Source organism: Rhinolophus sinicus, linkage group LG07 (genome assembly GCF_036562045.2).
Source record: "Rhinolophus sinicus isolate RSC01 linkage group LG07, ASM3656204v1, whole genome shotgun sequence".
In the NCBI taxonomy this organism is placed as follows: Eukaryota; Metazoa; Chordata; class Mammalia; order Chiroptera; family Rhinolophidae; genus Rhinolophus; species Rhinolophus sinicus.
The window spans coordinates 97,091,026-97,235,204 of record NC_133757.1 but is presented as its reverse complement, the minus strand read 5'-3'; the positions used below and the strand labels follow the sequence as shown (position 1 = coordinate 97,235,204).

Sequence of the window (144,179 nt, the reverse complement as noted above, 5' to 3'; positions counted from 1 at the left end):
ATGAACCTAAGTGAAAGAAGCAGTCACCAAAGTACAAATACTATATGACTCCAGTTATGTGAGGCACCGACAGTAGTCAAATTCAGAGACAGAAAGTAGAATGGTAGTTGCTAGGTGCTGGTGGAAGAAAGAATGGCCAGTTAGTATTTAATGGGAACAGAATTTCAGTTTGGGAAGATGAAAAAGTTCTGGAAATGGATGGTTGTGATGGCTGCAGAACACTGAATGTACTTAATGCCACTGAACTATGCTTAAAATGGTTAAAACGGTCAATGTTATGTATATTTTACCACAATAAAAAAAAGGGGGGGCGGGAAACGAAGCTCAATAATTACAAAAGAAGGAATTTGGGCTTCTTAAAGATCCTGATGACTTTGAAAGTAACAAGTCGTTTGAGCACTGAGAAGACAGGGTAAACGGGAGAAAAACGGGAACGCTGTTTTTCTGGGGCTGTGTCCAGGCCAGATCCACTCAGCCTGAGATGACGAGGACCGGGACCAGCATTGCACAGTCCTTTGAAAACAGACACCAAATGTTCTTCAACCCTGACAATCTGCTTCCTAAATTCCCCTAATAACTTTCCTGTAGGAGGAATAAGACTGACAGAAATCATCATGGCCGACAGCTGCAAGCATGTACGCTGTGCCAGTCACTGGACTGAGCACATTATGAGCACTGTTCCTTTAAGACCCACAACACACCTAGGAGATAGGGGCTGTCATCACCCCTTTTTGCAGGTGAGGAAACGGGAGATTCAGTGCAATTATGTATTGTGAGCCAGAGATGTCTCTACCACGCACTCTCCCAGCAACGTGCTCTACGGACCAAGGTGCCTAAGAGGTGGCAAAGAAGATGGTATGAAGGCGGCATCTGAATGGGGCCTTCATGAATCCAGGTGTTGGGCTCACTCACCATTATTTAGCATCTCTAAGCCCGTCTCTTCATCTGCAAAGTGGGGATGATGCTCACGCTTACCGCATGGGTTGGCCACGAGGCCTAAACAGGGCAACTACGGCGAGGGGCTAGCACAGGGCATGGCACAGAGAAAGCCGTGGTAAGCATCACCTCTGCTTGTTAGCATCCATCTGTCCCTCGTCTGAACTCGCGGACAGCTTAGTGTTCACCCCTCTTCTTGCACTTAGCAATTTCTACCATGCATTAGATAGAGCACTTTCGCGCAGTCCAGCAACCTCCTCACTCCCCACAAATTATATGTTATTCGAGGGCAGAGGTCGCATTTTGCTCATCTCTGGGTCTCCAGCAGCAGCAGTGTAGGAAGTGCTCAGTAATGTCTGGGTGAATGGTGACATAATAAATGGATGCATGATGCTCTTTGACCAAAAACAAAACCCTCCCAGGGCTATAATCAGAGCCGCAGCCACCCCCGTTAATGAGGAAGGCCAGAGCACTGTCCCAGCCCATCCTTGGCGCAGACAGCCAGACCAGACGACCATTTCAGGCCCAGCTGATCTCAGGAAGGATAAGAGGGAACAGGCGGCTTTGTGCAGGGGACAGCCTTGGGCCTGCGGTGCCGACCTCCTGGCAGACAGGCCCCGAGGAAGTGACAGCCCTGGCCCTTCAGGCCTCGGGGCTCAGCGGTTCCTGAGGACAGCCCGAGGGAGAAAAGTGGAGCCTGTGAAAAAATGAGAGTGGGAAATGGGAGTCAAGGAGCCAAGGGAAATGGCAGATCTGTTAACAGGCTGTTTTTGCTTTTGTCTCTGGAGAAGGAAGAGGATGGAGAGTAAAGAGAGGAGAGTCACAGGCTGGCTTCCTGCCCGGCTGGCCAGGGCGGGATTGCTCTAGATAATGGCCGATAGCAGTGGAAACAGGGAGACAAGATAAAGGGGAGGCCTGCTGGCAGCAGACCCACGGAGCCAGGGAGGGATGCGGAAGACGTGAGGAAGTGCAGAGGAAGTGCGAGCAAAGAGAAAAGAAGGTCCTCACTAAGACACCGAGACTGACCTGGGGCCTGTCAAACTGGCCTGGGGCCTTCGTCCAAGGATCAGACCGAGCTCTCACTCAGGTCTGGGGCAAATCCCACTGTCTCTGGCAAGTTCCTAGCCATCCTGAGTGTTTCCTCAGTGGAAAAGATGGGGTACGTGGAGGGTGGGTTACTAGAAACCTAGCTTCTTCCATGGGTGTTTGCTAAGAGATCTGAGATGCTGCAGGTTAAGTGGCCGGTGCAAAGTGAGTGCTCAGTGAAAGGACTTTTTGTCCCCACTTTCAGGGATGGTCCAGTTCCTCCCTCTGATCTTCCAACCTCCGAAGCACGTGTGGGGGAGGTGGGGGGTTGTGTTCGTCCCCTTCCCCGTGACCGAAGCAGCAGCCACCAAGGTGGCTTGGGACGTACCCCTGTTGGTACCAGGGCTTCTTCTGGCTTTGGGTGCCAGCCTGTGTCTCCTCTGTGCGAACAGTGCTGCTCTGTGAGGTGTTTACAGCTCTGCACACGCCATTCCCGTCTCTACTTTCTCTCTTGAGAAATAGTCTGATGCTGCCTATCCATCCATGACTCAGGCCTTGTGTAGATATCTGGGCTTTCTGACCTGGTCACCTTGGAGTGTGACACTCTCACCCGCTGCTTCCTCCCAGAGCCAGGCTGGCTGCTGAGTGAGGCCTCAGCTAGGCCCCCAGAGATAGCATGGAATTGGAGGTGAAGCGCCCTGCTGGGCGGCGTCTACCCCCCCCCCCCCACCTGTACACGACCCTGGAAAATCTCCTGAATTTCAGCTTCCTGCTCTGTTCTTGATGGTCTGCGCGTCCCCTCTGGCTCCTGATCTAGGAGGCTGAGATGTGGGAAAGAAACCAAGCAACCACCTTGCCATCACAAACCCACGTTTCCTGCGTGCAAAGTAGCCTCCTTGCTTGAATTCAAACCCTATCACTTCTCCTCTATGAAACCTGCCTTACATACTTGGGACACAGCCCATTCTCCCCAAAATTACGGGCTTGTGCATAGCACCCAGGCCTCAGCAACTCTTTCACTCAGTCAGCGCATATTTACTGACCACCTTCTGTGTGTCTGCCCTGTGCTGAGACCCGGGACCCAGTGGGAACAAGAAGGAACCTGCTCCCTGCCCTGATGGGTCTTGCAAACTAGAGGTAGAGACAAGAAATGAACAAATGATCATTAGAAAGCACAGCAAGGGCTATTAATGGTTCTGTGAAAGATAAAAATTGGGGAACGGGATATGTGATCAAGGAAGAAGATATTTCCTCATTTAGGCCACAAGCTTCTTGAATGAGTCATTATTTCACTTGAAGACTTGCAGATCTCAAGGGAGCAAGGTGAAAGGTGAAGGACAGAGGCAGAGGGAGAAAGGAGAAAGGGGCAGAGCTTAAAGAGAAGAACTGGGCATTGTATGCTAACGCACTATTCTTAAAGCTCTGATAACTCTACACTGAATTGTTTAACTGGGAAGGGAGGAGGCGCTTCAATGTATGTAAGAATTTTCCAAGAAACCCAATTAGATCCTTTAACACTGAGATCATCAAAGCTTAAGTTGCAGAAGTGTATGACTGAGCAAAAGGGACACCCAGAAACTGCTGCCTGAACCAAAGGAACAAAAGGAACACATGTTCTAGTCATGAAACTGGAAAGGAAAAGATAACCCATCCCATGCAAAAAAAAAAAATAATAGTGACAAGTCTGGACAAACTGTCAAGTAGATGGCTTGGCTTGTGTTTTCTAAACCCCTTCCCTCTTGTTAGTGGCCCTCACTCAGTATTTTGAGTTGGCATCTAGCACTCTCAAGAAGAGAGCGTGTGAGTTACTCATTCACACTCAGGTGTTCACAATTTTGTGTGCTGGCCCACCAGGAAATACGTACACCTTAAAATGAGACAATGGAAGGTTCATTGGTGGAATTTTACCGAATCCATGAATGAGAGATTAGAGACCTGCAGGCGCCCTGCAAATTCCTCAGGGTAAGAGAATTTACTTTGCTTAAAGCCGCCTTTGAAAATGGCCTCGCCTATCCACATGGCCCATTATTTCTGCCTCCCTCTCTGTCTCAGCCTTCAACCTTTGGAACTTCCAAAACAGAGTCTTATCAGGAAGGATAAGGTGGAAGCCATGTGGTCTGCAATGTGGGGCCAAGGAAGTACACCCCTTTCCTGGGTTTCTGGTCCCCTCAGTCTGATCTCTGGGCTAAGATCCCCAAGCATGACTGTGCTCAGGGGAATCTGACAAGCCCTTGAAGAGTGAAGATCATACTGTAACACAAGGACAAAGCGAACAGACCCTACCCCAATTTTATAAGCCTCTTTTGTCCCAAGAATGTGTTTTTAAGAAACCAAGGCAAGTGCTCTATCTGCTGTCACTTGCTGTCATGGAATAAGGCCTGGATGTGGACTCCAGCGACCCGGGTTTGACTTCCAGCTCTCTGGGGGTCTGGCTCCTTAGTATAACATAGGTGTAGAGATTCACCCCTATTCTGCCTCACAGGGCCTGGTGGCAACCAACTGGGGTGGGATTCCCACATGGACCCCTAACCCTTAGGGGCTGTGCTTGTTATCAGCCTGGGGGGTCAGGAGCTCTGGGAAGCAGAGGTGGGTAGATGGGAAAGGTTTCAATAGTTGTATTAAGCAGCTCCACCATGAGCTGCGGTGAGGGCACTAGATTCTCAGTGGCCCAACAGCCCTGCTACGTTCTGGGTGTCAGCTGGAAGTCCCTGAGCCTCTCACACCCTTGCCAATGGAGCTAGCCAACCACGTTCCAAATTAAATTTCCTCAGGAGCTCTTCAGAACAGACCCCCTACATACAAATTTTGACTCTACAGAGAACAGAAGTTTCTAAATGCTTACAGTAGACGTTTATTTTCTTTGTAAAGTGAAGGCAAAAATTTGAGGCCCGCTGGGCTCCTTTTCTCTCTGGCAGCCCTACGAAAGCCGGTCTAACCCATGGGACCCACCTACTCCTCTCTGCCCACCAATCCAAGCAGGGGGCCAGGAGAATGGCGGCCTCTGTCCTCCACTAGCACCTCTCCTCTGCCCTGCTCACCAGTCCTCAAACCAGAAATAGCTCCACTAGTAACAGCCACCATTCACGGAGTACAGACTATATGCCAGACACCCACTAACCACTTGATCTGTGTCAATTCCGGCCTCAGGACAGTCCTTTAAGAAGCTACCTTACTATCCCTGTTTCATGGATGAGTCTAGCAAAGGTTAAGTAATTTGCCCAAGCAAACTGCAGCAGGGCCACCCCCTCCCAGAGCTTACCACCACTTCCTGTCTGAACCAGATTCTCTGAGGGGCTTTAAAACAACGGTACGCACACACACACACACAGTCTCCCGTACTCCACTACGACAAACAGGATCAGAGAAGGACGAAGCAGTATCATCGGGAAAGCACAGACCATATTTGGAAGGCTTTCCTTAGAAGCTGGCACAATTGGGGTGGGGGGAGTCACTGGGGGTGGGGGGAGACGTAGTAGAAATGAAGCTGGGTCTCCAGTTTTCTATCTGCTATCAGACTGGACCTTCCCAGCTGGCGGCCCTTTGGTGCAATCCTGCATATGTTTACTGAGCTCCCGGAACAACGGGCTCTGGTGGGGACTTCAGCAGCTACAGGAGGTTCAGTGAAGGAAGCACTCTGGCCCCGCTGCACCCAGAGGTCGCCAGAGGGACACCACAGGTCTCCAAAAACCCAGAGCCAAAACACAGGAGGACAAAAGCGGCCCACAGCATCTTCACCACAGCCCTCAGCATTTCAGCGGGGTCGAGGGAGACCCAGGGACAGAGAGAAAGGCCAGGAGTTGGGGCTGGGTACCCACCCCACCCTGGCGCCCTCAGCGGCCCCATTGGAAGGAGGCAAGTGGTGAATTCTCATGAGAATTCTGATAAAGGGGCTCCTCCACCCCTCCCCCTCCCCCAATTAAAACGAAGCTGTCCGAGCGCAGAGATGCAGAAACCACTTCCAAGCCAGGCATGACATCAACATTTCAGTGATAAGGGCTGGACAATGGAGTGTGAGACTAATAGAAAAACACCGCTGGATAAGGCCGGCTCCTGATACTCAGGCTGATGGGAAATACCATTGTCTGTCCGCTGTCAGCTGAGTCCCAGGGCGACAGGGATTCCAGTGGCCACAGGCAACGGCGGGAGAGGCCCTGGAGACGGGGGTCGGGCAGGGTGCAGGGGGGAGGGGTAGGTGCAGCGGGGGAGGGGAGGTGCAGGGAGGGGAGGGGAGAGCGTGCAGAATGCAGGCGCTGGCTCCAAGACCCAGAGGTTGCTCCAGGGTCTGCGCAGCCACCAGGAGTGGCACATAGAGGAGGACCCCCCCTTACCCCTGCCAAGTTCTTTGGTTCAAGTGATTCCTTCTCTCGCCCTCCCTGGGTTCCTAGATGCCTGCAACACTCAAGTGGAACCTACTGCTCACAAACCTTGGACCCACAGCAACAAGAAAACCCAAGGGTTTAGGCCAGTCTTAGGCTTTGAGCCCAAGCATGTTGAATTAACCTGGCTGGTGGTGGTCAGTTTTAAAGGAAAACAGCCCAATTAGAGAAGAAGGTGTAATTGGAGAGTTCATAATCTTTTTTTAGATCTCAGGGAATATAATCCCTTTACAATATATAAATCTAATGTTTCAATTTGCATGTTTGAAATTGTAGTTTGTTTTTGAGTTATTTGTTTTCCCTGACTTACTTGGAGAGAGAAAGAGTATAAGACAATGGGACTGTCTCTCCTCATACCCTGAACATGCATCCAGGATCAGCATTTGCAGCCCCACCTCCCACCCCAGGTCAGCAGCTGGGCCCACACTGGCCCACACACTAGGCCACAGAGAAAGTACTTACCGGTTGGAAAGTTCATATGCTTCCCCAGCACATATGTGCAAGGCTCTGTTCACTCCTCCTGGTCCCTGGACAGTTTGCTTCCCTCAAAGTATGACCCTTGGTGCTGTTTCAGGAGAGGGACTTCCCTGCTGAGACCACTCACTGCCTGTCGGGACCACCCACACTCCTGTGACCACAAGTCCCCTACCCCCTTGTGCTCTGTTTCTGCACCCAGGGAATCGGGGTGAGGTGGGGTCAGATCAGGAAAGGCAGCCTGGCTTCTTCCTAACCCCATCCTATTCCTGCACTCTCCACAATATCCTGACTGTGGTCTCCAGGTCACTAAGCCAAAAGCCTGTGAGCCATCCTCAATTTCCCTCCAGCCTCACATCCAGACTTTTGCCACATGCTGTCAATTTTACATCCAAAGCCTCCCTATATTTCCCATAGCTACTGCCTGGTACAGGCCACCACTGCGTCTCATTTCAGTCACCCCCAGCTGGTCTTCAGTCCCAACGGGCCTGACTGCAGCCCATCACTCATCCTGTTGCCTGAGTGATCTTTCCAGAACAACTCTGGTCCCCTGAGATCCTACTTAGAACCTCTCAGGGTCCCCTTCCTGCCAGAGCCCAGACTCCTAACAAAGTTTTCACACCTTACTTGTCTCTCCTGCATTTTCATCCGCCTCACCCCCCACAAAGCCCAAGCGGAAGCCACAGGTACCACGTCAGTCTCCAGACATGCCCACAGTGCTCCCTGGCTTGCAAAGCCCTCACCCTGTTGGCGATGTTCACATCCTTAAATGTCACGTCCCCCTTGTTGCTGTTCCTTATCCCTTCTCCTGGAAGAATTAATTGCTCCTTTCTGTGTTTCTACACCTCTTGAAAAGTATCTACTCTCCCTATAAGCGACCCAGTACTATAATGATCGCATCGGCTCTCTCCTTCCATAATCTTCTCATGGCAACATGATGTCTTTCGTCTATCTTTAGTGCCTAACCCAACCTTGGCACATAGTTGGCACCTATTAAATGTTTATCGAATTTGTTTAATTAGACTGAAGATATGTAGCCCCTGACCAAGTATGGTTTACTATTTTTAAAAAGTGGTCAGAGAACTGTTTACACAGAATCAAAGATATGCTTCCAAAGACCGAGACAAAGATGTTGCTTTTAAAATAATTTATCAGTAGCAAGGGTGGGTGGCCGCTCAGTCCATGCCTGCTCACTGAACAGCTGCAGAACCAGAGACCCTCCCAACCAAACGAAGGACACCCTCTTTTTCGCCATCTGCTAATCACATTCCCAACACTTTAATCCTTGTCAAACAGGCTCAGAGGTAATATTATTGACATGGAAATGAATGGGAATTGACATCTATTTAATCCAGAAATCATGGTTAGTGGCAATGGCTATGATTTACTCAGTGTCTTTTCTATGCCAAGCACATATATCTAATAATGACCCCAAACTATGGTTATAGCACACACCCTCTTTTTTAAAGAAATAGATTAAAATATGGTTCCCACATCCATGCATTTCATATCTACACGAATTTAAATAGATTGAAGGTAGACTTTTTCAATGAAAGTTCCCTTCCACCCTCTGACTAGGTAAGGTACCGTTTTTCCCCTGCTCCATACAATGAACTCTTCTGTAATTACTTCTTTAATATCTACTCTACTAGACATGAACTATATGAGAGCTGGGGTAATGTCTTTACATTCACTATTATAACTTCAGCAGGTGACACAGAGCCTGGCATACAAAACGAATGGACGGTGGGTGGGAGAGACAGATGACATCCTGGCATCTGGTCTAGTCACTACTCATTGACAATCCACTCATTTTGACTGTGTTTTACTTGGTTCTGCTGCCCACACTAGTCTGATTTCCCATGTATGTGGAGACTTTATCTTCCTGCCCTGTTCAGTCTTCTCATTCCCTCCATCTCTGCCTCAGGTCCCCCTCCCAATGGCCGGGGCTAATTTCATCACTATCCTCTAGGCATTTTGCTTATCCATGACACCACGCTCCTAAGCTTTTCTTGGCTTTCTTGTCTATTCAAGTCCTTTGCCCATTTTCAGATTGCATTTTTTGTCTTTTTGTTCTTGAGTTGTGGCCTAGCTTTGCGTTAACCTCTTAGAGTATGGCAGACCACAGGACTACGTGTATATCATACCAGATTCTTACTGTTCTCCCTAAATTCTACCTGAGATTCTACTGCCGAGTGAGGTTCAGAATAGAGTGCTCTCTCACTAATGATCCAGCCATGATGTTAGGACTGTTGAGTACAAAGAACAAAATCCCAACTCAAACCGATGTGAATGGAGAAAGAGGGAAACTATCAGCCCTATAATTGGGCAGTCTAAGCCACAATGACTTTAAGCACAGCTGAAATATCAAACATCACCAAGCTCTGTGTGCCTCTCTCTCCATATCGAACCTTTGTTGGCCTCATACAGAGGTCCTGATTCTCACAAAAGACTCTCAACATGTCTGTGGGAAATTCCCTCTGGGCCCGTCTCCACACAGCTTATGATACAAAAAGAAGAAAGACTCTTCTGGAGTCCATGTGTCAAAGTTCATGGAAGGCTTCTGATTGGTTTTGCTCAGGTCACATGCCCACATCTGAACCAATCACTACAGGGAAGGGGGCCAAACAATTAGAATTGGACCAGCCTAGGTCATACTCCATCCCTGAGGCCTCTGTGTTTAATACCCATCAGAACCATATGACGGTCATATTGTGTCTCCCCAATGAAAACCTGCTGGCAGACAAAACCTGTCCCTATAGTCATCCACACAATAGAGGGACATCTCACAAGCAACCTGTCAGACAAAGCACTGTATTAGGCTTTGTGAAGGAAAACAGAGATTAGTCAGACTCATCCTGGCCAGCAGGGGTTCAGAATCCCTAAGAGATTTTGTTTTGTACATAAATATCTATAGTAGAATGCACTTGTGCCCTAAAGGCACAGGCAGAGTGCTCACAGATGGAAGAGAGATATCTGAGGTGTCACCTGTGGAAACCAGTGCAGAAGAATAAGTCAATAAACTTGGTAGTTAATTGGATGGTGGTTAAGGGTGAAAGCACATCAATCCTGTTTACCCAGAGCCGGCTAGATGCCTGAGCACGACTTCCTGAGGTCCTTCCAGCCTTTCATGATGCTGTTTTCTTTCAGGACCAACCTCCATTCTTCTTTAATTTACCGTCCTGTCCTGAATCACGCAGCTCACATAAGGCCCTTAATTATGCCCTTTATAATCTATCAGGCTGGTCCATCCAATGGCCACCTACTTCCTGCTACTGATTCCTGAGCTCCATTAAGTAGTTTGGCGGTGATGGTTTTTAGGCCAAATTTGGCTTTGTTCTGAGGTCTTCTTCTACGAAATTCTTTTGGCTCTCACCCCTGGACTTCTAACTGGTCCTCAGTCAAAAGGTCCTGTGCTTGTGGAAGCTCAGTCTCCTGGATATCCCTTCCTTTTCTTTTTAGCATACCCCACAGCCCAGGGTTCCATGCGAAGATTGCAGTCTGTTAAAAGAGGGAAAGTAGATGCTACTAGATGGATAGAAACAATGTTACTTGGAAGCAGGGATACATCTGGTTAGAAGGGAAAAATCTCAGCTGGCTAGCTACATTGGCCTCTTGGGTTCAATCAGTTCATAATTTCAGTTCATTCAGTACATGTGTTTCACAACTCTGCAAGTTCCAAAAAAATAGATGTGTGTTTTTTTTTCCCCACACTGGTTGGCATGTGAGAAGTTGTCAGTCAAATAGTTATTTGCTCCATAAGAAGCACACATTAATGACTCTCTGAGTGATTTAACTCTTTTTTTTTAAATTGAGGTGAAATTTGCATAACATAAAATTAACCATGTTAAGGTGTATGTATACTCAGTAACATTTAGTGCATTCACAATGTTGCAAAATAAAGACTATCACCATTATCAAGTTCCAAAACATTTTCATCACCCTAAAAGAAACCCCCGTACTCATTAAGCCACCACTCTCCTTTCCCTTTCCCCCTTGCCGAAGACGCTGGCAACCACCAACCAGTTTTGTGTCTCTATTCTGGATAGTATTTCATATAAATGGAATCATATAATACGATCTTTTGCGTCTGGTTTGTATAACGTAGCATAACGTTTTCAAGGTTCATCCACGTTGCATCATGTATCCGTACTTCATTCCTGTTTATGACTGGATAATATTCAAATCTGTGTATAACCAGGTTTTGCTTATTCATTTGTCTGTTGATGGACATTTGAGTTGTTCCCACCTTTTAGCTATTGTGAGTAGTGCTGCTATACACATTCATGTGTAAGGATTTGTTTGCATACCTGTTTTCTATTATTTGGGGTATACACCTAAAAGTAGAATTTCTGGATCACATGGTAATTCTTTGTTTAATTTTTTTGAGGAATCGACACACTCTCTTGCACAGCAGCTGAACCATTTTGTATTCCCACCAGCAATGTGCCATGCATCCATTGTCTCTACATTCTCTCCAACACTTGTTAATTTTATTATTATTGTTTACTATTATTATTATTATTACCATCCTGGTGGGTGTGAAATGGTATCTCACTGAGATTATTTTTTTAAGATTTTTATTAAAAATATAGCTAACATACTTTATTATATTAGTTTCAGAGGTACACCATAGTTATTCAACATTTGTGTACCTGAAGAAGTGATCACTGTAAGTCCAGCAACCATCTGACACCGTACCACGTTATCACAATATTATTGACAACATGCCCCATGCTGTACATTACATCCCCAGGACTTATTTGTTTCATATCTGAAAATTTGGACCTCTTATTCCCCTTCTCCTGTTCCCACCTTTTTAAATTTATCAGTTATAGTTGGCATTCAATATTATTTTATATTAATTTCAGGTGTACAGCATAGTGGTTAGACATTTATATAATTTAAGAAGTGATCCCCCTGACTTGTCTAGTACCCACCTGGCACTATGCATAGTTATTACCATATCATTGATTATATTCCCTATGCTTTACTTTACATCCCCATGACTGTTTTGTAACTACCCATTTGTACTTTTTAGTCCCTTCACCTTTTTCGCCCTGGCCCCAACCCCCTCCAATCTATCACCCCAAACAAATCTAGTACCCAACTAACACCATAGACAGTTATTACAATATTATTGACTATATTCCTTATGCTATATCCTACATCACCATGACTACTTTGTAACAACCAATTTCTACTTCGTAATCCCTTCCCCCCTTTTCACCCACACCCTCAACACCCCTCCCATCTGGCCGCCATCAAAATGTTTTCTGTATCTATGAGCTTGTTTCTGTTTTGTTTGTGAATTTTGTTCTTAGATTCTACATATAAGTAAAATCACATTGCATCTGTCTTTCACTGTCTGACCTACTCCACTCAGCACAACACCCTCCAGGTCCATCCATGCCACTGCAGATGGCAAGAATCCATTCCCTTCCCTGGCCAAGCAATATTCCATTGTATATATGTCCCACCTCTTCTTTACCCATTCATCCATCGACAGACACCCAGGCTGCCTCCACTCTTGACCATTGTAAACAATGATCATATTGGATGCACATGTCCCCTCAAAGTAGCATTTTGTGTTTCTTTCGACAAATACCCTGAAGTGGGATTACTGGGTCCTTCATTGTCTCTCTTATAGCCTTTGTTTGAAAGTCTGTTTTGTCTGGTATAAATATTGTTATCCCAGCTTTTTCTTTTTTTTTCATTTTCATGAAACATCTTTTTCCATCCCTTTATTTTCTTTCTGTGTGTGTCTTTCAATCTGAAGTGAGTCTCTTGTAGACATATGTAAGTGTTTTGTTTTCTTATCCATTCATCTCTCTTATGCTCCTATGTCTTTTAACAGAGCATTTAATTCATTTACATTGAAAGTAATTGTTACTAGGTTTGTAGCTATTACCATTTTATTATTCATAATTTTGATTTTTTTTCCATCTTAAAAAAGCCTTTCTAATAGTCCTTGTAATACTGGTTTGGTGGTGATAAAGTTCTTTAGCTTTTTCTTGTCTGGGAAGCTCTTTATTTGTCCTTTGATTTTAAATGACAGCCTTGCTAGGTAGAATAGTTTTGGTTGTAGGTCCTTGCTTTTCATTACATTCACTATTTCATGCCAATCCCTTCTGGCATGCAATGTTTCTGTTGAGAAATCAGCTGACAGTCTTATGGAAGCTCCCTTGTAAGTAACTAACTACTTTTCTCTTGCTGCTTTTAAGATTCTCTCTTTGTCTTTAACCTTTGCCATTTTAATTATAATGTGTCTAGGTGTGGGCCTGTTTGGGTTCATTGTGTTTGGGACTCTCTGCACTTCCTGGACTTGTATGTCTATTTCCTTCACCAGGTTAGGAAAGTTTTCAGTCATTATTTCTTCAAATAGGTTCTCAATCTCTTGCTTTCTCCCTTATCCTTCTGGTACTCCTATTATCAGAATGTTGTTATGCTTGATGTTGTTCCAGAGGTCCCTCATTTATTTTTTTTCGTTCTTTTTTTTCTTTTTGCTGTTCCAATTGGGTGTTTTCTGCTACCTTGTCTTCCAAATTGCTGATTTGATCCTCTGCTTCATCTAGTCTGCTGGTGATTCCTTCTAGTATATTCTTCACTTCAATTATTGTATTCTTCACTTCTGACTTCTTCTTTTATTATGCTTTCTATCTCTTTGTTGAAGTTCTCAGTAAGTTTCTTGAGCATTCTTATAATAATTGTTTTGAACTCTGTCTCTGGTAGGTTGCTTGCCTCCATTTGTTTAGTTATTTTTCTGGGTTTTTCTCCTGTTCTTTCATTTGGGATACATTTCTTTGTTTCCTCATTTTGGCTGCCTCTCTGTGTTTGTTTTTATGTATTAGGTAGATCTGCTGTGTCTCCCAGTCTTGGCTGGGTGGCCTTATGTAGTAGTGCCCTGTGGGGCCCAGTGGCACAGTCTCCTTGGTCACCTGACCCAGGTGCTCCAGGTGTGAGTTGCATGTGCCCTCCTTCCTGTTACAGTTGAGCCTTAGTTGCTCTTGGTACATCAGTGGGTGGAATTGACCCTTAGGCTGACTGGCTGTGAGGTTTGGCCATGTCCACAGCTTATGGGCTCCTGCGTAGGAGGCTTACCCCACTGAGTGAGATTTGCCCCAGTGGGCTCCAGTGCTTGTTCAGACCACACTTTGTGCCACTTATAGGGCTAATTGGGCAGTGCTCTGCTGTGGTCTGAAGCCAGCCTCCAAGTATGTTGGTTCTGGGGCCTCTTGGGAGGGGCTCCCGTGCAGGCCCAGGTCACCCACTGCCTGTGACTGGCCAGGGACTACCTGGTAGGAGCTACAAAGTGATTCGCAGTTGTTCACTGCCTGTGCTGAAGGCATGTGGGAGAGGCCCTTCTGTGAACTGAGGATGGCTGCCACCTGTACTGGGTCTGGTGTAGCTCTGCAAAAAGCCAGGACACCTGAGGCCTGCTGCCACCTGCCAGCTCCCTTAAGTTTCAGCCACTGATAACGCCTCATGCGGTACACGAGTTGGGTGAGGCAGGGTCTCAAGGAGTCACTAGAATGGGAAGAATTGTGGTCACCAGGTTAATGTAAATTCTGGTTTGGTGCCAGTGCTGAGCCTGGAGCAATGCAGCAAAAGTCTCAGAGCACACCCAAGCCAGCTGCCACCCGCTTGGGGTTTGTCCAATAGTTATCCAAAAAAGAGTGCAACGCAGGTGGGGCTGGCTCTCGGATAAAGTGCCTCCAGCAGTGCGCGATTTGGTTGGGGCGGGGTCCCAGTGAGTCAGCAGAGCAGAGCAGAGGAGCTCAACAGGCCTATCAGATTCAGATTTGGCCAAAGGAGGCGGGCTCAACACCGGAAAGATGGCTCCTGTTTGATGGTTGCACGAAGGTGAACTCCTCATCAAGAAAATGCTGACTGTCCTCTAGTCCTCCCCACAAAGCTACACACCTCAGTCTGCCCCCACCCAGTGTGTCTCCGAGGTCCCCCGGACTCACCGTCCCTCCACTGGAGCCCAAGGTGAGTGTCTGTGAGCAAGTGAGTCTGTGTGTAGGCCATTTAAGAGGATGTCTGGGTTTCCCGCAGGCTTGCAGCCCACCACAAAAGTCAACATTCCCACTGTTTTTCACAGCTAGATGTTGTGGAGATCCTTTTCTTGGTACCAGTACTCTGGGCTGGGGAGCATTGTGTGGGGCTGGGGTTCGTCGCTCCTCTGTGGGGAATCAAGGCAGCTGAAATATCTCTCCTGATTCTCAACTGCCACATGCAGGTGTGGGGCCCGTTCCGTGTCTCCACCTCTCCTACCAGTGTTGCAGTGGCCTCTTCTTTATATTTTCAGTTATAGGACGTCTGTTTGGCTAGACTTCAGATGGTTGTCCAGGTTGATTGTTCTGTAATTTAGATGTAATTTGAATGTGTTCATGGAAGAATGCAGGCACAATGTTTACCTACTCCGCCATTTTGGATCCCTCCTCACTATGGTTTTAATTTGCATTTTCCTAAGTATCTTTTCATGTGCTTGTTGGTGTATATGTCTATCCAAGTCCTTTGCCCATTTTCAAATTGTGGCATTTTGTTGTCTCTTTGTTGTTGAGTTGAAAGAGTTCTTTATATATTCTGAATATTAGATATTTTTTCAGACATGTGATTTGCAAATATTTTTTACCATTTTGTAAGTTATCTTTTCACTCTCTTAATGCATAAAAGCTTTTAATTTTGATAAATCCAACTTTATTTTTTATTTTAATTCTTTTTTTTTTTTTTAATTTTTTTGCTGCTTGTGCTCTTTGGTGTCATATTTAAGAAAACATTGTCAAATCCATGTTCATGATAATAGAGTTCTCTCTTCTAATAGATTTATAGTTTTAATTGTTATATATGGGTCGTTGATCCATTTTGAGTTATTATATATGATGTAAGGAAGCAGTCCAACTTCCTTCTCTGGCATGTAGATATCCAGTTGTCCCAGCACCATTTGTTGAAGAGACTATTCTTTCCGCCATTGAATGGTCTTGTTGAAAATCAACTGGCCATGAATGTGTGAGCTTATTTCTGGTTTATTTTAGTTTAAGTCTATTCCATTGGTCTATATGTTTATCTTTATACCAGTAACACATTCTTTTGTTTGCTGTGGGTTTGGAGTAATTGGGAAATGTGAGCCCTCCAACTCTGTTCTTCTGTTTCAACATTGTTTTGGTGAATTAACTCATTTTAATTACAAGAAAATTCTTGTGATTGGTGAGACTCACACAAGTCATCCAAGGAGGCAACTTGTTATAGTAGAAGAATCCTTGGAGAGAGATGAGGAGACCTGGGTTGTGGTTCTGGCTTTGCCACCAACTCTCTAAGTGTCCTTTGCAAACCACATCTCTACTTTAGGTCTTGCTTTACTCTTCAGGAAAATGAAGATGAGGGGTTGAAACAAATACCTAGGGGGGAAAAATGGGTCCTAGGGGGGAAAAAATGGAAACGAGGGGGCTCAAATTTACATTTTCTGCTTGGAGTGGGACCTGAAGCTTTTTAATAAGCTCACCCTGAAAAATGCTTGGAATTCTCCAATTGAGGGGGATTCCAAGTGACTGTCAGACAGCGCCCCTCCCTCAAACCCCACATCTATAGCTACGAGGCTTCTGCCTGCTCCTTCCTAGGTCATCTGTAGAGGTGTTGCTCCAGCAAACACTAAATTGGCAAAGGGGAGAGAAGTCTGGGCCAGGGAGAAAGTTAGAGATTGGATCACCTTTAGTTCTTCCTCTAATTGCCACTGAATTATTCTTGATATTTTCTAGAACCTGACTAATGAATAAAGAGTGAAGTCTCGTTCATATATGTGGCACTAGCTTGTGCTAGGCATTATAGCAATACAAAGATAAATTAGCTATGCGCCTCATCTTCTGGTAGTCAGTTTCACATTTGAAAAATATCAAGGGGAATTTTAATTATTTTTGAAGTCCCTACTTTTTTCATGAGTTAATTTTTTGAACTGCTACTGCACATGTCAATGGCCTGATAGGAAATCAAAGCTCTGGGTATAAAAGGTTAATTACTCCATGCCAAGCAATTTAGTACGGTCTGTGTTATACGCTAAAATCAGAGTGCTCTTGGTACCATGTGTTGGCTTTCTTAACTTGATGAAATTTTATAGATTTTCCTGCAGGGATATAGTCCAAATTCTGGAATGTGTGAGAGAATACCATCATCTCCATAGTCAATCTACATCTGTCTCCTGTCCCCATTTGTACTTTAACTGCCCTGTAGCTCATGTTCTATTGTTGGAATGTGGGTAGATCATTAGCAAGCTACTGCAGAGATAATAGTAGATTGCATACGGGTGGTGATGGGTTGCACATGGTGGGAGAGAGAAAGAGAAATCAAGAATGACTCCTAGATTTCTGGCCTGCAGTAAGTACTGTTTGCTTGGTTTCTGTGAGTTCAGGAGCATAGAGAGGATGAGGTTTGGGGAGAACAGGACACCACTTTACTCAACAGTACCCGACAAATGTGTACAAGACAAGAGACACAGGTTCCGTCTTAGAAAAGTTAGGTTAGAAGTGTTTTTGAGGCATCCAAATGACATCAGCAGAGGCAGATCGACACAAAGAAGAGAAGAGGTCAGGACTGGAGACACGTGGGAGGTGGTAAAAACACTGGGTCTGGACAAGACTGCAAAGGGAGAGCGTGTAGAATAGGAAGAGAACCACGACCTGAGCCTCAAGGAGGGCCAACTTTATCGGCGCTGGAAGGAAAATTTCCTGCAACAGAGGCCACAAAGTGATCAGAGGAGTCCGAGGAAAACAAAGAACATGGGGAAGCACAGAAGCAAAAGAGGAGAGTGCTTCAGAGTGGAGGAGAGAATTGTCAACAGTGTCAAATGCCACTAAGAGGTCTAAAGAGAGAACATGTCCACCAGACTTAGTGACATTGAGGTCATTGGAGACCTTAAGAGCTGTTTCAGGGTGTGATGGGAGGAGACCAGATTGAAGTGAGCTGTGGAGCAAGTGAGGAAATGGAGGAGATTAAGGCAACTCCTTTGAGAGGTTTGGCTTCCAAACCTAGTCTAGCCCCAGTCCTTCCCATCTTCACTGAGCCCTGTGTAATTTTAAGTAAATCTCTCCACCTCTTTGGGTCTGTTACTCCTCAAAGAGGCCAGGGGGCGGGGGCTATACTAAATCTCTAACTGCATGGATTCTCTATTGCAAACCAAAATCAGCATATACAATCTGAAACAGAAAGGTGGATACTTACAAGGACAATGGATCAAAAGAGGGTTGGGTGGTATCATTTCTCTAGGAACCACCCTCCATTTTCTTTTCAGTTAAGAGGGCCACAGAGCACTTTAGGTAATAGAAAGCACTGAAGGGTCAAGTGGGGCGTGAGTCTGCGTAAGAAAGGGTCAGGAAGGGCGGAGGATGGGGGCAAGAGAGAGATAGAAATAGACCTGATCCAAGAAGTCCCAAGAGGCCATTAATGCTGGGGGAGGGGATCCTGGTTTATTCAAAGGAGGAGGGAGGCCAGGAAGAACAGCTCCCTTGCATTCACTGCCAGCCTGAGGGAAGGCAGGGCTGGGCTGGGAAGGGTTGAGGAAGGGCAGCAGGAATAATTACTCGAGCTGGCAGCCAGCCCCAGCTAGAGGGTGACCCCTGGGACCCCAGGGTAGAAAAGAGTGAGGGTTCCTTTAATGGCCACAGGTGTTGGAGTAGAAAATTTTCCATGAAAAGGGGGCTGTTCCACATGATTAAAATAACCACTTGGGCCCTCTTGGCAAGCTCAGGCCTTGTTTTTTTCACACTTTGCAGCATGTCCTTCAACTCCTTTTGGAGGCTGTTCCGAGGATAAATGGCAAAAGAAATTCCTTTTCTTTTCACACACGCTAATAAGGAAGGAGTGGGAGAAAGTGGGCCCCTGAAGGGCAGGCTGGGGAGGCAGAGGCAGAGCTGTTGGGTTTTTGCTGAAGACTGAGGGAGGCCAGGGGATGCAGGATCAGGAGGGGCCGCACGGGAGTGAACTGCTCACTCTGGAATTGGGAAACGGGGTGGGGTGGGCTGGGGTGGGGGTGGGTACAGAGACACTGTCTGGTTGGAGGCTGCTTAGCAAGAAAGCTAGAAACAGCGTGTCAGGGCCCGAAGCTGCATGCAAGAGGGAGAGCTCAGGGCCTGGTCCCTCATGGCAGTCTTAGGGATACAATGTGCCGTGAGAGAGGCTGAGAAGAGGACAAATGTTTACCCTCTGGGGTGTTTTGAGGCAGCCCCATGTGTAAGGAGAAGCCAAACCCAGGTGCAGACTAAGAGCAGTGTGTGCTCCACTAACTGCCGTCTGAACAGGTCTTGGCTGGCTAGCACTGTTTCGGCTTCTCCTCTGTAACTTGGGGGTGCTTGAGGATTGACTAAGGCACTGTGAGGAAGGCACATGGCACGTGAACAGCAGATAATGTTAATAATAATGATGCCCATCGTGTCTCAGTCCTCATTCAGCCCAAGACTCCTCCAGGGTTCCCAACCGTTCTGGGCTCCATCCCACTCCTAACTGCCCTTGCTTTTCTTTGTTTCTTTGGTCCGAGATCAGGTCTTAAGTCCCATGTCCTCCCCCCTCACCACAGAATGTCCATGTAGCCTCTAGAAATGAATGCAGGAGGTTCCTTACTTCCACTGAAGCAACACATGTGAAACTTTTTTGTTGTGGCTGCTGGCGACATCATTGTTATTGAGCAAAAGTTAACTGTGGCCTTTTCCAGGCACTTACTTCCTATAAAATGCCCTCTGCCCCTAGGCTCACGATCACGGAAGGTGCCAGCCTTTGCTTAGGCTGCCCACCACCCCCTTACCACACCACGTTCTCCTCAGCCTCCCCAGGCCCTCACAGGGGTGTCAGAGTGCCTGGCCTGGACCCCAGGTGGCCTTCCATGACCGTCTCAGGCCTCACTGACCCTCCCCTCCTCTGAACAACATTCTTCAGACACCTGTTGTTCAGAGTGCGATCTGAGGGTCACCTGCATCAGATTTCCCTGGGGAACTTGCAAAATCAGGTTTGTGAGCCCCTCCCCCGTTCTGAATTAGAATCCCTAAGATGGAGCCCAGAAATCTGCATTTGTAATGATCCTGCAGAGGAATGAAGAGACACACACAGCTTGACACCTGGCCATCTACTGTCCCTTATGATCTGTGCCAAGTTGGCAGAACTGAAATACATGGCAGTACTTTGCAGGGCTCAATAAATGGCTGTTGATAGATGATAGATAGATTAGATAGATAGGTAGATAGATAGATAGATAGATAGATAGATAGATAGATAGATAGATAATTTATAGATGATGGATGGATAAATAGAGATATAGGAAGATTAGATAGATAGATGATTGATAGATAGACAGATAATAGAGCAAAACCTTATTGCAGTTTTGGTCACATTTCTTCTGGCATCTCCTGGAACTGAAAGGTGGGGTAGAGCAGAGTCTCACAAAAGATAGGGCCTGGATCTACGAAGCCATCAAGAGCAAAGGCAGAAGGAGGGTTATACTTGGACTCAGTAATCTGGCAGGATAGAGTCAAGTCTACCCCTTACTTGCTGAGTGTGCTGGGGTGAGTTACTGAATCTCTCAGAGACCGACATTCCCATCGGTAAAGAAGGTAATGACAGGCCCTGCTCTCAGGAGCACAGTGCACAGTGACTTAGATAGCCCAGACAGCTACGGCAAGGTAAGGTGGGCTTACCTGGGGACTGTGTGCTCCAGTCCCAGGCTCTGCATGGCTGCATCCTTTTCTCTGTCAGCATGGCTTCCACAGATTCTCCCTGCATAGAGCCAACTCATAGCTAATTCACATCTCCTCAGAGGCAAACACCCCAGAGATGCAGCGTGTCTCTCTCAGTCCTAACCCCAAGTCTCCAGAGAAGAGAATCTGCAGTGCCCTGAGGGGTCCATCACCCTAACCCTTCCCAGTCAAGAAGGAGGGATCCAGTCATACAAACACAATGCAGGTCCATTGTCTCACCCCCACCAAGAAAAGAAACAGTTCCCAGAGAGAAGGTGGGGCATGGTACAGGCTGGGCAGATACCCCCAGGTACCTACTATGACTCCCCAGAAATAAACATCCTCCCAGACCTAACCCCATGGCTGCCTTTCTCTCAAAGAGCCTGCACTGCACATCTTCCTGGGATTGAGTGTTTCAGCCTCAGAGCTGCCCACCTCCACCCCTCATCTGTCCTCTGTTCTCTCAAGCCCTCTCCACCTGTATGATTTTCTTAAAGCTCCACTGGGAGTGGGAAGGTGTCCCAAGTGTTAGCCCTACTCTCAGGGTGCTGACAATCTAGTTGGTGATGTCAACCCAAAACACACAAATTGATTGTAGAAGCATCCAATACTGAGCCATGAGCCATGACTGAGGGCAGTAGGCATCCAGAGAAGGGAGAGTCCCATGTAGGATGGAGTGATCAGGGAAAGCTTCCTGGAGGAGGAGGAACCAGGGCAGGAGCTTGAAGGCTGTGGGGGTTGGGAAGAACATTCTGGGCAGGCACTGGAGGAATGGAGAAAGCCCTACTGATAAGCTGCTCAGGGGAATAGGGTGGAGGGAAGGAGAGGCAGAGGAGGCCAGCTCAGCAGGTGCTGTAATTATGGAGGCCCTCGTTGGCCAAGCATGGGCCTTCAGACTGCGTGCTGCACGGCCGGGGAAGCCATGGCGTCCTTCCCAGTCTGCTCAGGCAAGCTGGTTGTCAGGCCTCCTACAGGTCCTGGGGCTGCCCCATTGATTGGCCTGTGAAAGACCACTTGGCGGGCTTGTTGCCGAGAGACGGCCCCAGAGGCCAGGGCTGGGATTAGCGAGTGGCCCTGTTTGCTCTTCTTGTTGGGAGGCAAGAGGACTTTGGTCTCAGCTTATCAAACTGCCCTGGGTTTGAAAGCCCAGGAATGCAACCTTGGGCAAATGTGCAGGTTCACAGGACACCCATTAATCAAACAGTTCCCTTCCCTCCACCCCTAATAAGCTGACCCCCACTCCACACACACACACACACACACACACACACACACACACTCACTCACTCTCCACATGCACTCCCACTATACTTTTATATGGTCTTTGGAGATCCAAGCCTAGCCGGCCGCTGGGCCAGGCCCCATTGGAGGGATTGCAGGAGAGCACGCTGGCTCAGAAGCTGCTTCTTTCCCTAGTTTACCATGGGCCTATTGAAGAGGCAGTCCGAAGCCCAGCCTGGGCCTTCCAGGAAAGTGAAGAGAACTGGCTCCCCTTGGAGCATATGTTACCATCTCTCAACTCCACCCACTGCCCTCCACCCCGTGGCTGCCACCTGAGCTCAGGCACTCAGCACTTCTGGCCTAGATACCTCCAGCTGCCCCTCCTGGACTCTGCCCAAGCCAGAGGATGGCCCGGAAATGCCTTCTCTGCCTCGAAGTCAGAGTGGCCTTTCTAAAATCCATACTTGATCCTGCCTTTCCCACCTTACAACTCTGCTGTGCGCTCCCACACACTCCCCCTGCCATGGCCTCAGGATAAGGTCCAACACATGCCCTGCGCGACCCGCAGCTGTCTGTGAACCACGCATTCTGAATTACCTGAAGTTCAGAAGTGCTTATGCTGTGCCTCCGGCCTTTGCATGTCCTGCTCCCTCTGTCTGGAGCACTTATCTCAGTAACCCCTGCATGACCTCCAGTGTGTGGCTTGCTGTTCTCTCCTCTGGGCAGTGCAGCCTTCTTATGTTCCCCCAGCCCCACAGGCTCATCACCCTACAGGGCCTGCTCTCCTTTCCTGCCTGCTGCCTCCACTAGACCCCCAGCTCCCAGCACTGGGCCTGGCGCCTGGCCGGCACCCTATCAATATTTGCCAAATGTATGAACGCCAGCTATTTTCAAATATTTGAAAGGCTGTCATGTGAGAGAAGAGTTAATCCTAACCTGAGTGGCTTAAGAGGCACAATCAAGACGGGGAATGGAAGCGACAGCGAGGCAGGAACCTTGTGGGGTTCACCTAGAACATAGGATGTCCCGGAGGTGGCAAGTTCCCTATCACCTGTGATCACTGAATGGACGGGATGGCCCCTTAAAGGGGGTGGCAATAGAAGGGATTCTGTTTGGATGAGATGACCTCCAAGGTCTTCTAGCTCAGGACTCTAAGAGTTAATTCTACTTTAGGGCCCCCTCCACATATACAAATACATCGTGGTGCAGACTTCAGCTTTCCCAGGCAGGGTTTCACCAGACTGGGCCTTAGTGTGCTGAGAACCAGGACGCAGGCCCAGTTAGGACAGGAAATCTGTCACCCTTCTGGAGAGATGTGCTTTGCACCTTGGAGCTAAAGTGTGGCCACCAGCCTGAGAGCCCCCAAGGAAGAGATGGACACTCATACACCCAAACTTGCAGGCCAGCGCTCTGCTCTCACCCTCCCCCTTGAGAGCCGAGCCTTGTGTTCCAGCCCAACGCTGGGACCAGGCTCTTTGACATCAGAGCCAGCCCAGGTGCGGTGGGGGAGGCGAAGTGACCTCAGCTCAGCCAGCGTGGCTCCTTGGCCTCAGCTGGTCTGTCCTCCCTCACCAGCAAGGTCACTGTTATCTGCTCCATGAACGAGCAAGCTCACAGGGCCTGGACGCCCTCCAAATATGTAGAGGGAGTTTTAACCTAACCCAAGACTAGAAGGCCTCCCACACCTGCCATTTTCTAAGTGCTATAAACTCTAGGCAAAGACATGAAAGAAAGGTGCAGGGCAGCAGTTCTGCAGCCATAGGCTGCAGATGTCAGTGTTACCTGCGCATGTGCACACGTGCCTATCGATGCAGGTGTCAGTATGTCAATATATGTGTGTCTGTATGTCAGTGTATATGCATATGCCACGTGTGTGTGTGCATGTGTCCATATGTCAGTGGGTCCTTGGAAAGATGAGCACACTATTATTAGTGGAAACTGAGAGCAGACAGCCTAAAAGCGAGTTTACTAAAACTTAACCCATGACAAGCAGATCAATGTGGTAATTTAGTTAAGGGCAAATAACTGCATGCTTCTCAGTGATCTTAGAGGACATCCCAGCATTACTGCAAAGTACAAGAAATGATGCTTATCATGAGGACGCTCTATCATCGAGAAAAAGCTATAGAGTATCGTTTATTTAGGGAACCAGGGAACAATGTGCCAGTTTCATGGTCATCAAACATTATAAAATTTTTTAATGTTGTGTTTTCAAGGAGTATCCTTTATCAGAATATTAGTGCTACAAAGATCTCATGTATAAACAAATGCCACGTAACAAAAGGTGACTATAATAGAATAGTCTGAATGAGTTTATTCCCAGAGTGAGTCAAAGCTTTTTTTAAAAAAATACATACTTTTAATTTTTTTTACATTTTCATAACTCGGCAATTCTTGGGTCAGCATGAAGAAATATTCTGTATCCTTATCAAAAATTATTAATGACTATTCAAGTCCTTAGTGGTGTATTTAGTCAGCATCCAAGAGCCCACTAAAAGACACATTTGAAAACTAACTTGTACGTGTGGACTAAAGTACATTTTTCTTGCAGAGAACATGTGTGTGTTATCTGCACTATTGTTAGAATAAGGAGTGGGGGGGATGGGATGCCATCTATCCCATTTTACTGAATGAGCTTCTTTGTCCATCCTGCCATCCCCAATTCCTGATGCAGCCCAGGATGAGGGACTCACCCCCGCCGAAAGCAGTCCTTTCCAGATTTGTGAAGCTGTCTTCAACACTTCTTCTCTACATTATGGAGCAATACATTTCCCCAGACATCCTCTTGTAATCCTAGCTGGACTCCTGAGAAAGTTAGGACTCTATGTTGCACATTACAGAAATCAGTTCAAGTTAGCTTATACCACAAGGAGAATTTATAATAAAAGTGCTGGGTCTCTCCTGGAATCTCAGGGCAGAGATGCAGAAAAACAAAGCCAAGTATAAGAAAGGCTTTGGGGGCTCTCCATCTCACCGCCCAGCTTTCCTGGATTAATTCAATTATGTTTCTCAGGAAAGCGTTTTTTTCTGGGCTACAGTGTCCCAAAGAAGCATGGGATGGGAAAGATGGATGTCCACGTTCCCAAGGTCACAGCTCCAGATATACAGAAAAACAGACTCCCATCTTGCAGAACTTACAGTTGCCCCTACATAGTCTAACCCTCCTTCTTTATAGCGGTCCTTTAAATACCCCAAGTCCAGGGTTATGTCTCCTTTGAATCTTCTGCCAAAAATTCTTCAATCATTTATTGCTTGACCTGGCTGTGTGTTCTCACCTCATCCTGACAGTTATCCAACAGAACCATTACCCAGTGCCTCGTTGATTGACAGTGTAGGTATTTGTAGGTACTTGACAAAATTAAATGTTTCCAACATAATGATTATTCTCATGTGTTTCCAGTTAGGGAAAGTGAGCTGGTCTCTAGATTGCCACACCACCCAAGAAATACCTCTCATCCCAGTGGTATGAGCCATGGGGGAAAGGAACACACAAGTGACAAGAACTAATACAAACAATGTAACTGTTCACATTGGGGGTGCTCTTGGAGAATAATTTGCTCTAAGATTCTCATATTATAGGAGGGAAACATGATGACCAGAGATGGGAAATGATTTGTCATGCATTGACAAGTTAATTGAGAAATAAAACCAGGGATGTTCCCTGATTCCCACTCTTCTAGCTCAAATGATGTCTGGGGTTCAAGATCTCAGCTTCTCACAAAACTATGTGAATTTATACAGTCAAATGGGGTCCACCAAGATATTTGTCCCAGTCATACCTTCATGGCTTCATATGTTTGTTTCCTCATCTGTAATGTGAGGATAATGACCGATTTCACAGGGTTATTGAGAGTGTAACATGACAGATTATACAAATTTTCACACTATATATGATAAAGCATTAAATTATCATCATCACCATCAGTATTAAAATTGTTATTATGAGACCCAACTTCACAGAGTGGAAGAGATGCAAGTCTACAAAGCGACAGGGTCATCCATTTATTCAACCCCTGAGCATCTTCCATGCACAAGTCCCTGTCCACCTGCCCTCCTCAGGGACTCCATATGTCTATTAGGCCACTTGAAGTTGTCCCGCAGCTCGCTGATGTTCTGGGGTTTTTCCACTCTTTTTCTCTGTGTTTCATATTAAATCGTTTCAATTGCTGTTTCTTCCAGTTCACTATTATTTTCTTCTAATCATCCAGTCTAGTTTTTATTTCAGATATTGAGGGGTTTTTTCCCCCCCCCATTTCTAGATGTTCTATTTGAATCTCTTTCTGTATCTTCCATGTCATGTTCACACTTTTCTCTATCTTCTTTAATGTAGAGAATATACTTATAATAACTATTTTAGCCGTCCTTGTCTACTAATTCTATCACCTGTCATCTCTGTGTCTATTTATATTGATTGATAGTTCTCTTCATTATGGATCGTATTTTGCTGCTTCTTTGCATGCTTGGTAATTTTTCATTGGCTGAGAGACTTTGTGAAACTTACCTTCTCGGGTGCTGGATATTTTTGTATTCCTTTCAATGTTCTTGCGTTTCGTTCTGGGATTCAGTTAAGTTGCTTGGAAACAACTTCTCTCAAGGCGTGTACGTAAGATTTGTTAGTAAGGATCAGATTAGCATTAAGTCTAGAGCTAATCAGACTTATTGCCACTACAGAAGCCATAAGGACTCTACCCAACGCCCCAGGTATTGCTAGGTTTTTCCATTCTGGCTGGTGGAAACATGAATTATTCCTGATCTGTGTGAGCTCTGGGAATGGTCATGCCTTTTCCTTTAAGGGGTTCTTTCCCCAGCCTCCAGTGGCTTCCTTGCATGAGTGCAGCACTAGTGCTCTGCTGAGTACTTGAGGGGAACCCTCTGTAGGTCTCCAAAGCTCGCTCTCTCCTCTCCAGTGCTCTCCTGTGAACTCTAGCTGCTTTGTCCTCCCCATGGAGACTGCCAGGCTCTACCTGGGTCTCCCCTCCCTGTGCTACAGGCTAGAAATTCTCTCCTGTTTCCCTTCTCCCATGGACTGCTGTCCTACACTGCATGCTCTTCATTGTCTAAACACCATGGTGTCATACATGTGTCCTATTTTTTAATTGTTTACATTGGAGTTGCATCTGGTCCCTGTCACTCCATCTGGTCTGGAAATGGAAGTCCTGCTTCACCTTTTAGAGAAGAGAGTTCTTCTTCCTCATTGAGTATGAACATTGGAGGACACAGGGATTGGTGCTGCTGCTGCCATTGTACCTCTTCAAGGAGCCTGAGCCCAAAGCCAGCACAGTGGAAGGTAGAGCCAAGAGATGGAGAGAAATGAGGTCCTGGTGACATCGTTTGAGCCCTGAATCAAACTGGTGCATTAGACATCTTACCTACATGAGAAGAGAAAATCCCTTTGCTCAGGCCAGTTGGGGTCAGGGTTTTCTGGCATTTGAAGTGAACAAGCCTTAGCAACTTGTTTCTCTGTTGAAAAGTACATATGAATAATAGCACGTGCTTTTTAAAACTGGGGCAAAGGTTAAAGAATATATCCTGTTATAAAAGGGCCTGTCATCCTATACACCTTAGGTGCTCAGGAGAGGCTGCCACTCTGTCCTGTTCTCAGATATCTGCTTCTTCCTTGGTGCTCTTCATCTGGCCTACAAAATGGATCCAATTCTCTCTCCTGCCACCTCCCCAACTCCCCTTTCTTTCCAGTAAGTAGCAGGTCTGTTCCTTGGTTTCCCTCTGAGCAGAATGAGGGCTTTACAGTTAATATCCTGCCGCCTCTGATTGCAGCTTTAAGAGGTGTAACATTTGATAAGCTCCATTTAGCTTGGCTGTGCTGCATTGTTTAAATTATTCAAAGACAGATTGCTCCCCTGCGCTCCCCTCCCCTTCCCCCAAGGATTTCTGCTCTACTGAGCCTGCTGCCTGCAAGTTACCAGGAAATAAGGAAGGGGAATCAGCAGGGCAGTTTCTCACTGTAAGGCTGAAAATCAGTTCCAGCCGTTGTTCTACACCCATCACACCCCATTATTCCTTGCTAATTGCAATCCTGGTATGCAGGTTAACTCTTTGCGAACAATACTGGCTTTGATTGCTAAAGAGGCACAAGGCTGCCTCTCCATCCCTCCCCTCCTCCTCCCCTTGGCCTCTCCCACCATCCTCAGCTGACTCCGCCTGTCTGGGATTCCAAGGGTCTCACTTTGGGGAAGAGGAAATCTAAAGGAGGGCCCATTCCCCAGGCATTCTGATTGAGGGTGTTGGGGGAAAGCTGGGCAGGTGGGTACAGAGCCTTTGCAGCTTCATACCTAAGTAATGGTGGGGAGCAGACATCCCAGACTCAGCATCTGCCCCACTGCCTAGGCCATCAGTCTCAGAAGATACTTGCTCCTCCTGTCCCAAAACAAGGATAGAGAGCACTGAGCCACAGCCCCATGGACATGTCTCAGTTTGTCATTCACCAGAAAAGTTTGCTTAAAATATACTGAATAACTACAGATGGTTGTCAGGCAGTTTGGGGAGATACTGTTGGGGACCATTTATTTCATCTACAGAATCCATTGTCTTGGATTTGGCAGCTATTCAGTTAGAACAAATAAAAATAATTGTTAAGAGAGATGGCATGGCTTGCAAAGCCTAAAATTTTTACGATTTAGTCCTTTACAGAAAAGGTTTGCTGACTCCTGGCCTAGAATCTAGATTAAAACAGATTGAGGTGACATGGCCACTAAATACAACATATGAGATTGTCTTGAATTGGATCCTGGACCAGAAAAAGGGCAACAGTGGAACAATTGGCAAAGTTTGAATAAGACCTTCCGATTAGATGATAAAGCATATCAATGTCAATTTCTTCATTTTGATCATTGTACTGTTGTTCTGGAAGATGTTAACATTTGGGGAATCTGGGGCCACAGGAATTCTTTGTACAATTTTTGCAACTTTTTTGTAAGTTTGAAATTCCTTTGAAAAATACAGGACTACAAAAAACAATCATGAGGAGACGGAGAGTCTTCCTCCCAGAATTCCAGGGCCTGGGGAAGGCGTCTCCAGGATAGAGGGGCACAGGGGAGAGGACCACTTAGAGCAGAGCTTACGCTCCCCAGAGGGCCAGAGTGTGAGCTGAGGGACCCAGATACTCCAGAGAACACACGTGTTTGGAAAGGACATGGCGTGAGGAAGGAGGGAGAAGCAAGGTGGTAGAAGAATGTCCCTGGTGGCCATCCCTACCCACAAAACCTAAACTGGAGTAAATTTACTAACCTTATGAAACACAATTTCATAAGGTTAGATTTCTTGTTTAAGAAACGAAGAAGTGCCAACCGGCAGGAGGCTACATGGACCAGGCACTACATGGATGCGAGGCAGAGGCGAGGGTCGTAAGGAACCAAGGGCGGCCAGTCACAGAAACCTCAGGAGGCGGTGCGGCTTACCCCGGCTGGGAATAGGATTGGAGCCAACTTCACCTAAATCGCCAAGGATGAGTTAGGTCCCAAGTGCTACGTGACCCTTTCAGGCGCTATGGAGCACAACATGTGTGTTACTGTCTTGCAAAGGAGGGGACCCCAATCTGCTCCCTTGAGAACATGCAGCCCAGACTGACATCAGGATAGGGCACCAGGAAAGTCACCCCATCAGCACCCAATAATGCCCTGGTCACACACAGCCACTCCCTGTGCTCTTTGCTTTCTCCACCTATTGGAACCTGTTAACCAAGCTCTGGAGGAAGTCCATTTACTATGTGGTAAGCAACACAATTGATCTGTGGATTATCAGCAGTTAATAACTAATAATAAAACAGAAAGATCCTGCCCACTGCAAAGGTAGCCTTAAGAAGAGAAGGTGTGAAGAGGGCAGAAGATCCTTAGCAGATAGGTACAAAAAATGGCCAGATCGGGGAGTGTGTCATGAGACTCTGCCTTAGAGACCCTCAGCTTCAGAGGGTTTAACTGACCAGGGGCCCCAGCATCTATGCTCTGAAATCCACAGCAATGTTTATAGGAAGCCACGCTTTCTACTTCCAGGGTCTGCTCCCAGCCAATGGCCAAGTGCAGCAGACACAAGGCAGTATTCCTGGGACCCTCAGCGACTCCTCTGATGACCAATATGAGCTTTCCCAAACTTGCCTTTGACTGCATATTAGTCTAGAAACTCCCACCTCACTTCTCTCCCTCTCTCCTTCATTCCATTGAGACTTGCTCTGCAGACAGACAGGTCTCCAGGCTCCCTCCCATTTTTCTCTCCCACAGGCATTAATCCCATTTTTTTGTTGGAATATCAAAGGATCAGTGCTAACCCAGGCAGCTTTGGCACATCCTGCTGGGCCTCATGAATGCCTTCCCTCTGAGATGCCACCACCCACCCAATACAGAAGGAGGGGAGGGGACAAGGTGAAACAAGGCTCTGGGGAGGAAAATATGTTAATACCAGTGTATTAATAGTTAAAAGTATAAAATTTCAGGGATATACTTTTCCCTGGGATTATGAGAAAGGATAATAAAGTATTCACTCTAGAAAAAACACCCATCAAACTGCTGATCTCTGATTACTACTAGCTGAGGTGGTTATACTTTTGTACAATTTAGTGGCTATGTCTATGTTTTGTTAGACAATTACTAAAGGCAATTTATAAGGAAATCATCATCACCCACCCCTCCCCCACACACACACACAGAGTGAGAAACTATCCTACATGAATAAGCGTCAGATTCAGGGGTCATGAAGAGTGAGCACATCAGGTTAATGTAACTCCTATTTCAACGATTTCATAATATTTACAATATGCAATTGTCAAAGCGATAGTTTTGCAAATTGGTTTCACTTACATCTCTGCAAATGTTTTCTCCAACATAAGAATGTACAAGCTAAGTTTATTTACAAAGTAGGAAGCCTCTTCAGAAACAGCATGATTCAGACGGAAAATAAAGGGAAGAGTAGGCAGGGAAGTCAGTGATGAAGACAGCGAATGAGGGGAGAGCCTCTGGTCAGCTCTGTACATTAAATGGCTCACATCTGGGTGCTGGAAGGACCGTTGACATTGGGGCTGGAGAGCCCCTTCTGAGGACCAAGCCAGGAGACTGCTGAGTTTATCAATCCTGCTGCTAACGAAAGTCCCAGCCAAAACTGTCCAAAATGTCCCCCACGTTATCCAAAGGGGTGAAAATTGTCAGCACAGAGAAAGAATCTTATTTCTCTCAGAAGCAAAAGGAAATGCCTGGAAAACATCTCTATTTCCACGCACTTCAAGGATGTTTGAGAATGTTTGGGAGCCCCCAAAGGAGGGAATGGAAAGTGGTGATGTTGGGGTGGTCATCCCCAGAGCAGTGGCCCTGAAGTGTGAGAAGACAAGCCTGGCCTTGGGCTCAGCGCCTTCCCACACTGCTTCCCTAAGAACAAAGAGGTAATGCTAGGCTGGAAAGGCCTTGGAGCTCACGGAAGCCAGCCCACTGTGTGGAGGGCTAGGCAATGGCTCAGTGAAGCTCATAGCCACTAAGAGCTGGGGTTAGAACCTGTCTGATGGCACAACATTGGTGTTATGACACCAAATGTGACTCAAATCAAGAAGGCATTTCTGGGCTCCTTGCCTCCATGACTCTGTCAGCACTCACTTCCTTGGCTGGATTTTGAATTCAAAACTGCCCAAGTGATGAAAACATATCTGTCTTTGCTTAAAGAGCACTTTCGATATTTTTAAAGCACAACTCACAGTAAGAAATATCTTTTCAATTACAGTTCAACATGTATGTGTATAAAATATCTGAAACAAAAGTTGCACAAACTGATACTTGCCCTGACTATTTGCAATGCACCCTAGTATTTTCTCTTCCCACCTCTTCTCTATCATTGAAAAGAAATGCTGCTTATAATCGAACAAACATTGGTTCAAGGAAAGACTGTGGTGACCTGGGGTACCTCCTGGCCGTAAAGGGGTCCCAGAAGAGATGGAAGGTCACTAGAGAGGCTGTACTCTCAGATGCGGCTGGAAGTCATCATCAGGCCTTTCCGAGAAAACTGGTATAAAGACCCGATGAGGTCCCCATATCCTCGGCGAGTTCATCTCACAGCACTGGGTTCAACGGACAAGCCTCAGTTGCCATCCCCATATCGCTTTTATCAATAAGAACAATGATTTATTCTTCACTTACGTGCATTATCTCGCTAGAAATAACCTAGCAGAATAGGTAAGCTATTCCCTTATGTAACAGACGAGAAAAGTAAAGGTCCAACTATCTAAGGGACTTGCCCAAAGTCACCTGTGACCAGGACTGAGACCTGGGTCTTCCGATGCTCTTTCTGCCACGACTCGCCCTCAACCCCCACCCCAGCGTTTTGATGACCCTTGTTAGGATTGGAGGAATCCTCTAATTCTGGAAACAGTCCTTCTGTCTCTCCACCATGGGAAATCTCCTTTTGTTCTCCAGCTCTGCCTGGACTAGGAAGGTCCTTGCATAGGAGAAATTTCTAATAATCATTGTACAGCAGTCTGTCAAGCCGATAGCCCCTTCAATAGGGGCTTCTACCCAAGTCAACTTCCACAAGGTATGTGAGCAAATGTTTAGGGTTTAGACAGAGACAGTGGATTGCTCAAAAAGAAATATGAAAAAGCCACTGTGCTTCCAACTCTTTTAAGAATTCTTTTAAGTGGCTGAGGTCAAGAGCAATTTGCAAAGCCCTCCAAGAAACCTAACCAAAAGACACCGCGTGCTGGGGGTTAATGTTTTTATTAATTGATTGTGTTTGCAGCTCCCTAAAAATATTATATACCCACTGGCATCTGCCCCCAGTCGCACTGTAACAACCTCAACCCCGCCTTCCATTTATCAACACAATTGCATCAAGGATGGCCTTCTGGCATCATCCATCAAATAGGCCACTGTCTGCAGACGTTCTGGGATTTGTTGTATTTGGGATTAAGTGTGGGGGTGGAGGGTAAAATTAAGGGGGTTTCTATAAATATAACTTCTCTGGCTCTTGTTAAAACTCAGGGTGGGGGGGCGGTCACAGGAAATCTCTGGTTTCAAACAACTCTATGTGGAGTGATCCTGTTTACTTGAAATGTCTGGCCAAGATCTAACTTTGCCCCATTAATACTAAATAAATAATTTCCACAGAAGCTATTTTTTGGTCATCTTTGCCAAAAATTTTGAGGAAGGGGGCCAGCACAGAAGCCTTACATGCATGTTTCATGTAAGCGCCACAGGGGCAGTGGGAAATAGGCTTACTTTTTTTTTTTTTTAATTTTTTTTTTTTTAGCTGTTTCATGACAGATAAAACTCAGCTGGTGAACCAGTCCATACAAAATGACCCAGCAGGGCTACCATATTGGTGTTAAAGAAAAATTAATGGCACTTGTTAAAGATAGTATGGCAGACTTCATTCAGGAACATCAAGATAGGTGAAGGGACACGGCAATGGGATTTTACAGTGGGAGAGGGAGGTTGGGCTTAACTCTGAATATAGCAGGGGCAAGTGGGAATTCATAGCCAAGAAGCCTGTGGGGATCAGTGAATGGAAAATTACTCAGAAAATACCGTGTTTCCCCAAAAATAAGACCTACCCTGAAAATATGCCCAGTTAAGATCGTCAGCCAGATGGACGCAAATAGTACATTATGACGATGTTCCTGAAGAAGATGATATGACTGTATTTGAATAAATGTAGATTGTTGTACATGAAAAAATAAGACATCCCCTGAAAATACGCCCTAATGCATCTTTTAGAGCAAAAATTAATATAAGACCCGGTCTTATTTTTGGGGAAACATGGTATTTCAGGGGTGAGGAGATTCTGGCTAAACCAACTTAACAGGATTCTCGCTGAAGACAGGCCAGGGTGATGAGACATTACCTGGGAGAGGGTTGGGGATGAGGAACCTGATCGAATATCAAGGGTGATCAGATATGGGAGGTCCTGGGGGATTGTTCTAGTTAAACTGACTTAGCAGGGTTTTTGCTAAAACTGGATTTCACAAGGAAGTACACAGATGGGCCTAGGAGAAGTTTCAGGGACCTGACTGAAGTTTGGTCAAGCAAAGACTCTTTGTCACTTGTTACCATCGGGGTAGTTCCGTGAGCTTCACATTCTCTTCTCATCCAAACCAGCTCTCTGAAAAGCATCTAACAAATGTATTTACCAAAGACACCAATGGCTGGTAAGTAGGGTTGTCAGATTTAGCACGTAAAAATACAGCATGCCCAGTTAAATTTGAATTTCACCTGAGCAATGAATAATTTTTAGTATAAGCATGTCCCGTGCAGTATTTGGAACATACTTATGCTGAAAGTTATTCGTTGTTTCTCTGAAATTCAAATTTAATTGGGTATCCTGTATTTTTTGTTGCAATCCTACTGGGATGCTTAGTGTTAAGTCCAATAAAATGAGGTCTATGAAATGTGCTCTGAGTGTACTCACTGGTGATTACTGGGGTAGTTGATTTTTGGAGTTTCAGGGCCAAAGTATTTTTGGAGAAAGTCAGTAAAAGAAGAGAGGGAGGTGGAATGGCTGCTAATCTGATTTCTGAAAATCGTAACCCTGACTGATGTCAGAGCCTCTGCTTGGTAAAAGTGTATCCTCTCCCATTGTACTTGCACCCAATTTAATAGGAAACTGAAGCCAAAATTTCAGGGGGAAAAAATCTCCTCAACCTTACTACTAGAAAAGGATGCCTGCCTCCATTTTCTCATAGGACCCACTTCAGCATACAGCCTCCAAAATTGGTGTTTATCTCTGTTTTATGATCTGACAAAATCAACATCAGTGTCATTCTAATCTTGGATGTGCCAACAGTATTTTTCTCAAGAAGTTCAGAGATGCCTGCAAGCCTAGCAGTAGTTCTCACCTGGGGCAAATTTGTCCCCTGTGGACATTGAAAGATGTCTGGAGATATTTTGGATTGTTACAACTTGGATTGTTACAACCTCCTGTGGGTTGAGCCCAGGGATGTTGCTAAACATCCTACAATGCAGGAGATAGCACCCCCAACAAGGAAGTATCTGGCCTGAAACACTGACCTGAACTATTCATTTAATCCCTTCATTTGAGAAGCAGCTAATGAGCACCAACCACGCCAGATATCTCATTGGGCTAGATGCTTGGAACGTGAGATAAATAAGACCTTGGTCCTTGATCTCATCAGCTCACACTCTGGGCAGGAAGGAAGACACGCACACAAAGCATCTCCAAACTGTGTAATAGGGGCTGTGCACAAGGTTAGGAGGACAGAGAGGACAGGAAGGGGCAATACTGCTCCTAGAAGGTCTAGCAAGGCTTCCAGGAAGGGAACGTTGAAAAAGGGCTGTGGATATTGAATAGGAGTTTGATGGCAGGAAATGAGAGAAGAGTACTCAGGCAGTGGGCCCAGAGGCTCAGAGGCCCAGGGGTGTAAGAGTAACATAGCACGTTCCAGAAAACATGAAGGGTCCCATGCAGACAGAGCATACATAGCCTGAAGTGAAGGAGAGGGATGGGGCTGGGCAGGTGAGAATGGGCCCCGTCAGGTAATTACTTTTGACTTGAAAAATTAACTGTGTATGGAGGATGGTCTGGAGCAAGGAACTGAGCAAGAAAAGATGCAGCGGCATTAATGCCGAGGGTGAAGATGGCTGAGGGGTTATAACAATGGTGGGAATAGCTGGGAGATTTTAGGACTGATTCTATGGGGGACAGAGGGGGAGGTGAAGGATTTAGAAATTGCCGGCAGTGGGTGAAGGTTGATGTGGAGAGGGGTCTGAATCAGGTTTGCTGTGGGGACTTGTATTAGTCTGCTTGGGCTACCACAACAGAGTAACACAGACTGGTGCACTTAAACAACAGAAATTTATTTTTTCTTGGTTCTAAAGGCTGGAATTCTGAGAGCAAGGCGTCAGGAGGGCTGGTGTCTTCTGAGGCCTCTCTCCCTGGCTTGCAGATGACCGAGTATCTTAATTTCCTCTTCTTAAAAAGCCACTGGTGGGGTGGCCGGTTAGCTCAGTTGGTTAGAGCGTGGTGCTGATAACACCAAGGTTGCCTGTTCAGTCCCCACACGGGCTGCTGTGAGCTGCACCCTCCTTTAAAAAAAAAAAAAAAAAAAAGACACTGGTCATGTTGGATAAGAGCCCACCCCAAGTACCTCATTTTAATTTAATTGCCTCTTTAAAGACCCTATCTCCAAATACAGTCACATTCAGCCTGGGCATTAGGACTTCAGCATAGGAATTTGAAGTTGGGGGCCCACAGTTCAGCCCGTGACAAGAAGAGAATGAGCTCTGTCTCACCCAGCATTTGCTCACGAGCCACCAGATTCTCACTGGTTAATACACACAAACTTGATGGCACGAAGACTGACGCAACTTCCCACAGACTGGGCAGCCTGCTGGTTGTCTAATCCAGAAAAAAAGAAAGCCATTTATTGAACAACTACTATGTGAAGGGTACAGTGCTTGCGGTATGCATTTCATCCTCACAGTTACCCTGCAGGCAGCTACGGTTACCCTCGCTGTGCAAATTAGGAGACTGAGGTTCAGAGAGCTTAGAACACTTGCCAAAGTTCTCATGATTCATATGAGCAAAAATTAGCCCCACTCCACAGCCCGGCCTCCTCCCACATAGCAACGTGTCCACCCACAAAGCGGAGTCTCCACTAAGGACCTGGCACCTTGCCCTCGGGAGGACGCTTTGCCTCTGTGTTGCCCATCTCTTGGCTGGCAGAGCCCAAACTAGACAAAGGTGTGGGATGCGCCAGAGATGTATGTGCCCGTGGAAACAACAGGTAGCTCCTGGGACACCAGAGCCTCGGGTCAATATTTGCCCAGTAATTCAAGCAGGCAATAAACAGCTTACAGGTAGCCTCCTTCACACACCACACAAGCTTCCTCAGCCCTAGACAGGGCTCAGCCCCAGCAAGTCTGGGTTGGGGACTCCTCTTCTCAGGCCCAGGGAACAGTGCCTCCCAACCTGGCTGCAGAGTAAACCCCCCAGGGAGCTTTGAAAAATCCCAGAGCCCAGCCCACCCCTAGACCCATGAAATCAAAGCCTCAGGGGTGGGACTTGGGCACCAACATTATTGCAGTATGCAGCAGAGTGTGCAGTGCAAAAACACTACCATCTTTAAACATGGTCAAAACTCTTTCTAGTCCCTCATCCCCAAGGGGTGTGACATTCAGCACAGTGTCCCTCCGCTCCACATTCCCACCTTCAGCTGCACCCCGGACAGACAGAACACATTCCCCCGTGGACACCCACACACAGGCACATGCCTGCACACGCATGCACACACTGGGACCGTTTTTCATAAGCCTGTAGGAGAATGGTCCATCAAACGCCACAGTTAGGCTTCTCCAGATGGAGAAGCGAGGGTCACAAACCCCGGTTTCCCCCACACCACCCCAGCATTGACAGTCTCAGCAGGGCACACTCAGCCCTTGCTGCCAATTGCATAAAGGTGACAGGGCTGTCCCCTAGATGTAGCTTCCAAGATCTGGGAGAGTGATCCCAAAGGGCAGCCACACAGAGCGTCACTGTTAGTGGACGAAAGGGACCTTGGCAATGATCCCAGTCTCTCTTTTCTGTGTGAGGTAACTGACGCCCAGAGAGGGGCAGGGGTGTGCCCAAGGCTACCCACAAAAGGGCTGACCATCCCCAAGCACTGGCCAGCGAATGGCACTGACGACCACGCAACTGTCAGCATTGCCGTCCCCTCGTCCTGGACCAGCTACTTTTCTCAGGTGTCCGTGTGTTCACATGTTCAACCATTATAACCTCAGAGACGGGAGAGGCTTTTCCCCAACTTTAGAAATGAGCAAACTGTAATAAAACCTAGGACTTTCTTTTCCTCTCTCTTTTTTAAATTGTGATAAAATACACCTAACATAAAATTTACCATCTCAACCACACTTAAGTGTACAGTTCAGTGGCATTAAGTACATTTTCGTTGTGCGACCATCACCACCATCCACCTCCAGAAATTTTTCATCTTCCCAAACTAAAACTCTATACCCATTAAACTGTAGCCCTCCATCCTCCCCTCCCCCAGCCCCTGGCAGCCATCATTCTACTTTCTGTCTCTGTGAATTTGACAACTCTAGGTACCTTATGTAAGTGTAATCGTACAATATTTGTCTTTTATTCTTCACTTACCATAACATCCTCAAAGTTCATCCATGTTATATCATGGACCAGAATTTTCTTCCTTTTTAAGACTAAATGATAACATCCCACTTTGTGCATATACCACATTTTGTTTATTCATTCATTCATTTATGGACATTTGAGTTGCTTCCACCTTTGAGTATTATGAATAATGCTGCTGGGAACATGGGTGTACAGATATTTCTTCATGACCTTGCTCTGAATTCTTTTGGGTATACATACACCGAAAAGTAGAATTGCTGGATCATATGGCAATTCTATATTTAATTTTTTGAGGCACTGCCATGCTGTTTTCCACAGTGGCTGGCCCATTTTATATTCCCACCAGCAGGACACAGGTTCAAATTTCTTCTCCTCCTCCTCAACACTTGTTATTTTCTGTTTCCTCAGCAATGTTTACCTTACTATAGCTCCTCATTCCTCTCTACTTATGCTAGTGAAAAGTGGAAATGTTCAATCTTCCAAAGTAGGTTTCCTCCAGAACTCCCCATTTTTGTATGGTCCCTAGTGCTCAGATGTTTTACATCATATAAAATAAAATCCAGATGACTTAATACGCCCTGCCTCATCTTGTTTGGCTCTGGCCCAGAGCTGTTTGGCGGTTACTTTGACCTGCATGCAGGTGGGTCAGGCCCCTGTCCTGATGGCTACAGACCCTGGACCTCACTTCTGCAAAGGGCTGGCTGTGAGCCAAAGGCTCTTTAGAGGTCTTTACCTCTACTGCTGATTGGCAGAAAAACACTCTGCTCAGTGGTGGAACATGGGGTTTTCCACAGACATAGTCATAAGCTTAATCAAAAAAAGACAGTTCAAATGAAGCCCCGCACATAAAAAGGCCACCCCTATAATAATCGAGATTTTAGAGTTAAGGGAACGTCAGAAGATATTCCATGTCCACCCTGCCTCCAAAACTCCATGGCAGAAGACATCTGCCCTCTTCTCTTCTTAGAAATCTCAAGGGAAAGAATAGAGCTTTCTGTGTATTTTTAAAATTATACTACTACACTGTGAACATGTGTGACCCCCTCAAAACTCATATATTGAAACCCCCAAAGTGATGGCATTTGGACGTGGGGTCTTTGGGAGGTGATGAATGGGATTAGCGCCTTGATAAAAGAGACCCCACAGAGCTTCCAAACCCCTTTGGCCATGGGAGGATGCAGCCCAAAGTTGGCCATCGATGAGGAATTGGGCTCTCACCAGACACCAAATCTGCTGGTGCCTTGATCTTGGACTTCCTGCCTCCAGGACTGTGAGAAATAAGTGTCTCTTGTTTAAGCTACCCAATTTGTGGTATTCTGTTATAGCAGCCTGAACATACTAAGACATGTGCCATTAAAAAAAATGGGGGAGATGGGAAGTTAGGGAAGGTGAGTAGCGTTGGTTGAATGGCTACTCTGTGCAAGCAGCGTGCTCTCTGTCTTATATACCTCATATTATAGACCTCTTGCAACTCTGAAGGATAAGTAATTTTGAGCCCATTTTACAGATTAGGAAACTAAGGCTTACAGGGGATGAGCAGCTTGCCCATTAACGATGGTGATGCAAACCCAGATGTGTCAGCCTCCAAGCTTCTTCCCAACGCTTCTTCCCAATGGCCAGCTGCTGCTGACCAATACTACCACCATCTACTTCTGGTGCCCGGCCTCTTTGCTGCAACAGGGAAAAGGGGAAGGGGTGCTGCAGTGCTGTGGCTTCACACCTGGGCCTCTACTTTGCACACTCAGGGCTGTACTTTCCCCAACAGGTGAATGGGCTCTGGAAGTTTGACCACTCAGAGGAAATTTGAAAACAGAGTAGTGTTTAGCCATGTAGTATGACCAGACAGTGACAGGGTGACTGGCTCCCAGTCAGCCACCACCTACTGGCTCAGGAAGACAAACCAAGGTCAGAGCCAGCTTGATATGAAGAACGTCCATGCAAAGTGAATTTAGGATTTTTTTGATGCATTTTTATTGTGGTGAAATACACTTAATATAAGATAGACCATCTTAACCATTTTTCAGTGTATAGTTCAGTGGCACTAAGTACATTCACATTGTTGTTCAACCATCACCACCATCTATCTCCAGAGCTTTTCATCTTTCCAAACTGAAACTCTGTACCCATTAAACACTAACTCCCCATTTTCTCCTCCTTCTCCCAGCCCCTGGCAACCACCACTCTAGTTTCCATCTCTATGTGTTTGACTACTCTAGGCAACTCATGTAAGTGGCATCTTACAGTGTTTGTCCTTTTGTGTCTGGCTTCTTTCAATGAGTATAATGTCTTCAAGGTTGAATTGAGGGATTTTAAGACTCCTTTGCACGAAGTGTTGTGTCCTGGTGACTCACCCCCCTCTACTGAGAATTGAATGCGAACTCACGTGCACTAGATACCTACCAATAAACCCACGCAGGCCTCTCTCCCTATGGACCATACCTCCAATAAAGCTGAGTTACAGGAACAGCCCTCTTCATTTCTGCATACTTCCAGACTTTGCTAAAGTCCTCAAATGTCCGGATGACCTATCACCCACTTGTTTTAGGGCATGCTGCTCAGTGAGAGTGGCACAGGCCCCTTGATCTCACCAGGATTAAACACATCCCCCAACACACCCAGGTGGTTCCCTCATAAAAGGCATCTTGGATTCAGCATCTGGGTCCTGGATCGGATCTGGGGGTAACTTCTGCCATTGAGGTGGGCCTTGCTAGCCTTCTCCTAGGCTCCTGCTTACTCGCTCCCTCTACTCAACCCCAAATCCCTCTCTTTACGTCTCCAAAATAAAGATGACCTCTGGGACCCTCCCCGTTCTGCTTCACTCCAGCTGCTCCAACATCCTGCCTGTGCCCACCTGCACCACCCTGCCCTTTGTCCTTTCACTGCTCTGGGAGACCTTCCTTCAGTCATTCCTTGGAGGTCAAGGCTACCTGTCCCTCCCAACCACCTCCTGGTGCCCCAGGCTGCCCAGGGCAGCTCCACCCTGCCCTCCTGGGAACACACAGCCGTGGGATTGCATCATGCACACCTTTAGACTGCAAGTGCCACATGGGCAAGGACTCTGCTGTTTGTCTTGGCTACACCTTTTTCATTGATTCCCTGCTGTCCTCATTTACGGCCCCATAAAACTACAGGATTGGAAAGAAATAAATAAGCAATTGGCAGTTGGCGCTCCCTTTTCAGGGGAGAGGTTGGGAGGGGTCTTACTTTCTAAGTTCAGAAGTGAAAAGATCACCTTTCACCTAAAGAAGGAGAGGAACCCAACGGGCCTTTCAGAGCTCGACAGGCTCTCTTCCCAGCCCTGTCTCATCCGCTTCCAAAACGACTTCCTCCCCAGCTCCCACCTCATCCCATCTGCCATTCCATCTCCCACCTTCTAACTCCCAGCTGTCTTGTCACTTATAACTGTCCAGCGCCGCCCCTGGTCCCCACCGTAATCCTTCATATCACCCCTGCTTGTCTTCCTGGAATCCCAGACTGGTGAAGTCCTTCTTCCTTCACCAAAATCTTCTTCCTGCTTCGCCAAGAAATCCTCTCTCTGGGCCTCTCTCACCTCACTTGTAAAGGAAGGAGAATAAAACTAAGGACCTTCCCCATTAGCCTTCTGCTGACTTCCTCTCAAGTACCACGTGACACCAGGGGCCACCCAACCCTGCTGCTGCCCAGAGGGGCCCGCTGTGGGGACAGGCAGCGCCAGCCTGCCCTTTGGTTCCCAGGGAGCCTTTCCGACCTGGCTGCTAGCCATCCGTTATCATTGTCTACTCTCTGAAAGACCCAGGTAACAAAGCCCTCATCACCTGTCTCTGAGGTGGAAGCCTCACTTCCAGAACAAGCTCCTTACCTCCACATTTTAGAAACCACCTGCCTTTTCTTGTTCTAAGTTCCAATTTTTTAAAAGAGAGGGAACCCCATTTTCATAGACATTTAGTGCCACTGCTGGAGGCATCTTTTACTTCCTCCTTCACCACCCATATCCAATCTACTTCTGTGACTTAAAAATTTGTGCTAGACCAAATGTCTTGCAGAGCCCTTTCTCTCCATTCCACGGCTACTTCCATCGCTGGGGACATAATCCCCTCCCGCCTGTGTTGAGACACTGACTTCCCAGTGGCTTTTCCCATCCTGTTCACCACTGCCAGAAAAACCTCTGCAAGACAGCACCAGAATCCTCCAGTTTCCTTCCTCAAAAGCCTTGAAGGATTCCATATCTCCTACAGAGTAAATGCTCAAAGCCCTGAGCACTCTGCCCCCAGCCTCCCCTTCCAGAATCACCTCCCTCACCTCTGTATAAGCACTTTACAGCTGAACACGCCTACTCATCCTTTGTAGAATGTGTATGGTCTCTTTCCTCCTCTCAGGGGAATGTGGAATTAAATAAGGAAGAATTTAGTTTTTTAAAAAGGAAGCCATGCTGCTGTGCCTGATGGTGGTGGGAACGATCCAGAAGGACAGAAAGGATGAATGAGTCACAGGAGACAGGGGAGGATTGCTGGAGCCACATCCTGAACATCAGGAGGAATGGGGTCCAGTCCACAAGGAGAGAAGGAGCAAAGACAATGCAGCTATGAGTGGTGGGAAGAGGGCAGACAGGCCCTGAGGTAGGTGGGTGCACGAGGGGTGGGAGCAAATGGAAGGCTTCTGTTTTCTCAGTGAGACCAGAAGCTGAGAAAGAGGAAGAAGAAGAGGTGTTGGAGGTTTGGGAAGAGAGAAGGAATGAAATACAGGATGGTATCAACTATGAAAATATATATCTACACTGTCTGTCTATCTAACTCTCTGTCTACATACCAGCCCTTCTGTCCCTCAACCAAGCCTGGAGAAAAATACATCTGAATGTACTCTGAGGCTATATCTGAACAAAGGTTTTACAAGTGGCTCTCGTTTTCTTTCTTTTATATGTTTATATTTTCCAAAATGTGTTCAGTGGGTATGAATTAATTTCAAAGTTAAAATAGAATTTTTTATAATAAAAATCAAATATATTAAAGGCTGGTATCTGAAGTAGAATAGAATGGTCGCTTTAGAAAAGAGGTAGGGGAGTCTCAAACCAGAGTCACCCTTAAAGGGGAAAAGGCAGATTCTGACCCAAATAGGAATAGAAGGAACAGAAGAGTTTGTGTCTTCCATGGAGGAAGAGAGTAGGTAGCTTAGCTCAATCTCTCTCTCTCTCTCTCTCTCTCTCTCTCTCTCCAGGAGATGTGGGACCAGGGAGAGAACCAGGCTATACTGCTCTATTGCTCTGCTCCTCTCACTCTCTGGGCCCCGTGTTCGTGGAAGTCCCATGTCCCTGGCTCTCCAAGACCATCCCATACCTCATAGTCTGTCCAGTTGACACCATAAGGACCCTGAAGTTGTACACCAGTGTGCTCTATTGTGTGTGCCTCTCAGGAAGGCAAGAGGTCACACAATCTAGGAAACTGTGGCCCTGGGAATAAAGACGACCGCATATCATTGAAATAAGGCTGGGCTGGCTGAGCAGAGAGGAAATAAACACCAAGAATGAATCTCAAATTTTGCCCATGGCTGCTGAGAGAGAACAGTTCTGGGACTTGGAAGTTGTTGTCATCTGGTCCCTCCACGTACACTGCAGGGCAGTAAATGTTACAGACTATGCTGGACTAAGGTTCTGAGCCCCGGTTGCCTTACACACCAAAAAGAATGGGTTAAAACTAAGACAGGATGACACCAAAAGCATGGGCAACAAAACAAAATAAAAAATAGATAAATTGGACTACACCAAACTTAAACTTTTCTGTGCATCCAAAGACATAATCAGCAGAGTGAAGAGGCATCCTGCAGAATGGGAGAAAATATTTGCAAATCCTATATCTGCTAAAAAGTTGATATCGAGCATATATCAAGAATTCCTACAACTTAACAACAACAATAAATAAATAACCCCATTAAAAAGTGGGCAAAAGATTTGAACAGACATTTCTCCAAAGATGACATCCACAAGAAAAGAAGCTCAACGTCCCTATTTATTAGGGAAATGCAAATCAAAACTAAGAAAGGGAAGTGAATTGAGGCTACATAGCTGGAGGAAAGATGTGGAGAGGCCTGTGCGATTCTGCAGCAGTGTACACAGGAAGAGTGACACACCTTCACTGGGACATTTGAAGTGCAAGATTAGACACTTAGGGGAAGAAGTAGGAGATGACATGTAAATTCTCCCAGGATACTGAACTGGGTGAGTTGGAAGCCATCCCCAGGATTGTCACTCTGACCAGTGCATTACCTATACCTAAAAGTCAAGTGCACCTAGGGCCAGAGGAAAGACAAATTCATGGTAGGTGCATGGAAAAGGCTCAGGGCGGATTAGTGCTCACACAGCTCCCTGCTCACCCCGTGTGAGTTCCAGGACCATGCACCTCTAGCACCAGCAAAGCAGGCACCTGTTGCTGGTCCCCTGCACCTGTGGGCACCGGGCATCATGGAGCACACTCTCAGAACATCAGCTCTGGAGCCCGGAGATGGAGAGGAGATGGTTCAAGGCGCCCAGCAGGTTAGAGGCAGAGCCCCGCCCAGGTCTCTGACTCCACTGCACTGTGTCCTGTCACCACACCCAGCTGGCCTCTGCCTGGCACCAACAATCCTGAGAGGCAACCACCCATTTCAAGAAGTGGCACCAAAATCTCAGCAACTTCTTCATGTCTAATGTAAGCCACTCTCCCTCTTTCAACCCCCTCTTCACTTCTCTGTGTCAATCCCCTTCCTTTGTTTCCCCCAAAACTCAGACTTCCTGCTCTGCCCGAGGCCGCCCATCTCTCACATCGTTACAGGCGATCTCTTTTCTGGACAAGTTTGCTGCCCACGTGAACAAACAGCCTGTTCCTCGGAGTCTGCATTCCTTGCCACCACGGCCCTTGAACCTCACGCAGCAAGTGGAGCAGGTTTCAGGTCTCCAAATCTTAAAGCCTTCTCCCATCAAGCGAGATGGGTACCTGTTCTGTTCCCCTGGGGTAGTCTAAACATGCATTTTAAGAAAGAGACATTTATTGCCAAGACAATTGGAGATAAGGAAAGATCATCTGTCTGCCCAAATGGTTGGGGCTGGGCCTGAGTTGTGGCGTTGTCAGAGTGATTTTAGCACAGACCCTGCTAGACATTAGGCTCTTACAAACTCTAGATAAGGCCCTCTTTTTTATAGAGCTTGGTGAGTAGAAGGGAGGCGGGCAGTTGCATGATAGTTGCCGCTGTAGATAAGGAGTATATATATTTTGTTTAACCAGACCTGTCCTTCGGCTAGAAACTCCAGTGAAGTAGCATCCATCAAACCCTTTTCTGATTTACATGAATACCTGATCCCTCGATAAGAAAAAGTGTAAGTCAACACTGCTCTGTTGTAATTGGGTGTTACCTGCCCAGATACCGGACTTTTTATCTACAGATCCTTTTGCAGGCTCCCTCCAGTTTATCTGCATCGTAGGTGTGACCAAATTGTCGTGTGTGTGTGTGTGTGTGTGTGTGTGTGTGTGTGTGTTCCAAGGGTCCATTCAGGAATATGTCCCAAATGTCTCAGAGAAATAGTGACTTGGAATCCAAAGAAGAAAAAAGGGAGGTGGCAGGAAAATGATGGATCTTTTAATAATCATACCAAAGCTGCCTCCTATTGTCTGCTCTTGGGGGATCTCGTCTGCTATCCATCAGCCATAACGTGGGGCAGCCGAAACCTGGGGCTGCCCTGATAAGAGGCCAATGCTGCGGTAAATCATCCCACACCTCTGGCCTCAGTTTCTCCATCTATGAACAGGAAAATTATATCCACCACCATGTATCTATCATGAGGATAAATGAGCTGCATTACGCCAAGTGATCTTAAAACAGGAAGTCTGGTGGATTAAATAAAGGTTTACAAAGAGTTATGTCCAAATGATCGTTATTTATGATGTGCTTCATGAAGGTAACAGATAATACCTGGAAGGGACTCCAGAGAGAACTTAACTTCCAGCGCCTCATATTCCAGATGGAAAAAAAACAAAAAGAAAACAAACAAAGACCCCCACCCCCACCTTCCTCAGCAGTTCAACTCAGTGCTCAGGGAAGACAAGCTCATGCTGCAAGTCACTGGTAACTCAAAGTTTACCCTTCTAGCCCTGAAAAGTGGTCCTTCGAATTTTTAGCAATGCAGAAAAACAGCTGTGATAAATGTTAAGGAACATACCAGAATACAAAATAGTGCGTGTCTTGTGATGGTAACTGTGCCATATGTCTGCACGGGAAAAGCAATATTTCAAAATGAATGGAAAATAGTTGTGTTTGGGAGTGAGTTTTAGTTTAAAATTTGGTCTCCAATGTTACTGCTTTGTTACTGGTCTAACACAAAATTATTACATTCTCTTTGTAAAAGGTTGTTGTTGTTTTTCGTTTTTTTTTGCAAGCAATGCAGAAGTATATAAAGTATAAAAGTAGAAGTGCTTCCCTCTCTCTCATTCACCCAGGATAATTTGCTTTAAGATTGCGATGTCTTTCTAGACTTTTCTTAAATGCAAACCTAAATCTAAATATTTGTATCTATGAGTTTTTTTAATTGAAAAGGGGGCAGTGTGGTGACTCTCAGGTATCACTATTTAAGCACCAGGAACAAACCGTTCTATGACAACAAGCCACTGAATGGGGAGGATGCATGCTCTACCAAGAGATCAGGAAAATGTGACTTGTGGGGGGTGTTGAGAACAGAGTTCATTCACCTTCCTACGGGGAGACTTTACTCCCAGGAAAACACTGACTCAGCCGGACTCCTCATGACCCAGCTCCTTCCCCTTCAGCCTGAAAGCACCAAGTGTGTTGGCCTGTGGACTCAGCCACCACCGGCTTAGTCAGAGACAAGCTTGATGGAGGGAGGCCCTGAGACAATCAGTGAGTCAGTGTGCATGAGGGACTTGAGAAACACAAATCATAAAACAAGAATTATGGAGACAGTAGGTGGAGCAGACAGGCGTTATGTGCAACATATTATGTTATGCGTATGAATAATATTCCTGACAAAACCACCTTCATGACTCAATTCAAACACCATCTTCATAAAATATTCATTTATTCTCGACTCTGGGTTCTCATATGCAATAATCCAAACTTTGAACAGGGTACTTTCATGATAAGGTGCCCCAAGCACCACCCCAAATATAAGAGCCCCCCCATTCACACAGCATTCCCATCAACACACACACCCATCCATCAACCCCAAAACACTTGTAGCAGGTTTTCCATATTTAGAGTAGCCACATTTAACAAATAAAACCACAGCATACCCAGTTAAATTGGAATTTCAGATAAACAATAAATTGCATGGGAGTCTAAGTTCATCCCATACAATATTTGAGATATACTTAGACTAAAATATGATTTATTGTTTATCTGAAACTCCAATTTAACTGGGCATGCTGAATTTTACCTGGCAACTCTATTCAAATGATATACTTTCCACTGGCCCAATTATCTGATAATTTTATTTGTCTAAAAACCATAGTCTAAAGAATGGGTGGCACCAACTCAGAACTGAAAGCTTTCTTAGGACTGTTTACTACAAATGACAGTCTTTCTTGAAACCTCCAAAATTTGTTATAATCTTGACATTACTCAACTTCTCCCAAAGCATCCAATAAATCCCTGTCAAAACGTACAAGCTCAAAATGATTCCTTTGCACAGGTCAGAAAGGTACAATGGGACCTCATTTAGTCCTTGAAATAAATTACATAGATATCTTAACAGATATCTCTGTTTAAATATCTCGACCATGTGTTGTATAAAAGCTGATAATATTAACCATTATCATTTCAATAACATTTATATAGTTTGTAGTTTATAAAAAACTTTCTAATTGTGTTGTACAACTGAATGCAATCGTCATAAAAATCTTGTCAGGTGAGCATTTACTATCATCACCGTTTTTAAGTGGGAAAACTTTGTTGTTTTATGTATATTCATACGGACACTTTACCTAACAGGAAGGTTTCAGAGGAATTAGGTATCTTGCTCAGTAGCAGTACAGTGAGTAAGTGAGAAAACCAGGTCTTAAACCAAGGTTTTCTGATTCTAAATCTTGTGCTTTTTCATTTCCATATCAGTGATTAAAAAATAAAAGGTAGATTAGTAATATATAAGATTTGCAGAAAAATTGGAAAGTATGGATTAGGAAAAAGAAAAAATGTAAATCGCCAGATGTGTCATCAGCCAAAACAACCACCGTTAAAATGTAAGAATTAACTGTTTCTCCTTCCAGACATTTCCCAACTCAAATAGATAACATAGGTAGATATATATAACTGGTCTTTCTCCACACTCTACAAATACATATTCACCACACCTTGGCTAATGAGCTTTTCAAAACATCTATCTGATCATGTACTTCTCTGGATTAAAACTCTTCAGACTTCCCATTTTTCTGGAGATAAAATCCAAAATCCTTACCGTGGCTGTCACAGCCATGAGCCGTCCCAAGACTATCTCTCTAGCCCCATCTTGATCCAATCCCCTCCCAGCTTTGCTTTCCAGTCACATTAACCATCTTTCATCTTTGTTAATCCAATTAACAAAACTAATATATCATTTATGTTTTAATTCACATTTATATAAATTAGTGAAATTTAATTTTACCACATTAATTAGCAATTTTCATGTTTTTGTGTGTGTGAAATGTCTATTCATATCCTTCATCTAATTTTCTTTTGGAAGCTTGTTTTGTTCTTATTGGTTTGTAAGAGCTTTTAATATGTTTATATTTAAATATTTACCCTTATCTGACATGTAAGTTACAAATAACTTTTTCCAGTGTCTCATAATAATTTTTTGCCATACAGAGTTTAAAATTTTTATCTAGTTAATTCTTTATAGTATTTTTCTTTATAGTTTCTACCTTCAATGTCAAGCACAGAATGGTCTTTCCTACCCTGAAATTATGTAAATGTTCAGTATATGTTTTTCTACAACTTTTATGGTTAAATTTTTTAAATTATATATTTGATCCAACTAAAACTTATTTATGTATACAGTATGAGATAACGTTTGTCACTATACTTTGTTTACAAATGGGTAGCTAGTTGTCCAAACACCTTTATTATATTTAATAATAATATAATAAATTCTATTATATTATTCTGTTTTCTAAAACATCACATTTATAATGTAGTAAACGCCCATACATATTTCCGACTACCTATTCCTGTTTCATTGATCTCTCTACATCTGATTAAGTCAATGTCAGATTGCTTTGATTATAGCTTTATACTACATTTTAATATTTGGTGCTCACGTCCTCTATGAGTATTACTTTTCTTTCATGGTTATTTTCACCCATTTATTGTTTCAAATAAATTTTAGAGTAAATTTGTGAAGTTCTAAAATATCAATGTACCTTTCAATATTGAGTTTTCCTGTCTTAGAGAACAGTAAGTTTTTCCATTTATTTCATTTCTTTTTTTCTCCCTCAACAAGATGGCATCAAGTAGAGAGTCAGTGGGCAGGCTGGACTCCCTGTAGTGTCAGAGACCTGCTGTAACAGAAGCTTTAAATAAAATCCAGTATTGTAAAGTAATATGGAAAGTGTCCACACAAAAACCTGAGCAATTACTTTTAGTGGTTTCACTGGTAATGGACCAAAACTGGAAAAATCTAAATGTCCCTCAATAGGTTAATGGTTAAATAAACAACGAGGTATCCATACCCTGAGATTTTACTCAGCAATGAAAAGAAATGAACTAATGATACATGCAACAACTTGGCTAGATCTCAAGGACATTATGCTGATTTTAAAAAGCCAATCCCACAAGGTCACATACTGCTTGGTTCTATTTATATAACATTCTCAAAATAACTAAATTACAGAGATGGAGAAAATTGGTGGTTGCCAGGGATTAGGGATGCTGGGAAGGAGGGGAATGGGTGTGGCTATAAAGGAATAGCACGAGGGGGTCTTTGTGGTGATGGGATAGTTCTGTATCCTAATTGCATGGTGGTTACATGAATCTACATGTGCTAAAATGACATAGAACCGTACGTCCACTGTACCATGTCAGTTTCCTGGTCTTGATACTGTACTGTAATTATGTAGGATGTAGTCATTGAGGGAAACTGGGTACAGAGTACATGGATGATCTCTGTACTGTCTTTGCATCTTCCTGTGTACATGTTTGTGTATATATATAGTGAATTAGCAGTCAAGGGACTTTTTTACGAATAAAGCCTGTAAAGAGAGGAGCATTTGGGCTGTAGTGAAAGTCTTTTCCTCACATTTTAATAGCATATATCTCTTTTAATGAAATAAGGATGATGGTCAGGGATGAGAAAATGATTGCATCTTCTTTATTTTAAAACATGTAATGTCAAAGAAAGGCTTGACTGTTTAGAATTTGATATAAATTGTTTGTCAGAACATAAGAAGAGAAGAGATTCAGTTTATCTGATTCAAAGTGTCATAGGAAGCCAGAGCAGGGTCACTGGGCTGAATGCAAGCCTTCTCTCCTGCCTACAGATAATAATATTAATAATAGCATATATAATATATAATAGCATATTTTATATATTATATATTATATGTGTGTATGTGTGTGTGTGTGTATATATATATACACAAAATATATGTATATATGTGTGTGTGTATATATATATATATATATATACACAAAATATATGTATATATGTGTGTGTGTATATATATATATATATATATATATATATATATATATATACCAGGTATCACATTAAGTGATTCCCATATAGTCACCTCATTTAACTTTAGCAGGCAACCTATGAGATAAAAATTACGATTACACCCATTTAAAAGATTTGAAAATTAAGGCTTAAAGAGATTAATTAATTAGTTCATACAAGATGTAGAAATATAATATCTGGAGGCTGTCTCTTAATCACATGTTCAATATTATACATCCCAGAAAAAAGGCAGTCTTCAGAAGGGAGGTCAGAATTTAAGAGCTACCTGGTGAGGAAAGAGGGGCAGGTGAGGAGGGAGACTGTCATGTTCTACCTTCTACAGTACTTTTAATTTTAGCAGTGAATATGTAACACTTCGATAATAAGAACTAATAGAAATGCTGTGTATTTTTAAGGAATTGGCAGAGCAGACCTAAAACAAGTGTTCTTCTGAAAGTCTCTCTCTAGCCCTCTCCCTGGGTTTTGACTGATTTTTAGAGAGTCCTGGCTGGTTTTATCAGTGGTTACATCATCTTCAGCATCACTGTTACCCATGGGATTTACCCTCTGACTGAAGAAGAGAAGTACAGGGGCATATGCTACTGCAATCGGCCTTTGCTGGACAAGTACGTCAAGAAGTAGCTGACAGGTGGCCTTGCTAACTATGCCCAAAGTGCGCCTGGGTTCCCTGGGTGCATCCAACCCCCCCACCCTCCACCACGTGGCAGCGAGGGCCCAAGGGCTGCCATCCCTCCCAAGAACGGCTTGCACTGGCCTGGGCTGAATCAATAAAGCCCCAATCTAGGCCTCGGGACAATGGAGTTTCCGGTTCCCCAAAATATCTGCAATCTCTGGAAAGTTTGTAACCATAGGGACAAAAATGAGTTTCCCTTCACCTCACACACACACAAAAAATCAGAAATGTAGGGTGAAATGAAAATATGTGAAGTTTCATTATGCTCCCATGATTACTTTTATTTTTTTTAATTTATGAACACAAGAATGTCCTATCTCTGATTTGTGTTTGGTGGCCCCAACAGTGATGCTATGAGATCCCCAGATTCCTGTGGTCACATGTAGGAGACTGAGGCAAGAAGCTGTCAGAGCTGGAATTCAAACACAAGTGCTCTTTTTTTTTAAAATATAATTTTATTAGTTTCAGGTGCACAAGACAAAGCAAAACTTAGACGTTTATCATTTATATCCCTCACACTGTGTCAAACACAAGTACTCTTGGTATTGCACTTTGATGCCAGCAGTTATCCCTCCTAATCTTTTAATAAAGAAATGAGTGTTCTCTCTGCTCCGATCTAATACTGAAGAGAACCTCATGTTCCACCTTCTTCCCTATTGCTAAGTCATTCTCTTTTATAAAACTTCCAAGCAAGCAAGGCAATCTGCCCCTGGATAGAACCCCAACTGGGATAAGTGGATGTTGCTGCTCCCAGCTCTTTGCTACTTAGGAGGATGGAGACACCTCCTCTCCAAAATTTAGATCAGAACTCCATAAGGGGTGGAAAACAGTACGGCAGTTCCTCAGAAATTTAAACATAGACTCATCCATATCATCCAGCAATCCCACTTCTGGGTGTATACTCAAAAGAATTGAAAGCAGGAACTACAACAGATGTATACACACCCATGTTCAGCAGCATTATTCACAATAGCCAAAATGTCCACCACAGATGAACGGATCAACAAAATACATCAACATATTCATACAATGAAATATTATTCAGCCTTAAAGAGGAAGGAAATTCTGACACATGCTACAACACAGCTGAACCTTGAGGACATTATGCTAAATGAAATCAGCCGGTCCCAAATTATGTAGGGTTCCACTTAGAGCAGTCAAATTCATAGACAGAAAATAGAATGGTGGTGGCCAGGAGCTGAGAGGAGGAGAGAAGGGGAGTTAGTGTACCTAGTGTACTAGGTACCGAGTTTCAGTTTGGAAAGATGAAAAACTTCTGCAGATGGATGGTGGTGATGGTTGAACAACAATGTGAATGTGTTTAATGCCACTAGGTGTTAAATTTTATTTTACCATCATGATTTTTTAAAACTCCATAAAGGGAAGAGACATGAGAACAGGGATATTCTCTGGTGAAAATAACAGACCCTCCTGGAAAAAGAAGGCATGGCCCATGCTTCTGCATTTATGTCTTACACTGTTCAGCTCACTCTTGAGGAATTTTAATGATCTGACACTACAGGGAGTTTAACACTAAAATCTGCCTGTGGCATAGTTTCTACAGGTTATCTGGCAGGGAAAGAGCGTAAAGACAGATAATAATAATAGACACCTTATTCATCACTTCGAAAAATATTTATAACTAAGAATTCTTGGAAGAGAAAATATTCATTTTCCCCTTATGTTTTCCCTTTTTTCCCAGGCCTTCATCTCTCTAGTTTCTTTTCCACCACACTTCTGCTCTTTGATTTCTGGCAGTTTACTTACCTTTTCAGTTTCAGTTTCCTGGTCTATATTTGGAAATGAGGAGTAAACTTGTACATTCTCTTCTTGCCTTAAAGAGATTGTTGTAAATATTCCAGGACACTGGGATGTGGGAAATATGTTAAAATATAAAGGCATTATGTTTATTCTTATTATTTTTTAAGAATTGCCTTTGGGAAACATTGACTTCATGGGCGAGACTTACCCTAAGTAATGTGAGGCATGAGAGAAGAGAATTCTGCAGCAGGCCTGTCAAGAGACATCTGGCTTGCCTGGAGCCTCAAATCAGGCCCTGGCTGCCACTCTGTTTCTTTCTGTGTGCCTGTCACAAACCTGCAATCCTAGGTCATTTGGGGAAGGGGGACAGGAAAGTGTGGTGGCGAGTAAAGCTGCACATTCATGCAATGTAGAGCAATGAGCTCCCCATCACCAGGAGTATTCAAATAGAGTACAAATAATCACCTCACAGGGAATTCCTGCTTTGGGCCAGAGATTGGAATTCCAAGGTCTCTTCCAATTCCAAGAACCCATTGATTTCGTTATTGCTAGATCAGGAATCAATTGATCTGGAATCCAGTATGGGAGCCCTTCCTTGCTGTGTCCTCCAAAGGCATGTTCTTAACCTCTCTGAGCTCAATTGTCTCAATTATCTCTTATTATTAGGTAATCTGCCTATCTGCTCCTGTTGTGAGGAGCCCAGGACATACCACATGAGCAAGTGCTTTCAAAATCTGTTGTTTTGCATTATTATACCAGGAAGAGTTGGACTGCTGTCATTACTATCTGTACCTTCAGAGGATGATCACGTGACCTAAGCAAATACCACAAAGCAGCCCTCCCCGCTCACCCTAAAGGCAGGACCAGCATCTAAGAGAGACTTGGAGTGGGGAAGCCACACGCTGTGAAATCAGCATTTCTCCCCACCACTGCTGATTCCTTAGTTTTATTTCCGGTCATTCTTGGATCCTTCTGAGTGACCTTTCGGAAGCATCTCTGGAACCCTGTGAACACTGACATTTAAATATATATATTTAACCAGGGCTTTATTCTCTAGCAGAGTTTCCTTCCACTTGTACGTACACATACCAAAAGAGAAAAAAAAAGAAAAGGCTTGCTGAATTAATGAACCACTTCTCTTATCTATTTTTTCTGTTATCTAATTCTGAGGGAAAAGCTGGGAGCTCTGAGGGAACTGGGAGACGCAGATCACACCACCTCCCTCCCACCCGGCTGAGAACAGCCTGGAATCCCCAGGACTAAGGGACTGAGACTTCTCCCCGAGTGCGCCTCGCACCAGGCCGAGAGGAGCCACAGAGCCACGGCTCCCACTGTGGGTGAGTCCCCTCCAGCCCCTCCTGTGACCCCCTCTGTCAGAGCAGAGAGGGAGATGCACCGAGGGAGCCAGGAGGAAGGCCAGGAGGGCCAGGAACAGCAGGGCTGGAGAAACAGAAGCTTGGTGGGGAGTGTGCTGAATATCAAACTGTGGGGAGAGATGAGGCAGAGGAAAGAGGGGAGGGAAAGGACTGGCCAGTGTGTGACTGAGGACATGCAGGAAGCCCTCAGACCTTTGGGGACAGGAAGAAAGGATGAGATTCTTTGCAGGCCAAGCCAGAGGCAAGGCTTCCTTTCCCAGTTTCTCTCTCTGGTTCCTTTTCTCTGTTTCTGTTTCTTACAATGGATGACATTTTAGTTTCTCTACTTCCCGGTTCTGCTTCCCACCCCAACAATCAGAAATCAATGAGGTGGTTAGTCTCTCAAGAAAAAATAAATAAATACACACCACACAAAAAAATCAAATGGGTTTGGCTGGGTGCTCTGGACCCTCTTCCCTTTTCCCCTCCCACACAGCCAGTTAGCATGGCTTTCCCCTAGGGTCTCCGCGGCTGGTGCTGTCTTGAGAACCCCTTGGAAAGGTTAGGGGAACCCTTCCTGACCCATGTCAGACCTGCCTGGTGTGTTTTCAAGGCAGAAAGTCTCACTGGTGATTCCTGTTCGCTTCATTGGTGAGTTAATGAGTAGCACTCAAGACCTTCAGGATCTGATACTTTTCTTTGCCTAGTTAGCCAGACTTGGTATAGGGTTTAATTTTTCCATTTATTCTGGATCAAGAGCTGTGATGGAAAGGAGGGGTGGAAGTGAGTCCTGCAGAGGTACCCGGTGATTGTAATTTTCTTCCCCAGCCCACGGTGTGCTTTGAAGAGCTTGGTTACATTTCTATGCTTTTGCATACAAATCAAAAGTACCTCCGCTACCTCCAGAGTTTGAGCTAATGAGCTTTGTATCTTGTTTGTAACTGAGAAAAAAAAAAAAGCTGAGTCCAAAAGAAAATGAAAAACAAAGGTAAAGACAGAGGGAAAATTTGAGGGTGGAGAATAAGGAGACCCTGAGTTCAGCGCGAAGTCTTGCCTAACGAAGGCTCTGGGAGCGTTTGAAACCAGCCTGGTTGTCTGAGCTTCCTCCACATTACCAAAGGTTGAAAATAGTCAGTGGCATCTTGTCACTCTGTAGCCTTAGAAAGACGAAGCAACTGCTCTTCTGGAATTGGGTAGGATTTAATGCAACGTCTCTTCGCGTCTGTGCACCTACAACAAATATTAACTCTGCAAAGCAGAGAATGGAAAACGATCCCTCCTGGTACTGTTCCCTCTCCCGCCGCCCAGCCAGCTCCCAGTCGGGTGAATTCAAAAGCTGTCTCAAAACTTAGACTCATCTGCTTTACTTATCTTTCCCCTGCCCAACTCTGGTTTCCTTCCCCCGCCTCATTTTCCCCCAGCACTGATAGTCTCACTCCTCAGCATGTTCTCCAAAATTAAGGGAAATTGAAAGGTTTTTCGCTGGGTAAAATCAGGGAAGTGCCACTCTGACTGGCAGGAAAACCTTGCTCTAGAAAGCTGCTAGAAGCCCATGATTAACCATCACAAAATGGGTTTGGTTTTTTGTTAGTAGCAGTGGTGGTGGTGGTAGTAAGTGTTTTGTTTCTGCTAGACGTATTTGGATAAATTGGCCTAGAGTAAAAGGATATTTGAAAGTCTCACTTTATGAACTTTAACAGAATGCATTAGAGTTCATTTTTAGCCAAATAGACATTTCCTCTTTCTCCTAAAACGTTTGTCTCTGAAGGTGACTTTGCAGTCTGAGTTCAGTGGGGTGGAGGAAATCTTAAAGACAGTTTTGTGTGGTTAGTGTTGAGGAAATGTTAATAAATTGCTCTTTATCCCGGTTCTACTTCTCAAACCCAATAAAATATCCATTTCAAATTACTTTCTAATGCCTTGTTATATTTGCCAAGTGATTTATAGGATGGAGAATTATAGTTTGCGTGTGTGAGGCCAGAGACGTTTTAGGGCTGGGGACAGGAGAGAGGAGGGAGTTTGGGGCTGGGGCAACACAGAGACTGAAGAAATTCAAGCGATCAATCTCCCACTGTCTAAACACCAGCACCAAGTGGAGAGTTGAGAGTATTATCCGAATAACTGGGGGGAGGGAGACACTTTCACCTGCATTATCTAGATAAAGCGGCAACACAGGGAAGGCCCTGCCTCGGTTGTCCGCGATCATACGAATTCTGGAGATTTTTCCGAATGTTCTTAGAGTGGAGTCTGGAGGGGGCAAGAAGGAGAGGTTTCTAGAAAAGCTTAAGAGTCTCCAGCCGCGCGCCACTAGTGGGAGGGGGCCCGTGCGCTGCGGGACGCCGGCCGATTCTGATAAAGTCCCAAAGCCGATCTAACGTCAATAAACCTGGTGGCGTCAAGCTCCGGCGGAGGGTCGGAAAGGACAGGGGAGGGAAGAGAAGAGAGCAGTTTTAAGGCTGTCGGCGAAATGAAAAAGACCTGGGATCAAATCCGGGCGTCAGCCTCCGGCGCGGGGCGGTAACCTAGGGCCACAGCCCAGGGCGGCGGTGCCGGTAGGACAGCCCGGGAGAGCGAGTCGTGCTGGCGGGCTGCGTGGGCTCCCCGCGGCGCGGCCCAGCGGGAGTAACAGTGACCTTAAAAATGTCCCCGGAGGCCTCATTGACCTGGATCCTGGGCGAATAGTCCTAACTCTTCGAGAGTTTGGAGAAGGACGTGAAAAGTAATAATTTTTTAAGGGGCGGAGGAGGAAGGTGGAGACTCCCAAATAATGGGAACACTCAATAAAGTTTCAGGGGTCCCTCAAAGAGGCAGAGAATTGTCCCAAAATAAATAAAATTAGGACAAGGATGGTAGTGTTAATAAGCAGTAATCAATTTTATTCCCTTTGTATGATGCTTAAAAGTTTACAAATCCCTTTGCCATCGGGATATTGTTTCTCCCAGTCCTCGCATGACGGGAAGAAAGAAAGATTGGAAGTTACTCTACCCAAAGTTATATGGCCGGAGTCTCCTGCAACGGGGCTCAAACTAGTTGCTAAATGACTGCTCATCAGCGATCTCCCCAAGACAGAACCCCGTCAGAAGCACGCAGGCGGCTCGAAACACTGGGCAATGGAAGCCTGAACCCGTGCTGCTGCCGCATAGGGTGCTTTGGGGCCAATTTATGTCTCGAATGTCCTGTCCCTCCAGCGGAGCTGTCAGTGCAAAGCCGGGTGGCCCAGTGGGGGGATAAGGTGGTGGGGGGGAGAGCTCCTTCAGGAACTGGGGGCTCGGAGGATGGCCCCGAAAGTGCCGGACCACGCACGGGACAACCAGCCGATCTTTGCAAATAAACAACCAGACCCCTCGGGTTCTGTGCCGTACCCCCCACCCCCACACTGGGCCCATGAACCCGGAGAGCTCCCTCTCATCATCTCTATTCTCGGCGAGGCCAAGGCTGGATTGGTTTGAACGCATTTATCCATTATGGCTCCACCTGGGCCAGCTCGATCACCTCGGATAGCTTTCGCGTTCGTTCGCGGTCTCCAGGGTCGCGTCTCCCGCTTCAGTAACCGGGCGAGACTCAGCATCCCGAGCGCAGGGATGGTGGGTGAGAAAGCCCAGGCCACAAGCAGTAGGTTCCGGGCCGCCGTCCACCTTGTGACCTTGGGCCTGGGCCTGGTGCTGCACATTATACGGCCCGAGAAGCTCTCTGCATGGGAGATCCCTTTGGGGAGCTCAGAGCCAGCGGGATGTCGGGAGCACCACGTCCCGGGCACCGAAGTGAAGGTGGGCAAGGCTCTGCGCGCCCCTCTCCACGTGTAAGGAGCTACCGGGACCCTGGACCTGCTCTCCCCAAAGCCCTGCCCCCACGATGTGGGCAGCCAGCCGCGTGGCTATGCCCGGGCCCCCTAGTGTCTTTCCAGTCGCCCGCCCATGTGAGGTCCCTAAACAAGCCAAGAATGACAGGAGTTTCATCAAAACGGTTATCCTTACACACACACACCACCTCCCAATCAGGCTGCTCTGCATCTCCGTGTTTCAGTGCGGAGAGACATCCTCCACCCACCCTGTGTCGAGGGTCGCAACGAACCCCAGACTCCTGTCCGAAAGGCACTGTATCAATCCTTTCTTGGGTCGGGTTTGGAGGACTGAGGGACATGGATGGCGCCCCGGGCTCTCAGGCTTAGTGGCCGTGGACACCGGGTTCAGGGAGTCTCCCTCAGCCGGGTTCGAAGAGCCTTCGTGTTTCGTGCACAGTTGGTCCCCGGCTGGTGTGGGGGCTGGAGGTAGAGATTTCGCGCAGCTTCTGGACTTGGGCTTGTGGAGGAGCAACTGGATTCCCAGGCCTGGGCACGCTGGCGTTCTGGGGGAAGGGCACTGTCCTGTAATCACTTCTCGGCCCGCGCCCCAAACGCGGCGATTCCCCAGCACGCTTCCTCCTGGTCTTGGAAGATTTCCTGGCAGACCCTTCCAATATCGCTCGTTGCTAAACGCGGGGGCAGTAGCTGCAATCCCTGCGCAGATGCCCACACCAGGGGGGCAGTGTCCAAGTTGGGGGTGCGGTGTTCGTGGGGGGTCGGCGTTGGGCGAGATGCTGAGATGTGCTGTTTCTCCCTCATCCACCCTACCCGCCGTTCTTAGGATTTGTTGTTATTATTGTTATTATTCGTTTAGTGTCTTAACTTCCTTGTTTTCTCCTTTCCTTTCTCTCTCGTTCACTCCAACCACGTTTCTCAGTCTCCTCTCTAGTTCCAGAGGTTCCTTTTCTTGCTTATTCAAAACTTCTCCCCGTTACTTTGTGCCTTATCTATAGAATTTGCTCTCCTTTCTACCTGTATGCCTTTCTCTTGTACCCCGGTTCTTGGACGACTGCAGCCCCGGCTCGTTTTAGTGACTGCAGGATGCGCCCAGAACCACACTCCGCCATTAAAATTTCCTGAGCCTGTTTTGGTCTTTTCTCATCCCAAACCAAGACCCTCACCTCTCATAATAATTTCGTTGCTAGTAATTCCGGTGTGCTGCTTGCATGCAGAAGTGACCTGATAAAGACGTCTTGTTGAATGACTCAGAAGCCTTCCTGTTAGCCAATTATTTTAATTTCTGGATATTAAACTACGCAGTAGCTGTTTTATTTGCCCATAAGGAATTTCTTAACTTTTCACCTCTAAATAAGTAGCGCACTACAAAATCATTTTCCAACAGCTAGGTATATGTCTAACAAGACTGAGTCACTCAAAATCAGGATGCAGAGGGTTTATTTTTTAATATTGTGGAAATTTTTAATACTGAGTCAGATGATTTGTCCTGCCACACCATTTATTATGGCTTTCCACTAACTCCAAAGATTTAACAGGAAATTGGTAGGATATAAACAGATAACTTTTCCTTGTTCACCAGCTAAGATTTGATTTGTTTTCTATTATACCACAGTAGTTCTATTATAATAACAATAGAACAATTAGTCTCTCCTTGTAGATAAATAATGATTTAGGGCATTTATTTGTTTTATGTAGAATTTGTTGTTAGAGCATACACGACATTTCATTTTCTGTAATAGTGCTGACAGCTAGTAGATCCTTTTTGCTTTTAAAAAATGACTGGAGACAAAAAAAAACTCATAAGAAAAAACACTTGTTATGGTTTGTTTCTTTAAGAAACTTGCAGAAAACTTTAAAGAAACTTTCCTTTGAGAAATACGATCATTAACAGGCAAAAACTTGACCATGGGGAATTCAAACGAAGGTCAGAAAGTCAGCTACGTTTCCTCTGCAATGATTCTAAAACAACAAAAACTAGGAAAGTACTGCCCTACTGGTCGGATGTAGTCGCCCCTGTTTGTGCAAAAGCATCTGTCTGCTATTGGGGGCAGAGAGGGGTCTCAAAGTGTTCCTAGCTTTTGGAAGGTTGACAAGCAGAATCTACCAGGTCCTGCCTTAGAACCACTCCCTAGAATTCAGCCGATAGTAGCTACCTATCACATCTGACACCTGCTTTGTTAAATGCTATGGGAGTGGGGGGGAGAAGATTTAGGGTTCCGGGCAAGTCCTGCACAGATGAGCTAAGCGGAAGCAGCCTGGGGCCCCTGGATTTGTCAGCAGCTCTCTCCTCTTGCCCTCTAGACTCCCCAGGATTCACGCGGGCTGCCTTAGAAAGCTCTCAGCATGGTGGCCGCTCGGGTTTGCTCCAGCCGCGATAACGGAGGGGCTCGCTATCTAATCTGGACAGCAGCATGAACAATCCATTAGACCTCGGCATTTATCCGGGGCGAGGGAGGAGGGAGGGACAGGGGCTGGCGCGCCCCACCCGGCCCTGGGTGGCGCTGATCTGCCCCATTGGCGGCGCGGGGGATAGGGGGGTATTAATGAAACAGTTTTGTGTGGACTCAAAACTCACCACTACGTAGAACGCTTACCGACGCTGATAAATCATGATTCTACCTATTGTGAATGTAAGGATGAATTAGAGTCCTTTTGTGCCTGGGGGATTACAATTTTTTTCTTAAGTTCAATATACTTTACATTGTCACATTTGAACTCCACACCAACCATAAAGGCTCTGTAAGATTCCAATTTTTACAGATATTACTTGGGAGACTTAAATCCATCCACCCATTCTTTCACTCATTCATTCATTCATTCAGCAAACATTTACAAAGCTTTCCTCTGCGCCAGGCATTGTGCCTTGTACTGACAGGTTAAATTATTTGTCCAAGATGAGGATAGGCCGGCGACTGGGGCGGGACCCTAAATCAACTATTCCAATCCCATGACTACTCACTTCTTTCCCCCAAGACATACAAATCAGAGACATTTGGAGTTGGAAGGGCCCCAGAGGTTATCTGGACCAGCCTTCCATTCAATGCAGGAATCCCCTCCCCAGAAGGCAGGCAGTGAGAGGCCCCAGGCTTTGCCCTCTACCCACCCTCCTGTGGTCTTCCCGCTTGAAAGTGGCTGGCAGACTGGAAGGTCTTTCCCTGGGAGAAGATGCTCTTTGAGGGTGCTGAGCTACTCATGCTGCTTTCCCCCGCAGGTGTCCCACTAACCGGCTGTGTCACTTCTTCAGCCTCCCACTGGGGATGGAGCTCCCCAGGTACTGGACACTAAACCCCAGGAAACTTTAAGGCACTATGGGTCTTAATCAAGCTGGCCTGTCTCCCCTGGCCATAGGGGATTATTTGCTGCCAGGTCTGAGGAAACACACAGGCAGAAGTCAAATATCCCCACAGCCTGCATTCTAGTCCCACCTACAAGCGGGGTGACCTCCAACAAGTTATTTCACTTCTATCTCTGGCATATTCTAGAAATAAGATGTATGAGTGTGCTTCTCAATAGTTGAGGATGTCACCTTTTGAAAGATAAAATTTCCCCTCAGAAATAATCTGAGATTATTCTCACTTGCCGGTTAAAAACTTAAAACCTACAAAAGGCAACTTCTGAACAATAAACTCATCACAAAGAACATTCTGGAAACTTTAGATTTGATGAGATATTAAGTATACTTTGTCCCTGGATCAGTGTAAGATTTTAGACTCTGGTGTTAGAATAATGTGATTTGAATCCCATCTCCACTACTTAATGGCTATGTCCTGGGCAAATTATTTTACATTTCTGTGCTTCGGTTTCCTACGTTTTGAAATCCTCACAACCTTAGAGGGCAAACAGGACATCTATCCAGTCTCTGAAATAATCTCCACAAATCATTCCTTTGGCTGGGCATCAATGTCCTTCTTTATTTTATTTGATTTTGTTTTGTTTCTTAATCTGTGACTTTAAAATGCTTCACAAATTAAATTTGTCTAATGAGAGGTGGATTTACTTGACAAATGTATAAAATATTTTTAAATTATCTTACTCAAAACTGAGTACTCATGGTAGTAGTGGGAATTTTGGATGCAGTCTTTGGTGATTTTATATCCAAATCACTGTGAATGTTCATATTCTTTGACCCACTTTCTCCAGTAATAGAAATTGACCCCAAAGAAATAATCAGAGATGTTTACAAGATGCTATATTTACCAAATTGTGTGTGAATTTGACAAGGACACATCAAACATTTATTTATTGTAGCGAAAAATAGAAAATATTATAAACTCTGAACAATATGAGTTGACTTACATAAACTCTGCAAAATCCATAAAGTTGCTATGAAACTGTTTCCTTAAAACTTAATGACATGGAAATGTCTTATAATATGTTTTCTAAAAATAAAAAAAGAGTGCAAAATACTCTATACAGTGTGAAACTGGTAGAAAGAGAGAGATAGGAGAGAGAACATTAGTATTTTCAATAATTTTTTTTTCTGGGTGGTGTGGTTAAAGATGGATTTTGTTTTCCTCATTTATACTTTCCCGTGCTTTCCAAATGAACTACAATGAGTTCCTGTTTATTTGAAATTAGAGAAAAAGAAATATTTTGAGAAGAGTGGGGAGGATTGATTATATCCAAGACATATCTTGCTTCCTAAGATTTTATGACTATTGTGTTTATGACAAACATCCATTTTAGAGAATTTAGCTTTAGAATTCTCAAAACTCCATGGACTCAAACTCCAAGAATAGTCCCAGTCTCTTGATTCCCGGATAGAGACATTTATAATTGGTGGGAGTGATTTTTCTACAAAGAGGTTCTCCTTCCCCCTTTAGAAAACATTTTTACAACCATCCAGATTGTTTCAGAATTTCACTTGCAACCTTGAGTGTTTCTGAAATTGAAAACACTAGTCTAAGTACTTGTAACTTTTTCCTCTTCTCAAAACTCCCTTTGCTGGCAGAAGGATGTGGTGGAATGTAAGGCCAGGTGCTGGTCCAGCTGCAACTAAAAGCTGATTATTCAGACTCTAGGAGAAGAGGAGGGAACTCGGGCAGGGGAGGGAAGACAGACTTTTAGTGGTGGCCAAAAAAGCTGGAGAGGGTGTTCAGAGGGGAAGACCATTGTGAAAGCAAGAAAGTTAACTACTAAGAACTCAACTGAAAATCAAATGAATGAATTATAAGTATTAATGTCAGGTGCCATTTTTGAAACTGAAATAGTTTTAATTTGTAGAGAAGTTAGTAGCAATTTATAAAGATGAAGACTGCCTTCCTCCCACTGTATGAGCCAAGTGTGGGATGGGGTTGGAGCAGGGAATAGTAACAAAAAAATATTGAAACAAAATCCCATCATGAATTTAGGGAACCTTCAGAAGATCTTGTAATGAGAGTCTTAATTTAATGTGATACATTCAGCCAACAGAAGATAAAAGTAACATTGAGCCAAAGGCCAGTTTCTTTGTTGTTAATTAGTAAATAAACATTTAGCAAATAAAAAAACGTGTAGTCTGGGCACAGTAGGGGATGTGAACTTAATATACCATCCTGCCCTCTTTCTCTCAGCTCTATACTTTTGTGGTTGCTTAACTAAAGGTCAAGTCTTTGTTTGTTTGGTGGTTGGTTGGTTGTTTGGTTGGTTGGTTGGTTGTTGGTAAAGAAATATGAATAGAATTTTGGTAGAACTACAGAGTTTTAGTATTTTGTAGACTTGAGTGAGTTCATCTCTGCCCTTCTCCATCTACAAGGCAAGCAAGGTCCAGTCAGATATCGTACTGATCTTCACGCCACATCTGCCAGCCCCCTGCATGTACAGGCATGGGGGTAGGCACTGTCATGAAGAATGATTCTCACAGGGGACATTCCAGACACCTTTGCTGACTAAATTCTCTACAACGAAAATTCTCAACAACAACCAGCTTCTCTGCACTTATCTCTGAAGGGACTGTAACCCAAAGCCTTGAGCATACCATAGGTACCCTTGGCTTGGCCAGGATGTGTCCCAAAGCCCGGGGGTATGAGAAGTGAGGAGAACAGGAGCTGGGAAGGGTACATATTTCCAAAGCCTTCAAAAAATGCCTCACTTTCTACTAGGTAGGAGTTCCTAGGTCTGTGGGCCAGTAAGATATTAACTAATTTTCTTATCACTGTGCTATTTAGAATGCCCAGAAATGTCTCATCAGGCACAGGTTTTTCATGAACGCCCATAGACCCCAGAGAAACATCCCAAGTGCTTGATATTTATATAGTTTTTAAATAATTTCCACATATAATCAAGCTAGAATGAGAGAAGTCAAACAAGCCTACCCTTGGTCCTGCCACAAACTGATAAACCAGAGTACTTCGATCAATGCCCTCATCTGTAAATTGGGGACAATGAATAACTTTTCTCAAAGTGCTTCTCCACATATATCACATTTGATCCTCACATTTGATTGCTCTCTGGGGTAATCAGTATAAGTATTATTAGAGTATTAAGTCCATTTTATAGATGAGGAAACTGAGACTGAGGCATGTTGTATTGCCAAAGGTCACACCACTAGTAAGTAACAGAGTAAAACTCAAAATTCTCTGTTCTGACTACCACATGCTGCCTCCTCTCACCATCCAGAGATGTGCCAAGAACTCATGAGATAGTCTATACCAACTAATTTGTCATTGCTCTAATAGGTATTATCAGGATCCTATATTTATTCGTACAAAAATCATGGGATCAAGGAATGACAGCGCTGCAAGCCTGTTAAAGCTGATCTAGCCCCGCCCCACCCTTTCACATTTTTCAGGTGAGGCTCAGGAAGGTTAAGTGATTTTCCAAAGGTCACCCCATGAGTTAGTGGGAAATGACCAATGTCATTTTTAAAAATTAGTTGAAACAACTGCCTACCAAGCCCATTTTTATGGCTTATTTTAAGCAGGTTAATAAGTATACCAGGCATAGCTTTAAACCTAACTGAGTAAATGCTGACACTAGTTTATAGATTTGGCAGATAAGTAGCAATAAGGAATTATTCATCTCGCATTTATCATCCAGCCTCTCCAAGGTGCAAGTTATAAAGTGAGGCAAATAGCAGTTTAAGAGCCCCCACATATGTGAGATCAAAACAGTGAAAATAAAGTAGTTTACAAAGCCATACGTTTACAATGTGGCTATTCCTGAGGTCTTCTGAGATATGCAAAAAAGAAATTTAGGAAAATTACTTGCATTTCACACATAGGCACAGTTCTTAGAATTCCATATTTAGCCTCCAGAGGTATCCAATCATTAATTCATTCTTTTAAGTATGTATTGAGCACCTACTGTGTGCAGGGAGCCATGTGAGGAATATGCAAAAGTATTAAATACCATTCCAGGCATCAAGGAATTTTTAAGCTTAACAAAGTGATAAAATAAAGCACGCACGTGCACACACACACACTTGAACCTCGCAAAGTCAGCGGGGTGAAGGCAATGTGTGCATGGGAATAGGAGGAAAGGGGAGACTCCTGACTGCTGGGGTAGTCACAACAAGAAGCACACTGCAGAGGTGGCCTTGCCACAACCTTGTACTCAACAACATTTCTTTATCATGAGCATGGGGTTGGCAAACGTCACAGGCAGAAAAAGAAAAAAAAAAAAACCTAGGCAGTGAATTGATGTCTCCAATTAAGAACCAAATCCCCAAATCCCGTTTCCGTCACATAGCTCTACGTTAAATATAAACTGGTAGAGAGATGGCAGGACTGATAGGGTGCCAATAGGGACTATAATATTTGTAACATATGCCAAAAATGAATAAAATGAACAGTTGACTTGTTTATTTGGGAGATGAGTTCTAATGAATTCTCATATGTTATTCAGAAGAACGAGTTTATTTTATTATTTTTTTAAATCAGTCCCAGTTTGCCCGTGGTGAACCTGAGGCCCAAAGTTCAATGTCAATGAGCAGTCACAAATCCATAAATGACTATGCTCTCAGCTGCCCAGACAAAAGAAATTCCTCCTGGAGCCCCACATTCATAACACCGAAGCATTTTTCAGTAAAAAGAGAACTTGACAGATATTTACTCAAAGCTTTTTACTTGGTAGATGAGGAAACCAAATCTCAGAGAGTTCAAGTGACAGAGAGCAACCATTTAATTTATGTGAAACTATGAGCGAATGTGTGTATTAATAATTACACAGGACAGCGGGCGTAAAGGGGATCATAGGATCCCCCTATGAAACAATGAGAGACCCCACACTTTGCTGCCTTATTTTCTTTATTTTGAAGGCAGTAATATTTATCAGTCCACGGGATATTTGAAAGATAGACATTCAATCTAGAATGTAGTATTTACTGAGTGTCCCTTTTGGATGGTTAATCCTCAGTCTAAAAGGGGCATAGAATGACTGTAGTTTTGAATGTTTATGGCTCCTTGAAACTCTTTACTGCATCCTCATGCCCCCACCCCACCCCCACCCCAGGGCTGAGCCAGGGTTTCTATTTCCACCTTCCTGCAGAGGGCTGGGGCAGCAGCAGCCGTAACCAGGTTCCCAGACTACCCCAGAGCTCAGTGCTGCCTTATCACTAATTCTCTCCCCCGGTATAATTACATCAGGGTGAGGGAAGCTCGGCCTTGAGATTCAGATTTATAGACAGGAGATATCGGTTCCTATAGCAGCATGTTGAAATGGGAGACAAGGTATAGCCACCAGTGTCCCAGGGCACCTACTCCTGGCCCTGACATTGAATAGCTGTGTGACCCTGGATAAGTCTGTAGCCTTTTCCAGGTCCTAATTGCTTCATCTATTAAATGAGTGGATTGGACCAGACTTTCAGGTTCCTTGCAACTCCAGTGCTCCACACCAGTGTTGGTGTCAGAGAGGTTGTCCTGTGACTGGTAAGTTGGCCAAAGGTACCTGGGGCCATGGTCACCCCACCCACAGGGACACCCAGGATAAGGAGCTGGTGCGGCACCACGTGGCATCTTCCGCACGTGAGCTTCTCCATGTTTGCACACAGTGGAAGGGACCATAGCACGTGAGTTTCTGCCACATCCCTGACACTGCATGTTCAGTCATAAAGGACAGACATTTACACTGTAAGGACAAGTTGGAAACGCCAATTTTCTGAATTCAATTCAACAAACTTTTAAAAACATCTATTACATGTTAGAAAGTATGGAAAATACAGAGATAGCACACACAAGGTTTGTGCCCTTAAGAAGATTGAAATTTGGGAGAGAGCGGTATGCAGATAGGCAGACATGTGGAGATTATACTGAACAACAATGTTCTAAAGGCTGTGGAAGCAGAGGGATTGATTCTGGAAATGGAAGTTGAAAAGACAAAACGAATTTTTTAAAAGGAGGGTATGTGAGAAGAAAGCCACTGCTTTTTCCCTTGTATATCCCTCCCAGTACCAATGCCTTGCTCATAGTGGCAGCATTTGGGTTCTGGATTCAAACTACTTGCCTTTAAATCTTGGATCTGCCACCTATTAAGCCAGACAAGTTATGTAATAGCTTCGTGCCTCAGTTTCTTCATCTGTAAAATGGGAGACACAGTAATTGTGTAGCTAAATGAGATACTCAATCCATGCAACATACTTGGCATCATGCCTGGCATATTGTAAGTTCCCAGGGTTACTTAGCTGTTATCAATCAACATTTGCCTAGGAAATGGATTGAAATTTTCATCTGCAGTCTAAGTCTTTTATCGTACACAGTCGGACAGGCCTAACATTTTGGGTTCTTCACTGAACACCCTGTGGCTAAGATTGAGTTCAGACATAGAGGCCTGATGTTCTTGGGTTTCCACTGCGTGGGACCGGGAATGTACCCCTTGGTCCAGAACCATCTGAGACATAGATGGGCACGATTTGGTGACATCTATTTGGGGAGCCTTAACGTCACAAAACGTTGATGTGCGGAGGGATCCAGTCTCTTCATCTTACAGACAGGAAACTAAAGCTCAGAAAAGTTAAGTGATTTGCCTGTGATGGCAGTTTGAAGATTAGAACCCAAGACTCCTGAATCCCAGATCAATGAGCTTTTACCACCCTGAGCGGCTGCCTGGACCCTGAGCCTCCTGACCTAAGCTGCATTCTACAAGGAGTGTCTTGGGCCACACCAACCAAGGATCCCGCCTGCCACTCTCTCTACTGTGCCCTAGGGAGAAGACTACTTGTTTTCCAGTTCTTAGGTCATATCAAACGTGGAATTAGGGCCCTTTATCTCTCAGGACTCACTTTCGACTGGGGGGTCGGGGGGAAGGAACCCAAAACTTGAGCCCCTTAGCGATCCTTGTTGTCTCCAGGGTTGACTTAGTCCTTTAATTCTCGTGAACTGAAAGTGTTTTGCAGGTAGTACTACGGTCATGATCCTTGCATTATTGTCACCAACAGAGGTGGCCATGGTGGCTTTCACTAGAAAGGCAGAGGAGCTAAGGCAACCTGCCCTTGTTCTGCAGTCTGTCTGGCGCTCAGATAATAGCCGAGCATGCTTTCTTCTTGTCCTGAAAGGGCCAATGGGAAGGAAAAACGAGGCCAAAAAAGAAGATCGAGTAAGGTGACACTGGGAGAAATCAAGCGGGGACGTGGAGTTGAACTAAGCTCGATCCTATCTTTCCAAGCAGAACGAGTGTTTTTGCTGTTATAAAAGAATACTGGTTCAATGAGAAAATTACAACCGTACAAAAAATGGGAGGGGGGCGAATACCACGCTGGAACCTTACCGTCTTTATATTCAGGTGTATTTACTTTTATTTATCTACCTATCCTCTTATTTATCGCTATATAAAAATTCTAATGATCTCAACTGCAATGAGTATTCACCGCGGCCCTGATTTTTCTCCTCTCGCGCCTGGCGGGAATGATTCCGGAGGAACCGACTATTCTCCGTCTGAACTGCGCTGCCTGTGATACTTCTGGGGCGGCGGCGACCCGCCTCAAGGGCGCGGCCGCGTCGCTGGGGAAAGGCACTGCTCTCCCGGGGAAGCGCGGGCTGTCGCCGCGGCCTCGGACGCCTGCACAGCTCTGGGTCACCCCGGTAAGAGCGGAGGACGGGGCCAGGGTGAAGCGGGAGAGGGGGCTCGGCAGGAGAGGTGTGGGCTCCCGGACAAGGCTGAGTCCGCAGCCCGGAGGGAAGCCAGGCGACCGCGGGGAGGAAGCGGGGCTTGAGCACGGGCGCCAGGCCCGGGATGCGCTTCCGCGCCCGCCACCCCCTCCGCGGAGCCTGGCGGGGGAGCACCGGAGGGGCGGGGGCTGCCGGCCGGGGGCTGACCCCGAGCGCCGCTGAGTCTGCGCCCGCCCGCCGCCCCGCGCTCGCCTCCTGCCGCCTAGGGTTACGCGGCGGCTGTCAGCACACACCTCATCAATAAGGCCTGACAGGCAGCCGGCTCCGCGGCCATCCATCACGCGGGCGGGCGCGGGCGGCAGCGCAGGGCACCGTGCGAGGGGGACGAGCGCGCAGGGCCCGGGAACCCGCGACCCCCGCAGGAGAGCGGGACCCGGGACAGGCCCATGTGCACAAGGGAGCCGGGCCGACTCGATGTGAGCCCGAGATAGACCCGCGTGGCTCCGAGGCAGCATTTTTCTATCAGTGAACATTTTACTTAATTCCACCTTTTGATCGTGGTGTCTTTTAAGGATGTGTTTATTTGTTTTTAAACAGCTGTAAGGGAGCTTAGATCTTTGCAGAGATGAGGTAACTGAGAGACAGAGTAGGGGGCTGGACATGCCTGAGGTCACACAACCAGGTGGTGATGGGAAGTAGAGCCCACATCTCCTGACTTCCAGCCAATGTGCCTGCCACACTGGCACTCTGCAGGACGCATGACCGATATACATGTGTGGCATCAAATGTGTGAAATGGGCCAAGTCATGCATGTTGTAGGTTCCAGGTGTGCCTGTCAGTGCACAGACTGTGCACAATTCCTACCCCCAAGTCAGGTCACCGCGCTCGCCCGTGTGTGTGTGTGTGTGTGTGTGTGTGTGTGTGTGTGTGTGTGTGTCCTCGCTACAGGGTCCGGAAAAAGAACAGTCAACGAGGCCAAAATCTGGGCCGAGTGGGGAGGAAGACACCTACACATAAAAATAATACAGTTCCTTGAATTCATTTACTTCCTCCTTCTATCTACCCTTTTCCCCCTAGGAGTTAACATGGTTTCTCTCCATGTACTTATCTGTTCCAGCCCTTTCTTCTGATGCCTGTTTGCAGAACTCTTCCTCACTTCTCTGCACAGTTTGAAGGTAGAAACTTGTGTTCATCCTTATATCTCCAAAGTGTGCCTGGCGCATGGTGCGTGGCACATAGTAAGCATTCAATAAATGTTTGCTATGTGAATTGCAACGCTTGTAAGGGAATTCAAGTAATTCAGGTCCAGGGGACATTGAGGCTGAAAGAACTCTCAGATCATGGTGTCCAATTTCATTTCATAAGAGGAAGACGCTGGCCCACAGCTCTACCCTTGATTTACCCAAGGCCTCCAGGGGTAAATTCACATCTGTAATGGCCTCCAGGGTTATTCCCCCCCACCCCAAAAAATTGCCATGCCACCTTGCTCTCCTAGTTGTGGATTCCTGCATCCTTTTCACTTCTTTCCTTCCCTTCCCACCTTTTGGTTTTTCCATGGCTTAATTAGCAAGCTCTCCAAGGATGGGAATGAGAGTTAGAGGGAAATCAACAAAATCAAACTGTTTGCTTTGTTTTTAACAGGAAACACAATATTTTGTGGGATTTTTTTCCTTTTGTTGTTGTTAATGGTGGTTTTTCGTTAGTGTTGGTATTGTTCGTTTTTTAATTGAAGTGGAGAGGATGAGCTAATGCCAATGACCAATGGGTGTCTGTGAACCTTAACATTCATTTTCCCTCCGTTACCACAGTGATTTCACTGGAGTTAGAAACAATGATATTACCAACAACTCTGGGACGGAGTAGAAATAGTCATACACACAACACATTTTTATGAAGCAGAAAAGGAAGAAAGCCATCCTGTAGCTCAGTCAGTGGCTTTCAGGCTCCCTGTGCTGTCCTCTAGACTATGATTTCTATAAATACGGGTACAAAGTGTGGTTTTCTCTGTCACAGCACACACTTTCTTCTAGTTACCATCTACTTACCTGGTAGCCATGTGCACGTCATCAACTGCAGCTGGGTGTGATGAAAATTGATGTAAGAATCAGGGTGAAAACAACTTCTCCTGCAGAACTATTGTGAAGATTGAATTAGATCGTGTCCAGGAGAGGCCATGTTTCATCAAATGCTTTTTTCCTTAGTCCGTTTGGAAATATAATCCTACTCTCAGGGGCAAACTCCTTCCTTCAAGGTCAGGCCTTGGCTTACTCTTGACCCATGGGACCAGCTGGCCAGAACCCAGACTCACTGGGTTCTGGCCAGCTGGGTCTTCCAGCTCTCTGTCCTCAATCAGCCGGTTGCCTGGGGAGTGACAGTATTGTTGAAAGTGATTTAGCAGGCTTGAGCTTCTGTAGCCTGGCTCCAGGACTCTCAGGACCAGAGAACAGAATAACCCTCATTTAGATATCACCCATCCTGCAGCCCGCTGTGAAAGATGAATGCAAGTGTGTAAAACATGTACGAAATATGCCCTGGAGCTGTGTGCAGAGTAAACTACTATGGCCATTCCTGCGGACCATGCAGAAGGATGAGCATTAGGAAAGACCAACCTTGGAAACTGGATCATTTTAAAAGTGATGCAGGTCTTTCTTTTGTATATAAATCACTTTTCTGAAGTATTTTAGGTGGGAGTCGAACATGTACCAAGGATGTGGAGTCTCTAAAAGACTGGAGATGGGTGTGTGTGTGTGTGTGTGTGTGTGTGTGTGTGTGTGTGTGGAGAGAGAGAGAGAGAGAGAGAGAGAGAGAGAGAGAGAGAATGAGAATTCAGGGCTTTTGAAGTGGAGTAGACAAATTTCTCACATAATGTTGGGAAATCGATCACTCTTGACTGATAAGGCTTTGTCTTATACTCTCTGCTCTGAGCTCTCCACCACGTCCCCATCCCACCCTCAGGCTAAGTGTCAGCGACTGGAACTGAGACTCTCCAGAGACTTCATGGGGAGGGGGGAGATTCTGCCCCTCCTAAGGAAAAGGCCCAGCCCTTGTGATGAGGTGGCATGAGATGGGGGAGGGAGGACAGGATAAGGTTAGCCGAGACTCCTGGGGTTAGTTCTGCCCCTCCCTAAGTGAAATCCTGCCAGCTCCCCTTTATCTAGGTGTGGATTATTCCATCTCACTCAGACCCTTTGCTTCTTGGTTTTCCTTCCTGTAGTTCCTTGCCCTTTGACAATTTGCTGTTCATTAGCACCTCTGCTGAAAAGGCACTTGGGGCTATGGAAGAAAGCAAACTTTAAAGGTATCATTCCCTTGTCTTTCAGTCAAACAGACACATCCATGGTGAATGTGGTGAAAAATTGAAGAGGTATAAAGAAATGGAATTCCAGGGATCTTTCAATCCTTTTATTTACTCCGGTTAGAATACACAGTACATACCCATTTGACAGAAATAGGTGAGTCTAGCTATTGGAAGCTCCACACCTCTCCTTTCCTCCTTCTGCTGTTGCAAGAAACCAGTTATTTCCAAATGATTAATAAATACTTCCAAGCACCAAGGGGTGTTAGGGAGAGAGCAGCCCACTCTCTTCTGTCACCTGCTGCAACTGTGGGGCAGTGGCATGTGAGGCGACGTTACTGGCCATTACAGGAAAGCCCAGGCCTGCCTGGAGTGGGTGCTCAACCGCGTGAAGGCCCGCAGGGCCTCCAGAGGCCAGCATCCTCCTCCCTGCCCCCAGCCTTCGTCCTACTGTCGTCCACCCCCCTTCACTCTTCCCCACCCCTGGCGGGCGAGGCTTTGGGAGAGAGACGCTGTTTTCGCACTAGGGCTTCGCGCTTCCTTGACACTTTCCTGTCTCTCGGTTGGCCGCGCCAGGTCTCGGCGCCTGCCTGGGCGTCTTCCCCAACTCCGGGTCACCTCGGCTCCATGGCTAGGGGAAGGGTGCCGGGGCCGGTGGAGGAGGTGGCGGCTTGTGCGGAAACCACCCGAGCTGGCGCTGGGAACACCATGTCTCTGGGGCCCCACGAGTCCCCCGATATGCGCGTCAGGTCTGGCGATTGGCAACGCTCCAGCCGCTGGTGTCCCCGGCGCCATCACTGCCCTCCCGGGAGCGGGGCTGCAGAGCCCTCGACTCCAGACTGACCTCGTCCTTGTCTGATGCTCTCTCCTCGGATCCGGCCCCGGCCCTTTACTTCCATTTCTCTTGTTTGCTTTCTCCTCTCCCTCCCGGTCTAGATTCTCTATTTCTGTCGCCAGGTCTCGCGACTCCTCTCTCTATCCCTGTCTCTATCCCTCTCTGCTCTCCCTGCCTGTCCATTCCTGCTCTTTTTTTTCTCAACAACACGCCACCATTTAAATCTCTATATATTTGACTTATTTATTGTCCCTCTTCCTTTTATAGAATATAAGCTCCCATGGCAGATTTTTTTCCTATTTTTCCTCCACGTTGAATCCTGGCGCCTTGAAAGTTCCAGGCACAAAGTAGGTGTTCAATAAATATAGAATAAATGAGGGAACGAATGAATGAATCCCGTCCCTCTCTGACTTTCTCAGGCGTGTCTCACTCTCAGTTCCTCCCCAGTCTTTTCTCTGTCCTCCTCTCTGCCTGTCTTCCTGTACCTCTCCCCCACTTTCTCTCTTTTCTCTTGTTTCTGTCTCTCTCCGTTCCCTCCCCCTCATTTTTTTCTCAGACTTGGTGTCTGACTGAGTCTCTTCGCACTTCCAGGATTTATGGGTCTGGGCCGTCCATGCCACGGAAGACCGCGCACCTGGCGTTCTTTGTCTTGTTCTGGGGAGCCCCGCCGCCTCCTTCACCCATTGCTGTATCCTGGGCACCTATCCTGTTCCGTAGCTGAACATGACTTACAAACTCTTGACTATGCGCCTGAAAATCCCTTCTTCCTGCAGACTCCAGAGCCCAGGGCTCAGTGGCTTCCTTAGGTGCAGCCAAAATTTGGGCGGGAGATTTGCAGGCAGCCCGCGTGGGGCTGAGCCACGCTGCTAAACGCTCCCCAGGAACTCAGAGTGGGCCACGCTCCCTGTCTGGCCTGGGCTTCAGCACTTTACTATGAGAAATGGTGGTGACTCTTGGCATCTAGTACTGTGTGCCAGGGGACACATTCCTCTTTGAGCGGAGTGTTCCATTCTCCAACTCCCTGCAACCCTGAGAGATGTTACTTGCAAGCTCTTTTGTAATTTTAATCATTTAACAAACATTTATTGAGTATCTACTATATGCCAGCAGGAGGTCGCTAACCTCAGAAAGCTTACCTTCTGAGGTGTGTGGGGAGGGGGCATGTATAACATACCACAGATAAACGAATTTATAACTGTAGAGAACATAAAGCCCGCAAATAAAACACATTGATATTTTATGTATTCCAAGGACATTTATAGTGACCTTGCTCTGGACTGGGAGCCCCAGCACAGCAATTTGAAAAGTCCCATATGGGAGGAGAGAGGGAAGACCACAAGTGAAAGAATTGGGGCCCACGTCCCCAAGAGAGATCCCCGAGGTTGTAGCTTGGTCCCTGATGAGCAGGGGGACAGACAGCCAGATCAGATCTCCTCCAATCCTGGACAGTGGGTGCCCGAAGCCCCTGCTTACTGCTGTTTGTTCGAGGTCCTTGGATTGAGAAGGGGGAGAGGGAAAACAGGCTTGGAGGGGTAAAAGGGGCGAACGCTCCGGGAGCTCCGTGCTCGCTGACCCGCTGGCGACAGAACCGGGACTTGCGGGCTCCCGGACGGGTTTCAGTTCTGGCCTCCGCTGCTCTGGGCAAGACCTGAGGAGCGCCCTCCCCATTCAAAAGCCTCTGGCATCCTTCCCGAACTTAATGAAAATGTGGAGACTCCTTTTCACTTTTCCTCCCCTTCTCACAAACTCTTCGATTATGAGACACGAACTGTTTTATTTTAAATTGATTTTAATTTTAAATGTCAGCCTACTTACTAAAGGAAATTTAGAAGTATTTGAAAAACAAAACGAAGGTTTAACAAAGTGTTTTAGTATAGGAACTCGATATGAAATAGAATGGAAAAAACTCACTCAGGAATCTAGATAGAGACCTAGTGCGTAGAGTACCACCTGGGACATGTCTTAACCTCTCTGGGTCTCAAGAGTTCCCATTTGTTTGAGAACGGTAACACCTTCCCTCCCTCCCTCTAGAGCAACAATGTTGTTGTTTCCTCGAGAAAAAATGGAATTCGAGAGTGTTCTGTAATCGGGAAATGACTGTAAAATATGAAGGAGTGTGCTAAAAACTCTGGTCCTAGGGCCGGAAGCACCAGGAAGCTTTTGCGGAGGTCTGTGAGCGAGAGCGTGGCTTTTCTTTAAAATACTGAATAGTATTTTTTAAATGAAGACAATTAAAAAGCGTTGCTGCCTTCTCTCAAGTGTGACCACAGGAGGCTGAGGATCGCTTCCTGGGGTGCAGAGCTCAGCTCCTGGCGCGTGGAGGCGAGGGAGGGTCCCCTCTCCACCTCCCACCCCCACCTCCACAGAGAACTTCCGCTGTCCAAGGCCCGGAGCTCAAGGAGGGAAAGGTCTATGTAGCCTTGCAGCTTAATTCTTTCTCCGTTTTAACACCAGAGGGGACGCCCCGGGCTCCGCACCTTGGCTCTCCATACTCCGCCCGCAAGGAGTTGAGAAGGGGGCAAGGAGGGCCACATGAGCGAGCACTGAATGTCACAGAGGGAGGAGGAATCGGGCTGGCGGCCCTAAGGCCGGGCGGGGGGCTTCGAAGGCCGTTGGGTCCTGCAGAGGAACCCGCAAACGTTCAGCGCGGGTCACTTTGCTTGTCTGTCCTGGAGCCTTTGCGCACAAGTCCGCAGAGAATCGACTACATCTCGGAAGGAATTCGTTACACAGAACCAGGGGTGACTTCTGTAGTCCCCTCTCTGGTGCTTTCACTCTGGGGGCTTCTTGTTCTCGATTATAAGACTTTTGGGGCCCCGTGTTTTTTTTTTAAGGCGTCGTTGGTTTTCGAGTAGTGTGGGCACAGAGACTGATTTCCGCAGGATGCCCCAGGGCCTCATCAGCCAGAACTTGAGATTGTAGCACAAGACATGGCGTTTAAAACAAGCCCTTGGATCCCTCCAGGAAATCCCGGGAACCCCGAGCGGGCATACCCTCGCTGGTGTCACTGTGAATTCCATCCACTGTTTAACTTTTTTTCCCCAGGGAACTAGAGTTCAGATTCCTCTGTATACCATGTCCAGCCTACAGCTGCGTCTCTGCTAGGGTACAGACCGGCTCAAGTCCCAGAGGCCTTAATGGAATAAGGAAACGCAACCTATGCTTGGGTCCTGGAGAGATTTTTGTTTAAAGCTTACAGTACCTCCAAGTAATTCTTATGTGGTCTAAAATCTCGCAACTCGACTCTCTACTAGACCCGGGGCTTTGGTAAAAAGAGGTCCAAGACTTTCACAGTATTACATTTTCCCTGTGGAGTATGGGAAAGAAAAGCAGAAAGAGGACGTGAGTGTGGTTGGGCCACATCCCAGGCCAGCCCAGGAATATCTCCTTAAAAATAGCCAAGACTCGGAACCTCAGAGCACCCCACCCCCTCCCAGCGGCCTCCTGCAAGAGGGAGAAGCCTGGGAACCTGCCGATAAACCTCCTCCAGCCGGCGGGCCAGCGAGGCCTTGAAATGCTCCCTGCTCCTGGCAACGCACGGCTGCCGAGGCGGCTCCCGCCTCCCCAAGGGAGGGAGGGGGCCAGCGAAGGAAGGAGGGAGGGAGGGAGGGAGCGAGGGAAAATGAAACACCCCAAAAGAACAGGCCACTCGCCAACCACCCTCTGCACTGTCCTTGAGCAGAGCCCTTTGGAGAGAAAGTCGGGGCGCTGCGCCCAGAGAAAAAAGCCAGGAAACTGGCACAAATTTCTCTGTCCCGGGCGCCTTCTTAGGAGCAACGAATCTTTCAAGGTTCCCAGGCTTCAGCCCACCAGGAGAGTGCTAACGGGGTGGTGGAGAGCGTGGGTAAAGCTCTGTCGTGTGCCTGCTCAGGAGCAGCCCCCCTATGAATCCGGGTTTCTTCAGAAGCAATTGCTGAGAAAAAGCAGGCTCTTCCATCAACGGTCTCACAACAGCTACAGAGAAGGGCCTGGTATTGCCTCCATCACTGTACAAAGGAGACTGAAGTCCCGAGAGGCTGGGGGGAAGAGTGGAGAGGGGAGGGGCTCGCCACAGGGCACCCAGTTAATGCGAACCTCAGCACCCGGGATCTCTCTCCGTGCCCCACGCCACACTAGTGGAAGAAGCCCGCGTGGGAGCAGCCTGTGTCCTTGGCTTTATTGAGGACGCTCAGATCGCCACACCACCAAATGCTTAGCCCCAAGCCCCTGGCTTGTTGCTAATTCACTGCCCAGTTTCCAGGCTCAGCCCTTTTCGCCTTCTGAGGGTCGCACGCTGGAGGAAGCAATGAGATTTTGGGTATCGCTGTAGCCATAAATCCCGACCGAGAAGAGAGAAGAGAGTGGCTGGGGCAGCTCCCCGCTCATCCAAGCCCAGAATTTCAGCTCTCCAGAAAGCTCTCGTGGGCCCCAGACATAGGCCTTTGACTTCGAGCCTTTCTCCCTCGTCCCAATGGGAATGTGGGCCCTTTTCAAACAGCACACAGGGGCGCGTACACTTCTCCGCTGCGCCTGAAAGTGCTTGGGGTCAGTGTCCTCACGAAATTGCCTTTTCTCAGTTCCAGCCTCGGGGATCCCCAGGACCCCTCCTTCTTAAGTTCTCAGGCCTGGGATCTGCAGGGCCAAATTTTGCAGAGGAGCTGGCGAGGAGTTGGGGGAGCTGGAGAAGGGACCCTAAGCCCGCCGTCCTCAACTTCCGGGGCACGAAGGGACCTAGGGGGGCAGCGACCTGGAGGACTGCGTTGGTGCGTCTAGCCCGCACTCAGACCTTCCGCCGCTTTTCCCGTAGCCTCAGTTTTCTCTCCTGCTCTCGGACCCCTTTGGACGTCCGCACCTTTAGCTCAGGGAAAAGAATTCCCCGCGCAGCCGCGCTCAGTCCTTCCTCTGGGATTTTCCTAAGAATCCCCACGAGTTGGCCACAATCCCTTTGGGGGTTTCCTTTCAATCAGCCCCGCGTCCTAGTCTCATCCTCAACTCCCGAGTTGCTTTTGCACAGACCGGGTATCCACGATCGATGACCAACTGCGGAAGCGGGTGTCACCCCTACCCTTCCTTTGGAGCCGCACAGGTTTCGCGCAGGGTGGTATCCCGCGCCCCTCCCGACCCCTCTAATCTGGTATGAGAAACCTGCTCTCGGGAGAGAGACACGGCCTTAGGGGGAAAAGAAAGTTTAACCGAAAGCGTGAGAGCCACCGGCCGGCTGTTATCTGGGGCTGAAGGCTGCGGTAATCGATGGGTTATTTTTACGCGGTAATAGGGCCCTGTGATTGCTCTATTAACCTTTAGACCTGTCTGAGGGACTCTCCGGCTCTCAGCCCCGCGGCGCTGGGGCCTCTAGGCGCTGACGCCGACTCCAACTCGGGCCTGCCACTTTCCCCCACCCCCGCTCGAGGGAGGGGGCTGAGGCCTAGGGCAGAGCCCTCTGGGCCGAGACACCCCGCTGCACCGCGGAGCTCCCCAGGCCCCCACCACGTCCCTGGGATTAGCGCAGCGGCGCGCAGGCTGCATTGAAAACGGAAGGATCTGAAAGGAGAAACCGCAAGAGATGGGAAGCGTCACCAGGCAGGGGTGCACATTTTGCATAAATACATAAAACCGAGGGCTCGAGCAGGCGCCTTGACGACTCCTGGGGCTGCTGGGAAGGAGAAAAGGAGGCTTCCGTCTCCGCGCTCCTATGTGAGGGAGCCAGTCCCAGGTTTGGTGTCTCTTCCACTTATCCGGAGTCCGGGACCAGGAAGATCCCTATTACCCACTACTTCCCGGGCACACCCTGGAGACCGAGTGCCCAACACCGGTTCGGGGGGCCCACGAAGAAGTCACCTTCCCCTCTATCAGCTCCGCCCCTCACCCACCGTGTCCAGGGCCACGGCGGGACCCGGACTATCAACAGGCGCGTGGGGAGCAGATGGGAGAGAGCGGGCTCGTTAATAAAGGGAACTCTGGGCAAAACTGCAAACCAAATCGACTTAAGTCAGGGCGGTGGGTGAAGCCCCGCGCTGTGGCGGTAGCACTTCGGCTTTTTCCGTGGAGATCCCTGCGGCTGGACTTTGCCTGCTAGGGGAGTTTTTTGAACAGCCCTGGAGCGGGGCGCCCAGCAGAGGTGCTGTGGCCGCGGCGCACCCCCGCCCCCTGCCCTTGCACGTGACTCCCACCAGCCAGTCAGCTGCAGCGAGCCGGAGCGCAGGGGCGCGGGGACCTGGGCGGCGAGCTGGGGGACTTGGAGGTGGCCGGCACAGTGGCTGCGAGAGGTTCGGCTGCCGCCTAAGCTTCAGGGCCCAGGAGAGCGCGCGCCTGCCCTCCTGGAAGCTCCAACCTCCGCAGGTACGACTTTTTCTTCCCTGCCTTTGCTCTTTCCCGCCATCCGCGATATTCCGAATTCCCCCGCGCTGGTTTGCCGCGGAGTAGAGAGATGACTACCTAGTAGGTGGAAAGGAGAGTTGGTCACTTCTCCTGCCCCAAATTGGCCAAAGCCTGCTCGACGTTTGGCTTTGGCTTAGCAGCTTCTTTAAATCAAAGTAAGATGTGGGGGGACAGCGGAGAGGGATATTCGGAGTTGTTTTTGGATTATTTTTGTGCGAACTTGAACGTTTTTAATCCCGGCCCGGCATGCAGATTGTCCAGCCCTTGTTCGCACCTCGCAGGCCTGGGCCTGAGTGATGATGATGGCCGTGCGAAACCACCCTGACCAATTGACGTGGGACAGGCCACACGGCAGCGCGAACACGGAGGGGCTCAGACGCAGGAGTGTCGCCCATCGGCGACTCCGGGGATGCAGAATGGCGATGGGAGGCAGAGGCCCCGGGGAGGCGCTCTGAAGTTGCTAAAGGCTGCTGAGCGCCTGGACTTTGTCGATGCCCTTCTGGCCAGCCTCCTCGCTTTCCTCACTGGGGTCCCGGGAGCTAAACGCCCCTTACGAAGCTAACAGTCCCACCCACCCACATTGCTTCTGGGTGACACTAGCTGAGAGCCGGAACCCGGAGGGGAGAGTGACGTCCCTCCTCTGGCCACGGATTGCTTGCCCGGATCCACGATATTATGTTTCTTGGCTTTGGTCTGGGGGGTCACCCAAGGGAAAGGAGGATGCCCGAATGGTGAAATGCCACCAGGTTGAGGGAACGAGGGGTCTTTCGGTCGGGGGAAGAGGATAGTGAGGGACTCACGGCCTGGGGGAGTCGGCTGGCGCTGCGGGGAAGGTTGGGGAAGCGCTTTGGGGAAGTATTTCCTGTGTTTCTCAGAAAAGGAACAGGCAGCCAGGAGCAGGTTTCAAGCTTTTAAAGACAGAAAGTTGTTATTGCGGTGACAGGGTGATGCCACTACCCTTCTGAGTGCGTTCGTCTGTAAGTTTTCTGCGCAGCAGGCGCAAAGCGAAGGCGCCAGCTGAGCGGAAAGAGCAGGAGTGACTTGTAAATGAACGCGAACATTCTGGCGCTCTGGATCCTCCAGCTCTCAGAAATAGATCCGAAAGGGGACTATGGGCTAAATCACGAAACTGGAAAGCATTTCCGGTCCGGCCTCTGAATTTGGGGTGAACTGGGATGAGTGATCAGGAGAGGAAAAACTGGGGCGCAGGCCTGGGCCCCCACGGGAAGGCCTGACCTACTCTGCCATTGTTAGGAGGCTCGCTGGGTTCCCTCAGCGGACGCCTAGACTGGGGCTCAATTGCAGAAACAAGCAAGAGTCGTTTTAAAGGAAAAGATAATTTCTTGCCTTTCCAGAAACCTATGGAGGGGTATTTTCTCTACTTTCTATTGTCCAGTAATCCTGAGGTAATGTATCAGCCATTTAAAAAGGCAGAGAATGTAAGAAAGACTGTTAGATTTACGGCATTTTTAGCGCTTACATTTTAAAGCTTGTATGTATATTAGAAGTTGGATTACAGAATTATAAATCTTCTTTTCCTGCAGTTATGTGAGAAAAAAACGACATTATATTTTAGAACTGCAGTAGTTGAGCATTACAGAAAATACAATGAAGTAGGTCAACTATTTGATTTAAAAATTAAATTGTGTACATTTTATTAAGGTAAATCTATATATTTACTTAATGAAACCCAGAAATTCCTATGAGGTATTCATTTCTTCGCCTTCATTTTCAAAGGGGAAAGTTGGTGATTTCAGGTCAAATTTTTTGTATTCTGTCTCTAACCAAATGTCTAACTGGAGGGAAATGTCCACCAAACCAATAATTTGTTGTATAGCTTTGAAAGTAAATAATAACCATTTAGGTGTCAACATGTGACTATATAATACAGTGCTATTAATTCCATTATTATTAGTGATGTTGCAAAAATGGTTAAAAGCATTATATAATGTGTACTAGAGATTCCACACCCAGAAAAATTTTACAATAATAAAGATATCCATTTATTATAGTACATGTTACTTCTGAGGCACTTTCTTATGGTGCCTTACATTAGAAATCTGTAACAACAACAACAATAATAATAATAATCAACAATTATATAGAACTTTTTGTGCCTGTTATAACAGTTTTATAAGACCCTGTTATAAGTGCTTTACATATGTTAATCTATAATCCTCATCATAACTCTATAAGATAGATATCTTTAACATTTGCATTTTTGAAAATGAGAAAACTGAGGCACAGAGAGCTTAAGTGTCTGAAGTCATTCATTCAGTAAGTGCCAGAGCCTGGATTTAGTACATAGTTCAGGTAATATCTTTGTAAGTCTCCTATTGAAATGAAAAAGAAACCACTGTTAGGAGTAGCTGCCTCTTCATAAGGAGAAAAGTGGGAATGTAGTGGACAGCCTCAAACCCTTGGAACCCTACAGATCCTGTTCCCTACCCCCTTTAATTGTACTTTGATCTTCGACAAGTTTCAGAACTTTCCGATGCTTCAGTTCCCTTCAGTTCCCTCTTTTGTAAAATGGAGAGAGACACTGTTACTCAGTAGAGTGTGGAGAAAAGGCCCCAGAACAGAGCAGGTGCTTCAGAATGTGGAGCTCTTATTTTATCAGAAAAATTGCCTGGTAAAAATCAAAACACAGGATACAAGGATATAATCAAGTGCTACAAACTGTTCTTTGCCCCAAGCAGTCTCATTGGTGTTCTAATTCCAGAACCAACGATTCTATATGAAAAACCTATTCAATGCATTGTAATGGTCCAGTGAGTAGTTCAGTAGAGTGACCGTGTACATTCCTCTCACTTTTCTGGTCTTAATATCCAATCTGCAAAATCTCTAAAATATAACTATTTGCCAGAAAGACGTATCTTGTCTGATTTGATGTCCACATGGTATATAGTGTATCGGCAAGAGATTTCACAATCATTTTCATGGAACTGTAGCAGACCCTGTACTCATTTATCGACTCTATGTCTGGTTTTAAAAGAGAATACTACAAATGAAAATTTCTTAGGTTGCTGGTTTTTATGAAGTTTATTATTGTCTTCCATGGGCAATCGGAAGTTCTTTCATGGCCAGGTGCGCTAAGAGATAGGTGAGGGAACAGAGGAGATGATCGAGATTTCTTGGGTCCCGGGCACTCCGTTGGAATCCGAAACTCTTGGACGTGTAAAATACTGGGACAATAATATGCTTGAAAAATAAGGTACAATTAAAGTCCTTCCTGACAAGCAATAAAAAAAAAAAAATGGCCTAGATCACAACCAATAATTCCATGTCCAATAACCGGGAAGCCGCTGCATCTCCAAGAAACCCCTCCCCGAGGATTTCTTGGGGCAGCCAGACCCTACGGCCTCCGCAAAACAAAGACCGCAGGTTCCCTTGGAACCGCGTGGCCTCCAAAGCTGTTGCGTTTGCATTGCGGGATAAGCAACCACGCATAGGGAAAGTGGGCTTTGAAAGCTCATGATGAACTTTTCTCCCTTCTGTCGTTCCTCCTGATTAGGACCGCGGCTACTGCGTAGAGGAAAAGAACCAGCCGGACCCTGGGCTTTGGAGCCAGCCTACCGCGCCCTGCGCCCGAGGCCGCGGTCTCCTGAAGACGGTGCGCCGCGACAGCCCCCGGCGTGACCCGAAGGCCCGTGCTGCACACTCGAGCCCAGACCCTACCCCGCATCTTCGGCCACCCATAGGCGCTCGGGACCTCCAGGCCCTAGGGTGGATTCAGCCCCTCCTCCACCAGCTCCTGGAACAACCAAAAATTCAATTTGGGATTTTCCTGAGTAAACAAGAGTCTAGCATCTTCTGTTCAATGATGGATTTAATACGTACATATTCTTGAGGGATATTTTTTAAACATTCGATTTTTGATCTTTATTTTGTGACAGCCACTCACCTGTACATTATTTTTTTTGTGTGTGATTATTATTTCCTCTCCGCACATTGCTCCTTGACCCACGAGTGAGAAAAAGGACTCAGAAGCTGAGAGCTCCCAGCAGCGATGTACCAGAGCCTGGCCATGGCCGCCAACCACGGCCCCCCTCCGGGGGCCTACGATGCGGGCGGCCCCGGCGCTTTCATGCACAGCGCGGGCGCTGCGTCTTCGCCCGTCTACGTGCCCACGCCACGGGTGCCCTCCTCAGTGCTGGGCCTGTCCTACCTCCAGGGCGGAGGCGCGGGTACTGCGTCTGGAGCCACCTCGGCCGGCAGCTCGGGTGCGGCCGCGTCGGGTGCCGGGCCCGGGACCCAGCAGGGCAGCCCCGGCTGGAGCCAGGCGGGAGCCGAGGGAGCAGCCTACACCCCACCGCCCGTGTCGCCGCGCTTCTCCTTCCCGGGCACCACCGGGTCCCTGGCAGCTGCCGCTGCTGCGGCCGCAGCCCGGGAAGCCGCGGCCTACAGCAGTGGTGGGGGTGCAGCGGGCGCGGGTCTGACCGGCCGCGAGCAGTACGGCCGTGCAGGCTTCGCCGGCTCCTACTCCAGCCCCTACCCAGCCTACATGGCCGACGTAGGTGCCTCCTGGGCCGCGGCCGCAGCTGCCTCCGCCGGTCCCTTCGACAGCCCGGTCCTGCATAGCCTGCCCGGCCGCGCTAACCCCGCCGCCCGACACCCCAATCTCGGTGAGTACTGAGCGAGAACACTGGGGCGGGATGGGGACCGGAACAGAGACTATTCTGAACCCTGTTTGGGGCGTTTAATTTTTACAAGGGGTAGGGAGCTGAAGGGAGCAGGGACAGGGGCGAGGGATGCGTGAGTTTCCGGTGAAAGCAAACTGGATGACAAGTTGGCGAAGCGGGGCGATGGTGGCGTGAAGGTCAAAACGCCAAGGAGCCCAGATTCTGTTAAGTGAGGGCAGGCCTGCCCTCTAGATTCTTTTATGAAAGAAGACTGCAAAGTGGCAGGGTCTGAACGCGTCCTGCGAGGAGCCCAGACGTCGGGACTATCTGGGCCTGCGGTGCACCTGGGCAGGCGCCCATCTGTGGGTGCCTGCGGGAGGCGGCCGGGCTCAAGGGACAGCCACAAGGAGCAGCCCGGGATCCCTCGGTGGAGAGCGCTAGTGATCTCCGGGTTTGTGCCCCCATTTCCTTCTCTGGGAGTCCTCCGCAGGGATCTGATTACATTGGGTTGGGCCCAAGATCTTCTGGGCCATTTGGTGGCCCAGTTGGAGGATCCCTCCCGATGGCAGATGATTTTCCTGTCGGAGATTTCACACCAGGAACAAAGGAGGGACCCGAAGGATGGAAATGGGTTGAACTGGGGCCGGCACCCTGTGGGTGCCTCGGGGCCAGAGCCTATTGTGTAATTGTGCAGATGCGCCCAGGGGTGCGTTAAATGAATGCCTGGTCAGGGTCCTGGATGGGAAGTCCGGAGGGGCTTCTTTATAATGCCCGATTTAAACAGAGACTTTGTCATGTCATCCACGTGTTGTTGAGCTTCCGCTTATCCCGAGGGCTGGGGTTAAAAATAACAATCCTAATGGGCACAAGATTTCCTTTGAATATCGTACCTGGGGAGGACGCCAGACGTGTGCACCCTTGCTCGCATGAACAAAATGAAGTCTAAGAAAAGGCATAGTTGCTTTGGTCTGGGAGGGAAAGGGAAGTGGCAACCACTAGTTAAAAATGCAAACGACCTCTGGTCCTGTGGAATTTCAGGAAGGGACAGGATCGGTGTGGATGGAGATGACTTTTGTACGGGAGAAGCCCAGACTTAAGAAACAAAGTTAACATTTATTGACTACCTACTAAGTGCTAAATCCTTTCGCATTTGTTCTCACTTTGAAGAGTAAAGCCTATTCCTCGCAGGTTTCCACTCTTGGGCTGGCTCCGAGAAGTGTCCCGGCTTTGAAGAGCTTTTAAATTATTTTCTGACCCTGGGTGGCCAGGGAAGGTCCCCAGGGGGGTCCAGTCAAATACACATCCCAGGTAAACTGATTAACTGTGGATGTGGCGCCAAGGCAGAGTCTGTGGCTCCTAGTTTCCCCCTCCCCCTTGCGGGGGAGCCAGACGGCACACCCCAGGAGAGGAGGGGCACCTCCTCCGGAGCCTTTGGGGACGACCTCCGAGAGATAGCGCGCGTGACATCTCCATACAATGGCGGCTTAGGGTGGGTGTGTTGGGAGTGGGGTCGTGGGGGTGGGGCGCTTTGGCTCTGCATTCTTAGAACTCTTGCTAGAACTTCTGTTTTAAAATAGGTCCCCATAGTTCTGCTTCTTTTAACTTGGAGGTGGGGGTGGGGCGATTGCTTCCTAACTCCTCTAATCCTGGAGCATGAATTTGGTGTTTGGTTAGGGGGGAAAAAAAGAGAAGCCAATGATGGAGGATACTTCCTGGTCATCAGAATGGCAACCACAACCATGTGAAAAAAAATGCACTATGTGAGTGAACGCGGGGAGTCTTTATATCCTAAAATGTAACCCATACCAAGCAAGAGGGTGTGAGTAAATAATGTTTCCCAAATTACAGCGTCAACAAATGGCAAGCTGACCTCCTAGGAGAACCTCCTTGCCAAAAGGTGGTGCCTGTCTTGTGGTACTCTGTGCTCTGTCCCACCTGAAGACAGCCCTTGGGTCTTGCCTAACAGCTGGGTTTTCTCTTTTGCACATAGCCAAGTGCTTTAAATGGGCCAGTCATGAAAGCTTCCGTTATCTCTGTGAGGGAACGTGAGGCAGGGTGAATTTGTTGGCATTCACGTCTTCAGGTGGCACTTACATAAAAGCAAGTTAAGTTGAAAGCAGTGCATGTAAATTGGCTTTCTATATGTTGCTCCCATCGCATGGATCCTCCTGTAAATGCCCAGTAACTCTCTCAAGGATCAACCCTGGCATATTAGCAGATGCTGAGTGATAGAAAGATGCTAGAATGATGATGATAAGGGATTACTGGTTCCATGGTATTTATTGACAACTTGCTGTGTGGGGTTGCCACCAGGCCCTCAGATGGCAACACAATGTGGTGGTATGACTGAGGCAAGCCTTGATTCAATTTGAGGGGCCCCTATGATCTTGGGTAAGTTATTTACCTCTTTCAGTCTCCTCTCTTTTTCTATTAAGTGGGTTAATCATAACTACTTTTAGTATTGTCTTAAATTGGAAAAATAAAGTAATTTTTGTGAAATACTTGTCGTTGGCTCTTCCTAAATGGTGGCTATGTTATTAAGCAGTCACACGTCATCATGTAGAGTGATCAATTTTTCTGATTTGCTCAGGACTGAGGGGTTTCCCAGGACTTGGGAATTTTAGTGCTAAACCTGGGACCATTCCCAACAAATGGGGATGCTTGGTTACCTTAAACAGATATGAAAATGGTGAGTGACCCAGCGCATGCTACAGTAATGAGAGGAGAGAGAAGGAGAGAAGACAGATGTGGTTCTTCGCTTTGTGTAAGAATCTGGAAGTCTTCTCCTAAGTAGTGCCATCTGCATTTGGTCTTGCAGGGTGAATAGGAGTTTGCCAGGAAAAATACCTGCAATTAAAAAAAAAAAGTTATGCCCTCATTTACCGTCTCACTGTATAGTACCATGAAATGATACAATACAGCTTGGCTTTTGCTTAAATAATATATCACCATAGTAAAGCCTCACAGACTAACTCACCTTTCACTCAGAAACTGTTTTTAATTTCAATGAGGAGAAATAACAGAACACCGTCATTTTTCTACAAAGTATTAACTGCCTTAGTATTAACGATAGGTAATATATCTTGCCAGAGTTCTTCTGTTGGTTATTGGAAATAGGCAAAAATCAAAGAAATGAAAGGTAACAGGGGCCTCTGTAAAGCCCTGCACTTGGGTTGGAAGGAATTACTCTACCTTGACAATGTCTATGAACTTTAATTCATTTCAAGTTCAGTATGAGCCTCGGCCCTACAGCAACTGCTGAAATTGTTACTAAGGCTACATTAGTGGAATTATGTGACCTTTCTGAGGGCAGCTAGAGTCTTACTCATATTTAAGTGCCTGGCACATGCTGGGCACTTAGCAAATATTTGAGTAGAGATCTAGGAGGCATTTGCCTTAGTACTCTGCCCCGGTCAAACCACACACAATGGCAGCTTAAGAGGCCAACTGGGGAGCCTCAGGGAAGAGTGAGCAGGGTAGGAGAGGGTTCTGGAAACTTTGGGAAACCACTGGAGCTGTTTAGATTGGAGAAGTCACAGGGTTGATAAGAGAGGGAGAGAGTGACTGTGTACAAATATCTAAAAGGCAAAAGTCTGTGGCCTTCTAACTTTATGTTGTTCCAGGTGAGCAGGTATCAGGTTTGAGAAGAACACTTTCTCACACGTGATTGTAGTTGTTGAAACGGAATATGGAATATGGCTTGTCTTCATAGTAAAGCTCTGGGCACTGAAAGTTCTTAAGGAGAGACTGCATTGCCATCTGCCAGTGGAGCGGTGCAGGGAATTGCTTGTTTGTGTGCATGAGAAATAGGTATAGCAGGATAATATAGTAGCTGTCTCCTTTTAAAGGACCCAGTCACAGTGGTTACACAGGTATAGCGATTTGTCAAAACTCATGGAAATATACTATTAAAACGGGAGTACTTTATTTCATGTATATTATGCCACAATAAAGTTGATTTCTGTACCAATTAATGCTTGTAAATTCTTAAGGCTAAAAAGGAGACAATAGAAATGATACATAAATATGCCTTGAAGGAAATATTAATAGTATTGTGGCAGATATTACTGGAAGAGCTATGAAAATATATTTTATTATAGAATAACAATTCTTTTGTGTAATAGAGAAACAAGCTATTTTCCAAGGAGCTTAAAAATTTTGAATCATTTTAAGGGTTGATTAAAAAAATACCAACACAGTGAAACATATGTAAATCTGTCAGTGTTGCCCAGATGGTTTCTTTAAAAGCTTTGCCTCATTCGCCGTGTTCTAAGAGTTTGTTTTTGGTGTAGGTCGGTGGAAAATTCTGAAGTGTTCTCTAAATGTTTTGGGGGATTGCTTATCAATGAGGCCAGTTGGTTTTCAAAGCCAGTTCATTTATACAGGGAACTTTGTGAGATCAAGTCTGAAGTAGCGTGTTTGGCTAGAGAATGATTTGTCAGTCTTTAAGAAAACCAGTTGTTTAACTTTCCGGTTACCACCCTGAGCAGGTCAGTCAGAGCTGGGGCTGGTCTGTGGTGCTCCGTTGAGAACCAATGAGATGGGAAAGGTGTGTGGGGGTGGCCAGGGGTGTGTCACTGCTTCTAGTGAGACCTGTCACCTGCCCAATTGTGTGTCTCATCAAAAGGTCAGGCCACATTTGCTAGGCACTTTCTAAGCACTCAGGTTGAAATGATGCATGCACAGGAGACAGTTTTAGATAACACTTTCTTCTGTATCCTCCACCCAACCCCCGGTTTTTTTTTTAGTTAAATTAGCTAGGAAAACAAACATACTCTGAGGTGTGGGGAAGCAGGAACTCGGATACCTGTGGGTGGGAGTGTAAATTGGTACAACCTTTATGGAAAGCCCTTGCTGGTAGCCCACAAATTACAAAGTAGATACCCTTGACCCAGAAATTTAACTTCTAGGAATTTATTCTACAAATATACTGGCACATGTTAGTTGTAGCACAGTTCATAATAACAAAAATTGGAAATAACCTAAATGTGCACTAGTAGGGGACTGTTTGTATACATGTGGTACGTGCAAACAATAGGATATCATGGAGGCAGAAGAATTAGGAAGTTTACTATGTAATAGTATGGAGTCCTCACCAAGACATTTGTAAGTACAGGATGTGTAAATGTCACAATATTTGTGTAAAAAGAGAAGAAAAGATTATATGCATTTGGAAATATTTAACTTATCTTTGGAAGTAGTATTCACAAGGAATTTGTAACCCTGATTGCCCACGGGGAGGATAAGGGCATTGGTGAGGGTTAAAGGTGGGAAAGGATTTTCACCGTATATGCCTTGGAACCTTTTGAATTTTTTTACACATCTTAATCATTTTCTAATAGTCATTTCTGTGCTTACTTATTAGTCCATTAAATACCAAGAAGATACATTTAAAATATAGGGGATTAAAGTTGTTTTATTTTATCATCTTAAGCATTTTAAAGTGTATAGTTCAATACTATTAAGTACCGGGGGTGCCAAAAAAATGGATACAAGTAGACACTTTGGTCAACGTTGCTCAAGCAGTAGTTCGCCGTAATCAGAAGTGTCTGGATGCTGATGGTAACCACTTTGAACACCTCTTGTAATTGCAGAAGTCAAACATGACTTGTATTTCTCTTTTGTTATCAGTATATATTGAGTAGTACAATTTTAATACAGTTTTCCTTTCTTAAAATGTGTATACATGTTTTTGGCACCCTCTGTGTATTCACATTGTTGTGAAACAGGTTTTCAGATCTTTCTCCTCTTGCAAAACAAACTGAATACCCATTAAACATCTCCCCATTTCTCCTTCTCCCTAGGTCCTGGTTATCACCACTCTACTTTCTGTCTCTGTGAATTTGATTACTTTAGATATCTCCTGTAAGTGGAATCATACAGTATTTGTCTTTTAGTGACTGGCTATTTCATTGAGCATAATGTCCTCAAGATTCATCTATATTGTAGCATGTGTCAATTTCCTTTCTTTTTAAGGCTGAATAATAGTCCATTTTGTGTATATACCACATTTTTTGTATCCATCCATCCATCCATCCGTCATGGACACTTGATTTGTCTCCACTTCTTGACTTGTGAATAATGCTGCTGTGAAACGTGGGGGTGCAAATGGAACCTTTTGAATTTTGAACCATGTGGATATATTACCAATTTAAAAAATATCAAACCAATTAAGTTTTTAAAGAGACAGTGTTCATGAATTAACTTCCTGAAAGTCTCTCTCCCTCTTAGTTTATGAATGCACAGGAAAAGTACTTTAAGACAAGTTTTTGTTTATTGAATATGGCTTTTGATTTCTGCTTATCCAACAGATTGCTTTACTGAGAGGACAAAACAAACAAACAAACAAACAAAACACCCTTATCCTACTCACAGTAATGTCTACAGGTAGCAGATCTCAGTCAGCCCTTGTCAGATGCCCCCACTCCCACACTGACCTGGCTTCGTAAGATGCTTGCCTCACGGGCACTTACACTGGTGACTTTTCCTGGTATGAGCAGCTCTCCCTCACGTTATACTGGGGCTGGATCCCACACACCACTAACCTCCCAGAGTGATGGGATTGTGTTAGAAAAACAAATTACCTTCCTCCAGGGCGAGGTAAGTCTTTTAACCAATTCTTTTCAGCCTGTCCTTTTAAGACAATTGAGTTGTATGGAATTTAGAGATGCAGCCAGTTGCAAATGTTGCTGCTTTTTTGTTTGCATAAGAAAGAGACAGGACTGCTGGTTTTATCACTGCCTTGCTCTAGAAGAGGGCAATTCTTGTAGGCCCTGGGAAGCTGCTGCTTTTAAGAAGTTAAGGGGGCCTTTTGACATCTAAACATACAGGTATTTGTCCGCAGGTGTCTTCTTTGGCTTGCACACCCCGAATAAGATGCAGGGAATAAAGCTCTCATGGTTTGGGGATGGGTATCTCTCTGTTATATTGACCTTCTGTGGTCCGCACCATGGTTTCACATAACACATTCCATGAAGGATTATTTAAACATTTTGTTGGCTATCTATAGAAATAGTCCTTTGTCTCCTTCTAAAGAAGGTAGGGAAGATAATACGAGTGGGGTTATAATAGGAATAACCTCGGATCTGTGTTAATTTATACAAAATAAGTGCAAGTTTGGGTACATTAATGTTTGGAAACTAGCTAACAACTTTTTAGGGCTAGTAGCCTGTATCTTGCACTATATATATATATATATATATATATATATATATATATACTTGTATCTTGCATTATGTATGTGCGATTTATATATAGTAAGTTGGATCCTTTATCAAGGCTCAATGAAGAAGTTGTCAGGTGACAGAGACTTTTAAGTCCTTGAGAGGTAGATACTGTGATCTCCATTTTGCAGGAGAGGAAATTGATGCTCAGAAAGAGTAAGTAATCTGCCCCAATCCCCACTGGTAGGAAACAGCAGCTCTGGCTTAGAACCCAGGTGAGACCCCCTTCCAGGACTGAGGTTTCCCCCTATTTACCATACTTTGCATGTGCACTTATCCCTTCAGAACCAGAGTACGTGGCGGTGGAAGGACTCAATTAAACTTTAGGATTTTCTGTTACTTGTCTCTCCATCTGCTCCCTCTCCCCTGTGTCGTTTCTCTCCTGTGTTTTCCTGCTTCCCCCCAATGTCTTTACAGGTGCAATGTCTTCCCAAGTAACCTTCCATCTCATTCCAATACTGCGGAACTTGCAATGTTAGTAGGAATCCTTGCCTTGCACAAACTTCCTTTTCAGCCTCGTGTGCAGGGAATTTAAAGAGAGATTTCCCAGAATTCAGACCCTCCAAACTGGAGGATTCTCACTCTGGGGAGACTATTGGCTACAGAAGAGCAAAACCATGCTGCTCTCTCAAATCCCTTTCCTAAACGAAAACAAAACCATCTCTATATTCCCCTTTCTCTGAAGATTCAAATGTGTTTGTGAGAGGAGCCGAGAAAGGAGGGGAGAAAAGCACAGTAATTATGTTTTTGATAAAGACTGAACTAGAGTCATGGATCAAGACAGTGACTGAAACTCCAGGCCGGAAGTGCTCCATCGGTCTGAGCTGAACACAGAAGCCACCAGTGGAAGCTTTCTCGTTTCTGGCAGGGGGCCTACGGTTTTATCTATTACTGCTCTGTAATCAGAATTGAGCCCGGATATTCAAGCCTCTTATCTGAATGAAGGGAATTTGGATTTCTGGCCTTCAGCCTTTTGCAGAAACCCCCAAATTGACTTCATATCTTTAAATTTTTTTTTCCCCAAAGGAGGAATATAATTCAGGCAGGTAAACCATTCCATATGTTTAAAGTCATTGAGAAACCTCTGCAAGTGTGCAATGTGGGGCTCTTTCACTCCGTGTTGAATAGTCACAGATATACTTATTTTGGAGGATAAGAAAGTGAGGGGTTACCACCACAATTTGGTGGGCAGTTTTGAGGATTATTAAGCCAATCACAGATCCAGTTTTGCTTCTTAAAATTGACTTAGGTCATTAAATTATTTTTTTAATCTTCCTTTTTTCTTCCCGGTTTAAATCTCCGTTTCTACTTCTAGAAATCCAGTCAAACTTTATCACCTTCATTCAGAATTGATCGATAGCAACTGGTGAGCAGGTTAATTATAATCACAGAATAAACGCTGAAGTCTCAAAGTTCAGCACTTTTGCAATGTTTCCAAACCCCTCAGGGACCATGCCAAGAGGCTCATTGACCTGTACAGAGCAGGTGTGGGAGTTTGAACTGGGGGCAGACAATCGGATCTGATTCAAGACAACTCAATTTGGTTTCTTATCTGCAGCTTTTCCTATCTTATGATGTCTGTCATTTCAGATAAAAATAAAGTTCAGTCAATTGAGCTGGGAAATGGCAAGTTACATTTGCTTCTGATAAAAGTTTTCTAGTTGCTGTTTTATCAGATTGGGTTGAAATTGTATGTGTTTCTGTCAAGGTCTGCAATGACCTTTTCAGATATTTTATCAGGTATTAGGTGGGGAAACTTTTTTTCTCTTTTTTCTTCGACCTAGCAAAGAATGACCTGACTTCCAAGACCATAAATCAAACCAGGTAAAGAGAGGCAATAATACAGGTTACCCCTCAAAATTGAGTAGGCGGGGAAAACAAACAACAAATAAAACCTTTCCCTAGCATAAGGAGAGAACTTAACTTGACCCTAAAGAAAGAATGTGGTTCTCACGGAGTATACTTAATAGGAAAATACTGCTTATTTGAAAAAAGAAAATGTTTTCCAGGTCAAAGATGGCTTCAGAAAAACGAACTTTTTTTTTTTTTCCAAACAGTATTAGAAAAAATTATTCTTTTATGAAACTCCATGTATGTTTATTATGGAAAAATGAAAAACTCATAAACCAATGCACAAATATTTGGTAATCATACCATCCAAAGATAACCACTGTTAGGCATTAATCTTTGACTTTTTAGTTACCGTATATATACAGGTATGTGTGTATCTACACATTTAAACAATCATAAAAGTTACTGTTTAGTTATTTCATCACTGAAGACAGTTTTTATAAGATTAGTGACTCAGACTGGCTCCTGAAGACAATCCCTCAAATAGAGCAAAAAATGGGAAATTGACTGAAAGAACTGCCAATAATAAATAGTCAATCAAATGGGAGAGTTGTGGGTAAAAACATAGTTCTTCAATCTTATAGTATACTATGTAGAGCCAGTTTAAAGTTAGAGCAGAGTTATAAGTTTTAAATGGTTGCCCCTTGAAGTGAGGTGACCAGTTGCAGGGTGTGTTCATTTGTGAGGCTCTGATTTGCTGGGAAATGTGAGCAGTAGCTTCCAACCCACTTTGTAGGTGAGATTAGTGAGGTGCAAATGCGTCAGTCTGGCACTGAAGGTCTCTGGGATTTAGTCCTGTGCTCTCATTTTTGTGCTGGATGACTTTAGACCACTTACTATGCCTCTCTTAGCTTGAGTATCTGAATTTATAAAGTTACGGAATCAGGCCAGGAGCAGGCACGGTGAGAAGGGCGGCTCCAGGGCCCTTTAGGGAAATTTAAAATCCAGAGTCTTGCGCCATGATAGTAGGTGATGTTGGCTTTATCTTTCCTCATACCAAAGCTACCATAGTAACACGTAACCTTCATGAGCTTTGCGGGGCATCAAACTTGAATTCATGCAGTCTGAGGAGAGGAGGTTTCCATTGCTGCCTGCCTCATTTTAAGCAACAGTATCTGTGAAAAGTTGGGTTTGATGGCCCAACTTAATTTTTTCTTATACACGATAAAATACTTAGCTATTGAAATGTAAAAACTTTGGGAAACCATGGGTTAAGTGACCTCAGAGTTGGTCTGAGTTTATTGTTTCTTTGGTTTTGGTTTTCCGTACCAAACCCAGTGTCTGAGGTTCCAGGCGGCCATGGAGACCCATGGAGGATGGAGCTCTGTGACAAACACCAGTCCCAGACACATCATTTGCGTCATCAGTCAGCCAGCCAACACATATTTTTGCCTGCCTCCTGTGAGCTAGGCACTTGTGCGGCTTTGGAGATCAAAAATGAACAAGCTGGTCTCTGTATTTCTAGCAGTGTGATTGGGGAGATAAAAAGTAAAGGTATAGCCTTAGACAGTGTATGGGGAGCAATAGTGGGGTCGTTCCACAGGAGCCCTTAGGATTCTTAAACTGGCTTTGTCACCAGAAGTGCAGACCAGGTTTCCTGAAGGAGGGGACTCCTGTGTTGAGTTCTAAACGGTGATTAGGAGTTTGCTGGTTTGCTGCCTTGGGGAAAGGACATTCCAAGGTGAGAATGTCTCTTGAATCTGGCTATTCTGCAGTGTAGGGTGGGAGGACATGACGCTGGAAAGCAAGCAGAGGCATCTAAAGGCTTTGGACTTGGACCTGATGAGAGAAAACTTGAAAGTAGAGCAGTGGCGTGGCGGGATTCAAGTCGCATTTTGGATGAATCACTTTAGAAAGGCTACAAATGGGGGCTCTCAGTTTTGTTTTGTTTCGGCCTCACTCGTGCAATGTAGTGCCTGCCTTTCCTCTGTATTTCTGTACCTGTCCCCACTTAGAGAAGGAGCTCTGATGGAAAGGGAGCCACATGGTACAAGGATATTTTGGAGGAGTTAATGTATATGTGCGTTAGCAGTAGGACGCCGCATGGCAGTTTGGTTTGTGTCCAGGCTGAAGTGGAAAGAAGGGGCAAAAATCCAGGCCGATTCTCATTCCCAAACCAGGTCCTCCCTTCCCTGCCTTGAGAAGGAAGAGGGGTGTGGCTAATCTGCCCCCAGAGGCTGAGTCCCACCCTCTTGTAATCCCACTTTCCGTGTGCACTGTCTCTAAAGATAAGGTTGGTGCCTGGAGTGGCCTTGACTAGGAATGTAGATAATTACAGAGGAAAGCACTTTCATGCAGGTATGCATCACTAGACCCTGTAGGTTGGATTAGCCAGAGCACCAGGAGGCTTCAAGGTGAAGATGAAGACATTAAATTCAATTCTTGCATTTTAAACAATGTTTAAGTATGTTCAATTTCAAACATATGCAGAAGTAGAGAGTAACTATTCATCCCCCAGCTTCAACAAATATCAACTCATTACCAGCTGTATTTCATCTATACCCTCCCTTCCCCCATACTACGTTATTTGGAAGGACATTCCAGTTTATCGTTTCATCTATAAATACTTCTGTGTGTATCTCTAAAAGATAGAAGGGCATTTAAAAACAATATGGCCCCAGTGCGAGTATCACTCTGATACGAATTAACTATCACTCCTAATATTAAATGTACAATCAGTGTTCAAATTTCCCATTTGTCTAATTTTCCTTAACAGATTGTTCAAATCAAAATCTAAATAAAGTCCATATGTTGCCTCTATTGATAAGTCTCAAGTTTCTTTTCATCTATAGGTTCCCTTTCACCCTTTCTTCTTTTTCTTTCAATATATTTATTTGCTAAAGATACTGGGCTTTTCTTGTAGAATTTCCCACAGCCTGGATTTTGTGAATTGTGTTCCCTTCATGACATTTAACATGCTCCTCTGTCCCATTTTTCATGTAAATCTGTGATTGGAAAAAATAGGCTTGATCATATTTAGTAGCCATTAATGGCCATTGCCTAGAGCCATTGTTTCATTAGAGGTTGTGAATGTTGACATTCTAATGCTTTCACTCCTTCATTTATTAGCGGGAATACATCTATAACAATAAAAAATTCAGTTTATCAAATATTTGGTGACTCTGAGCTACAGCTTGTATATGAAAGACAGGATAAATGCTTATTGTTTTCACTTTACTTTTCGGTATTCAAATAATGAATTAGTTCTCTTTGCATCCTTCAAAAATTACCAATCAAATGAAATTTTTTTTGGTATCATTAGGAACTTGTGGATTTAAATATGCGTGATATATTTTGATATGTGTAGTTGTCCTAATTGATGCTCAGATTGTGTCCCACCTTTGCCAGTGGGAGCTTGTTCAAATTGGTTCCTGAGTTGTCTTCTTGTTTTGTTTTGTTTTTTGATAAAATCTTAGTTTGAACTTTTCCTGCTTTCCATGCTACAAAATGTTCCCAACTCTTCTTATGCATTTCCTCCACCCAGACCTGGATTTGGCCATTTCTCCAAGAAGCCTTGGCTCTTTTTGTGAGAAATGGTTTATGGACAGCACTCTTAGAGCTGGCTCTCCTAGCTGAGCTTTTGGGTATTGGGTTAGTCATTCAATACAGAGAGTTAGGAAATTCCCCACCCCACCCAAAGATAAGATAAAATATATCGTGTTGCTATCAATACTTTCAATTCAAATTTAGGTCTAAAAGGCTTTTACTTCCCATTATGCATCTTTTTTAAACTGTGGCAAAATATACACAACATAAAATCGGTCATGTTAACCATTTTTAAGTATATGGTTCAGTGGCATTAAGTGCTTCCATATTGTTGTGTAACCATCACCACCATCTAGCTCCAGAACCTTTTATCTTCCCAAAGTGAAATTCTGTATCCATTCCCCACTCTCCCCAGCCCCTGAAAACCACCATTCTCTTTTCTGTCTCTATGAATTTAACTACTGTAGATGCCTCATATAAGTGGACTCATACAGTATTTATTCTTTTGCGTCTGCATTATTTCACTTAGTCTAATGTTCTCCAGATTCGTCCATGTTGTACCCTGTGTCAGAATTTTCTTCCTTTTAAAGGCTGAATAATACTCAATTTATGTATCTACCCCATTTTGTTTATCCATTCATCTTTTCATGGACACTTGGGTTGCTTCTGCCTTTTGGCTATGATGAGTAATGCTTGTTGAGGTAATAACATTCAAACCTGTAGAGAATTTTTATAAAAATGTATTTGAGTCAAACAGAGGCTATGCCTGGAATTAAGATCTCAACAGTCTGAGAAAAATGCTTCCCAGAATGACAGTTTGCATCAGCTTCTATGCATTTTGAATTAGGGAGGGAACGCAAGGAAGAGAGCATGCATGTGGGAGAAAGCAAGGTGGGGTTTGGATTGCAGGATACTTAAGATTGTATGTGCTTTTCTTGAGGCTGGCCACACTTATTTCAAAGGTTTGTTAACCTTGATGCACAGAAACAAGGGACAGGGCTTGCTTAAGGCCAAGATGACCTTTTACTAAAGAAGTTATACGCCTGAGGCTTGACTTGTCCAGTTGGGAATTTAGGGTCAATCCCCCTGTGAGGTTACTTTCCATAGAATCCCTTCTTCCACCCACATGTTGCTGTTTGACAGTGTACAAATGTCTGTTCGAATCCCTGCTTTGAGGTCTTTTGGGTTTATACCCAGAAGTAGAATTGCTGGATTGCATGGTAATTCTGCGTGGTTTTGAAGAAGCATCATATTCTTTTCCATGACAGCTTCACTGTTTTACATCTTTCATGCATCTTTACTTCTATAAATCTTGTCACCCCCACCAAAAATCCCATTCTCAGCAACCCCAACATAATTCCTCATTTGCTTTATGCCATAGCATCCGTGGAGGCTCATAAAAACAGTACCAACACTTTCACTAACAGTTGATTACTGGAACCAGTTTTGTCTGTTTGGTCATTCCTTGCCTGTGACTGGATTTACACCCAGTATTCTTAGTTGTTGGCTTTGGACTCCTCTTCAACTACCTGACCTACATTCCAGCTCATGGTGGCCTCCCTCTGCTCCTAGCCCCCCCATGCAGTGCTCCACTCCAGATGGTCACTGGATCACCTGGGACTCGTCACCCGTATCGCGGACGTGGTCCCCCATTAGGGACTGGCAAGCTTGAGGCAGTTGGGGCCAGATGTGGAGGTACTTGCAAATCAGGCAGAGGGGTGTGGGGCTTTCTGCAGAGAGGACCAACATGACTGTGAAGGAGTAAGGCCAAGAGTGAGAGTGAGAGAGAGAGAGCGATGGCTGGCGCGGAGGCAGAAGGCAGGTGACTCCGTGTGAGACTGGCAGCAGCATTCTTTAGCCGAGAGGAGTAAGTAATGGCAGAGGACACGAAAGAAAAGGCCAGGGGAAGTCAGCAGGCCAAACGGGCGAAGAAGGGCATGGCTGAAGGCAGGGGTCATTATCATTCCCTTGAGCCCCTCAGCCATAATTTGAGGAGAAAGAGCTGTGGGTGGTATGTGTAAGGCAACTTGATCTACCTCTCATCCTCCCAGTTTACATGGGCTGGGGAGTGGGTCCTCCCAAAGTTGCCCGTCCAGTGATGGCATTGAAGTTTGCTGCCTTTCTTTTGGATTCTAAGCTGTTCTTCCACGTTGTCAAGGAGAATCACTCTTTAGACAGTGTGGTCCTTTTGCTTAGCTGGTAATCTCCTGGTGGGAATGGGGGTGAGGCAGCGGAGACACGGGGTAGCAGATGGGTCACTGGATAAAGGCAGCAGTCCTGGACTTGAGGCCTGACATCAAAGGCCGGCCATGTGGACCAGGCCGACGGCCTTCACTTCCATGGGATTCTACCTCCCCATCAGGAATTCATACTCCCTTTCCCCCCAGTACCTTTACTTGCTGGATTGAAAAAGTCTGGAGGAACTTTTGAATAGAGAGTTGAGTCATCTGTTGAGTAGAATTTCTCACCCCATATTTCCTCTTCAGCCCCCTCCATTGCCTGAGGGCTGGAAAATCTGATAAATTACTTCCCCCTTCTGTCGGGCAGTCTCTGATTGCTGGGGCAGCCTGGAAAATAAATGGCACTTCCAGGGAGGGCACCATGCAGGAACTGGGAGGCTCTTATGTGACGGCTTTCCTTTGGAGAGAAGAGCAGATTCGACTGTATTTCTGGAGAATCCCTTGGGTTTTACCACTTCGGCTCAGTGAGTCTTGGTGTTTGCTGGGAAGGCCAGGATAAGTGGAGCTTCTGAGTCCAGTTGTTGACCAGAGGGAGAGACTTGCTGCTGTCTGTCATGGTGGTGACGGGCGAGGGCGCTGGAACCCAGGCTCACAAGTGCTGCATGAGGTTAACAGTTATGACCTTGGCAATCCATCTGGTATCTGATGGTCTCACTGTTTCGCTCTACCCTAATAATTTCATAATGCCTTTTATACAGACAACGTTTGTCTCTTGTTCTCACTTACCTGACTTTGGAAGAACTAGAAACAAACAAGGGACCATTAAAGAAAACAGGTCTCACTGCCTCTTGGTGGCAGAGCAGGAGCAGAAGTTGGATCTTGTCAGAGATACATGAAAGCTGGGATGAGAGCTCTCATTGGAATCTCAGTGTGGGCTTGTCTCTGCTGGCAGCTGCGGTCAAGGCTCCTCCAGGCAGAATTCCTGAGAATCAGACATGGCTAGTGTTCGCACTGCATCTTATGGTGCTATCCTTTTATTTGGATCATGGTTCCATTAGACTGGAAGAATTATACCGCATTCATTGGGGCCTGTGATACAATTACATGGTAAATACTAAATAAATGTTCATTGTCTGAAAATGTGTAGTGTGGAATTCACCATGCAGTACGCGGCCCCTTTGGCTCCATGTTCATACCTGCAGTATGAGCCCACTGAAACACTGACTGGAAGGAGAGTCTCCATCCTTCTAACGGGGACCCGAGGGGCAGAAGTCCAAAGATGAGCATGTCCCCACCCATGATCAGTTTTACAGGGAGAGGGACCTTGTGGGACAGGAGTGGGGTGTGGGGTCATGAGGAGATTGAGGGGCTGTAAGAATCATGCAAAGTCAGCCCAAACCTAAAAGGCCAGGAGGGAGAGAGAAGAGACTCGAAAACTCCAGTAGTATTTTCAAAGGTAACAACAAGGAAACAGGGCACATAGGGGTGGGACTAACATTTTGGATGTGGCGGGTCTGAGGCATGGGGGAGGGGCATGCAAGTGAGAGGCCCAGGAGGCTGGTGGCAGGGGCTGGAGTCTGGGGTCATCACTCTGAAGCCTCGTGAACAGGAGAGCGCCCCCATGGTAGTGGGGAGAGGGCCAGGGCCAGACAAGCTTGGCAGAGCTGCCTCTGATGAAGGGGAAGGGGCAGTGTGGGGCAGGGCAGGGTAACAGAGGTGCTGGGCAATAGGAGCCGAGCAAGGAAGCTAAGAAATAGATAATTGGGTGCCCTCATGTTTCACCTTGTAAAATCTACCTGGGCTTATTCCTTGATCCTGTGATGTTGCCTCGGGGCCTGATGGTACCCCTTGGGCTTCGTAAGTGCACCCCACCTCTCCCCCGCCCAAGTCTTTACATCCTATCACTGCTCTGGTCCCAGAGCAGATCCAGTACAATCTTTCCTTGCCAGTTTATAGAGACTTGCAGAATTTCACTCATCAAATTTGTCCTTTCCCAAGTTTGAGTGCCTAAATGCACTGTTTTCCCTCCTCCCCACTTTGAATAGATTCCCTGAGATCCTTCTTAGAGAGCCTCTTGAGGCACCAGGGCGAGTTGTGTATGTGGGTAACCACCTCTCAACTCATCATAACAAACGGGCTCAGGAACTCAAAGATTCTCTGTAGAAACAAACTCTCCCATCAGACTGTTTAAAGGGCGTAAGTGCCTGTTGATTTGGGAGGCTGGTCTCTGCCGGCTTGAAGTGCTTTACAGAAGTGACAGGACACTCTCCTGCGGGGAATGTTGATATTAAGTTTCCTGCCCTGTGTAAACACATCTCTAGGAATGGGATTAATAAAGGGGACGCTTTTCCCAGGACAAAGCAGGGGGCAGTGGGCGGAGAAGGATGAAGAGGACAGATGCTGGGGAGGGGAGCGCTGGCCAAACGGACCATCTAGATTGCTGTGCATGGTGACGGCAGAGACCATTAACCACACTTTCCCCCATCATTTTCAGAACTTTTGCTTATACTCTTTGTTGGGACCTCCAACTTTTTACTATTTGGCAACTGATAAAGGAGTGGCAGATGAGTCTTGTGGTTAAGAGAGCAGGTCTGGAGTCAGACAGCTGATTTTAAATACCCCTTAGGATGTTTCCCAGTTTTCACGTCCATAGAATTGAATAGAAGCTACTAAACAGAGTATTGTAATAGGAAGTGTAGCACTTGATATGCAGTAAGTGTGTTAAATGTGTTAGCCATTAGTCACCCATTAATAAATGTTTGCTATTATCATTAAAGGAGATATTATTTCAAGTAAGATTTTTTTCAGTTCCACTAATAAAGGGTTAGGTTGCACAGGAGGCTGCGAAGTTGGATTAAAGGAAACTTTTGTGTTAGAATTCACCTTCTTTCTCAGTATTAATCTATATTTAGGGATATAGACCCCATATCCAACTTAATGTTTATAATTCCTCTACATAGGGGGGCACATTTACATAAACAGAGGATGATTGGGGTGTAGATATCCGAAGAGTGACTTTTGTAATAGCTTTAGGATATTTTAAAATACTTCTAAGGGTGTTGGAACCAGTTGTCTGCCTCCAGCAAGAGCTGAACAAAAGGAAAAACAAACAAATGAAAAACCAAAGAAGCCACTTGGGTTGCATTCAGAAATGAAGGAACTGTGGAGGAAGCCCTGAAAGAGTCTGCCTCTGGGGCTCTCTGAGAATGAGTGAGTGAGGTCCCCTCCGCCTTTGAATTGCTCCTGGAGAGTCTTTCCTGGGGTCCGAACCACACATCCTGTGGCGAGTATTATCATGGGGCTAAATTGTGTTTGCTGAAAAGCAGGGGCAAGTCAACTGTGCTGTGGATTGCTGCCTGGAAGAACACCTAACCTTGGTAGCTCCTAGATCCTTGGGTTTGGAAAAGGAGATGAGGGAAAGGAGGAATTGCTTACTTGTGGGTTTTTTGTTTGTTTGTTTGTTTTGAAATAACCCAATATATGCACCTTCCTGGTCATTCCTACCTCTGACTGATTTTATGGGATGCAATGAAGATCCAGGTTTTTCTTGTGCCTCCGTCTCTACTGCAGGAGTGATATGGACTCGGTATCCATCTTAGAGGAAGTGAGCAGGCCATCTTTTAAGGACTATTGATGGAAACTGCATGGTCCACATGGGCTTTCCCAGGCTTCTGATTCCTTTGTAAAAATGAATGAATTGGCACCAGATGCCTCTGGTATCTACTGGCCCGTCCAGCTCTGACCATCTGAAAAACAGGAACAAGTGAAGGATGAGCGCCATTGGTGCTACGTATTGGTGCTATTACCCTCAGGAGCAGGGGTCTTTGTCTGGCCCTCCCTTAGGATCTGAGGGCAGCAACTGGGCAGAGGTACAGGCAGCAAAGGGGAGGGTAAAGGCTGGGTCCCCATCCATGGCTGTCCAGCCTTCCCAGCTGATGAGCAGTTTCGAGGAAAGTTGTGACATTCCATGGTGGCATTGAGACCCAGCAAACACTCTGAGAGCTTACCATGTTTGCTGTTCTCCTCTGACATTGTTTTATTCCCAACAACTGTCCTGCGGGCAGGAGTTGCAATGTCCATTGGCAGATGAAGAAACTGAGGTTACAGGGTGCCCAAGGCCACAAAGGAGCTGAGTCTGGCGGGACTCAGGTCAGCCTGACTTCCTGGGCCAGTGCCCTACCTGTTCCTGAGTGTCAGCCACACTGATGGTGCATACGCCCATTTCAGGGAACTGTGCAGGCTGAGGCTGCCATACGTGCACCTGAACCGCTCGTCAGGGCTGGGCTGCTGGGGCGTCTTCCTTCCCTGGGGCTCTTGCTGACATGGGATTTCCCTCTCATCCTGGCTTTTCTGCAGCTCCTGCTACCTCTGAGCTGCTTTCTAGAAGACCCTGCCATGAGGAAGGAATGTCCCCAGCTAGGTTAGCAAATGGGTGTCATAGTGGTCAGGGTCTGATTGATTTATTTTGCTGTTCAATGTACAGCTCTACATTTGTTCCAGATCTCTTATTTTTTTGTCAAGATGAATAAATACATTATTGATTAAACAGAGAGAGCCACAATAGCCAAAAGGGTTTTGTGTTGGTTAGAATTTCCCTTCTTTCTCAGTATTAATTTCTATTTAGGGACATAGACCTCACATCCAACTTAATGTCTGTAATTCCCTCTACATAGAGGGGGACATTTACATAAGCAACCCAAGTGTCCACAGACAGATGAACAGATAAACAGAATGTGGTAAAATATATACAGTAGAATATTTATTCAGCCTTAAAAAGCATGGAAATCTGTGGTTACCAGGGGCCAAGGGTTGGGGTAAATGGGGAGATGTTGGTCAAAGGGCACAGACTTCAGTTATATGGCAAATAAGTCCTGGAGATATAATGGTGATTATAGTTAATATTGTATCATATATTTAAAAGTTGCTAAGAGAGGAGATCTTAAGTGTTCTCACCAAAAAAAAAAAAAAAAAAAAGGTAACTGTGAGGTGATGGATGATTGTGGCCGTCATTTCACAAATGTATATGTATATTAAATCATCACATTGTAGACCTTTAAACAATAGAATATAAATAGATAAATACATTTTAAAAGGAGGCAAAAATATGACATATGTACAGCATGGATGACCCCTGTGGACATTATGCTAAGTGAAAGAAGCCAGTCACAAAAGGACAAATACTGTATTCCTCCTAAACGAGGTATCTAGAGTCGTCAAATTCAGAGACAGGAAGTAGAATTGTGGTTCCCAGGGGTTTCGGGGAGAAGGAAGTTGTTTCATGGGTACAGTTTCAATTTAGCAAGATAAAAAGAGTTCTGGAGATGGATTGCACAACAATATGAATCTACTTAACACTACTAAACTGTACACTTAAAAATGGATAAATGGTAATTTCATGTTATGTGTATTTTACCACAGTTAAAAATAGAAAGTAAAACTAAAAGAGAGAGAGAATGCAAAAGCTTAGCAGAGAGTAAACTGGAAAAATCCTCCCACCTGACACTGCATTCTATTTCCCTCCCCAAAGATGCAAGCAGTATTAATATAAGAGTCGATAGTACTAGTCCCCTCCTGAATTTGTTCTATCAGATTGTTTTTCTGTGGCAACTTCACATTTTTTCCTAAAATATCTCCCAAGCACGGGAAAGCTGTAAAAGGATGGATTGAACTACTAGACCTTTGCCATCAAATATGCTCCAGAGGTCCTGGGATTCCGCTGCGATGCTTCGGGTGGGAGGAAGAGACTGAGAGCTGGGCTCCGTGCTACCCCCAGGGTACAGAAGTTCCATTTCTTTATATATATTCTGTAAATGCCTGCTTGGTACAGAGTTCTGAGCCTAGAATGAAAAAAGGAGAAAGAAAACTAACCCAATAAACAAAGTATGAAATAGACCCTGATCTGTATGTTCATATAATTTGGTTTAGGAACAAAACATAGTTTGGGAGAAAAGGATGAAATAATACCAAACGATCTAAATGATACTGGAGGACAACGATAAAATATGTAATTCACGACTGATGTGATTTATTGTCAAATAAACCCATGGAAACATTGGGTTAGCTGGGCAAGCTAGTGATAGGAAGAACAACTGATAGGATTTGAGAAGGATGTCTCTGTTGTTGAGAAGGGCTGGAGACTTCCTGTGAAAGATAGTAAAGGTATGCTATCTCCCCTTCCTCCCTGAATACCAACGCATCAGATGAAAAGAACCCTCCTCCCCAAATAAAGTAAAAATTTCATCTCTAGTGAAACTGGGAAACAACTCATACCCCAACTACAGAAATGCTGTTAAATATAATGGAAATTCAGAGCACATTGAGGGGAAAACTGAGCTATACCTGTCAGATCTCCAGCCAGGTATAAATTTCCTTAGTTATAAAATAAATGAGATTGGAAAAGAAGGCAATGTTTCATTATTTGCAGATGAAAGAATGGTCAACTTTGGTAAATATGTAGGCTTTCTATTTGGAGAAAGCTATAAAACTTTACCGAAGCATATAAAAGAAGGCATGAATAAATGGGGAAAGATACTATCTATGCTCTTGGATTGGAATGTTTAGTAGTAGTCTTTCTTCCAAATGCCCCCAAACAAATCCATAAATTTAGTGCAGTCCCAGCAAACATCCCAACAGGATTTCTTACAATGCAACTTGTCAAGCTGATTATAACATTTATATGGTAGAGTTACTGTACAAGAATAGCCAAGATAATCTTTAGAAAATAGACTTAATCATTGGATCCTTTCAAATATCAAAATACAGCTAAACAATTGTGGGTATCATGGAATAAAATGTAAATGTTATGTGCCTTTACAATGTAAAACTACTAAATCCTCTTAAAAGACTGAGGTAGATCTGTACTGATATTGGAAAATGTCCAAATAAATGTGCTTCCACGAGGAAACTAAGCTGTGAAGAGTTTGGGTGGTCTGGTCCCATTTGTGTTCAGGGCAGAGGCACTATTCTTTCCAGTTGCCTTTTCCTGGGGGAGGATTATACCCCCCACCCTGTTAGCATAGTCTTGCCTATGAGACTTGTTGTGATCAATGACATGTGAGTAGAAGTCACTTGTGCAACTTCCCAGTCCAGGCTTTAAGAGCCATTATGTGGTCCTGACATCACTTTTTGCCCCCTGACACGAGGCTGGTATGACTCAGATAGTTGCACCTTCAGCCTGAATTCTGGAGTGAAGCACACACATATAGCAGAACTTAAGCCACCTTGCAACTACCATGTAAAATGAACAGCAGAAAATAAATCTTTAATATAACAAACCACTGAAATGTGGGGATTGCTTGTTATAGCATCACCTAGCAAAAGCTGACTGATACTTTATTAAGCAGCACCAAAACCAAACATACATGTTTAATGAATATATAAATGTTTTTTTCTTAGTTTCAGGTGTACAAAACAATGGAATCGTTACACATTTACACCCTCACAAAGTGATAACTCCCCTTATGGATATAGTTTTGAACATGTCTAATATATCTTAAAGAAACTTTTCTCATGTATAAACAGGTATGTACAAAGATGCCTGTTACAGCATTTATTACAGCAAAAATTGAAAACAATATGATAATATATTAGAAGACTATAAAGTAACTCAAAGTAGCTCCACGTGTATCAACATAATTAAAACTCAAAAATAATAGGCAAAAAAAAAACTTGCAGAGGGATACATATAGCATAATATTTCTACGAAGTTTAAAACATGCAAAAGTATTATGCATTGTTTTTGAAAAAACATGCACATATTGCAAGAGTAAAAACATTTATATGAATCAAACATTACCTTCAAGATAGAAGTTATTTCCACTGCGGAAAGGAGGAGACTGGGATGACGGAATACACAGGGGAATCAACTGTATCTGCAATTTTTTATTTCTTTAAAAATATCTGCAGCAAATAGTGGTAAAATGTTGAGATTTGACAAAGCTAGGTGGTGGGTTCAGGAATGTTTTTACATTTTAATTTCAATTACAGAAATATTTCATATTTTACAAGTAAATTTGTAAATGTCATGTGCAGTGTGAAGGCATACTGTAAATTTAAAAAGAACAAAAATCATACTTATGATGTTCAGAGGTCTATATATATATGTGTATAAAAGTATAAAAGTGAATTGGAAGGATATACACTAAATTCAAAATAGTGTTTGGATCAGAGATGGTGACAATAACAAAGATTGTTATATTATTCTTGGTACTTTTTTTTCTCTAATTTCTAAATTTCTAAAATAAAAATTATAGTTAATAAAATAGAAAATGTCTGGAAAAAATAGAAAAATTGTTAGCCACTGTTGCCTCCAGGGCATGAGATAATGGTAATGGTGGAGACTTATTTTTTATGTTACATCCTTCTGTACTGTTTGAATATTTATAGCAATTATGAATTATACAATTTAAACATAAATTAGGGGAAAATTAAAAAATATGTATACGAGAAGAGGCAGAATGTAGTGCCAAGTTGGAGGTTTCCAAAATCATGTTTCCAAATGCTTCAGTTTTGTTTTGTGGAGACCAGAGCAAGAGAGGTAAAATTACTGTTAGTGAACATTTCCACCTCTGATTCTTCTGGAATTGGTTCCTATTAACCTCAACCTTTAAGTCTGATAAATGTAGTTTGTGATATTGAAGCAGTGGAAAGGCCCCATTCACATCATTGGTAGAGAGTCCTAAGTAACACTCCTGCAGCGATGCCTCTGCGCCCTCTAGCGGTTGGAGGACCTTACTCAAGACCCCCACTTGTGTGCTGGTCCATGTCAGGTGGATTTGAACAGAGTCTGGGACATCCTTTTGCCCAATCAGCTGCACTTCTCTGTCTTTTTACGTCGGGCTCCCTCAAATAAGATTTTCTTTGAAGAAATGATTCTGCAGCTTAAAGAAACAAGTAATAGAAACATCACTGGTGCAGAGTAATTTATACATTTGGTCTGATATTAATGTGGGTCATTTTCAAAGAAGGAAAGATCTAGATCATCGGGTCTAACAGCCCATTTTACCAAGAAGATCCTAGGCATTGGCAGGTAAAACGTGTACTGTGCAGATCCATCGCTAAGAGGGGCACAGTCTCCTGGCCCTGCCGCATGTGGTCCTCGTCCTTATTTTTTGTTTTGTTTTGTGTTAACTGAACGGGGAGCTAAGCAGAGCCCTCCCAACTCTCCTTGGACCACAGTTTATGCAAAAATATTTCAGGGTAACTAGGTGGATTAGCAGGAGAAGAAGACGTAAAGGGCTGGCGATGGGGCTTAACGTTGGTTTGATTAAGTAATCCCCAAAAACCCCCAGAGAGGAAAATAGTCTCTTGCATATGTTTCTACACCCTTGCTCCCCTCCCCTTCTGAAAGGCGTAAATCTCCCCTGAAATGCCTCCTTAGCATTCAGGGCAATAAAGAGGTCACATTATATCTCCATAAATCTCCCCTGCTGGCTGGCTGGCTGCTGCCATTCCAGGAGGTGAAAGGGAAGTTGTTTTCTCTCGATGGCTGCTGGACTGGAAGGAAAGGCCTTTTCCCTCCAGACCCATTGTCTTGGTCCCTGAGGGAGCTGGTCTGGCAATTTGTTCAGAATTTCCTTTCCATCCTGCCAGCTTGTAACCAGCTGGAGAGGGGGTGCAGAGTCAAATGGGCCCAGACTGGCCTGGTTTAAGTCTCCTTGACGGGCCCTGATAGAGGGTGTGGCCAGAGCTCCCTTTCAGTCTTCCTATTTAATGAAAGGAACAAGGTCTACACGGGCAGTGTGCATGTGTATAACTGAGCATTAAAAGCCAAGCCAGGGGGTGGCCAGTTAGCTCAGCTGGTTAGAGCGTGGTGCTAATAACACCAAGCACCAAGGTTGCCAGTTTGATCTCCACATGGGCCACTGTGAGCTGCGCCCTCCTTAAAAAAAAAAAAAAAGAACAGCAAAAAAATCCAAGCCAGATCCACCCGGGCTGGGGCCTGAGCCTGCCTTGGAGGCTGGGCTAGGGGTCCCTTGGGACAGGAACTAGGGTACTGTGAAAGGTGACAGTGGGTGGGGGAAACTGAGAACCCACTTAGAAAATGGTGGCAGATAAAATCCTCTTATGAGAAATCAGAAAATGGAAGCTGTCCCAAGTGGAGCCTGCTCTAAATTAAAAATACTACTATATGAAACAGTGGGGATGATAGCTGGTGCATATTTATTTACTTTGTTTAACATATAAAAGATTATTTCTTGCAACTAGAAATAAATGAACATAGTTGAGTATTCAAAAGGTTCACAAGAGCTTACAGTAAAAAGCACCCCTGAACCACCAGGGTGTCTCCCTGGAAGCAATCAATATTATCAGTTTCTTGTCTATCCTCTTAGAAATATTTATTGACTATACAAACAAATCTGTGTATAGACTCTTCTCCTTTTCCTTTTGTACCTTGCTCCTAATATTTCACAACATATTTTAGAAAGAATTCCATGTCAGTATATAAAAAGATATTCATTCTTTATGGCTACATAGTGTATTCTAATGGAGTTAACCAGTTCCATATTGATAAACCATGTAAGCAGTTTTCCAATCCTCAGCTATTGGGGAAAAAAAAAAGCCACAATGAATATGAACCTTTTTACACAAGTGCCAGTGAATTGTGGGACAAATTCTCAGAAGTGCAATTTCTAGATCATATAGCGCATGCATTTATATTATTACTTTTGCTAAGATATTGCAAACTTCCCTCCCTTGGGCCTGTACCATGTCACACTCTCCAATGCCAAGACTACTTGTTTTCCTACATCACCACTCCGGGACATTTAGATGACTGAGGCTGGCTGGCTGGCAGGATGCCTAGGAAGGAACGTTGACTCACCCCAGTGACTAGTAGGAGCCCGGTCCGGCCCTGGACTTTGTCCACAGCATGACTGGCAGGCAGCTTTGATTAGCTCATCATGTACATCCCCACCTGCACCCGGTGGAGAGGGCCTTTCTCTTTCCTTCGTGGGATGGGAAGAATCATCAGTGCCATCTCAGGTACTTGAGTCCAGAAAAGTCTGCTCCTATGGGAGGGGAGGCAGCTGGGCCCAAAGTGGAGAAGGCACTGTGTTAGTTTTTGGAAGGAGAGGATCCCAGTAGACATCTCCAATTCTCTGACTCCTGGGCAGAGATGCTTTTTAAAATTTAATTTGTGTTATTTTGTAACAGCCTTCTGACTATGTAATTTACATTCTGTAGAGTTTAATCATTTTATTAAAGTGTATAATTCAGTGAATTTTAGTGTATCCACAGAGTTGTGTGTCCATCTCGCAATCAATTTGAGAACATTTTTTATCACTCTAAGAAGAAACTGATACCTGTTAACAATCATTCCCATTTCCCTCTCTCCCAGCCTCTGATCACCATAAATCGAATTTCTGTCTCTATGGATTTGCCCCTTCTGGACAAAAGACACTCAGTGGTCTTTTGTGACTGGCTTCTTTCATGTTGCGTGTTGTTATTTTTAACTGTCCATTTCTCCCAAGTTCAGAGCCTTTAAACTGCCGTTCCTTCTGTCTCCAGCGCTCTTCCCTAGATAGAGATGCTTGTTTAATTAATTCAGCTGCTTACTTAATGAATTTAAACCATGTTACAGGAAGAGAAAATCTTAACATAGTCCATGTAGTTGTCATTTTAAAAATCAAGTCAAATTTTCATTTTTATTTATTTTTAACCAAAACTTGGTTTTCTTACTTATTCCCCTATCGGTGGATATTTGGGTGGTTTCCAGTATTTTGCCATGAGCCTCTTAACAATAAACATTTCTCTCTTTCTTTTTTGGGGGAGGGGAGATAGGGTCCTTTTGAGGTAATCCAAGAAATTATTAGAGCAGTTTGATCATTAGCAAGAGTGGGCTGGTTTTTAGTGCATCGTGGAGCACTTTTCTATATCCACCCATCCATCCGTTACATATATGTATATATATACCCATATTTTGTATATATGACAACGGCTGGCCCTGCGTAGATAATTCTTTCAGCTCAGTTAGCATGTGTGTCCAGGCACATGGCATCTCAGTGGCTAGGCAGTCAAGTGGGCCGAGGGTAGAGCCTTCAGGTTTATACCATTCTACTGGCATTACTGATACCTCATTCCACGCTTTAGGGCGCTGGATTTTATTGAAGTCTGATTGGTCAGTGTTCATGGGGTTTCTGTTGTGTGCTGAGCACTGCGGATGAAATGATCCAGCCTGAGAGCAGCATGGTGCTGCGAGGGCAAGGACCAAGTCACAGCATGTTCTAGAAGCTGAGATGAGTCATTCACCTACCTTGCAGGTACTGAGTTTTGAACTGTTTGTGTTGACACTGTCTGCTGCTGAGGGAAAGCACTGGGTCCCCAACAGGACAGTCAGCTCATCTACTTGCAGGCAGGAGCGGGTGGGACTCTAGGCCCCCAGTTAACAGACTGGTCAGTCAGTCCGGGTTGAAATCCCAGCTCTGCTATTTACGGAGCAAGACCTAACTTTCCTGAACCATGTTAACTTTCCTCTACCGCCTGCTCTCCTGGGCCCACCTCTCAGTCTGCCCCTGCTGTGAACACAGACCAGGGAGGAATGGAGGTAGGTATTTGGGAGCTTGTAAATCTCCCAGTTGGTCCGCAGAAAAGAAAGACAGATGCTTGACTCTGGCCAAGATCCTTCAAAAACAGGGTACGACTGGTGCCTAGTGGAGTCTTCATCTCATCGTGCTCTTCATTTTTATTAGCATGTTAGGAGGTTTCAACTCTTGGCAATGTGCTAGAAATATTTTCTTCCAGTCTATCACTTGTTCCTTAACTCCTTCTTTCTTTTTCTCTCTCTCCCTTCTTGTTTTTGGTGCTTTTTTTTTCCATTCAGAATATCCTTGTTTCTTTGAATTATTATTATTTTTAATCCTGAGTCCTGTTCTTTAACTCTCACCTGAAGCCTGAAGCCAGGCTCTTAGATGAATGCCAGTGGGGTGTGTGTGTGTGTGTGTGTCTGTGTGATCTGTCATATTATTCAGTGGCTATTCAGAAACGTAATGTGCTAAGTATTTCATATAGATTATTCTCAGTTCTCTTGTTCGTAAAATTCCAAAAATGTTACGTATCTCATGAAACCACAGTCAGAATGTAATGGATAGTCTATATATGAAGTGCCAGCGTTTTGTTCTTTTGCAGTCAGAGGCGGAGACCCCAGACTCCTCAGGGCAACTCTGGCCCAGCCTGGCAGGAACTGCTTCTGTTCAGCGGCTACAGGAGCTTCCAAAATAGGTGCTCTAATCCCCACCAGCCTGGACGCTGCTTGAGCTGTTTCTGCCCTCCCCTCGGCAGCCTCCTGTCACAGGCCAAGCCTGACAAAGCCCAGAAGACCAAAGGCTCAGAAGCTGCCAGAAAAACCTCAAGATTTGTTTGCTCCTCGTGCCCCAGACCCAGGCGCCAGCCCGGGGACAGATCTGGGCCTGTCAGGAAATCCACGCACAATCTCTGGTGAACTTTGGATGGGACTGGGGCTGGGGTTCAGCAAGGGACATATGGGTGGAGCTAGAGACTTTGTTCCTGAAGCCCCTTCGGCTCTGGGGGAGGCCCCTGGGCAGGCCCCTCCCCTGTCATTGCCACGCCTTGGATCCCCTCTGGCCTCTATTTTGTAGCATTGAACAGTTGCCCTGGGCATGGGTACTGTCCATTGTGTTTATGTGTCTTGCCTTCCCAAATCGATTGCAGAGTGATCCAGGCCTGCTGAAGACGTCTGGCTGGGGACGGCAGGGTGAGGGCTAGTGATACAGCCCAGGGGCCGTCGCCATTTCTTGTATTTAGTAGAATTATTTGTTTTGAGTTGTGTATCCCCCGCCAGACCAAAAAAACTCGGCAGGGATTTTGCCCCAGTTGTGTCTAATATATCTGTATGTCCAGCGTTTGTACTGGGGCAAGTAGAGCAGACACACGGCCAATGTGTGGGCTCCAGTGCCCCCACAGAGCCAGCAGAGGGCCTGAGACTGGACATACTCAGCACCTGCGGGTGAAGGACAGGAGGGTCACTCCACTGTAGGCTCTGGCCCCAGGCCCAGCTTTCCCCCGCAAGAGGAAGACCCTCCAAAGAGGGAAGGCCTGAAGGGCACCTCTGCAGCAGAGGCCCTGTGGCACCAACTCAGCGGGCTGGCACATGCATGGCAGTATCCATCAGCCTGAGCTTTCCAGCATCAGGAGACAAATCCAGCCTTTGGGCAGTGCCCAGCGGGTGTTGCCAACCGTGACCCTGACTTCTGATTCCTCTCCCTTCTTCCTCCTGCTTTCCCCTCGCTTCCTCTCCCGCCTTTCCTTCTCCCAGCCCAGCCTGGCTTACCCCTCTGCCTGTGGGTGGTTCCCCAAGATGGATGGAGCAGGTCGGGAGAGAGGTCGGAGTCCTTGCCTTTGACTGCGTCAGTTCTCTGTGGGGAAGTCAGGGGTGGGACCCTTCAACCTCCAGACCCACATTTTTCTTTCAGGCACTTGAGTGGGAGTAGTCTGCCTTAATCCCTAGGCATATCCATTCTGAATTGGATGCTTAAGAAAGCAGACCGAGTTTGTTTCCCTCTGCGAAACAATTTTTTTTTTTTTTTTTTTTTTTTTTAGTGAGGCATGGATGGCAGTGAGGAATTAGACCCAGATTCTTGGGATTAGGGCACAGTTCTTTTTGTGCTTTTGATTGCTAAAAGAAGCATTAACAAATATTTCCTATGAGCAGCAGCTTTGTGACCTCATGAGTATGTACTGTGAACTGCTGTGCCAGTTGTTCATTCCCAGCCACAGGTCTCAAACTTGTTCCTGTCTGTGAGTAATAGACAATGTACAATTCTGAGCACGGCCCCAGTGGTTTGAGGAAAGGTCAGATTCCCAAATCTCCTAGCTCTTTTATCTATCCCCTCCCGCCCCCCATAACCCAGCAGCGAGGTTGTCGCTGGTCTTCCCCACTCCCTTCCAACCCCTCCAACCCTAACAATAATCCATCATGGTTATCTCATTTGGTGTTTGCAAAGCACTTTACAGCCATTGTTGTGAGTTTTTCCTCTTATTTGCAAAGTACTTTACAACTATTATTACAGAGTCTTTCCTCTGAAGGTGGGGTAATGCTGACCCACTTCCTAGAGACCTGGCTTCCCACTGTCTTCTACTAAGTGGTTGGTCCAATTCCCGTGATGCCCAGTACCATGTGGGTGGGGCTTTCTTAAGTCAAGGCCATAGCTGTGCCCGTCCAAATTAGAAATAAAGCTTAGCAGCTGGCTTCAGGCTGCTGCCCAGTTGCCCTCAGGAAGTTGCACTCTGTGCATTTCTAACAAGGAGTAAGAGGTGGTTGTCACCAAGGCTCACGCTGCCAGATGTTAGTGCTGGTTTGGGGCTCTGTGGCCTCCTCTTCCCCCAGAGTGGGTGCTAAGCAGCAAGGTTTGAATTTCTTTTTCTCCTTCCTTCAGTCCAAGGGAGGGAAAATATGTATCAAATGTAAGAGAGTAAACTAATCTCTTCCTCCATGCTGGACTGGGAGTTGCTTGAGGTGATCAAAAATGTGTGTGTGCGCATGTGTGTGTGTGTGTGTGTGTGTGTGTGTGTGTGTGTGTTTTAAAGTCCACACAACCTAACTAGCCTAACAGAATTCCCTCTTGGTGGTCTTAGCTACCATCACAGTGTATATGGCATTTTGTGTGCTGCATTTTTTTCTTTAACATGGGGTCAGCATTTTCTGCTATTATGTCGTCTTTTGTAATCATTGTTTAAAATTATGTAACGGTTCATTGAGTAGGTTGGATGGCAAGATTTTCTGGTAGAAAATATGGAAACGTGTGCAGATTTGGAGGTGGAGTGGGTTGTGGGGAGAGGTGGTATCTGACCGGATGCCTTTAGGATGGCCTTGATCTCCCAGCCAGTTCCTCCCTTTGGCTGCTGTTGTAATACCTGACCCTTCAATCCGGATCAGACTTCTGCACTTCCTACCCTAGACAAGAAGTCTCTGCCACCCAAATCCCCAACTTCATCAACATGTCTTCTGAAAATGAATTGAGTAACGTTGTTACTCATTGAGTAACGTTGTTACTCATGATTGATATTCTGGCCCAATTTGCCCAACTAGGTCATTAGCGTTCTGGGAGTAAGACTCCCTCTTGGCTCCTGTGACATCTGTCAGAGTGTTTAAATAGCAGATGCTCAATAAATATTTACTATTGACAAATACTTACATATTTGCCAACCTCCAGTGTCTTTCTTCCCTTGGCCATTAAAATAGATACTTGACTTTGTAACCCACTCTGTGTGGCAAGTGTGGCGTTTCTAAGGCAAATCTTTGTGTTGGGTTCTCAAGGCAGTGTAAGGCCAGTCACCAGCAGAGACCTAAGATTGCTAGGGTGTCTCCTTCAATGAGATTCTGTCCCTGCATATGAAACAATAAGTGTGAAGAGAAAAAGCAACCTCCCCTCCAAAAAAGAGGAACAGATTTTGAGTCGTTTTTTTTTTTTTGTCTTCGGAACCATTTATAGATAAACCAGAACACAAGAAAGAAGCTGGTTTGCTTATCTTTAAAAGAAGAGTGTGAATCTTTACCTGTAAGAACCACATACTGAAATATTTGTGAATGAAATGATAGAATGTCTGGGATTTTCTTCAGTTACACAGGACAGGGGAAAGTGGGTGGACGTAGGTATACATAAGACAAGACTGGACACAAATTGTTGGCCGCTGAGGATAGAAGAAGAGTTCATTTGTATATTCTGTCCACTTTTGAATGTTTAAATGTTTCCATAGTAATAAAAATATGGAAGAAGAGGGTTGTGCTAAGTTTGAACAGGACAGATGATCTAAAAATGTCCTCGGTCCTCAAGTGTGATTTAGACTAGAATGCAGTGTCTCGGTTCAATTTTGAGACTGTAGTGCCATCTAGTGTTGTCTACAAACACCCAACATAATGATGACACTGCACACACCCCACGTTGGACTCAGATCCTTCTGTGAACTCCCCTGGCCTTTCCAGTTCGCTTGTGGACAGGCCTGGGCCAAGGGAGCAGGGCTGACCGCTCTGAGCGAGGACAGCACATGCCGGCCTGGAGGTGGAGGGGGCTGTGATCATTTTGAGGGTGGCGTGCAGGTTGTTGCTCATTCCATGCCTCCTCCAGGCTTGGGGCAGCAAGCTGTGCATGGGAGTAGCCACTTCATGTGCCACTGTGCAAGCGGGTGACCTTGCTGGAGGGTTCTCAGTGTGACCCAGGTGCAAAAATAGCCTCTCTTGTGACCGGTGTGTGCTCAGCTCCTGGCCTGAGCAAACAGCCACTCACACCTGCACATTGTTGACTCGGTGTGTGGACACACAGCTACTTGTTTGCAGGTGCAAATGACTGTTTGTGTACCGAAAGTTGAGGGGGGGGGGTGGCCCCACCATCCTCTTCTTTAGCTTACGTTCCCTTAGAGCAGGTAGCTGGGTCACATAACTAGCAGAATGTGTGACCTTAAAAACCCAGGGCTGGGTCCTGACGGAGGAAGAGCTCTTAAAAACCTCCCCCTTGAAATGCCTCCCTCCTTTACTAGAGAAGAATCTACTTGTGCCTCACGTAGTACGACAAGAACAATCTGGACACCAGGGTAGCTGTATTGACGGACAGAAAATTTGGAGAGGATATAAACATTTTTCAAAATAAGAAACAGTGTATATGGAGTCAGAGAGACTTCTGGAAGTTTTGAGCCAGCCTTTATGTATTAGGTTGTTGCAAAAGTAATTGCGGTTTAAAAGGTTAAAAATAATTACAAAAACCGCAATTATTTTTGTACCAATCTAATAGCTCATGGGGATAAGAAAACCGGCCCAGCTGATTTCACCAGGGCAACTGAAAGGAGAGGAGTGGAATTTATCAATTATAAAATTCTATAGGCATGGAAGATAAAGATGATCGGGAAGGCAGGGTGTGTGAGTGAGTCCACGAGAGTGACAAATAATGGCAACTTTTCCATGGACGTGTAATCAACTCTACCATTGTTATAATATGTACCTTTATTTTATGTACCAATAAGCAAGAAAATATGCCAGACTGTGATACAGCATATCATTACAGATATATTGAAATAAGAAAAATGAATTACAGCCTTTTTTTGCAGGACAGTTTGAAAATTTGAAAAACTTTGGAAATAGTGTAGTCCCTTTTGGCTCATTAATTCTACGTTGGGGGGAGTATCCTAAGCAATAACCAGAAATGCTAAAATTTGTGTACAAAATGAGCAGTGTTTACAAAACAAAACTCAGAAACTGGGCAATGATTCAGTAAAAGATCAATGGTAACAGTTAAAGGATGGCACATTTGTATGATGGGATATTTATTTTACTGCGCTAAAATTAGTTTATGAAGAATTTCTAATGGTGGGAAAATGCTTTGGCATTAAGTGAAAAAATAGGATCAAAATTATATAGCTTGACCTCAACTGGGCAAAAATTTATGTCTATATGTATGTAAAGAATTGGAAAGGCTATACTACAACAAAATGCTAATAACACTGGTGACCTTTCAGTTATAGGATTATGTATGATTTAGATTTTCTTTACACATTTCTGTGTTTTCTAACTTTCCCAAAGTAAATATTTATTATATTTTTATTCAAAGAGAAAGAGTCTTAATTTTGAAAGGGGGCAAAAACAAAACAAACAAACAAAAAAACCCAGAAAGAAGGTATAAGTGGAACTCAGTGTTGGGTGAGAATCTCAGGGCTACAGCCTCTGAAGGAGAGAGAAGGGATTAAAATCAGGCTACTGATTGTCACTGCCAAACTCTCTTTTTTTCCTTATGACCAGAGCGAGAGCCTTTTTACTCCGGGATGCCCGGGAGTAAACATGTCCACTTCCCAGAGCAGTGCTCTGAGCTGATCCCCCAGAGGTTGAGGTCAGAGTGAGGAAGAGCAAGGTCTCCAAGGTGATCCACCCTTCACTCCTTGCAAGGAAAAGACATTATTTCTTTGAGCTTTAGATTCTCCAACATAAGATTAACAGGAATAAACAAAGAATGAATCCTCTGTATTATTTCCCACCCAGTAGATATGTTTGATGACTTCTCAGAAGGCAGAGAGTGTGTCAACTGTGGAGCCATGTCCACCCCACTGTGGAGGCGGGATGGGACGGGGCATTACCTGTGCAACGCCTGCGGCCTGTACCACAAGATGAATGGCATCAATCGGCCCCTCATCAAACCCCAGCGCCGGCTGGTAAGCAAGTGCTCGGACCACTCAAGTCCAACAGCCTTGGGGGAGGGGGGGAGGCAGGGCACACTTGTCTCCTCTCAGGACCTGGCTTTAGGGCTCCCACCTTGGTGGGAGATTCTCTGGTTTTGAATTTTGGACTCCAAGTTACCTTTAAAAGAAGGTGCAGTTTGAGGGGGTGGGTGTGTGGGGGCAGCATAGTAATTTCTCACACTTTAGAGTTAGCATGAGCTACAAGGATGTTTCAGACTGTTGACCTTAAAAAAGTAGCCAGATATTTCTCCAGCAAAATGGGTTTATTCTGAAACAACAAAGAATTTCAATTCGGGACATGTGGTCTAATGGTAAACCATGCCAAGTCCAAATGACAAAGAAGAGGAATATTCTTTTCTAGAGGAAAGGGAGAGTTCAGAGGGGCTGTTATACACAGGGTCTACGGGAGGAAACTGGGAGTTCCAAGTGTAGTGACTTTTCATTGGCTGAGTTGTAACAGTCTTGCAGGGGGAGGAGAGGAGCCTATTTCTACCTGCTGGAGCAGTTGAGTAGGAAAACATCTTTCTGTTGAAGATGGAAAGTAGGCCCCCTCTTGTTTGGGGTCATGGATGATGAGTGGTATGTCTTGAGAGCTCCCCCTACAGGCCCTCCCAACTCCAATTTAAATGAAATTTCTATGTATGAATCTTCACAAGACCATCTAGTCCAACAGCTTAATTATGCAGAACTGAAAAGTGAGGCTCAGAAATGCGAATGGTCTTGCCTGCAGTCTCACATGAACCAGAGTCCAGACTTCCTGGCTCCCGGTCCCGTGCTTTCTTGTTTGTCTCATGTGTTCACAGCAATCCCATGAGGAAGGTCAACTTTTCCTTTATATGTTGTTACTTACCTACCATCTTTTCAGTTGACCAACCCAAAGCCCCGGGACATTAAGCAGTGTATATTGGGCCCTATAGCTGTGGAAGAGTTTGGAACTGAGTTTTTGGCTCTTGGTTCTATGGTCTTTTCTCACCATAATTTGATTTTGACCAATACGAACTGGTTTTCACTATCTTAAGGAAGGAAGAACAGAGGGGATAAACCCTGATGTTTCCCTTTCTTGATGTCCCACGGCCCATCCAGTCTCTGCTAACCCTTGGATACAATCATTCCTCACCCACCACCCGTACCTGGCACGGAAGCCCACGTTAATTCTACTTTTGGGAGAAGCTTTTCTGCCTCCAGTGTCCAGTGCTCACGGGGCTTTTCATCTGACATCGAATGACTAACACTGCTACTAATGCCACAGTTACCATTAGGAGTCACTCTTCTCCCACAGCAGAAGTCCTTGTTTTCATTGCCGAGGGTGACAGCCCCACCCCCGGGTAAAGGGAGGTTCTGGTGCTGTGGTTGGTCTGAGATTCTCACACGGGGCTAACATGCCCTGCTCCTGCCACCCGTATAGGGAGGCCAGCCCCGCAGCGCTCCCTGTGCAGTGGGAGCAGCCGCACCTGCCTGTACTTAGACTTGAAGGGTTTGTCTCCTGTGTTGTTTGTAGTCCGCCTCCCGCCGAGTGGGCCTCTCCTGTGCCAACTGCCAGACCACCACCACCACGCTGTGGCGCCGCAACGCAGAGGGTGAGCCCGTGTGCAATGCCTGTGGCCTGTACATGAAGCTCCATGGCGTAAGTAGCCCCACCCCACACGGGACGGCCCCCTGGACCAGCATCCTTGATCCTTCATACCCATCACTCAGTTCTCACTTGTCTATCTCGTTTCGGACTGTAATTCATTGTTTCCTTAACAAAGTATACGTGGATTTGGAAGGGACCTTAGAGACTACTCATCAGTTTGGGCAGCTTTCACAAAATTCCACTCGGTGGCTTATAAACAACAGAAATTTATTTCCACGGTTCTAGAGCCTGGAAGCCTGAGAAGAGGGTGCCAACATGGTGGAGTGAGGACCCTCTTCCAGGTCACAGACTTTTCATTGTATCCTCACCTGGTGGGAGAGGCTGGGGCACTCACTTGGGCCTCTTTTGTAAGGGCACCAATCCCATTCTTGAGGGCTCCACCCTCATGACCTAATCACCTCCCAAACGCCCCACCTACTGATACTATCACCTTGGGAGACAGGTTTCCAACATAGGAATTTGGGGGGGACAGAAGCATTCAGACCATGGCAGAAACACTTCTGGTCACTTCCATCTTTAACATTACATAAGCCTAATTCCCATTTTACAGATGAGGAAACTCAGAAATAGTTTATGTGGTAATATGATATGACAAAGGTAACAATTCAATAGATAAAAGATAGTTTGCTTAAGAATAATTGTATTGACATAATCTGGAAAACAAAAGCATAGTTTGACCTCCACCTCCTACCAGAAACAAAAATAAAGTTGGGTGAATTAAAGATATGACATGTCAAATATCTTTAAATAGAGACAATAGAAGTACTAGAATAGAATGTAGGGGGAATATTTATATAACCTTGGGGGTGGGAAAACTTCTTAGACAAGTTTTCAAAACTCTTAAGCCGTAAGATAAGAGTTAGATATATTTGATTATATAACATTTAATATTAGTGTATGGAAAGAGATACTTGAGGAAAGTAAAAACCAATACACACAAATATCAGGAAAAAAGATTACTATTTCCAGAATACAGGGAGTTTCTACAAAGCTCTTTATGTTCTAATTTGCAACAATCTCCATTATATAGTGCTTTAAAAAAAGTCAGTGCAGAATGTTGTTTATATTAATAATAAGAGTATATTAATAATAATGTGGCATTATTTTTATAAAGAGGGGGAATATAATTTATATGTAGTTGTTTATATATACATAAAACACCTCTGGAAAGATATATAAGAATCTGGTAGCATGGGTTGCCTCTAGGAAAAGGAACAGGGGTTTGGAGGGATACTTTTTTCATTTTGTACCCCCTTTGTACCTTTTACATGGTGCATGTGCATGTCTTACTTCAAATATATGTTAAACTACAACAACACAAGCAAAACAAATGAAAAAAGAGATCCTATAGAAGAATAAGAAAATGACAATTTACCCCCCTTTCCCAAAATGGGCAGAAGTTATGAACAGACAACTCCCAGAAGCAGCTCAGATAGCCACTGAACACGTGCAGAGAGGCTGGACCTCACTAAAAATCAGGGAAGTGTAAATTCAAACAACGTTGAGATCCCCTGTTTTGCCCATATGTTTGGCAAAAATGAAAAATGTGTGATAATATGTGCTGCTGGTATGGATTTGGGAAAATAGATACTCTCATACTCTATATTGTTGATTTGTATGTGAAGTACTGCAAATATTCTTTCAGGAAATTAACCTAGTAGTACTTTTTAAGGTTAAAAACACATATACCTTTTGATCTAGCAGCTCTACTTTTGGGAAACTAGCATATAAAACAATAAAAGAGTCAGGACACAATCATGTTTGAACTGTTTATTGCTGCAGTGTTTGTACTGGCAAAAACTAGAAACAATCTTAAAGCCTCATAAAGGAATGGTTGAATAAATTATGGCACATCCTTTAATGTGGCATATTGCACAGAAGTTAAAAAATAATAAGTTACAGCCATATATCTTGACCTGGAGTAATGATAAAACACATTGCAAATACAGTAGGCCCTTGAACAACTCAGGGGTTAGGGGCGTCGGCCATCCTACACAGTCAAAAATCTGTGTATAACTTAAGTCGGCTCTCCACATATGCAGACTCCCAACCACGGATTGAAAAATACTGTTTTCCACTTGAGGTTGGTTTAATCTGCAGATGTGGAACTTGGAGATATGGAAGGCCAACCGTCTATATATTTAAAAAAAATCCACTTGTAGGTGGATTCGCTCAGTTCAAACCCATGTTGTTCAAAGGTCAACTGTAATATCCATAAGAATAATCCCATACTGTGGGGGTGAGGGTACATTAAACACACACACACAGATACAGTTGGATGGATGGATGAATTCACACACATACATGTAATAGATATGTACATGTGCATACATGTTTGATAATTTAATAAAATGTAAGAAACATAGGCTATTACTCCAATTGCCTCATGGGGACAGGATTGGTGGTAGTGGGGTGGGAAGGGTTGTTATTAAGTTAATCTCATGCCTCTTTTCACGTTTTCTTGTTACAATGAGAAAAAAAGTTTAAAAATACAGTTAAGAACATTTATAAGAATATACACTTCTTTCTGCAGATATTTGTTGAATCACTGTAATAGTGACAAATGTAGAAAACACCTCCAGGAGGAAAATGATTAAAGAAACTATTGTTGTTTAATAGGAGAATGGTAAAAGAAACTGATAGAGGAATATCGTGTGGGTATTAAAAAAATTGTGTCTTTGAAAAATTAAAAGTAGAATTACCTGTGACTCAGCAATCCTACTTCTGGGTGTATATCCAAAAATAATTGAAAGCAGGGTTTCCAACAGTTATTTGTACACGCGTGTTCATAGCAGCATTATTCCCAATAGCTAAAAGGTAGGAGTAACCAAACCATTGATGGATGGATGGATAAGCAAAATGTGGTATAGACATACAAACGAATATTATTCAGCCTTTTAGAAGGAAGGACATTCTGACATGTGCTACCACATGGATAAATCTTGAAGTCATTACGCTGAGTGAAAGAAGGCAGTGACAAAAGATCAAATATTATATGATTCCACTTATATTAGGGACCAAGAGGGGCAAATTCATGGCAACCAGAATACTGGTTGCCAGAGTCTGAGGGGAGGGGGAAATGGGGAGTTATTTAATGGGTACAGAGTTTTAGATTTGCAAGATGAAAAGAGTTCTGGAGATGGATAGAGGTGATGGTTGCACAACAGTGTGAATGCACTTAACACTACTGACCTGTGCGCTTTAACATGGTTAAGATGGTAAATCTTATGTTATGTGTATTTTACCACAATTTTTTTTGAAAAAGTATTGAGATGGGTAGGGACTAAACAAGAGGCAAGATTCTTCTGAAGTCAGGATGGGCTTTAAGAAGGCCTGAATACACTTTCTCCCAAAAGTGGGAATGCTGTCTAATCTGACTCTCAGTTGACTAGAAGGCAAGTTCAAGTTCATATATGCTGGTGCACTTCTCTCTTTACCATTCCGTGTTGATGTCTCTGAAGTGACAGTTTTTCTTTCAGTATCATCAGGGTTGGCATTTATTAGTCCCATATGGGAGACCAGCGGCTAAAAGATTTGGTTGGCTAAGCCTCAAAGAAACCAGATGTGGAGAAGGCACAATATTTAACAATGTTAGAAAGATGCAGGCTTGCTCCCCAGACACTTCTTTCGGCCTCTGTGAATGGCTCAAGAACATAACACCTGATAGTCACTGCTTGTGTATGAGGAATCAGATGGGATACAAGTATTGTCCATGGACAGTTTATCTCTCAGTACCTGGCCACGGGCAATCTCTACAGCATAATCTCTTGCTGCTTCCCACCACCCATGGCAACACCACCCTTTGCTCCAGTCAGATTCAATGTAGTGAAGAGCTAGCTACTCTAAGTAGAGTGACTTTACATTTTGACTCACCAGGACTGTCCCAGTTCATGCCTATTTTCTTGGCATAATTATTAATAGCACTCCCTTTTCACTTTTATAGTGTCCTGATGTGGCTGATAAATTAAATGTTTTGGCATATACTGTTTCTGCTGCCTGAAATGCCTGTCCCTGTCTGCTCCACAGCCTCCTACAACTCAGACATCACCTCCTCAGCGAAGCCCTCCTTGATGTGCTCATGTGCCACTGCCCCTCCTCCCCAACCCAGGCCAGAGTTTAGTGTTTCTTCTTTGTCCTCCCACATCACCTCAGAGTCTGGTTATTTTCTACTTGTCTGTCATTCCCACTAAACCATGAACCTCTAGAAGGAAGTATCTGTCTTTCAGTCTCTGTTTCTCCAAGGTCTAGTATAATACCAGGCATGTAATATATGCTCAACCCTTTTTAAAAAAAATAGAATTGATTTCTTTCTCAGCAAGAGTTCAGGGGCTGAATCACTTAGTCTCTAATTCCCTTCCTATAGAGGAATTGCTTAGATGTTGCCTTATCATAGAGAGAGAGAGAGAGTTTAAATACTGTAGCTGTGTTTAAATACTTGTTTTGTACAAGTAGAAAACCATACATAATGACTTGTAATTTCTTAGGTCCCCAGGCCTCTTGCGATGCGGAAAGAGGGGATTCAAACCAGAAAACGGAAGCCCAAGAACCTTAATAAATCTAAGGCAGCAGCAGGTGAGGAAAAGAGCTGTGTGTAATGATATGTCTGGAGCCCTCAGGGAGGGTGAGAATGAGGTATTCTTAGGTGGGCCGGCCCAGGCTGCTGAGGTGGAATGATAGCAGTGTCCATCTCAGCTTTTTAGGATGAAATGAATAACCCAGTAAATAAGTAACATCATCATGGGACCTATTTGGAGCTTTTGGAGCAGGTTCACGTCAAGTTATGCCTGATCAATGCCAGTTGCACAGACTCTAGTGGGCAGCTGGATGGGTCAAGGGCCTGAAGGGAAAAGGAACATGACTTGGTCCCTTCATCTTTGGTGCTGCAGCCACTCAAGAACTCCACTCCTCTCAGTTCTCTTTGGGGGAACTGGAGTCTAGGAAGACAGGGTCCCATTCGTCATGTTCACAACAGATTGATTTGTAAGCCAATGTATAATTAATATCCTGTAGTACTTTGTACTTTAGAAAGCTCCTTCACAAATATTCTCTCATTGATCCTTAAAGACCCCCACAAGACCCGTTAATTATCCCCATTTTACTGATGAGCAAACTGAGGCTCACAGAGGGCAGTGACTTAACCAGAGTCATACAGCTGTGAATGGGTAGGTCCAGAATGAACAGCTAAATTTTTACACTTCGGGGTCCATATGTGTTTAATATATCACTCTGCCTTTTCAGTTTCTAGAGTGAGCCTGAGGACTATGTATGTTCCCTCTCAAGAGCACTTCCTGCTCAGTACTGCTACCAAATTAAAGATTTCACTGCAAAATGCTGCAGTCGCAGAGAAAGTAAATCGGCTAATCTGATGGAAAGTTTATCTTCTATTCTAAGGCGTGACAGAATCAGATAAATTTTTTCTTTCCACTATCGAGATCATGACCAAAGTTGTCCTTTCCCAGATTCAACAATGGCTACCCCTCTGGCAGTCATGTCTTACTAGACCTTTTAGTGTTTACACCGGTCATCTTCCGCCTTTCTCCTGCTGCCACGTGGTTTATAAGTATACACATCCCCCTGGGTGACCTCATCTCCTATGTGTCACAGTCACAGGGAGAGCAGGCATTTGGTTCAGGTGTACAAACCCCTATCCGAAAATCAAAATCCAGGGAGCTAGATTTGGCAGCAGTATCTAATCTGAACAAACACAGGCTCTTTATAGTCTCTATTTTCTCCACGTGTCAATGTTCACGTTTTGCTATAGAACTATGTATGTCTGTGTGTATGTATTTATTTTTTTAATTACAGTTGACATTCAATATCATTTTATATTTGTTTCAAGTGTACAGCATCGTGGTTAGACATTTATATAATTTATGGAGTGATCCCCCCGATAAATCTACTATCCACGAAAACACTACTTTGAAAAGATATATGCACCCCTATGTTCATTGCAGCGCTATTCACAATAGCCAAGATATGGTAGCAACTTAAGTGCCCATCAGTAGACAACTGGATAGAGAAGAGGTACATATGTACAATGGAGTATTACTCAGCCATAAAAAAGAATGGAATCTGGTCATCTGCAACAACATGGGTGGACTTAGAGGGTATTATAATAAGTGAAATAAGTCAGACAGAAAAAGACAAATATCGTATGATTTCACTTATATATGGAATCTAAAGAACAAAATATTGAACTATTAATGGACTTAAATATGTCCCAGACCTCCCTGGAGGAATTGTTTTATAATGTACGGTATTTCCCCTTTTTGAAATCCAAAAAGTTGGAATCCTGAAACACATGTGGCTTCAAGGATTTAGGATAAGATAAGGGGTGGTGAGCTCATCCCTTTGAAACATTTGAAAAAGTTCCCTTGAAAAGCTCATTTTGGGAACTGTCGTCCTACACCAATGAAAGACCCCGCCTCTGCCCCCAGCAAATGTACATAAGCCATGAGCACAGACCTGGGTGTCTCAGAGGACCGCCCTCTGTCTGACCCTCTCCTGGTCTCGGTGTCCTGACTCTGCCTTGTTCCAGGTCCCGCGGGCAGTGAGAGCCTCCCTCCCGCCAGCAGCGCTTCCAGCACCTCCAGCACTGTGGCCACGAGCAGTGGTGACGAGATGCGCCCCATCAAGACAGAGCCCGGGCTGGCATCCCACTACGGGCACAGCAGCTCCATGTCCCAGGTATGCCGCTGGGCGAGGGGACGGGACTGTCCATGGCGAAGTAGGTGCCAAGGTGCAGCACGGGAGCTTGGACTTGCAGCACGTGGCCCAGGGAGCTGCCTGTGTCCTCAGGGCCCCACCCAAGGCGAGGGGCTGTCTGCCTGACACAGCTGGTCAAGCTACCGTGATTTGGACACACAACTGTGAGACAGATGTTTGGCAGCTCCTCTGTGTCAGGACCTTCAGAGACAAGGAAAGAGGAGTCTGGGGCTGGCCCACAGTATGACACAAACCTCAACCTGAATTCGACTGTGTCCATTGGGGCAGAGGGTGGGTACGAGTGTTGCAGGCTGCAGGAAGCAGAGCAAGGGGCTTTCTAGTCAAGTCTGTCTCCTAAGTGAGGGGTAGTTTGACCTTGGCCTTGAAGGATGGGTCAATTTTAACAGCAGGAAGGGGAAGGGGAAGAGGGCCATCCTGGCGTAGGCAAAGGTGTGGCAATGCACAGGGCAGGGTGGATGGCGTGGGGTTGGTGAGGAGGTCACAGGCAGGACGCCATGTCAATGTGGGTCAGCTGTAGGTCCAGCTCCACCGTGTGTCCAGACGCTGGGCCAGCAGTCCCCGCATTCCCCTCTTTCGGATATGATGGCATCCCTGCTCCTCCACCCCCTTCCCTCTGTGGTTCCCCTCATCTGGGATCATGATTCTCCCAAGCCTGGTCACAGCCTCCATTAACTCTGATCTCTTCCCCACCCATATGTTGTACAGGAGGCCATGTCCTAACCAGCTTCTTCCTGTCAGAGCGAAGAGAAGCTGGTCCTATAAAGCCAGGAGAGTCAGGAGCCCCTTCTGGGTGGGAAGGATGGCTACTGTTTGGAAGTCGAGGTCTGATGGTGATGAGGTTATAGAAAATGTCTCACAAAACTATCCGAGCCTTCCAAGAAACTAGCATATTTACCAACCTACCGGTCACAATGTTCAGTAGCAGCTGATGAGTCATGCACTCCCTTTGCATCCCATAGCACAGGGGTAGGGAAAACAAGCGCTGCAGGGGTCCCTTGTCCTGCCCTTGTCCTTTGGCCCTCTCCTCTCCTCCATCTCCTAGGGGTGGGAGCCAGCCTGGGGACATCTGCTTAATGGGACTCCCTTCTCCAGCCCAGCCCTCCCCTCCTGAGCCCTCAGGAGTGATTCCACTGACCTCGTCTTGCACTTTTTTGCTTTCAGACGTTCTCAGTCAGTGCTATGTCTGGCCATGGGCCCTCCATCCACCCTGTCCTCTCAGCCCTGAAGCTGTCCCCACAAGGCTACGCGTCTTCTGTCAGCCAGTCACCACAGGCCAGCTCCAAGCAGGACCCTTGGAACAGCCTGGCCTTGGCTGACAGTCACGGGGACATAATCACTGCGTAATGTCACCTCCCTCCCTCCTCAGATTCCTGCATGGACTTGCGACTTGGAGAACAGCAGAGATGAGGCTCTGGGCTCCCAGCGGCTGGCCTGCTCTGTCTGGAAATAACTCCAGAACAACTGGGAAGAAACTTGAAGTTGACGATTTGGTTAGGGGACGTGGGTGTTGGATTTTAATCAGATGGCTTTTCAAGGTGGGAGGCTGGAAAGAGCCCAGACTCCGATCTGGAAGCCCCTACCCTTCCAGGGGCTCACTTCAGTCCCTTCTGTGGAGTTAGAGACTTCTTTCTCATTTTCTGCCCACTCCACCCTGACAGGAGATGAGCTGTCTTTCTCCCCTACCGTCCCACCACTGTGGCCTAAGGTGGTGGTCTTCCACGGTGTTCCCAGCACCAGGGATCTGGGGGCAGACGCAGGGGCAGGCCACTGGGAGCCCTGCTCCAGCCTGAGCCAGGGCCTCTGTTTGACATGCATTTGGATGTGACAGGCCCCTTGGGGCAGCTGCTGCCCTTGCCCAACACTCCCCTTCCGGCTTGACACCACCCCTGCCTTAATACTGAATCTTGACTCCAGAAACGCTGGGTGTAGCTCCAGTGTGCCTGGGTGCTCCGTGGGGAGATGGAGATGGAGGAGAGCTGCTTTACTCGCCACACAGGACGGCTTCTGCAAAACCGCACCTCGGCGACTTGGCCTCCCCCACGGTCCTTCCCGGCTCACAGCCTCATCCCTTCGCTTCTGCTCTTCACCCTGAGGCCTCTGAACATAAAACCCCTTCCACTGCTCTGAGTGATTCAGATCTGCCTTCAGCTTGAACATGTCACTCCCTCAGCAAAACGAGAGCTCCACAGTTTAGCCAAACAGCAGCTCCCCTCACGCCTGCCCCCCCAATCCTTCCTCCACCCCATCATGCACAGAGGGTTCTGACTAAGAACAAAAGAGGTTCTGCTGCTAAAGCAAGTCTGACTAGCACTCATCTAAGACTTGAGATCCTTCTGGAGAGGCTATCTGCTGGACATTGTCTGGGGCTGGGGCAGGCACTGTTGGGGGGCTGGGTTTTCCGTGGATTCTGACTCGCTTGCGCTCGAATCTTGCTGACGTCACTCTTGTTCTGCGGAGATGTGCCTCTTGGTCAGACAGCTGGTGGAGTCCATCCAGAGTTCCTGCCCTCACGTCCGTTCTCCAGCAAAAATCTCTTATCCATGAGGCAAAACACTACGGATTTTGCAACATAAATTCAAAGCAAACAAACCCAAGAAAACTCATGGAAAGAAAGACAACGACTGGTGAGAGAAGACACTGAGGTGGGCCTGGAGGGCTCTCCAGCTCTGCGCTGCTCTGGATCTGGCCTTCTTTTCCTCTCCACATTGCTGTTCCTGCCGTGACACTGGGGCTCGAAGACTGCTCCCACCTGTCCTCCTGGGGCCTTCCTGTGTCCTACCCCAAAACACCCAGCCCCCCACCGAAAAATCCTCCAGGCTGTAGCAGAGAATCTCTCTAAACCAAGATTCTGTTTTAATCATCATTTACATTGTTTTCTTTCATGAAGGCCGCCCTCGTGGACCTTCCCTAACCCACAAACCTGTTAACATTGTCTTAAGGTGAAATGGCTGTAAAATCAGTATTTAACTAATAAATTTATCTGTACTCCTGTTTCCCTTCTCCTCCCTCAGAGGTTTTTCCTGGGAGGTTCGCTGCTGCCCCTTGCAAGGCAGTCTTGAGCCACGGAGGCCCCTTTGCCGATCCACTCACAGGCTGCATCCAAAATCATTTTCTCCATTCATTTTTGGCAGTTGGCCAGGACTTCCCCTGTAAGTGATGGTGACAAGTGAAAGGAACACTCATTCTGGCCCTGCTACCGACTAGTTTGCGACCTTGACAGGTAACCTCTAAGCTTTGGTTTCCTAGGAGAGGGTTGGACCAGCTGTTAACTACAGTTCCTATGGCCCAACAGTTTGCCCAACCAAGGGGGGTCATTTTTAGAGCTCCCTTCAGGGACACCAGGGCTGGTGCGTGAGGCTGAGCTGCGGGGCAGTGATCTCTGCAGCCCACGTGAGTTGATCACTGGGTCACCCTGAGGTGTTCTTCCCCTTCCATTTTCCACTTGCCCTTTACAGTTTGATCCAAACAAGCCCTTGGAGGGGCAGCTAATGATCCACACCAGCGGGGGAGGAGATGAAAACTTCTCCTTTGTCCATCTGTCTTCAACCTTCTTAGGCTACAGATCTGCTACATTTCTTCAGAGTAAAAGTGGGGTGGGGGTGGGCAATGGTCCTAAGGCCACCCGCTGACTTGGAACCAGTTGAAAGGGGCCCGGACAAGCAAACCCACCCCGACTCAGAACTGTTCATGGTGGCTTCCTGCCTCTCTCAACTGACTTACGCCAAACGCACTGGGCAACTGGTGGCCTTTGACTTTTCACAGCCCCCCTGTTACGTGTGAGCAGGTCTGGAAACCACTATAATCACGCTTCTATGTAAAATCAGAAAATCTTTTTACATTTGCTAAGATATAGCCAAACTCATTCAATGTAGCGACCGTCCAGAAGGATGAGTAGCAGATAACGTAGCAACTAAGAGTAACAAAAGAGCTTCAAAACCAAAAATAAAACCTACCAGGATTTACGTTGGCTTTGGGGAGTACATGTTTTCTGATGATGAGGTCTGTGCTAAAGACAGTTTTCCACTGCTCTTTAGGAATGGCTTCCAGAACAAAATGATGTACAATACCAGAAGCCGACCTCTTTCCTTATATAGCTAAACTTGTGCTTCACCCCAGGTCGTATAATCCAGCTTGGTTCAGCCGCCTCGCTCACCAGACTTGGTTGCTTTCCCAAATCAAATGTCTCCTCAGAGGAGGTCGTTCTGATATTCTAAAGGATGCAATTCTTAGGTGGCTGGGAAGTGGCTGGGGGGAAAAGTGCTGGGGTGGTGGTGGAGGTGGTGGGGGCTGGCAATGATGATGTCATCAGAATAAACGTCTGGCCTAATGTGAGAGCAGCAGCCAGTGTGCATCTGTCCAGATTAAGAAACCCCTCACATTCCCTAGCAGCCTCACCTCTTGCTATGACAACAACTTTTGAGGCACAGCTCAAATCATTTGAACAGTTGGAGAGCATGAATCCTTAATATTTGACTTTTGAATGCCTCTGAGGGGGTAACAGCAGAAGTAGCTGTGATTATGTTTGGCTTGGGTCGACAGCAGTGAAAATAAGTTTATATTCACTGAACATGCAGCAAATGGAGCTGGGGTGAGGGTTATTTGGATGAACGCCACTCCACCCCCAAGCCCCCAGAAGCTGCCATACTGACAAGGATACTGAGTGCATGAGAAATCTAGAGATCTACTTTTGGAGTGGAGGTGGTTAGTTTTTGTTTTGAAATCATTTTCTAACATTGGACACAACTCTTCATTTTGCATCCTTGCCCTGTTTGAAGCCGTAACACAAAAATGCCATTGTCCCCTGACCAAGGACCTCAAATCTTCAAGGCTTAGCCTGGGAAGTGGGACCTCCAGGAATCCGTCCCGCTAAGGTCTCTGCCCCTGGACACTTGCTTTCGTTTCACTTACTGAGGCCTCTGACCGGTAGCCTCCTGGGCGTGCTGCAGTTCTACGCCACTCGGGCTCCGGTGTGACTTTTATATCCCTTCTAGGAGCTGTGGCAGGGTATTTGCAAAAAAACTATTCAATAACGAGGAGAACTAAACAATCCAAGCAAAAATGACATTATAACAGATCTTGTGTTTCAAAGTCCAGTTTTCTTTTGGTCTGTCCATTGCTATCTCACGCTCTGGGAGATTGTGGGTTTAGTTATATGCAGAAAGGTAACCACATAGCTGTGCTCTGGGTTAACAAGAACAGAGAAGTCAGAAAAAGTCCATGAGGCAACTGGGACTCGTGGGCCCAGGCTGTAGAAGTGCTTGCAGCCCTAACATGAAGAGGTTCTCCTCCCGAGGGAAGGGTGATAAATAGGACCCCCAGACCTCCCTCCCGGCCACACACTCCATCCGCTCTCTGCTCTCTGCCCTACAGCTGTGGTGGCCCCTGCTTCACCTGAAAAACAAATATGTGATCCCCCACTGGGTTTATAAGAGGTTTTTTAACTAATAGTTCCAAATTCCTAACCAGTGAATCTGATTGCAAGGAGGTAATCCAGAAGCTCAATACTAGGAGACAATGCTAGTAGACTCCTCTTACAATGACCACGGTCTCTTGGGCTGCCTCTTTTCCAAAATAGTTTTGCTCAAATGAAATTAATTTTAGAGGTGTAAAATAATTAGATTGATCATTCCTCCTCTGATTAGAGTCACACTGAATTAGATCTAGCATCCCGGGCTTGGGACCAGCAGCTCTGAAATCACGAGTTGGAGGGAAGTGGTTCCCATCTCTCTGGGTCTTACAAATTTGGAAAATGCTCCTTTTGGAGACTCCAGATGGATGTTCTCCAAGTAGAAAACAGTAGCTTTCTTGTGACCCGAGTAATGATGTTTAAAAATGTCTCAGAAGCTGTACCTCCAAATGAGCACTGTCTCTTAAAGTAGCCATCTAGGAAATTATTCATCCCAATGTTGCAGCCATTGCCCAAAATTGGAAGTCTCTGCAGATGCTACCAGAACCTGCTCAGATGAGTCAAAGAGAACCAGGCTTATTGCTTCTTAGCCACATTTAGTTTGGGGCCCCAAGCAGCATTATATCACTTGACTAATTTGTTGTCACCAATCTTAATTCTAAATGCCCCTTTAAAATATGGAAATTTGCCATCAGTGAAGAATGGTCTCTAGGCTCTGATAGCTAATACCAGTGATGGAAGCAGAAGTGATGCAAAACATTTTTAGGTCTTCTGTGGCTGCCACCCAGCATGTTAGCTTTAGTTCTGGTGTGTTTTCCTAAATCCATCAAATGACCTTGGTGTCTTCCCTCACTGCTCAGATGTGTTGAGGTTTGAGAGGGACTGCAGGTTATGGAACTGGAACACACTTTCAGGGCTTCCTACAGGATCCTGTATAGAGAATGCTTGAAGTAAGTCATTTCTGCAATTTGGGGCAGTGGTTTTTTTAACTTCTGGGGCCACAGAGCTCTCTGAAAATGTAACAAAAGTCATGCTGACTTTCCCAGGAAGGTACACATAACTGAGATTTTGCACACCAATGAAACTCTGGAAACTTCTCCGTATACCCCAGGTTAAGAACTCCTTCCTGCTCTCAGGCTCAGATTTAGTCTAGGGCTACAGGGCTTTGTTGGTCAAACTGACCAGGTCAGCAACATCTAGGGCATCCTGGCACTTGGTGGGCAAGTTTGGCCCAGAGTAAACCTTTCCGTTTAGCTATGAAGTCAGGCAATGGAATAGTCCCAAGGCAGCTGTCAAGGCCCCTGGGGCTTCTCTAGGCTCCTGGGAGGTCTTGCAGCCTAAAATGTAGCTGTTCACACAAGGACAGGGCTGAAGAATTTCTGGTAGCCCCTTCCTTACAGGAAGGTAAGGGTCTGGGGTTGATGGGAATACAATGGGGTTACAGAATACACGCTGCTAAGGATTTGGGGGACGTTAGCATTGCTAAGGTGTCCAATAACTGGTTTGGGAGACCAATGGAATGGCAACCAAACAGCCCCGCTAGGAAAAAGGATGCTTGGATTGGGAGGCCTTGCCTGACAGATTTACAGATCATGAGGGGTCTCAGATACCATCTGGCCCAAGCCCTCTTGTCTCACCATTATCGAGGGAACTTGCCCAAGGCCAAGTTCTCACACCTAACCTCATTAGGGGGGGATCTGAGATTGGAATAAAGGTACTCTCCTTGCAGTTAATGCACGGACCACGTGGGGGCGCCTGCTTTCTCCTACTTTCCCTGTGCCCTTCAGAACCTAAGAGCCTGATTTTCAAGTGATCTGAGATCAACCCAGAAATTCTGCTAAATACTGCTTATTGAGCACTACTGCACATCAGATGATGCTAGTAGTTTTATATATACACATAAAATATTTATGTATCATCACCATGTTTTGCACACAAAGAAGATACCGGCCCATAGATTTTTAAGTAACTTGCTGAAGGTCACAGAACTAGTAGGTGCCGAATCAGGATTCAAACCACGCCTACTTGACTCCACCCCTGCCTCTCCTAAAGTGTGGACACGTCAAAGCTGGAAACCCCACACAGCCTGGGTTTTAGTCCTCTCCAGAGACCTCTCAGCTAGGGTCTAAGGTGCCTCCTCTCTCATGCCAGCTCCCCAATCCTCTTTGGAGAATTAACAACAATGGAACATACCTATTTTTAAATACTCTACTATTTTATGTTTTTTATTCTTTGAAATAAAACTTTAATATAGAATAATACTACATGCAAGGCAAAATTGCTTATGGTAAAAATTCAAATAATAATATTTAAATTATATAAAGTAAAAGATCCCACCCTTTTAAAATTTCATGAGAATTTCTTGACAGCCTGTTTCCTTTTCACAATAACCTCACTAGGTTTAGGAAGCCCAGCAAAATCAATTTAAAGGCTTGCCTTTGCCCGAACCACGCAAAGTTTTCCTATTAGCAATTTATCCACTTTTCTCTGTAACCATCTGCATCTGTCTTAAGAGAAACGTTCCACGGGTGCTTTGCTTGTTCTCCACGGTCTGCTCAGTTTCGGTCTCTCTTCGCCCTACGGCCACTGCGGTCCTTTACCCTCCAATCCTCCGCCACTGCCCGCCCTCCCGGACCCACTTTGGGTGGGAGCCCCGCATCCTCCCCTGCTAAGGGGGAGTCCCTGCGCCCCGGGCCAGTCCCAGACAGAGCCCTGTACCCACCCAACCCGGGCGAGCCCCTCCTCCTGAGCTCACGCGGGGGGCGGAGTCCCGCTCTGCACCGTCCCGCCGAACGCTGCGGGGGGACCACCCGCGAGGGTGGAGCCTGGCGTCCCCCCCCCTTTACCACTTTGGGCCGGAGGCCGGCAGGCCAACGTTCCGCGCCCACCCTGAGGGCAGAGCACCCCGCAGACGCCCGACGCCCAGTCCTCCTTGCCCCGCGCCGGAGGGGCCGTGTGGGCCTCGCCGAGAGGCCGCGGGCCGGGAGCGGGTGAGTGCAGCCGCACGCCCTTCCGCGTGGCCCGCGCGGGCGAGAGAGGGTGGCGGGGCTCCCTCCTCGGCGGCGCGCGGAGTCCCCCCCTTCCTAACGCAGGGCTTCCTAACCTTTACCGCCGCCTGCGCGCGTTGCCGTCACCTTGTTACCGGCGGGGAAATTCAATTACCAAAAATTTTAGAAGCGTTGCTTATGGTACGGCACCCCTGCTCGAATTTTTTTTTCAGGGAGGTATTTATCACTGTGCCTCCCTGCATTTCCCCCAGGGAGGCACCCCCAGTGCCTTTCAGGTATGTCTCTGCGCCCACCTCTCACTCTCCATCGCCCCGAGAAAGAGTTGGGAAGACAGCCATTTTAGACTCTCCCTCCGGGAGTGATTTACCTTAAAAAAAAGAGGACGGCGGTGACGCCCCTCTCCTCTCGAGCTTTCAGTGTGGTCTGCTAAGCTGGCCATTAACCAGCTTTGAGAGAGGGGCTTGAGGGCAGGTATGGCTTCCCCATCAAATCTGTGTCCCTTCCGGTTCAAATCTTTTAAGGTTATGCTAGAGGCAACTTGCTACCCAGTTTTCCATCTCCATAAATACACCTACAAGAAGCATGGCGTATGTTGAGATACTTTAAGGATTAGGTGCATTTCAGAGGGAGGCTTTTCCAGAAGCTTCCTCTATTGGAGATGACCTGGGAACAGAGAGCTGGTTGAGGTTAAGGTCTGCTGCAGCTCTTGCAGCCCAGCAGTTTTGTCAGTATAGCCTCTCGAGTGTCTTGAAGTTTGATTAGGGGGATATTATTACATTTTAGAGACTCTAAAGCACCATCAGATTAAAAATACATATTATCGAATGTGCTGCTAAGTAACCTACGAGAAAGTATGGATTGTAAGAGGCATCAATCACCATGCCAGAGACTTTCAAATGCTTTTTTTAGAATTGCTGAAATACAACAGCTACCACTATGCCAGTGGTAGGACGTACTTAGTCCTTTGGGGTTTCATCATTACTTATGGAGTCTTGTGCAGGTGCCCTGGGTAAGGGTGGGGGGGGACTCCTGTGTCTAGGAGCCAGCTGCAGACCACTCAAACTCAAACATTTGAATGCCTCATACACAAGCTCTCAGTGAACGTGGGCAATTTGGGGCCGAGAGAGATGTAGTGATACCCCCTACATCAGAGTTAAAATGGGACCCCAGCTGTTTCTCAGTTACTACCTCTAGGGATAAGTATTTGTAGATAAGCCAGATGTGGCCTCTCCCTGCTCTGAACCAACATGACCCTGTGTCTGTAGGTGTCATGATTCTGAGCTCTGCACTGTTGTTGTCACATATACAACGCCTTTATTAGTGGGGTGGTCCTAGAAGGGCCAGATCCACATCTGTGTCTTTGTGTCCCTTACAGCCTTGTCTATGGTGGTCATCTCTCCCCTAAAAGAGGGGAAATAAATCAGCAACAGTAGGTTGGAACGATTGGTTGGAGGGTGGGGCAGGAGGGGAGGACAGAGAAAGTGTGGAGATGAGTTTAGGGGCCACAGCCCAGGCAAAAAGTAACAAGGGCCTGCTCCTGTTCAAGCTGCCACAGGATCACCGTGGAGGGTTCCTGCCTGTGAGGTAATACCCAGCACACTGCTGATGCTTCATAAGTATTTGCTGCATCAAGAAGGGTGAGGGGCTGGAAGGGGAAACCATTCCTGGGAAGCTGGCGCACCTGATACCTCTCTTTGATCTGACCCCACTCCAGCCACACTCCATTTTTTGCCATATATACTGTTAAAATTGATGGTAAAAAATAGCTGCTTGAAACCATGGAGTTTGGCACCCATCTGAAATGCTGGAGAGAAACTAGCTAAATCAGTGGCCTCTTTTCCCCATTTCTGCCTACAGAGATGCCAGAAGGACCATCTGTGAGGAAGTATCACCATTTGGTCTCCGGTTTTGTGGGGCAGCAGGTGATCAAGACAGGGGGCAGCAGTAAGATGCTAAGCCCTGCCAGTTTCCAGTCGTTGTGGCTCCAGGACACCCAGGTGAGTTCATCGTCTACTTGTGGGCTTGTGCATAACCTCACACAGGTGGGCAGTCTCCATCAGCACATCCTGTGCCTCCCCTAGAATTCATCTCAAAACTTTCCATGCCATCACTTCCTTGAGCCCAAGACAACCATGTTAGGACTCCATGCAGCTCCCCTTCTTTCAGTCTGGCCAGAAGTTTCTCAGCTAGAAGCAGGTGTCACAGTGGCCTGTAGAACTCTAAAAAATGTACATGAACTGGAGATTCTGAGTCAGGGAATTCTGGAATGATTTGCTCACTCTAGCTGACTCTCATGTGCACCTTTGGTTGGGAAACCATGTTTAATCCCACTGGGCCAGCAAGGACATAAGGAAAGAGCATATGGCTTTTGATCTAGGTTCCAACCTGACTTACCTTTGCCCTGAGCATTAAGTGAGAATCCCCTTAAGGGGCTCGCAGAGTTCCTGTGGTCTGACTCATGCCTCCCTCTCTACTATGCTTCTTACCCTGCCCCAAATCTCTCTTCTGATCATAGTCAACCATCTAGAGCTCTTCTAATAGTCCTTGTCCATGGTTTTGACACGCTGCTTCCCTGCTTGAGGAATTCTTTTTCTCCCAACTCTGCCCCCATTCCTGTCCCCTCTTGTTACCATGGTAATTCCTAGTCTTTCTTCTGGATTTAGCTCTTGCCATCACATCTGAGAAGCTTGCCCTGCCTGCTCTGGGCCATGGGAGAGACTTCTCGTTTTTTTCTAATGTAGCTCAGTTGAGACATTTCTCATGTGTGGGAGCAAACAGCCGTGCTCAGATTTGCAAATAAGTTATTTGGGAATTATTTAGAAAGCTAAAGCCCTCCTTGACGAAAGGCTTTCACAAGACAGCTGCAAATATAATTTTTATACTAATTGACAAATTGGAGATCATATCAGAACTGTGATCTGTAAGTATGCACCTTTGGTAGTCAAAGCAGTAACGCCTGTTTCCATTAATGCCAGATGTTTTGATTTTAACTCTTTGAAAGATTGCCCAAATATCAGGTCATGCAGAACAGGCTCATCCTGGCATCTAGCCCTATATACATTACATACTAGGGCTAACAGTATGAAAATAGAGTACATGCAGCTGGAACATTCTTTTGCACCCATTTCCTATTGTCATTTTCTTTTACTGAAATTGTTTTCATTGGGATGAGGGGAATTGTTTTTTCTTTTTTATACATTTTATAGCGATGGTTTGATCCATTGATTAATTTTTGTGTCAATAGTCAATTTTTATTGATTATAGTTGTGAGTTTTCTTGTGGCCATTAATTATATCAAATCCAATTTCAGGGGGAAGTGAGGGGTACTGAATTTCACAATGTGTTGTCTTTAGTTGCTGTCAATCTATGTGTGGAGAGTGTGTGTATATGCTGATTATTTCTAACAAAGAAAAAACATTGTAAATTGAACACAGGAATGACAATTGGTATTTATTTCTTAGCTAACCCATAAAAAAAATTGGGAGCATTTCCCCTTAGGTTTTCTAACGTGGCTCTGCTGTCTATCTGGTCTGGCATGGATTTATTTTATCGCTTATCTGATTCTTCCACTTGATTCCAATCACTTTGAAAATGTGCTAACTGCCCACACCTCTGGAACAAGGAGCAAAAGGCAAGTCCAAAATACCTTTGGGAAAGCTTCATATATGAGGCAAGAAGGGAGAAATTTGCATTAGGATAAATGTCTCATACACCTCTTCTCGTGTTCCTCTTTCTGGGTCTGTCAGTCTCTCTTAGTCTGTTTGGGCTGCTATCATAGAACACCACAGCCTGGGTGGCTTATAAATAACAGAAATGTATCTCAGTTCTGGAGGCTGGAAGTCAAGATCAGTTGCTGGCAGATTGAGCTTCCTGGCAGATAGATGGCCATCTTCTCCCTGTGTTCTCACGTGGTGGAAGGGACGGGAGCTCTCTGGGGTTTCTTTTATAAGGACACTGATCTCATTCATGAGGACTCCACCCTTGTGATCTAATCACCTCCCAGAGGCCCCCCCTCCAGATACCATCACGTTATGGGTTATGTTTCAACATACGAAGTTTGAGGGGACACAAACAAGTTTATAAGCAAAGGTTTAGGTCACGTTCATTTTTTTCTAGGTCCATGGAAAGAAATTATTCCTGAGATTTGATCCAGATGAAGAAACCAGGTCCCATGGTAACAACGCACTGCCAGAGCCTCTCGAAGGAGAGAGGATGGAAGAGGCCGGGGACCAAAAGCAAGCCGTGGGGTCTGACAGCCAGAAAATCTCAGACCCATCTTCCCGGTCCCCAGAGCTTGCTGTCCCCAGTGGAGATGATGGTTTGGACTGTTTGGGGGGAGACAGCCCTGCAGGAGATGCTGAGAGGTGGCTGGAGGTCAGATTTGGTTTGTTTGGCAGCGTTTGGGTGAACGAGTTCTCCAGAACGAAGAAAGCAAACAAGAAGGGTGACTGGAGGGACCCCATTCCAAGGTAATGTGGTGGAGAGGGCCGAGGGCTGTGTCTGCGTCACTGCAGGGTGTGCAGTGTTCAACACGGCGCCCCGGTGTGGCACACTGTGGGTGCACTCGGGTAGCTGTCCAACTTGCTCTGCAGCAGCCCACTTCCTGGGAGGGGAGACATTTCTCTGTGTACCTGTCAGAAAACGTAGACTGTGGTCTGTGCCCAGAGACGGACGGTCACATCCTGGGGCAGCTTAGACAAGGGGGAGAACTGTCCCCACAAACGTGGCCCTGGAGGGTGGGAGGTCTCTGAAGGACACTGCATGGCTTGCCGAGTGCACTCTGAATTTAGGGATGGAATTGTCCCAATTTTTAATCTATTCATACTGAGAATGTCTTAGTGCGTAAAACTATCCAGGGGTTTACTCTATGCTGTGCAGGGTTATTTCCTTACTGTACTACATTCCCAGAGGAGTCATTGCTGGTCCAAGAGAAGGAACGTTCTCATGACTTTGCAGAAGGGCTTGCTTAGCTGAGTTCTCATAGCACTGGGTTGTTTGTGTACTTTGTAAATCAATTTGTAGGGGCTTTTGGATATTGCGTTAGCCTTTGTGATGTGCGGTGCCAGTATCGTTTCCAGTCCGTGCCCTTTGGCAGTGTCTGCCAGTTGGCGTTCAGGATTTTTAATTTTTGTGTAGTCAGTGGTTGGTATTTTTCTTGATGGCTCTTAAGTGTTCCCCTCTTGCTAAAGAAGACCTCTTCTACCCAAAAGTCACTACTCTTCTGTTTCCTAAAGTCTCATAATTATGTCTTTTTTTATGCTCGGAACTATAGTCTTTATTTATATTTATAGTATGACGTAGGGCCAGTAGAATGCTTTGGGCTGTAAAAATAACTCAGGCTGGCTTAAATGAGGAGGAGATTTTTTTCGGTTCACGTAGTAATTGGAAGTTCAGAGGGAGGGTGGGCTTTGGCGTTGACTCAGTTCCCAGCTGTTGGCTTGGTGTTCTTGTGATTCTCCTGTCTTGGCACTTTCCCACATGTTGGTTTTGTCCTTAGAACCTCATGCGGTTCCAGGCGTTAGGTCCACATAAGGAAAGAAAAAAGAGGAAGAGAGAGGGTCAATTCTAGACATTCAGATGAGCAAGGAGAGTTCCTCAGAAACCCCCAGCAAACCTCTCGTTGCCTGACGCTGGCGCCTGGGCTGATTCCTGAACTAGCCTCCAGCTAGAGGAGGTGAAGTACTCTTCCACCAGCAGGGCTCACCCTGAGAGTGCCAAATGTATTGCCAGAGTTAACACATATTCTCTTCTTTTTTAAATCTCTTCTTGTCAAGTTACGTCTCATTTTTCATGTTTTATATATTGCTTTGTCTCTCCCATTTTTTTTCTTAATTAGGCTTGTCAGAGTTTTATCTATTTTGTTGGTCTTTCAAATCAGTAATAATTAGTTCTATATACTCTATATGAAGAAGATTTCCTAATTTTCCAGATGTCTGAGTGTTTGGGGTCATCGTTTTGTTTTGTTGTCATTTTTTTGATCAGTGATCAAAGCCTGTAAATTTTCTACTTTCGGCGTTAAGATTTGTAGTCAAACACATAATTGATCTTTGTGTGCATTTTGTGTACATAACTGAAGATAGTATGCTCATTAAAAGTAAAACATTCTGTAAATATGAAGAACAGGTTATAGCTTTGACAACTCCAATTCTCTCTCTTGCGTATTTTTTGTTTACTTAATATGCCAAACTGGGGAACAGGAGTATTACAGTCTCCTGGGGTAGTTGTGCTTTTACAAAGTTTCTCCTGGTCTTTCTAAGCGTTTTTGTTTGTGTTTTGCTGCCCTGATGTCCCAGGCATTAAGGCCCCTGACTTGCATAGGTTCTTGGCAGCTTCATTATTAAATAACAGACCCTCTCTTTGCTGTGGGTCTTGAATTCTGCTTTATTTGACGTTAATAGGGCCACTCTGTTTGGTTGGTCTACCCATTGGTCTTTTTTCACTTAGTTGGTATGTTTTTTCACTTATTTTAGATATTTTTCTTATAAACAGTGAAGCAGGCTTTTGTATCTCTTTACACTCAAACTGAAACCCTTTGTTTTGAAATGGGGTAACTGTTGTTTGGATTTTCTTCCACTTGCCATTTAATTATACCTTGTTCCTTTTCTTTTGTTGGATTTATCAAGCTTCTTTTCTGCCTTTCTTTACCTTTGTTAATTTGGAAGTATTGCTGTTTATTTTCATTCTGTTGGTAATAATCATCTTTAAATTATACCTGTATTTTTTTTGAGTTAATAACCCTCAAATTTTTATAACATTAAATTAATAACTCTTCTCCCTCATTATGGTTTTTTGCTTACTCTCTTTCACCCCTCTGAGATGAGACCTTTAAAATATTTCTACTTCAGAGCATTTGAGATCTTGCTCCTCAGCATATGTCATCAGTTTGGCTCAAATAAACTCTTACAAAAATTTAAAATATTTCTACTTCACTACTTATTTCCTGTCATATCCATCCCATCTGCATTTGCTGAGATAGTTTAGAATTTTAGTTCCAGACTGTTCATGAACTATGTTATTAATTATGTATAATTAAACTAATTAATATTAAAAACATTAAAATAGTTATCTTTTGTTTCAAGAATTCTTTCCTAACATTTGTGTTGTAGTTGTCAGTTGCGTTATCATAATTACAATCCATTTAGGTTTCACAATAAATACTACAAAATCCAGTGCTGCTCATTATGTGCTGTCCTTTTCATCTCCTCCTATCTTGAGATCTTTGCTGATTTAATTTATATTGGATATGTATTTTTACCTTGAGTAAGTAATTACCTCGGATACCAGGCATAGATGTTTTCCTGAGTTCTGTTCCTCTAAAGGCACGCTTTTACTTTTGCATAAGAATACCATCTAGGTCAGATACGTGGAGCGTGCTCTGCTTCTGATGTGGAGTCCAGTTCCAGCCTGATTATCTTCCCTGACAGGGGAAACGCTGTATTTCTTTGTCAAAGTTCATTAGGTTTCTCCTCTGTCCTTGGAGTTCAGAAAGCCCATGGGAGTATGTGCGGATATGTCTTTCTGGGTAAATCTTGCCTGGGCCTGGGAGTGGTGCCTCTTTAGCCCTGTCTCTCTGTCCTCCTTCCTGATAAGCCCTGTTTTTGTGCAGGTAGCCACACCTCAACTTTAGACCTTTCTGTATGTCCCAAGTTGTCTTCAGTGAACATGTATTGTTATGATCAGAAAGATGAAGAGCTATATATGTGGGTTTTTTAAAATTTGTATTGGGTGGGGAACAGTGTATTTTTCCAGGACCCATCACCTGCAAGTCAAGTCGGTGTCCTTCAATCTAGTTGTGGAGGGAGCAGCTCAGCTCCAAGTCCAGTTGCTGTTTTCAATCTTAGTTGTGGGGGGCACAGCCTACCATCCCATGCGGGAAATGAACCGGCAACCTTGCTGCTCAGAACTCCAGCTCCAACCAACTGAGCCATCCGGCTGCCCATATGTGTTTTCTTTTAATTATTCTGTTTAGCCCTGAAATTCTTATGATTCTGGCAGAGCCATTCCTTTTCTCTTGCACTTACTAGCTTTTCTTCCTACCCAGGTTGGTCCTGTACTTTGACAGTGGTGGCTTCCTGGCATTTTATAATTGTCAGATGTCTTGGAGCTCTTCCTCAGTGGTGAAACCCAACTCTGACATCTTGTCTGAAAAGTTCCATCGAGGACAAGCCTTAGAAGCTCTGGGCCAGGAACAGCCTGTCTGCTATACACTGTTGGATCAAAGATACTTCTCAGGCGTAGGTACGACTGATGGGACAGGGATGGGCCCCCTCAGCGTTATTTAATAGAAAAGGTACTCGTCTGGGTGGCACAAAACCGAGACCCACCCAAGTGTGAGCACTGCTGGTCTTGAGGTGATCACTTAATCTCTTTAGCTTCACTTGCTCATTTTTAAACTGGGGAGTTAGATGATGTGATTTCTAACGCCTCCTGGCTTCAGAATTCACACCCTAATTCTGTTACCCATTGTAGTCTGCCTGACAGCTGCATTAGTTTGTGACCTAAGGGGCAAGGATCATGTCTCACATCCTTGAATCCTCCAGTACATAGCAGAGTGCCTGGCACACAGGAGGCACTTGATTGGTGTCTGGTAGGAACCAAAGCCATGGGATTTGCTAACGGAGAGCCGTGCATTTGCTAACGGGGCCGACAGGCGGATGGAGCTGCCTGCTGGTGAAACCAGAGAAGTCTTAGGTCTACATGAGGATCTTACAAGACATGAGTGAAGAAGCAGGTTTCTGCTCTCTGTCCAGGTGTGCTGAGCAGTGAAACTGAACATTTTGAGGTGGGGAAAAGCTGAGCAGTATGAAAACTAGGACAGCAAATTACCTGGACTACAAGAACACACCATTCTTATTTCCCACAGTGGGGCAGTACATGCACCTGTGATTGGCTGCTGAGGCAGTCGGGTGAGCTGGTGATGTGACAGTCCCCTCCGTATCCAAGGCATGATGTCTGCTGCAGGCATAGCTCACCTTGTGAGGGGGGATGAAAACCAGTGGCTCAACAGGCAGTGGCCTTGCATTTTCATGTTAGGACCAAGGGAGTCCCTGTGACTTGAGAACCAACGGGTCTTCCAGAAGTGGGCTTTAGGGTATGTGTAGCAAGAGCTAATGCCCTATGAACGTATCATTATTAACAATAGTAACAGCCAACGTTTTTCAAGGGACTCTGACATGCCAGGCACATGGGTTCATCCTTAACTTCTATTCTGTAGGGTAGTTACTTACTTATTTTCCCTTTATTCAGATGAAGAAACTAAACCAAAAG

At 45.6% G+C, this 144,179-nt stretch overlaps 2 protein-coding genes across 5 annotated transcripts in view; both read left to right on the top strand.

Moving 5' to 3' along the window:
* The first annotated feature begins 54,126 nt into the window (after positions 1–54,126).
* On the top strand, positions 54,127–129,490 carry GATA4 (GATA binding protein 4). 4 transcript variants are annotated; one of them, XM_019733256.2, is made up of 7 exons: positions 54,127–54,275; positions 83,115–84,225; positions 117,942–118,111; positions 119,637–119,762; positions 124,256–124,343; positions 126,310–126,458; positions 127,659–129,490. In XM_019733256.2, the coding sequence occupies exons 2-7, from the start codon at positions 83,610–83,612 to the stop codon at positions 127,839–127,841; spliced, it is 1,332 nt and encodes a 443-aa protein (XP_019588815.1). In that variant the 5' UTR covers positions 54,127–54,275; positions 83,115–83,609; the 3' UTR covers positions 127,842–129,490. The 4 variants fall into 4 exon arrangements, with proteins under 4 accessions (XP_019588815.1, XP_019588817.1, XP_019588814.1 ...); XM_019733258.2 differs by lacking the exon at positions 54,127–54,275 and adding an exon at positions 79,421–79,561 and having other exon boundaries at positions 117,945–118,111; XM_019733255.2 differs by lacking the exon at positions 54,127–54,275 and adding an exon at positions 79,421–79,561.
* A 5,181-nt stretch (positions 129,491–134,671) lies between these two features.
* NEIL2 (nei like DNA glycosylase 2) overlaps positions 134,672–144,179 on the top strand; it is an 11,518-nt gene continuing 2,010 nt past the window's right edge. The window contains exons 1-4 of the mRNA XM_019733108.2: positions 134,672–134,894; positions 136,770–136,909; positions 139,029–139,381; positions 142,954–143,150. Of these exons, the coding sequence (XP_019588667.2) occupies positions 136,772–136,909; positions 139,029–139,381; positions 142,954–143,150 (688 nt within the window). The 5' untranslated portion in view covers positions 134,672–134,894; positions 136,770–136,771. The remainder of the gene's footprint in view (positions 134,895–136,769; positions 136,910–139,028; positions 139,382–142,953; positions 143,151–144,179) is intronic.

Coding starts and splice junctions, on each gene's coding strand:
- GATA4 (XM_019733256.2), top strand. CDS start 83,610: ATGTACCAGAGCCTGGCCATGGCCGCCAACCACGGCCCCCCTCCGGGG. Junction 84,226..117,941: donor CGCCCGACACCCCAATCTCG/GTGAGTACTGAG, acceptor TTTCCCACCCAG/TAGATATGTTTGATGACTTC. Junction 118,112..119,636: donor TCAAACCCCAGCGCCGGCTG/GTAAGCAAGTGC, acceptor TGTTGTTTGTAG/TCCGCCTCCCGCCGAGTGGG.